Source organism: Triturus cristatus, chromosome 12 (genome assembly GCF_964204655.1).
Source record: "Triturus cristatus chromosome 12, aTriCri1.1, whole genome shotgun sequence".
Classification (NCBI taxonomy): domain Eukaryota; kingdom Metazoa; phylum Chordata; class Amphibia; order Caudata; family Salamandridae; genus Triturus; species Triturus cristatus.
This window is the reverse complement of record NC_140595.1, coordinates 156,908,082-157,029,977: the sequence shown is the minus strand read 5'-3', so window position 1 is coordinate 157,029,977 and position 121,896 is coordinate 156,908,082. Positions and strand designations below refer to the sequence as shown.

At 43.6% G+C, this 121,896-nt stretch overlaps 1 protein-coding gene across 2 annotated transcripts; it reads right to left on the bottom strand.

Moving 5' to 3' along the window:
- Positions 1–22,691: 22,691 nt before the first annotated feature.
- On the bottom strand, positions 22,692–76,742 carry LOC146772963 (toll-like receptor 2). Of its 2 annotated transcripts, none has more exons than XM_085638180.1 (3): positions 76,434–76,742; positions 32,071–32,131; positions 22,692–25,499 (listed from the first exon to the last, which is right to left on the bottom strand). In XM_085638180.1, exon 3 carries the CDS (start codon positions 25,465–25,467, stop codon positions 23,008–23,010), a length of 2,460 nt encoding a protein of 819 aa, XP_085494306.1. In that variant the 5' UTR covers positions 25,468–25,499; positions 32,071–32,131; positions 76,434–76,742; the 3' UTR covers positions 22,692–23,007. The 2 variants fall into 2 exon arrangements, with proteins under 2 accessions (XP_085494306.1, XP_085494307.1); XM_085638181.1 differs by lacking the exon at positions 76,434–76,742 and adding an exon at positions 68,783–68,834.
- Positions 76,743–121,896: the final 45,154 nt, after the last annotated feature.

The window sequence follows — 121,896 nt, the reverse complement described above, 5'->3', positions numbered from 1 at the left end:
TGGGCGGAGTCATGACGGAACCGTTCCGTCATGAGCACAGCTCAACCGTGGCTCATGACGGAGCGGCTCCGTCATGAGCACAGCGCCACCGCGCTGCCCCCCCGCACCCCCCAGCGCCGCGGCGGAATTCCCGCCGCGGCGAAGGGGTTAAAGTTAGAGCTATTGGCATTGCTCATGACATTATTTTTGTTTATGTTTTTGTTTTTAAAACATTTAAAGAAACGGCATTGTTCTTTACAATGTCAATAGCTTAATCACTCTCAAATTAGTATGGACACTCCCTTGAACTAAAAATGTGCAGAAAGAGCCCATTTTGGAACTGCCCAAGACCCGAATGTGTATTTGTCCGAAGACATATGGTTTGGATTTGGTAGCAAACATCTGATGCCAATATGCCGTCAGTTCAAAATGTACAACTGGCAGGCAGTGGCGGGCATTTGTGAAATCACTCGGCTTTTATGCGTCAGATTGAGCAGCCATGAATCCGATGACTACATCCGAATGCTTGATAATATGCCCCCTCTTTTTTTGGTAAAACGCGCGATAATTCTCTCTTTGCAGATTTTTCGTGTATACACAAACCTGCATATGCACAGACACGCACCCCAACGGAACGCACACGTCACATGTCAAAACCCGGGAGTGCTCCCAAACTGCTAACTGCAGGATTTGTGTACCTGCTCTCTGGGCATTTTGCGGTTTCTTTGCCCTCCACGGAAGACCCTAAATGATGGCTGGTAGATTGTTCGACTTCCAAATTGATTTGAGACCTAAGGCGGTCTGACAGCCTTCACCAACTCACACACAACTCACACACAACTCACGTAACCAAGTACTACAGCTATTGACGGACCATTGAAAAATTAAGTTATTGAGAAATCTAGCAGAACTCAGTAGGAAATGTCAGATTATGCAGTATAACCTGCAGTTCTAAGGACACTGAATAAGTAAATGCGAGAGGGAAGGAATATAAGAGAAAACACCCAATTTACTGGGAATTCTTGGGTGCGTAAATTTCATGTGCATTCGTGTGGGGATAACGGGACAGAAGGGCTTACTTAACATGTCAGCAGGGCCACTGAAGTACACAACATAGATGATCAAATTATGCTACAGGTTTGACTGACATGAAGCAAGAGAATGCACATTATGCTAAATTTCCTGTGACTGTATTTGGCAACTTTTTTTCCATTTTAACACAGAACACGGCTGTCTAACCAAATGCTTGACCCCCTTAGTAGCAGCTTAACACCCGAACACAACAATCCGCAATAGAAAGGTGAACACTTAACCTTCGCAAACACACCCACTCCTCCACTGCATATAAATATATTTTTAGTAACTTTCCATCTATGTGATGCAGAAACAAATTTTTGATATAGAAACATTTTTGTTAAAATCTGAAAGTTATGCTGCAGATGTGGCTAGTGCGATAAATCCTTAATCATGTGGAAAGCACTGCAGAATCACAACTTCTCCTGCATTACCCAATACACACTTTCGAATGAGACATTAACCGGAATCCTACCCAAGCATGGAATCGGCCCCACCATCGCCACAGCTCTCGTTTTCGAGTCTCCTGCGTGAGGTGCTCTTCCACAGGCCAGGTATTTCCTGTAAATCATGGCCATGAATTTATAATGGAAGAAAAAAGGACAAGCATAAAGAAGCACATCTAAAAACCTGAATGGAGACAGCAGGAGGTAGTCACACAAACCTAAGAAATGCAAGTCTTCTGAATTGTACTTTAGCAAACAAGACTTCAGGGTGTGAGTTGTATCGCTCTCAGCCTTCATCTGGAACCTTTAGAAATGTCTCTAGGAGAGGGCAAGGGGTACATTTACCCCATTTCACCCATCCAGTGAGTGGAGCTTTGGAAAGGCTTAAAAAGTGAAGGGGGGTTCTAGAAGGGGCATCACCTAACAAATATATCTTAGGAATGCTTTCAAAGAGGAAAGCATATGTAATAAAGAGTGTGGCCTTAAAGGAATACAATTCATCCTATCAGCATTTTGGTGCCGCTCAGAGGGCCCTGACTCTGAGCCTCAGCAGCCCTTGCAGGATACCCGCACTGGTGATTCTCATGATGGAGATCCCGCCACTAGGTCGGAGATCCTGCTATGACTGCGGAAGCTTTGTGAATTGGACTCCCGAGTTTTCCGATACTCTAACAAAATAGATATCACAATAATACACGCATCTAAAATAAGTCAGACCTATTGGTTTTGCCAATGCTTGTTCACAGAATCAGTCAAATGAACAATTTACTTTGTTGTAAATAATTCGAGTTGAAAAGGTTTCAATTCTAAAAGTATGAATTAAAGATGACTAAGGTCTGTTGACAGGGCAGAGGCCGGCGGAATATTGAAATCTCTCCTGTTCTTGCCTCTGTAGCGTCCCCCAGATGCATTCCTTTTCTCCCCATATCTTTCTGAAATCCTCCATCTGCACATTTCACACCTCCTCTTTCCTCTTCATCATTTTCGTTCATTCCTGCATGCACTTCCTTGCATCGCCTCTTCACCCTCCCAATACACACACTAAGCACCCATTTGGCTGTAAGCAGTACGTTTCCATTTACTTATCCACTGTAAATGGATGGACAGCTGGGTACCTCCTTTACCCACTTCGGCTTAGAATCTCATTTGCAATTGGCACTTGATGACCATTGCACTGTGCGAGCTGCAGAGTGGCCTAGGACCAAGAGCTTGTATTCTGAACACCGTTAGGCCCCACTGACTGGCATTGAGAGAAAATCGAACTTCGCTTTGCTTCAGAGATCTCAAACGCAGCATTACACACCCATCAACAACCTGGGTCACAGTAGTATACAGCCTATACGACTGACACCTAAAGCCCACCCAGTTAGCATTATATAGCACTGTAAAGCACTCTGACACCTTCGGGTAATGTTTGTGCTATATAAAATCGCATTAAATAAAATAAAAAGTATACTAAATACTATTAGAGTGTAATTCCTGCGTGAAAAGAAAAATACAAAAAAAACGCGAAAAAGCAACACTTGGGAAAATAAATTAAGTTAAACAAAATATAAACATGAGCTCTCACTGACATGGGTTGTCTTAGTGGACTGTACAGCAATTTTTCAGAAACTGATACAGGTTTTCTCTGTAAAGCTAAAGGCAGAACATAGGCCACGTTTCGCGCCAGCTTTTAACTACTGCCGGTCCAGGGCACGAAGGGACCCGCCCCTCTTGAAGACTTGGGGCTGAAAACTATGTGTGGCTTGCAAAGTCGCGTTTTACTCCTGGACAGAGCTATAGGAAGGCAATTCATGTGACGGAGCAGTGGGCCTCACTGGAAAGGTGTCCGACAAGCGACAACAACCTGTGACATGTACTACAACATCATTAGTCCAACCTTTCCCGCGCTCTAACCCATAAACCGTCTGGGGTTCTCGTTTACAGCATCCCCTGGACAGCAAATATTGTAATGCCAGTACCCTGCACCCTATCACACGGGACTGGCTTTAGGTCGTAAAACTGACCCCCCAACTCCACGGCCCCTGAATTCATTCACCTATGTTACCCCCTCAACACCTGTTAGCCCCGCCCACAATGGTTACCCGCTCTCTTACAGCGTTAAGGTCCTCCGCGTTTATTGGTCGGTCAGACAGACAGAATATGCCACCCGTGCGGATATTCGCGCAGTTCTTTTTGTAGCCTTCGGTACGTCTGCATCGGCCAATCGCGGCGCTGAGTATTAGCGCTGATTCCCATTGGATGTCTGACCGGAGCAGTAAGCGTCTCTGGAAAATATTGTTTTCCGAACATTTTCTTCTAGGAAGAGAGATGTGCCAGAGGTCCAGCAAAACTAATGACTGACAGAGCCACTCGGGCGCCTCTTGGGGTGAAAAAGTTGTTGCCGTGTTTCACGAATGGACAGCGGTAGTTTAAGCATCCACAGCACTGCTACCAGACAGTTGAAGGAGTGACAGTTCAAGGTTAGTTCCCCAAAATGAATAGGTGCAGAAAATGTCACGGGGTTCACTCCAGCAATCCAGTTAGTGGTGTAGCAAGAACATACGGAGACACCACCCACCGCCTTTCTCCGAGGTCAAGCAGAAATGCCTCGGAGAAACGCAACGGTGTTTTCGGATTCAGGGCGTGTTTTTCTTTCTCTCCTCTTGCCATTGGCTGGAATGTTTACATTCCAGAGGAGAGAAAGAAAGTAAAAAACACGCCCCCGAATCCGAAAAAGACGGGGCTTCTTTGGAGAGACAAAGCTCTTCTCCAATGGCTGACCAGCATTTAAGAGGCCAGCCAATGGATAAGAGGGAAGAAGAGGGGTGGATTCAAGCCCCTCTTCTGAAAACATTAAATCTCGGAGCGAGACTGCGCAAGCGCAGCCTTCGCAGCCGAGACCTAAAAAATACCTCCGATAAGAGGCGAGAAATCGGAACGGACCCCACAATGAAGCTCGAGAACATAGAGAGAAAGAAGGGGTGCAAGGAGAGGGGACATCGGGGGTTCAATAGCTGATCCACGGCGCTGACATCTAAGAGCAGTTCAATACGGTCTTTGAGGTCTTCGCTTTGGATGTCACTCCGCAGGGGAAACTGGCCGCCGAAAGGCTTCCAGGCGCTATTTAGATCCTCTGGTAATGGGCGGGCATCAAATTATGGCGTTGGTGGCACCTGGGCTGACATCTCGACGGACCACGAATTGTGCATTGGGTTCAAACGTTAAATGCTGCTACGGGAAGACTTGTAACCAGAGGGGCGCCATAAAGAGACTGTTAGTAATGCTAGCCATTTAGAAAGCGCCAACGCAAACTGGGCTGCGTCTAGGAGCGAGTTAATGCTGGGTCTTGAGGCTCAGTGGACTAATGTGTCTCCTGTAGGGACCTATGTTTCACCTCATGATCACAGGTTCATATCCGGGGGTCCACTCAGCCTTTCATCTTTCTGAGGTCGATATAATTAGTACCATTGAGTTTGGTAACGATAAACATCTGCTATTTAGCACCAAGATACCCGTGTCTTACAAATGCACGTTATGTTAATAATAATTGCCCCCTTGATGACAGCCGGTGGTGCAGGTCAGACTGGAGCTGACTGTTTTTGAGTCCAGGCATTGTAGACTTGGGGTCCCTGCTGCATGTTCAACACAGGCTGAAGCACCTGGGCTTGGACGTGAGAGGCCTGGAAACCGCACCGGTTGGCAGCTCAGCTTGTTGAGCCTTTAAGAACCCAAAGTCGAAGGAGTGCCCGCTGATATGGTCTGAATTGAGTTAATGTACTATTTTAGAATAAGACCTACCCAGCAAAACGCTGTAGCCGTCGGAGGGAGGTGCGTCACACAGGTGCTTGCAGAGTGCAGGGAGGAATGGTTTGTTAAACCCCTCTGACACGGCAGCTGACTGCTTTGTGCACCCTTTCCTCGAAAACCCATGGCCCATTCTCCAAAGGTCAGGAATGGACTACCAGTGCAAACATCAAGCAGTCATTCTCTGGACTATGGGCTACCAAGGCCCCTTGTGGACTCGAGTGGGAGGTCCCAGAGTAGGCAGTGGCTTGTAGGCAGCGCTCCTGTTTGTAGTGAGACTTCACCGAGGCTGGGCCTGGCTGAATACCAATTGTAAATCGAGGTTATGTGTAATTTCACCGGGATTACGTCATTCCTGTAAATTATGTTCCATAATACCTGCATATGACAGTCTACGTGAATTACTGATTTCTTCAAATAGAATGCTTTGTCTCAGCCTGATTTCCGTTCCTTCAGCTAAGCAGCCTCTAAGCATGACGGTACATTTAAATAACATCAACCCCAAATGACTACAGGGCTCGACTGCCCTTTGTTTGATATTCACAAGCATCACTTTCATTAAGGGAAGTTAAACCTGAACATTCCAACTGAATCCACGGAACACTGTTGACCAAACCTGCTTACAGCAATCTCTTATTTCTACAGACATGAAATAACATTTATCACAGCATAAAACTATCGCACTGCAAACTCACCTAAACATAATTAAACATGTTCCTTTCTTTTTACACCAGCAAGCTAAACAGTATAGTCCAGTGTTTACTTATGTATTTTAACAACACTTTGTCCTGTTTGAAAACCACACAGAGAGAGATAGGGAAATGCCTGTTTATTTTGTACTGGGTTCTTTTTTATTGTTCTTCTATACTGACATTAAGAGGTTCTTGGGGCATTATAAACCAAACCACACGCCTGAATGCTGAGAGGTTTGTAAATACCACCAGATCCTGGAGATGACAATCTAGGGGCACCTTACACAGTTTGCCTAAAATGTATCTTTTTATGTTGCATGTTTGGGTTGGTGAAATTAGCCTGGCAGCGTTGCTTAATTTTCAAACAGGGAAATGTTTATTGAATGCAGCCCTGAAATACTGGACTGGACTGTTTATGGCCAAGGGGAAGATAAATGTATTTAAATATGTAGTCCAAAATACACTGTTTCAAATAAGATGTGCTTTGCTTTTGTAAAAAAAACCAAAAAAAAACATTTTAGTTATTGAAATTAGAGCTTGTCCGTTATTAGAAATGCAGCTTTCATGAAGGATTAAATAAAACACGGTGGCTATGCTCGCACCTTTTCCATTTAGAATGTTTAGGTCCTGGTTTGCTTTTCACAGCTAGAGTGTCATTTAAACAAGGAGCAATGGCTGAACTCAGAAATGTTTAACGTTTCCCTTGTAATGTTCAGCAAAGCAACACGTGGTTCCGTTGAAATCCGAAAGGCCTGTGTTGGTTTACTTTTCATGAAGAAGTCACTAATAGAAACAACGGGCTGGAATGAGGCTCTGCAGAGGTTGTCTGTTAAGAACGGTGTTATTTCTACAAAGTGTGGTATATATTTTACGAAACCAGCGAAATAAGGGCATAAATCCAACATGTTACTAAGAGTGAAAGTTTGAATAGCAGCAGCAACCACGCGAATCTGTGATTTATAGGCAGGGCAATTGAAATGAAATGATTCTAGGCAGTTGCCTTTTCCACATAATTCATGATCGGAGCACTTGTGCATTTGCCAGATAAACCACCACCTTTCACCAAAAACACCTTCTCTACAGATGCCGCATATTTCAGGCCTAAGAGGTGACACAAGGCTGCCGTAAACCGACTAGGATGTCGCGACCTCCGCTGCCAGTGGCCACACCAGGCCCGGCAGGGGGTCGATGGTAGTGATAGTGAAATGTGTGTGACGTGTGATTTAATTTCTCGTGCAACAGGGCTGTTGACAAACACCCGTCTCCTTTTTATGTGAACTACCAAGCCCTGATTTTGGTAAACGCAGGGGCCCAGAGACATCTTTTACATTAAAAAAAAAGCAAAAAACAATCAATCATTCACTTACGAAAACTCAAAAATGTTCCGCCTCTCAAAATAAAGCTATTTTCGGTGGGGTTACGATGACATACTGATTTCACGTTACTCACATACGCGTAGGAGCAGCGATTGTGCTAAAGCCATTATTTCAGAGCCTAACCATTTTCGACTAGTTTAAGGTGTATTTAATAGAAATAGAAATTAAAACGTGAACACCCAACTCTTTGGGCGATATATGTACAGGCTTAACAGGAGACCCCAAAGTCACATATATGCGCAAAGACCTCACTAGGCTTGGTTATTGTGTTACTAACGCGGCGAGATCAGACAGGCTCATTTAAAAATGGAGTCAAACTTTTAGTCTCTTTTTCGCCATAACCCGATCGACGTTTTCGTGCTATGGATCTGCAATTAAAACGTAGAAAAATATTTATATACTTATACCTTTGCGCTAAAAAAAAGTGCGCGGTAAGAATCGTACCCAAATAAAGCCCCCAGGAGCCCCGAATGAAAGTATTTCGCCGTCTATGTATTTTTAATTAATTGCGCCGTGCTCTGAGCCATCGGTGACACACGGGCCCGGTATCTCTGTTCTAATTATAGCTCGCCGGCTTGTGTTTGCTTCCACATGGGCCTGGGCACATTTTTCGTGTCCAACAGAACAAGCACACCGCCGCCTTTCTCCGAGGCGAAGCAGAAATGCCTCGGAGAAAGGCAGCGGCGCTTTTGGATTCGGGGGCGTGTTCTCCTCTTGCCATTGGCTGGAGGAGAAAATGAGAAAAGTTGAAAAAAACACGCCCCCGAATCCGAAAAGGACGGGGCCTGTTCGGAGTGATGAAGCTCTTCTCCAATGGCTGGCCAGCATTCAAGAGGCCAGCCAATGGAGAAGAGGGGAGAAGAGGGGCGGGTGCAAGCCCCTCTTCTCCAAAACATAAAATCTCCGACTTCCGGTTCTGCCTTCGGCAGACCGGACGGTCCTCGACCTAAAAAGGAGTGTAACGGGACAGTCATGGTCTTGTTACACGCGCCCATCACGCCACAGTCTAGTTGTTTACTTGCTAGCGTTGGGGCCTCGTTTCACGAGGGGCGGGTATGTTCAGCCATGACAAATGCGCCTCTCTCCGTGAGTGTTGTTAATCATATTGGCGCATATTGGTATCATGTTTTTTTGTTATTTTTGGTGATAATTAATTCATCAATCCTCTTTTGCCAGTATATATTTGTGATGATTCTCGTATAGAAAAGGAGTGCGGCTGATTGTCCCTAATTCATTTAGACACACCCAATGAGCCATGTTCTTGTTCCTAGTTGGTTAACATTGGGGGCTCATATAAAACAGGCTGAGGAATGTTTACATTAGAGAACGGGCCCCTTCTCATGAGATTTGTATAATGCTTCCACGCATGTTATAGGTATCCCTTATTATGGTATGTTTTAAGGTGATGTTATATCGCTCTCTAATAAAAGCGTTACACGTTATGGGCGCTTATTAAAGGTTGGGTTTCGCGTTTTGACCTTTCCATTATAGTTGGTGTATTTTGAAAAAAAGCCTGGATGTAACGCTCATTTATATTATTATATATGCATTTAGTGGGAAGGGAGAGAAAGAAAAAAAGGAGAGAGAGGGGCCCATGGTGATTTTGTGGATAACTCATGTTTCATCATTTATTCAGAGCATTGAGTTGGTTCCACAGTATCTCATTGTCGAGACCAAGTAGATGAGTCTTAAGGCGGTGTACCCACTGTTGTTCTTTCAGTAATAAAGTTTTTTGAGGGAACTCATTGGTTTGACTTTCTCAATGATGTTCCATTGTAAATCAGTGTCTGTGTGATTTTTTTCAAGGAAGTGCGATGTCACTCTTGTTGTTACACGTCTGCATCTTATGGTACTTCTATGCTCATTTATGCGGATTTTGATCTTGTGGGTCATCATCACGATATATTTGAGGCCGCAGGGACATGTAATAACATAAACCACGTTCGAACTGTTACAATTTGTATGGGATCTCTGCTCCCAAGGGGCTCGCATTCCAAGATCCAAGGTACTTCTATGGGATGTGAACCGGCATATAGAGCAGTTCCCACATGGGAAGTGTGCCTGGACAGGGGGTAGGTCCCACAGTGTGTTTTGTTCTGTGGTTGTTATTTTACTCGTATCACTGTGAACCACTCTGTCTCTGATGCTCTGCTTTCTTCGGAAGGAGAACATAGATTTCTCAAAATCCAGTTTGTTTGATGTAAGGATGCGCCAGTGTTTGTTGATTGCCTGTTTCACAAAGTTGGAACCGGTGTTGTAGGTTATGAAACATATGAGATTCGACTTCGCTGGGCAGTCTGTTTTTTCTAGGAGAGACCCGTGGGATATTCCGCACTCTTTTTTTCGCTTTTTTAACAATGCAGGCCGGGTATCGTCTGCGTTGTAGTTTATCTGCCAGTCTGTCTACTTCTCTTTTGTAGTCGCTTAGTCTTGAACAGTTGCGACATATGCGCATAAACTGCTCCACTGGGAGGTTATCCTGGTGTGCCCTTGGATGCGCACTCTCAAAATGCAGCAACCTATTCCGATTCGTAGGTTTCGTGAATAGGGATGTGTAGCGTTTGCCTTCTTCTGCCACGATGTTCACGTCTAGGAATGAGACCCTACTCTTGTTGTAAGTCATGGTAACTTTCAAGTAGGGATTTCTCTCATTTAGCCATTCATTAAAGGACTCTGGGGACACTTTAGGGTCACTCCATATGACCAGGATGTCGTCTATATACCTGATCCACATTTGTATCTTGTCTGAAAAGGGGTTATTATTCCATATATTGTGGTCTTCGAACCAATCCATATACAGGCATGGCACACTCGGGGCAAACGTGATAAAACAGGTTGAGGAATGTTTACATTACAGAATGGGCCCCTTCTCATGAGATTTGTATAATGCTTCCACGCACGTTATAGGTATCCCTTATTATGGTATGTTTTAAGGTGATGTTATATCGCTCTCTCATAAAATAGCGTTACACGTTATGGGCGCTTATAAAGGTTGGGTTTCAGGTTTTGACCTTTCCATAATAGTGTATTTTGAAAACACACCTGGGTGTAACGCTCATTTATATTGTTATATATGCGTTTAGTGGGAAGGGAGAGAGACAGAAAAAAGGGAGAGAGGGGCCCATGGTGATTTTGTGGATAACTCATGTTTCATCATTTATTCAGAGCATAGAGTTGGTTCCACAGTATCTCATCGTTGAGACCAAGTAGACCAAGTAGATGAGTCTTGAGGCGACATATGCGCATAAACTGCTCCACTGGGAGGTTCGCCCGGTGTGCCCTTGGATGCGCACTCTCAAAATGCAGCAAACTATTCCGATCCGTAGGTTTCGTGAATAGGGATGTGTAGCGTTTGCATTTGTATCTTATCTGAAAAGGGGTTATTATTCCATATATTGTGGTCATTGAACCAATCCATATACAGGCATAGCACACTCGGGGAAAATGTGCTGCCCATGGAAGTCCCATGGAGTTGGAGATAGAGCACATCTTCAAAGCAGAAAAAGTTTTCTTTCAGGGCTATTTTGGCTAGTTGCATGATCCACTCTAATGGTGCATTCCATTTCCAATCTTCGGTAAGTAGGAGGTCCTGGATGGCACTAAGGCTTTCTTCTTGAGGGATACTCGTATAGAGTGATTCCACGTTAATTCACATCAGTGTTTCACAAGCAGGGTCGAAATACATGTCTTTAAGTAGGGTTAAGAGGTGGGTGATGTCTTTAACATAGGATTTCGCTTTTACGACCAGCGGTCGCAGGTACCAGTCTACAAACTGGGACAGGGGTTCCAAAACGGATACGATGCTGGAAACTATCGGTCTTCCAGGGGGTGGTGTATGTCCCTTGTGTATTTTGGGTATGGTATAAAATGGTGGGACTCTGGGTTCTTTGGCTGTTCGGAATTCCTTTTCTTTCCAATTGATCCACCCTCTCTCATATGCAGTATCCAATAGTTGGCCAATTTTTTGTTGTATCTTCCTTGTTTGATCACTGTGGAGTGTAGTGTAGTTCCTTTCCTCTTGTAACAGCGTCATACATGCTGCTCTGTAGTTATCTTTGTCCTGGATTACTATAGCGCCCCCCTTGTCGGCAGGTTTCACCACTATATTCTCTTTCCTGCCAAGTGACTTCAATGCAGATGATTCCTGTTTTGATAGGTTATTAAATCCATTTGGTTTAGATTGAAAGTTCTTGATGTCTTTTATGACTGCTTCCTCAAACGCCACAACCTCTGGGGGTATTGAGGACAGGGGTGGGCTAAACGTATACTTCTTCTTCAGGTTGGTGTACCCTTCTTTTACTGGTTGTTCTGGTTGAATGTCTTTATACGGATTTTCCTAAAAAACTCCGCTAGTTCACATCTGGTGGTGAATTTGTCCATGGATGTGGTGGGGACAAACCCTAATCCCTTGTTGAGGATGTCAAGTTCGCTCTTTGTGAGTTGCTCTTTTGATAGGTTGACCACCAGGTCTATTAGTTGCTCGGGCCTGCCTGTGCCTGGTCTCTTGTCCTGCTCCTCGTGTTGGTTCCGTCCAGCGTGTACTCTTGCCACTGTACTCTTTGTGCCCTTCGACTTCTTCTCCCACGTCGGGTACCAAAGCCTAAAAAATGCTGATTTGGTTGATAGTATGGCATGTTCGGCGGTATCTTCTGTGGCATTGGTGGTCCTTGATATAGTGGTGGGATGTACCCCCCTGGCCAGTACATCATCTGGTGATTCTGAAATGGGAGATTTGAGAAATTACCCCTTTGGAATCTTTTACGGCCTCTTCTGTTCTTACTGGAGGCTGAAATATCACTGGACCATTCATCCGTATTGGAGTATGTTGATCCATTGTCACTTTTTTCTGAACTATCAGTATTGGACTCGTCTTTCTTATTATATCTGTCCTTAGTGTACGGGTATACACGTTTGTGTGGCATAAACAGAGCCTATTCTCTAGATTCTTTGATATTATGATCTCTCGAAAGACAGTACATACAAACCAGGTGCACATTAATATGGGTATGTGAAATTAGCAAATTTGTTTTTGCCTAATTTACGTGAAATTTCAGAAAAATTGTGTGAAATGCAAATCCATCAATTCATGCTATACTTTAGTGTGAAATGCATCCTTGCATCAATTTTTGGAGCAAGTGAACAACTCTGACTCGAGTTCTGTTGTTCCTGTACATTAGCAGAATGTTTTTCAACTGTTTATTTTGTGGTTTGCAGTAATTTCTAGGTCTCGCCTCGTCAGCGAATGCGCTGTCTCTTCAAGACATACTGTATCTAAAATATGAGCTTCAAGCACCGCCCATCTTTTTCTTTGGTTCATATTACTCCCCTTCATAAATGCCAACTTTTGTTTGCTGAATATGCTTAATAGTCCCTCCTTTTGGACTTTTGTAACTTCCCATGAGGACTAACTCCGTTACATGTGCTCTTACTCTTTCTGTTATTTATGCTGCACTGTGAGCACTCTTTTTAGGTTGCACCTTGAGTCAGCACGCATGCGCAGTTCTGCGAGGCATGCTGTATTTTGTCTGTGGATTTTGGCCACACCCACCACTTTCAATTGGTTCCCTCCTGTGCCTTTTCAACTGCCTTTCTTTTGTGTAGTGAATTGGTGCCATTTGTCCATTCTTTTCGTGCGTTTGTCACGCCCATGGCTACTGGCCCTGCTAAATGGGTCATTTAGTTCTGGCCGTTTCATACTTGCGGCACACTCTTCTAAAAAAATAGTTTTTGGACAGAACACTAGCGCTTGTGTTTTGAGTTGCTGTGCGCTTGTTTGGTTAGCGGTTGTGTAGAGCTCTAGAACAGATTGTGATTTTTGTCTCACTCACGACATACCTTGGGTTTCACTTATACACTATCCTTCCCTGATGGCTTAATACGTGGGTACTCTGTTTTGATCTGTAAAATTGCGATTTTCCACGTCGTTCCACTCTGAAAGTCTGTGCGCCATGGCTGTGATGGAGTAGAGATCCTGCAGGAAAGCACCTAACAGCAAGATTGTGGGCAGCCAAATACGAGCTCTTTAGTGGTTCAGGTCATTGGAAACATGTATGTATGGGTGAATTTGTTTTGCAGTATACTGATTGTTGTTGACCTGGTAATAACATATAATGCATCCTTTGGTTTTTGAACACTGTAAATAACCGACCATGTGAAAGCTCAGGCTCCCCTTGCATGTCTCCTCCCCTCTCCCTGGGCTCACCGTCCATTGATTTTAGCCCGTACATTCCTGCTCCGAGGCCTCTACACCACCCTCCACCCTTTTATCTCTCCTCCCACAGCGTGCTGTGTGTTTATTCAGCAGCAGGAATGCAGTGCTTGCTTAGCATTGGGGGCCCAAAGGGGCTGCACTTGTAAAGCCACATTCCCAAACTGTAACAGGTTTGGCGTGGCATGGTGAAAGTATGCAAAAACTTGTTATGGGTTCCCCAGGTTTAAGGTCGGCAGTTCAAGATGGTATCTGACATCGTTTACCAAAAGCAATCAGAAGAATTACATTTGGAACGGGGATACATTAAATACTTTAAAATTCCGAGCAATTGAACGATTCAATATCAGGCCTACTGGCTCTGTACAACGTAAAAGTTATTAAAATTTCTAATTTTGGCATGGCTTCTTTTTTTAAAATGGTTTGGCACGCGGGCAGCATGTTACAAATTTAACACAGTTCCACAGTTCTCAAGGTGTCAGCTATGTCTAAGAAGTACACGAAAAAAAATCCCACCGTTACCCGCCCTGTAAAAATGAATCAGACTTTGTTTAATTATTTGCAGGTGTTTGCCATTTACTTTTGGCTTTGGTTTGCACGGAGCTTGCCCACTGAACATTAACCACTGCTCCCCTGCTTAACGATAGGCCGCTTTGGATGTTATGTTACATCCTTTAGCAACACATAAAAATCCTTGGGTCTAGATTTACAAAACTAGGTGCGTAGAGTGACAGACTAGTGTCTCACACAGTTCCCTTGTGGAAGAACTCCCTTTCAGGACGAATACCCTCACCCACCAGAGGTGGCATGCTTCATCATCTGGGTATCTCCTCTCAGTGGGAAAACCTAGTCCCACTAAGGGTTACAACCTCTTCTCTGAGGAGGCGGAGCTAAGGAATGTTTTAAATGAGCCTACTCTATGGAGAATACACTAAATCACACAGATGGGAGATGCTATAGGATAAATGGTGAGGATGCAGCACAAAATAAATAGAACTGGTGAGGTGGTGAAGTTAAAACTGCCTAGTAAGGAACAAAAAAAGAAATTAATTTCTTGTTCCTACTGACAGGATTAAAAATACAGTGCAATAAGCAGTATGGATTTAAACTGCTCTGTGTATGACAAAAGAGTCTACATGTCTCAACCCTAGTGAATCCAGAAGGTATCAGGGCTTTTGTCAGGACCTAAAGAAGATTGCTGCTGTCAGTGACACAAAAAGTGTGTATAAAGTGTAATGATACCAAACCAGTTATCCTTTCAATTTCAATTTTCGGATTTTACTGGTTGTACCTGTATAAGTGAGACAAAAAATAGAAAAAGACAAACAGAAACCTTTATCAATCAGTCACTCATATTGTGCTTTTTAGTTTAGTTAGGAAAGAGGAATGAAACATTTTCTTCCAATGTAATCACGCAATTTTGCATTTTCCCAATAAACATTGGTTTCACTTACCCAAAATTCTTGGATAAGCGGCCACACCTCAACCTGGGGACAGCTCAGAGACGGAGCCCCCGCTCTGTAAAAAAGGATGACGTTGTGTCAAACATACCTATCATTATGTTGACATGGCTCCTATCTACAATTATGTGTGTGGGTCAGGCATATAGATTTAAGAACCAAGTCGAGTGCTAGCTTCCACTCAAAACTAAAAAAGTATTTACAAGTAGTGTTGATGGTATCCCAAAACTAATCTGATGTAATCAACAAAATAGTAGAGGTAGTTAGTTCAGTAATGCCACTCCTATTGCATCAATCCAAAATGAGTATAGTTATGTTATGTTACTGGGTATTTGTTGAGCGCGCGGCTACTCCCAAGAGTGTCCCGGCGCTGTAAGCAGCTGGGGAACCCATCCTGGCTTTCCCTGTGAGATGGTCCCTACTGGGCATCTCCAAGGTGAAGACAAGCATCCCCGGCGCTGATGGGGCCGTAAGTGGAGATTAAGCAAGCTATTGCCCAGAGTTGCTGAGTGCGAATCATAGTTAGAGTAGGCACTGAGGCGAGAATTATCGAGTCCGCTGACCTTGGCCCAAGACCCTGCCGCGTCGGGAATCGAACCCTGGTCCCGGGCCGACCTCTGCTTCTGGGTCTGCCGCCTCTAACCAGTGAGCCACACCACAAAATGTTTTGTTTATAGATTGTTTTTATGGAAAAACAATTATATGTTAGATTGCCTCAAAAAAATCATCAGGCAACTGCATCGTAATGGCAGTAGAATCTGACCACTGCACTCCTGCGTCACATTTGTACTTGGTGACTGTCATGGCAAGTGTAATGCGTCATCTCTGAGGAAACCACACTAAGATGTCGGGGAAGGTCATGTGTACTGCTGATCTAGTACACGGCTCTCTTACTGCGACTAGTAAAACTCTGGGTGATCTAGCAGAAGGGAAAGAAAATATAATGATGACTGTTGTGTACTTACAGAGATGACGCATTACACTTGCCATGACAGATAAAAGTTTACTGCTTTTTGAATTCACTTTGCCTTCTGCCTACATTGGTTTCATTATATGCAGATTTTCTTCAAGGGTAATCATTGTTTTTAGCTTCATTCACAGAACAGCTTATTACACACATTGTTGAAAGTCTCATGTCAAACACGGAGCGCCATATTCAAAGCTGGATTTTGTTTGCATGACCAATTTACATATGAACAGCAGATGCCATTAACTGTGTCTTGGCCCATGATAAGCTGACAATATAATAACTCTTCTGTGTGCGTTGTGTTGGAACTTGGGTAGCACTTTTACTGCCTTTCTGTTGCTTCGACGATACAAAGCGACGCAGAAGAGGGGAAGGTACACGATCTTATAATATTGTTACTTCACAGTACTTTGCAGTTGCACACAGAATGTTATAGTGCTGTTCAAGTGCATCGAGGCACTTGTCTTTCTGTCTGTGCATTAAAATGCCTTGGAATGTGTCTATAAATGTTTCCTAAGGTAACATGTATTCCTGAATCACACTGCATGACCCAGTGTATAGTAGTTTCATAGCTCGTCCATCCCTGGTGGCACAGCACTCAGGATAATGTGCTGCAGGGCTAAACACATATAAGGCCCCAAAGGCGAGACCTATTGGCTATGCCAATGCTTGTTTTTGTTTGCCTCCCTCTGCTCGTGTTTTTTTGGATTGTAGTGAGCAGTGTCCGTGTTTTAAGCACCGGCTTAATTTTCCGTGCTTGATCTTTCCTCACGGCCATCATCGCGCTCTCTTGTTTACTTTAGGCGCTGTGTTATTATTTTGATTCCCTCTTTCCCCACTTGTTTTAATTTTGTACAAGCACTTCCCACAAGTGTAGCATATTGTTTCTTTTGCTCAGCATGGTGCCAGCTTCACGGCTGCCGTGCTTCCTCTGCCCTCCCTCTGTGCATAAGTGAGCCTCCCTTTGTTTCTTACGTTGTCAAGCGCACCCCGAGTGCACTTGCCAGTCCCCCCCACCGGGGCCCGAAGCAGGAGAAGACTCGCTTTCCGCAGTGTAGTTCTCAGTGCGTGAGGTCCGCTGACCTCAGGAGCTTCTGTTTACCTACTTGGATCGGACCAAAGTGGTACCAGCGTTTCTGCACTGCGCGCTCCTCGCACCTTAGTTACATTAATAGAAGTGCCCCGGCTTGACGCTATGAAACATAATGAATACAAAGTCATTAAAGTCCCCAAACATAATAAATTACAATAACAACTGATGATACCTTTAATTTCAGTACAAGTAGTACAGCATCATCGATTTACTTTTTTTTAAAGAAATATCTGCGCTCTTTCTCGGCGCAGCCTTGGCCGCTTTCATGGATCCAGATCCTTATCTTGCTCACTTTTCCATGGACAGTTTCAGGTTACACAGGCCAGAGTGTCGGATTTGGAAGACTCTGGTCTTTTTGGGGAGGGGATCTCCCACAGCTTCGGATTTTCTCCGTCTCGTCAATACACCATGGCCAACATGACGGACATTAAAACTCCACTGTACGCGCTTTCAGCCAACTACGGCACCATACAGCCATTCCTACACTGTGTCGCACGTGCGCGGGCACAAAAGCAGTACACTACAGCTGTGGCATGCGCTCCCGAGAGCACATGCCACAGACTTCCAGGGTCATGTGCAGCTACTGTTTCTGAAGCCACACTGCTGTTGCATTACCAACTACTAAAAATGCAACTGCTTCAACATGTTTCCTTAAGTAGTTATCACACCCTTGCCAGCTGCTCTTCTACAAAGACCACATCTGCAGTTAGACTTTCACAACCTTTAGCCTGCAAGCATTAGTCCAAACATGAATGATAGTGAGATAATAAAGTATGAATTTGTCTGCATTTTGCAACTCCCCCTCTCCAAAAAAGAGAATTCAACTGGGCCCACTCAAGATTTCACTAATTACCAACAAAAACCCATATGAAAAGAAATGACGTTCTTGTCTAATATGTAACAAGAAACACACCGAGAGTATTATTGTCTGATTTCCACAATTAGTATATTATTCTTTTTTTTCTTCTTTTTTTATATATGTATATATAAGGCTGTCACAAACATTGTTATCAATGATAAGCAAGTGTGTGACTTTTTGGTGAATAAGTGAAAGTAAGTGACAAGGTTCTAATGTGCGTACAATATATACAGTGCGGAGATTGAAAAAAATATAAAATGTATAAATCATTTAACATCCGTCCCTATACAACTTTGGGGTGAGGAGACTGTAGGACATGGATTGTTGTGAGGCTTCGACGTCTTGACCCAGAAACGTGGTTACTAAGTCAACGTCACAGCGGGTCTTCTTCAGGACAGTGAGGTGGACAAGTACAGCCAATTGTGGTGGTATTGATTTCCACGTGATCAGCTTGAAAATAAAAGGAAAATCCATCGTCAGGTTGGATTCTTTGTTGGGGCAGCGCTGGGGTCAATGAGGAGTCTTTGCAATATGCAAGCACCAGCATTAATGTGATTAGAAGCTGGATTCCATCAACCAGAATGTGATCTTCTTGTTGAGGTAGTCAGGAGTGTGTTACCACCGAATATCTTCAGTTTATATGAAGGGGATTTTATGACTAAATCCCGGCTGACTCATTCAGCTCGAGGATGAGGTAGGCAGATACGGTTTATTTGGAATCTTTATTTGGAATGACAGTTGACTCATTCCGCCAGGGGAGCATGTGGCACTTTGCTGGATGATCAAATGTGAGAGACAGACGCTCAGGCTTAGGGTTTTTAATATACTGGTAGCTTTGAATAGCTCTGCATGCCCCATTATGGTATTTCATATGATATAAATTGCTTAGCTGGTTACTGCACACGGTTGCCCACTATGAACATTTGTGTATAACTGTGGCCCTGAGCTGGCATGGCTGGATGAAAAGAGAAGTGGAGCGATTTGTTGGAAGGGGCATTTGTATTATCATCCCATATCTGAGTGTCTTTGTAAGATGTAAAGAAGCCGGTCAGATTGTATAAATATTTGGGGCCTGCAGTGGTGCACTATATTAAAGTTCTCTGAATATTCCAGCAATGTGTGACAGATCTCTTGCGTTACTCCACTGATGTTCGTTTGGTGATGTTTGGTGGTCTGGCTTTACAGTGTTGGTGATGGATACCCCTCATAGCAGATTTGTCACATGTGAATTTAAGAGGTCTAGGTTACAATTTACTGTTGGCTGCTACCTATTATTTTCTTAGTGTTCATGAGTGCCATAATGGTTATATATGCAAGTGCATAACTATATGCCACAGTGAACCATAGGTCAGCCATTCTAGTCCCACCATTGTATACTTCTCCCTCTCTACCTGCAACTGCCTTCACCTTGCTCTGAGCATTGCTCCCCACCCATCCCAAAATATCTGTAAAATCACAGCAATGGATATATTTTGCTGGGTTATGACTAAAGAGCAGACTTTAATGGTTGGTTTTGTTGTATGCCCTACATTCTATGTACTACATGAATGCACAGGCCTTAGCATATACATGCTTTTATGGTGCTGTGGGAGGGACTGGCAGCTGCACTCATTCAGTTGGTGTTTGAGGTAGAGTGTCACTTAGAGTGACTGAAATGGGGCTGTCTCTTCTCCTGGAGGCTCATAAATCTCCTTCCAGGGATACTGCAAAGAACCAAATGGCTGGCGCATGTTTCAGTTCAGAGTCCTGAGGAAGGTAAATTAGGCCTTGACATGCATTTTCCATTAAATTCTGTCACTTCTTTTTAAATTATGTACAGAGTTTCCTGAGTGAAAAGTATGGGAAAAATAATGCAGGTCATTTATATAGAATATTGAATTCAATGTACAACTTTGAAATACCTTAAGATATACATTTACTTTTCCTCCAATATTTTTAAATGGTTTACTTTTTTTCCAAACAATGCTTCACAAACAAACAGGCAAAGCCAACAGCTCGGCACTTGCATTATAAAGGCACGCCATATTGGAGTTGCTAATGTTTGTTGCAAAAAAGGGTCAAATGAGTTATTTTACATAACAATTGTAAGTCTGGGTGGTGAACTACGCTCCGCTTGCGGAGATTGCAGAGTTTTCTGCACTACGCGTTACGCTGAGTTTTTTCCCTCGCTCGTGTTTGGCACTGTCAAGTTGGCAAGCGACAAAAATCCACCTCCCCGTGAGATTTTTCCTCATTCACGAACGTCAACATCAAGTTGGTGCATGTGAGCGAGGAATATCAACCTCCCGGCGTGATTTCTCAATACGGACGGTCAGATTTCTCATTGCGAGTGGTAGCATATGCACGCGTTGAGAAACCGTCCGCTCGAGTTAAGAAAGCTGCCGATCTGGTAAAAATCTACTCGAGCAGCAGAAAGTTAGCAGCGCCCGCTGGTGCTGTGCATGGTGCCGTCCTTGATGATTGCACAATGCGGACAAGCACCTGGCACTGAAAATCACCGCGAACAGCATTTATCTTTTGCACTCTGCCACTTACGGAGCTCCGGGTAGCGCAGCAGAGCTTTTTTTTTGCACTTCGCAGAGGAACTCCGCCCAGGCTTAAACAATTGTCAAAACAACTGGTTAAATAAATCAAACATTTTACAAGAATCTCTGAAGAGAAATGTATTAAAATGTTTCATTATTTGAATATCTGACAGAGAACCCAGGATCGTTATTTTACTGCAGAAATAAATCATGCAAGTTCTATAAGAATATGCTGTGATTTTATCCCTGAGTCTAAAGACTGAGGATATCTTATTCCATCCAGCCATTAAAGCAGCTTACTGACCACCAGCCTAATGGCGGTTTCCCAATGTGTCATGTATATGCCTCATCAAATGTGTTATTAGGGGTAAGCAAATAGCTCTGAAAATACATTAAAAAGACCATTAGAGGATCCAAGTGCAACACAAAAGTGTGGCTCAATGAGTGGAGAAGTGTGGTTCATTGGTTAGAGCGGCAGACCCTGATGCAGAGGTCTGGCCCGGACCAGGGTTCAATTCCCGCCTCGGGGGGTCTTGTGCTCAATTTCCCCGGACCCGATAATTCTCGCCTCGGTGCCTATTCTAATCATGGGTCCCACTCTGCAACTCGGGGCAATAGCTTGCTTAATCTCCACAACAGCCCCAAAAGTGCTAGGATGCCTGGCTTTCACCTTGGGGGTGCCCAGGATTGGGCACTTCACAGGGAAAGGCCAGGAAGGGTTCCACAGCGGTATGTGCACAGCGCCTGAGAGACCCTTTTGGGGGTGTGCGGAGCGCTATATAAATGCACTACATTTACATTTACAGCATTTTGTGGCAAGGAAGGAACAAGGGAAAGATCAGATACAACTGTACTGTTTACCTCTGGGTAGACTTAAGGCAAAGTGAAATGTGAGAAACTGATTAAACCTTTTTTCAATATAACCCATGGTATATCTCTAATAGGGTGTACAGATCAATTTACCTAAATGTCAATTTTCAATATTGATCCAATTCTCTGGGTAAGCATGCATTCCAGAATTCTCTCTTCTAATAACAGTAAACGGGATACTAATAGCCTCGTCCTGGGTCCTACAGAGACATCAGGGGATAAAAATATACTGGGAAAAAAACACTATTGCACACTGTGTTTCTTCTTGGGGTGAATTTACTGCTTCATTCAGAATTCTGTTGGTCAAAATGAAAGACTGCATGCTGTTTTGGATTCACAGAGTAGTGAAACTGCATGATTTCTTCCTTTTTTGACCTGCAAAACCAGGAATAAAGACCTATGTCCCCACAAACCTTGCAGGTGGATGTGTGGGGAAAACTCAAGAATTGAAGCAAAATTACTACCTCATTCGAAATGTCAGACTCAGATTTGACGCTGATAAAGATGAACGTTATTTGCCACAAATCCATGTATTATCGTGGCAAGGCAATGGATTCGACCTCCGTACTTCTTGTTACAACACTGATGATTTAACTAACAGACTACCGCTTCCATCGCCGCACGCTACACCTGTGGTTTTCATACTGTGTGGCACGCAAGGGGATGTGAAGGAAAGGAGGAGTACTTAGTCTGATCTCCGTGAATGCCGACACACGCCATGCTAAGGTGCTGTATTTAGTGAAAGAACACAGAGTTGTGATGAGCTAGCCTGTAATTGGTGATCAGTAACCTCTTTTGTCAGTCATAGCCTGATTGGTAGTACGAGTCAAAGAGGCCCTACAAATAAACCTGTCTCAATCTCTTAATTCCAATGAAGGATTATTTTTAGGATGACAGATCGGCAAACAACATGTTAGTAATCAATTGCCCAATCGACAAAACGTTTGCTGTGAGCTTCTCAGTGGTATTTCTGACTTACTTCTGGAATTCGGAGTAAGCCATAAGGATTAGAAGAGTTGATAATACCTATTGACAGTAAGTTCTTTGTGATTCTGGCACCATGTATTTGGTTATGCTTTTAAAAGGAATAACTGAACATAACTAAAATGGTTGACATGTTAAATATGTCCATTTCCATCAAGTGGTTCCATGTCTTGTGCAACACATTCGGTAAATTCTAGTAACAAAATGATGTATTTTGGAGTTTTCAGTTTTGCTTTTAACACTGTAGGTAGGGGCACAAAAAACACAGGAGGCAAGGTACTTTTGGCTTAAAAGCTGCAATATATGATTCTGTCACACATGACATGGGCTATTTTCAGCTAGGCATCTACCTTGTGATGTCACTTGAAATTTGGCTAGCATGTTTTATGCTGCATAAATTTAATGATGTAAAATGAAAAGTACTACAGTGTCTTAGTTTTGTCTGTATATATATTAGAGGATGGGCTCTCGCAACCTAAAGAACAGTCTTTAGCCTACTTGCAGTATTTAACAATTCATATACACATTGTGAGAAAATATGCTCGTCAATTTTGGGCGGGTGGCTAACAAATTATTTTGTATAAAGGGAGCACAACATTAAACACTTTCAAGACCATTCTCTTTAGAGACTCATAAATAATTATGGACAACTTTAATGTAAATTTACATAGTAAACTTGTGAAGCTCATGATGCAACAGGCAACTCAGACATAGCAATGTCGTTGGTCCAAGATATTCTTTGTAGATCAGCGCTCTCCAGGGTACATTTCCCCAACACGTTCTTCAGCTGAACCCAGAAAAAGGCCTGTTTGTTTGGTTCAGAAGGCCATTCCAAGTAAGTCTTTGTGCTCAGCATTTTTCGCAGTTTGCAGAACTTATTTGGAAGGGAATCTAGGCTCACATTTTCTTTGACAACCAAGATGACGTCATCAAAAGCATGGCCAATGCAACGCTGGTGGGCAAAGTACAGCTCATAATTGCACCACTCGCTGTCAACAAAGCTACGGGACAACACAAAGATGACTTTGCGGCTCTTTTCAATGTTTTCAATGATGTTGTCAATGATCCACTTACCCGGAATGAAGTCTCTCTCATGAATGCAGATACTGAAAGGGGGGTTGCACTGTTCCAGACGGTACAGCAATTCCCTCCTAACCCAATCTGCATCCGAGGAGCAATAGGAGACAAAGGCATGGTAACTGTATGTCTTGCATGGAATGCCTTTACGTGATCTGTGTCTGGACTGAATGATTTGGCATGTTGCTTTTATGTACCATGGAACATCAAACTTCCAGCAGAGTAGCATTGAAATAATGATCACAACTGCAGTTGTTGTGACAGTGATAATCACAACTAGAGTGACAGAACATTCCAGCCACCCTGGATTGTAAGACTCTATCATGTTACGGAGCAGGTATTCTGGATGATAGCATTTATAGCTCTGAGGCCAATCTGTAAACTCAAGGTCACCACATTGCTTGGTCTCCTCAATGAACAAGGCAAGCTCGCAAGTGCAATGATAAGGATTGTTGCCTGCTTTCAACTTTGCAAGTTTTGGCATGTTGTCAAAAGAGCCTGTAGTGATCACTCCAAATGAGTTACCATCAATAGCCAAGAACCGGAGGTTGGGGCTCTCCCATGTGTAGGGGATGAATTTAATTCTGTTGTTACTCAGAATTAGTTCACTCAAATTAGTACTCTTGGTGAAATAGTTTGTGTCTAGCCCATCTAACTCAGAATTTGACAAATCCAAATAGTGCAGACTTGTAGGGAGGCACTGGAATATTATCTTTTTTATGATGTTATGGTGCAGTATTAGTTTTGTAATAGCAGGTCCCCAGCTGCAGGACTCATTGTTTGATCCAATGCCATTGTAACTAAGATCAACAACCCGGAGATTTGGCCATTTAAGGCTGATTAACGAAATAATTTTGAGGCTAGTTATTTTGTTGCTGCTGGCATTAAAAGATTTAATTTTAGGAACTGATGGGTTTTGGCATGTTGGGTTGTATACAAATTCGTTGGTCAGTCGGTTGTTTGATATGTTCAGCACCAAAACATTTTTCATCTCATCCCATGCATCACAGGGAATATATTTAAAGTTGACGTTTATGATGTAAAGATTGCTCACTTTGCTGAACCAAGTGAACGTCCAGTCGAACCTCAGAATTTCTGGATTATTGATGTCCTTCAGTAGAAGCTTATTTAACGTCAAATTGGATATCTTGACATTTGAAGCAGACAAATTTAAAGACCTTGCAAAGTCTATGGCAATCAAGCACAGATTTGTCACATTTGATATTTGCACATTTAGCAATAAGAGGCGTAATAAGTTCTCATTGAACTTACCCCGAAACAAAATAAGTTTGTTCAGACCAGTGTCTGCTAGACCATTGAACAAGTCCATGTCATCTGTGTAGTAAGAGTTTGCAAACAAATTGCGTAGACGAAGGAGCTTTATGGCTTTTCCACGCAAGTCTCCCAGGATCAAGGGGAGTACAAAAGGATTTGTGTCCAATGCAAAGTCGCACCAAAGAGAAAAGGTGTTAAGCACAGCGAACGCACCCTTGTCATAGTGCTTAGGATTGGAAGCTGTCTTCAATGCAAATTTCTGTAAAGAAATATTTTGCAAGGGTAGAAAATCATTTTTCCTAATCCATGTGATCTCACTTCCACCCATGGACAGTACCATTAAGCTTCTAAAGTTGTAAAAAACATCATTAAGGGTTGAATTTAAATACAAATTGTTGCTCATTTCCAGCTCTGTCAGATGCTTCAAAGGACTTATCGCCAGGGAAGGGATTTCCTTCAGAGAGTTGTTGAAGAGGCTGATCTTTCTGAGAAGGAGATTTGAGGCAAAAGAGTTGTGATCGATTCTGAAAATGTTGTTGTAGGCCAAGTTCAAAACTGTCAGGTTTGTATAGGCAGAAAAGTCTTCTCCGCTGATACTCTGAAGCTCATTGTAAGACAAATCTAATTCTGCTATGCTAGTTGATAGATATTTAGGGACCTCACTGAGGCTCAAACCAGAACACAAAGCAACATTGTTCTCATTCACTGTGCAAGGCATCTGGCTCTGTGCGACGTTGGCCACTCCAGTCATCAGAATAAAAAGTGCTAGCCATCTCCCACTGCTTTGGACCATCTTCACATTCTTCACACCGTGGAACGAATAATCTGTTGAGGGAAGAAAAGGTAAAAATGATTAAAAAGTAACTTGATAGATTTGAGCAAATACATTTTTTCATAACTGAAATAAAGAAGATAGCAATTGATCAATTCTTGGTCTGTGAAAAAGTAAACAATTACTAGAAATCTTTACTGGACCATTAGGGCATTCATACATAGGCATAATAAGAAAGTGAAATCACAAATAATTATCCCTTCACACTCCCTGCAGGAACTCCACCTTTCCTGTTTGGTCACTCTGGATTTTATGTCTTTTGCTGGACCCTATATTTTTGCTGGCTTTAGAACTCAGTGCACTTTACCCTTGCTAGCCAGTAGTTCCCGAAGGCTAATTTGCATTGGCTCTCCAGTTAGAGATTAGCCATGAATAGGAGTGGAAAAGGTTCAAAATGCCTCCCAGGAAATAACTATGGCTGCTCTCAATGGGCAGAAATTACTCCTCTAAATTCAGCCGAATATGCAGAGTGGGGGCTATGTACCTCCTTTTAACAGGACAGTGTCAAATCCTTTTTTGGCACACTTAACGAGAGATAAAAGGGTGCAAAGACAATTTTTGAGGATCCCTTATGCGGGTGTGAAGGACACTGATTATGTTCTACCAGACCTCGTCTCTGGGTAACATATAACATTTGGCATGCACTTGAAAGTGAGAGAATAGGATACCAAGATAATTCCTGTGTATTTCCAATCTGACTCTGCTTTTGTTATACCAGGCTAGTGTATCTGGGTTTGATGAGGGCTGCTCCAAACAAAATGTTGGCGGTAGATGTGGGAAGACATTAGGATTACAAAAGTACATACATGTACAAGTACACACACACAGACACACGCGTACAAAGACACACACACACACACACACTCTCTCTCTCTCTCCTGGAAAAAATGTGTAGGGTTGTCCCCCATGAACATTTATCCCATTGTAGTGGGAGGGGTCAGGCATAAACGTGCCACCTCCAGGTACCCACTTCAAAACATTTTTTGGACCTGCAGAAGATCCGAAGAGAACTGGATCCGCTGCCTGTGACCGGAGAGCAGCCCAGAAGGACTGGACCTGTTCTCTCATGTACCCAGGTCAAAGAAGTGGATTTCTCGGGTCCGTTGGCTGACCTCCTCTGGGGCCACAGGAAGAGAACAAGTGCAAGAGGCCTTTTTCTGGAAGTAGCCACCTGACCAGTGGCAAATAGACAGGGACTGTGCGCTGCTTTTGGGCTGTGTCTGACACCCTGTGAGTCTCTAAATACCTTCCCTGAGGTCCTAAGGCTTCAAAGGTGTACTCATGTGGTGGGTTGGGACTTGAAAGACTAAATCAGAAGGTATAATCTCTGACCAGGATGCACCTGGTTGATGTATCTAACCTGAACTCTATCGCAGTCAGCCTCAAATTGCATCTAGGTCAGAATCTACTGTGACCATTGACTATCACTGGCACTTTTCTCTTTATGCTACCATTTGTACTTTAAACGTTGAAAATTCATATCTCGGGTTTCCCTTGTTGGGTTATTTCCTTTTGATGTAATTTTGTTTTTTAAATTGTACTCTATTTCTCTAATTCAGGTTAGGAATTATATTGTTTTGTCTTTTGATTTTGTCACTGCTTTGGAACTGCATAAATACTTTACACTTTACCCCAAGTTAAGTCTGTCTGTTCCGTGCCATAGCTACCAGGGTGCTAAGCTCAGGGGAATCCTTTTTTCTCTGTCATTGTGTAGAGTTGTAATGCAAAGGTACTATACTGAAATTGAATCACAGAGCTGTCATTGTAATAGTTTATTGTTTATATTTCTTAAACTAATTTGAAATGAAAAACTCAGAGGAAAGAAGCAAAAACAATGTAAAAAAAGTATCATATAAGATACCATGCCAATAAAAAGGGATTTTTTAAAATACCATACTATTAAAAATATGAATAAAAAAGGTCCAAGATTGAATATTACTATTAAAGAAAGAACTTTGCAATATTAACAAGCTTTCCTAAAAGATTGTAGGTTTGAAGTGCTCTTTCGTTATGGCTATCAATTCCATCACACAGCTGATTATTTTTCCTGCAAGCACCTTAAAACAAAAAGTGGTGGAATACTTTCCATGCAATCTAAACAATGGCTTATTTTTTTCTGAATATTAACAGTTTGGTACAAATGCCAAGATAATGCTCAAATTACTCCATATAAGTAGAACAAAGACGACATATTGACATATGATTTAGGACTTTGTTCAAAGAACCCTCAAATCGGGCAAGTGGAACACAGAGAAGAAGAAACCGTTAAAGGCATTTTTTCATAGACAGATTTAATGGTCAATCAAGATCATTTTCATGTATATGGCTTTAAAAGACTTGCAACAACTGATTTTCAGTCCCAAGCAAGATTTTCAGTCTCAAGCATTTCTCCTGAGCTCCTTGAAATGGCACTAAAATAATTGCTTGTTTAATTAACTTTCAACAAATCGACCTGTTCTTATTAGCAAGACCGGTTAATAAGGGTAAATTGTAATTTCTCAGCCTATTTTAATCCAGGTGCTTTAAAAAAATTACATTTGTCCTGCTGCTTGTAAGTAGTTCCTTCTTAATCATACCTATTACTGTGTGTTCTTTGGATGCCACACAATCACAGATATATTTTATTAAATTTATATTATTCTGTGAGTTAATTGACAGAATGACCATTTCCAAACGCAGCCTAATATGCGGCTTAGATTGTCTTAATTTAAAAAACTTCCTAATACATTTTTTCAATATGATGGGCCATTTTGCGACTCGCAATGTGCGACTAGCAAAATGGAATGTACAACAGTGTCTTTGCGACTCGCAATGTGCAACTAGCAAAATGGAATGTACAACAGTGTCTCAGACACTGTTCGCGATTCCTAATGGGGTCCCTAAAGGCCCACCTCATTAATATTAATGAGGTAGGTTGCAATTTGTGACCCCTTAGGAATCTCACACATCACAGGGATGGTGGCCTGCTGGGGACAGCTGACCACCATGTCTGTGTTTGCTGTTTCAAAGAAAGCAACTTTTTTATTCCAAATGCAGCCCATTTTCCTTATATGAGTACATGTACACGAAGAGTACTCTCCCTGACGTGCTACTTTGCCGACACACTGTGATACATTGATACAATGGCTTATGATCCCGGCAACACTGAGCTGGTTATCTAGACATAGAAAGCATTTTTTTGTAATTGAGTGGATCTCTATCAATATACCAGCCCTGAAGAAGTCAAAGTATCATAGGTCTATCGACAAAACACTTGTTGGCTGAACCGTGCTATTGGCTGAATCATTGTATGATGGTTTTACAATTCTACTATTGATTGGATTTTTCATTGGCTGTGTGAAACTCAACTAGCCTTGCTTGTGAAGATTTATTGATTACACCTTCTTAAACCCGAACAGATGAATCGGATTAAAGTGGACTTCACATCATTCACTGTTGGAATCAACATTGACTCTTTATCACAACCTGAGTGCTCGGATTAGTTTGTTGATACAGTTTGTCCCTCTTTTCTGAGGGACATTTTATGGTTGTTTTGGTAACCAAAACTTTTTTCCTTTGAGCACCGTTTAAGCTAATTGTATTTTTCTACTTTCCCCAAACACACTGCAGAGTGCCTAATGTTGCTTTTTGACCTGGTTACCAAAGGGTTTGTAAGAAAACAGGATGCATGTTTGCGACTGGCTCACCACCTACTTGAAGTAGGTGGTAACTGCGACTGCATTTGGTGTCACAAAACAATCGTACATACCAGTGCGACTCGCTATTAGGAAGGGACGCTCTTTGCACACCCCTTCCTAATAGCGACTCGCAAACCCTATTTTGTGAGTCGATAACAGGTTACAGACTCACCAAATAGGGTTTGTACATACACACAGTCATTTTTGGCAGTCGCAAACAGGCCGATTTCACGTTTGCGACCACTAAAATGGGTTGTACACCTGGCCCAATATAATTTCCTTAAGAATACAGAGTTTATTATAATTGAACCATATGTTAATGAAGAACTATTTTAGACTTAATAGCAATAATGGTTAGAACAATGGCACCTCCTCCATACTTTGTGGCAACATTTTAAATCACAGTTGCAGATTTACTACATTATTCAGTTTATCAATATGCTGTGACCAGTGCAGAGAGTCCTGTAGTTCTACGGTGGTTAGGTGTACTTCTTCACAAGCTCAATATTTTGTTGATCAATCACCCACTTGAAGGACAACTTTGTTTTTCCAAAACACATGACTTTTGTTTTATCTTAGTTACATTTTAGTTTGTTTGATTATCACCCGGGAGGTGAAATAACTGCAGTTGAAGGCCTAATTGATCTTAGAAGGAAAAACCAGGTCATCAGCATAGGCAAGAAACAGAACTGTGGAGTGGCCAGGTTTCAGACAATGTCTCCTTATTGTCTACAATAATAGCAAATAAATCAACAATATATAATGTAAATAATAAAGGGGCCAAAATACATCTTGTTTTAAACGATTTCATTGTTTTATTGCCGGGAGTCAAACCCCTACCATTGCTTAATTTAACCTGAACCCAGGTTTCTGAATATAACTCTATTATTAATTTCAGCAGTATTCCCTCAAGCTCCCAGAGCTCCAATTTGACTAAAGTTTGTTATGATTCACTCTGCTAAAGGCATTAGAATAGTTAATAAACAGACATATAGTTTTCTGCCTTAAAAATAAAAAGTATTTTTGACAATAAAATTGATGGCCACAGTATTATTAATTGTTGAACAATGTGATCTGAAACCAGTCTGATAAGAGGAAATCAGCAAAGAATTTTCCTTCCGTGTTGATAGGTACATTAATGATAATTTGCTGAAGATTGTACCATGCACATTGAGTAAAGCTATCATAAGGTGGCTGCTTAGTTCTGATTTAGGACCTCATTTGTATAACGATTGCAAAATGGATCCTTTCCAAGACTAAGGAATATTACTGATAGGCAGACTGACATTGAACGGGGAAGTTAAAACCAATTGCTTGCACTTTTCTTTATTATGATGTTCGAGATCCCATTGGGATCAGGGGCACAAGAGGTTTTGATCTCTGTAATACAAATACTTATCTCCAAAAAGGTGGACCTTTGAGAGACTGCAACTTGTGTAATTGGAGGTTGATCAGCGGAGCCATACCAATCTGCAAGATATGATTCCCACTTATTGTAATTTATATAGTACTACCCTGACTTGTTTTTCCTGTCCTGGACAACTCCTATTAATGAACAAAATGTCTTTGAGTTTTTGTTTATAATAGATTCATGAAGTTTGGTGCATTGTTGCTGAAGTTTTATTTCTCTCAATTGTGTGATAGTTCTTTTTTCAGTTGTCATATTTCCCGATCCTTTAAGACATTGTTGTTAACTTTCAACGCCCTTCTGATTTTCTGCCTGTAGAAATGCTTTCAATTGTGAGAAAACTGTACAGCACATCTATGCGATCCCACACATCCCCTCCTAAGAATTTTAACCAGTAGTTTTTGACTACTTAATTGATGCTTGTGATTAGATACCATTATGTTGGTGGAGTCATATGGAGGTGTTCCATTCTTCCAATCAATTAGGGGATCTCTCCTGAATTTCCAGTATAATAATGTCTATTTGCTTCCAAGAAGCCAGTTCAAATATAGCGTGGGAGCTTTGTCTGACCTACAGGCAGATGGCTCCCAAATTTGATGCTTAAAATGTTTGCGATGGCTAGCAGAACTGGAAAGTCTTGCCTTTCATTACATCATACGATCTCTCTCCATTGGACTTACCTGTGTTGTTATATATCCAAGAATCAATAAGCACTGACAATGGCATTAATTTTGGCTTGTAAAGTGAAAAACATTTCTCAAGCTTTATTAAAACACAGAGAACAGGTGCCACATGGGCAGTAGCAGTGCAAACTTCCTACATGGACCCAAAATGTCAGCAAAGGCAGCTGCAGTACAATGGCGGGTAGACACTATTGGCAGGTGAGAGGCACTTCCACTCACAGTAATGACTGCAGCCCCGGGTGGCAGTGTGGACTCGAGTTGCTGGTGGTAGGCGAAGAAAAGGGGCCCTCCGTGCAGGAGCGCTAGATTTCAGCTTGAGATCTTAGTTGGTGATAGCACTGTGTGGGGTTAGAGTTCCAGGTGGAGAACCCTGAACTAGAGAGAAACAGAAAGAGAGATAGAAAGAGACATAGAAGATGCTACACTTACAAGCCACAATGTTTTCACTAACTACGTGTGCCACTGGAGCTGCACAGAGATCGAGTAAGATGAGAGAGATAGAGTTCAGTAAGACTGAGCCCATCGTGAGGAAAAGTCCACTTGGGTTATCTGGGTGTACAGGATGCTAATTTGGGTTCCAGCTCAGGGTGAAGAAAGGTACAGACATTCACCCCCTCTGAGTTAATATGTCAGTGCTCATGTCAATAGATTCCACCCACTGATAGAAGACACGATTGTGTAAAAGCGAATAAATCACAGGCACAAGGCTTCTGAGCCAAACCCATGTCAATAGTTCCTCAAACCCATTCTTGACCACCATACTTACACACTACTACTAAACTATGATTTCACTTACCTGATTGGTTGTAGACACCAAGCTGCCACTACCCCATCCATAGTTATGGGTCAAAGGACTTCTGTTAAAAGAGAAACAACAGCATGTGTTTCAGTATTGAAGAATGTGTTGAGTGAGAAAATTGTGGACACCTGTGACCTTAATACCATCTTACTCCTGTACCTTTGACTTCTTTCTCAACATTCCCTCTATGCTACTTCTAGGGAAGGCTGAATTTGCATGTTAGATCACCTTGCTTACAGTAATGAGCAGTGTGGATCACTTGTTCGACAAAGTAAGGCTATGCAAAGCATCCGGTGCTCTCTACCTTGTACACTTTTTCTTGAAATAAAGCATTCCAATACAACAAAATATAAACATGTAGTGACCAATTTTCGTCTATTAGAATACAAGAAATGTTACAGCAATCATTAAATGTCTGTACATTTTTGTGTATCAGCAGACAGATCAAATGTTTACTGAGACCCTTTCAATGAACTGATCAAAAACACTCACTTGAGAATTACAACAAAGCGGTGAAATGAAGAAGTGTATTTCTCTCTGATGGCAAATAATACATCAATGTACAATACAGTTGACTACTGACTACTTAGGATCTGGTTTGCCTCCTCATTTGACACTCCATAAGATGTATGTAAGCCTTGGCACAAGCAGACAAATTGCTACTCACTTCCAAGTAGATAACTGTGCTTCTGTCGGCTGCATCCTCTTAAGGGATTTAGGAAGGCCAAGTGAGCCCTTGCTGACATTCAATACTGAATAGGTGAAATTAATCTCTGAGTATGACAGCCTGCATTAGATGACTGACAATCCAAGTGAGTCAACTGGTGTGAAAGCTGAATAAACCCATCATGAATTAGTTGCAATGAATAATCAATCATCCTGAGATCGATACCGATGAACGACCTTGCATCAGAGGCAAAATATAAATATGACTAGAAGCTTGGTGAGCAGCAACCATTGTGCCTGTGTGTATGTAGGCCAAATAAGAATGTGTTGCACTGAGTTTGTTACCCAAGGCCATGGATTTGATGAACGTCCAATGTTCTTTCCTCTAGGTCCATTTAGCATAGCAAAAGACCTAAAGATATAGCATGTTACAGGTAAAACAGGCAACCCAACATAGATTGTGCTAAATAAATAATAAATATGGGAAGTACTTAAAACAAAGCTATTCATGCATTTTACGCCTACTAAGCCACAAGAAAATGCTGATTTCACCATGAAAGTCCAGAATTTCTCACACTGCGGGCTGATGCTCCTCTTAAAGTCAAATACACATGGATGAGCTAAGGCACAGTTGTTAAATAGGTGGTAGTGACTGAAATACTTGACTAAGATTTGAAATATATGAACTAGCATCTGATTTAACACACTGTAAAACTACAAAACATCTCAAAAGATTGGTCAATTTACACTGGCTTGTGTTCCTATTACTTGGAACTCTGAGCTATTTTTGGGGAGTAGGCGGACAGAGGTAGCAAGCAAATGTGTATACCCCGTATTCTTGGTACCAAAGATGGGCTCCTAAATGACTAACATCTATATAATCAATGCCATCAGTCCCAGTGAGTACTAAGGGCTCCTTATTATGTCGGTTGGAAAGCATTCCGATCAACTCCTTGTCGGAATCGCTTCCGACCAACTCGGATTCGGGGAGTCCAACCGACTGATTACGATGTTTCCAAATACAGGCTCTCATTGATGAAAAAGATGTTTGCAGAAAACCTTGCACCCTGTGACAGGCACCCCATGGTGCCTGCCACACCATGCATGGTTGGAAAGAGGGGACCCATGGGTACCCCCACGGGCCCCAACTGGAGGACTCTGAGTGATGAGGGGCCCACCATGGGCCCCCAAAGTAGGTTTCCGACAGCTGATCTGTGTTGGTCAAATGGAGTCGGAATGGCTGTCTGAATCCGACATCGAAATACATTGGTCTGAAACATGGTCCATAGGCCTGTACAATTCGGCTTTGACCAAATCGGTTTCTCCAAATGCGATCGGAACTGCGTCGGAAAGACCGAACGGTTAAATTGCATCGTAACGGAAATGTTTTGGAGTCAGTCGGAAACATGGGTTCCGACATGGATTCGGACAAACAGAATGCTGTTCGGAGTCTTTCCGACCGACATCATAATGGGGCCCCAAATTGCATGTCATATATCACATTGCAATAACATCATTATCCATTACATCCACCTACCACTGTATTGCAAGGTAAGTATATAATTGGGATTCTTAATTCACTTATGCTTACCTTGCACAGTAGAGGTGGAGTTACAAACAGTAGTTTTAAACGTGTCTTATGATGTAGTGGTAGGTCGATATAGTGAATACAATATTATTTTATTTCGATATTGTTGACCTCGATAGAGTGATGAGCAACTCCAAAGACAGATGAATCTAAGAGCCTTATCTAGAGTATTGCAGATGGGTAGACCGTCCCAAACATGCTGGATATCCCATCAACCTTATTGCAAGTGAGTTCTATACTAATTCACTTGTAATAGGGCGACAGGAGATCCAGCACTTTTTTGATGGAATTCACATGACTAAACTCTAAATCAGGTCTGAAGTTTTCAATGAGTGACAAGTCCATGTTGCCTGTAGAAAATCACCAAGCGCTTGAAAAGACCTGAGAGCGTGGTTCAATATCACAATGTCTCTAACAGAATTTATCTGTGAAGTTTTCTATAAATGTTTTTTTTTCAAAATGAATTCCCTTCTCTTAAAAGAATAGCCTCTTCATAAAAAAAGGCAATTAGTAGATATATGCCGAAGAGGAATGTCTCTGGAATTTACTCGTGAAATATATAATTTTAATGGTTTCATTTAGCTGTGCTCCTAGTATGACTGTTTTGTCAACTGCTACATAGGGCTGAGCAAAGGTACACTGATGCTTGGTATAGTGATGTGTGGTAGAAAGAATTCAGTGATGGGGTATGAAGGGTTTATGATATGAATCACCTGGCACAGGAGCAGAGACTCCTAGGTTGTCAAAGAAACAAAAGTTGGTAGAAATGAGGTAAAGACTTTGGTCTGATATTTGAATTTATCGTATACTGGCTGGATAGGGGAAAACAGATGCAGACCCCATGGGACATAGTCATTGACTGAACAGTAGACGAACAATCGTTAACAGAGTACTGGCTACTGATGTAAGGTTTACAATATGTTGGGCAAGAAAACTAGATTACAACTTTTAAAAAAGGAATACGTGTGAGGAATTCTGAACAATACAAGCATTACCAAGCCAAAAGGGCTTGCCTTGGCAATCGTGCAATTTCTAGATTTGCCGGCAAAAGACCTTTTGTGGGCTAATCAAATACTTACAGTGGGCTTATAGCCTAGCCATTACTTAACACCAGTTGGTGATATTGTCACTCATTTGCTTGCATCTCATTCAACGATTCCTCTTCCTCCTCTTGTGTTTCTCCCTTCCCAAGAGAATAGCGTATTTACTATCCTTTTGACTGGCTGCCCTGTAACCTTCCACTGCTCACGTTTATACAACTACTTTTTTCCTGTTGTTTAAACACACCATGAGAGTTCATGTGTTTTTATCTACCTCCCTTGTGTGCTTCTCCCTGAACAAATATCTGCAACCCCTGTGCTCCTGTTGCTCTCGCTTGTGTGTAAGTCCCGTTTTTCCTTTCCACTATCGCATCTCCCTCTGGATTATACAGAGATGAGTACTGCAACGCAACACCCAAACTTCCCATGGCTTCCTTGTGAGCCGGAGATCTAAATGCGGGGCCACGGTCAGAATGTAATGTGCCAATTGCGTATGTCCCTATGAGGACTTGCAAATCCTTTATTACAGTACGGGTGTCGGTATCCCACTGGTTCCGCTCCTCAGGATGACCCTGAAGCTTAAAGGGGTCCACCTCCCATCTGCCCCTAGTCCGGCGGATGTGTAATACACTCGGACGAAAGGGGTAGGTGAGCGAGGGAAGGACGGGTAGGGACGGCTGGGCGGGAGATCTGTGAAATAGACAAACACACAATGAGTGATGGCTCCCTTTACCCCTTCCCCTGGCTTCCCCTTGTGAGTAGCTCTCTTACCGGTCGTCTCTTTCCGTCTAACTGTGGAGGGATCGAGAAGGGTCCGCTTCTCGAGAGTCCCCTTACGGGAACTAGTGTCGCAGGGTGACTGGTCTCGGCGATACCAACGTATCTTCTCCTCCTTTCCGAGCGCACGAAGGTCTCCAGCACCGTTACGTCACGGAACTGTAAGAACCTCGCTGTGGCGATCAGAATCGCGGAGGAGGTGGAGGTTGGTCTTGTCGGGTGTCTGCGCTGCTACTCTAGGCTCCGCAAGGTCTCGAGCCGAGGAGCGCGATTTTATGGGAAAGCTGTGGCCCGGAAATCCGTGGGCGCTGCCTGCGGCGTTTCGCTGCTACTCAATGCGCCAGGAGGAGCCGGGAGCAGAGGAGCGAAACCCCAGGTGGAGATGCCCAGAAATCCGTGGGCGCTGCCTGTGGCGTTGCGCTGCTACTCAATGCTCCAGGAGGAGCCGGGAGCAGAGGAGCGAAAACCCCAGGTGGAGATGCCCGGAAATCCGTGGGCATTGTCTGTCTCTTAGCGCTCTCCCTCGATGGTCCGAGGTCGCGTCTAAGTCGAAAGGGCTAAAGTCGGGCAGTTCCTGTCTCAAATACTCACAGGCTGCCGAGCGAGGAACAAGAAGCAGTAGAGGCGTGGTCGGAGTCTCTCAAGGTCCGGAGTTCAAGCCGCTGAGGAGAACCATCCGCTCGGGTCTTCAGGAACCGAAGGCTTCAGAGAATCATCGGCACTGCTTCCCCGGGATTGGCCGCTTTTCAGCGTTTCCGGCAGCGTGAACTGTCACGTGGGACGGGAACTACCGGGAGTTCTGGGGGATGTAGTTCTTGCTATCGCCGAGTTGCTCGGCCGTAGTCCAGGGGTAGAGGAGATGCGTCACTCAGCGCCACCCGAGCGCGGATCGTGACAGCACATCCCCCCTCACCCCTCACGAGGCGCTGAGAACCGGTCCCAGTTTACCAGGACACCGGCGATGGAAAGCCGCCACCAGGCGAGCAGCATGGATGGAGGAAGCGGGCTCCCAGGAGTTCTCCTCCGGGCCATACCCCTTCCAAGCCAGAAGATACCAGAGTCCACCCCGAACAGTCTTGGAGTCCAGCACGCGTTGCACCACGTACTCGCGTTCATGGTGAACCCATACGGGAGCGGGAATCTTACGCACGGGACTGAACGAGGGCTTAAGCAAGGAGACATGGAAGACTGGGTGAATGCGTAAATGGGTCGGGAGCTTCAGTTGCACCGATACCGGGTTGACGTGTTTCACCACGGGATAAGGACCTATGAATTTCGGATTAAAGACGCTGGGACGTTTGAATTTGATGTTTTTTGTGGACAGCCATACCCTATCCCCTTTATGGTACACAGGATCGCGTCTGCGACGTTTGTCCGCATGAAGTTTGTATCGGGCTTTGGCCAGTCGCAGGGTCTCACGGGCCTTGGTGAGGGTTAAGCGAATCGCCGAAAGCCTGTCCTGTACCTCTGGAATGCTGAGATTCGTGTGAGGGAGTTGAAATGGGGTGAATCGAGGATGGTACCCTGAGGAAAGAAAGAAAGGGGTATGTTGTGTGGATGTATGGACGGAGTCGTTGTAGGCGACCTCGGCAACCCACAACCAGTCCACCCAGGCGTTTGATGCCTTGTCCACATAACACCGGAGGAATTGTTTCAGGGTTTGGTTAAGTCTCTCGGTCTGCCCGTCGGTCTGGGGATGGAAACTGGTGGACAAGGATGACTGAATGCCCAGTTCGGCACACCAGACCTTCCAAAACCGCGCCGTAAACTGGGACCCTCTGTCTGAAACAATGCCGCTAGGAAGGCCGTGGAGTCGCACCACGTTCACCAACAGGAGCCTTGCCAGTGCCCCTGCCGTGGGTACCTGCTTACACGGTAGAAAGTGTCCCATTTTGGTAAGGTAGTCGATCACCACCACGATAGCGGTACAGTTCTGGTCTTTGGGCAATCCAACGATGAAATCCACCGAGATTCTTTCCCATGGTGTCTGGGGTGTAGGAAGTGGACGTAGGAGGCCTTGTGGTTTACGATGGTCTGATTTCATTTGGGAACAGACGTCACAGCGTTTTACCCATAGCAAAACATCTGGTCTCACTGACGGCCACCAGAACTGTCTCAATACCTTCTCCAGGGTTTTCGTACCTCCCGTATGCCCTGCACAGGGTAGTTCATGGCACCAATGGAAAACGAGCTTCTGTAGAGGAAGCGTGGGGATTAGCATTCTGGAGCCACACATGGGGACGCCATGTCGTAGGCTCCATTCCTTGTGTCCTTTTAACCAAGCTTTCCAAGAGAAGGTGGCGAGTCCGCACTTCACTGCCCTCAGAAAGGTGTCTGTTGTCATCCCTCCTACCACTTGACTAGGGGACAGGATAGCCCTTTTTGGTTCCACTGCCGGCATGTGGGTCGTACCTTGCCGGGAGAGGGCATCGGCTTTTTGGTTTTGTGAGCCAGGCTGGTAGGTGACTATAAAGTGGTATTCTGCGAAGAACAACATCCATCTGCGTTGCCGAGGAGAGAGATGTCGAGCTGATCGCAGGAACTGGAGGTTCCTGTGGTCTGTGAAAACAGTGATTTGGTGCTGACCTCCCATGAGCCAGTGTCGCCATTCCACAAACGCCTCCCGGATCGCAAGAAGTTCTTTTTCGGACACAGAGTAATTGTGTTCGGCGGGGTTCAATTTCCGGGACATGTAGGCCACTGGGTGGAGGTGGCCGGTGTCTGGATGGCGTTGGGATAGGACAGCTCCCACGGCGACGTCGGACGCATCTGCCTCCACTATGAAGGGGAGCTCGGGCCGGGCGTGCCTCAGGATGGGCGCAGATGTAAAGGCCGTCTTGAGCTGTTCGAACGAGCGTTGGGCGTCGGGAGACCAGTGGAACGACACGTTCTTTCGCGTTAGTCTGGTGAGAGGTGATACCAGGTGAGAAAAGTGGTGAATGAACCGGCGGTAAAAATTCGCAAAGCCAAGGAAGCTTTGGACTTCCTTGACTGACTGGGGCTGGGGCCATTGTTCCACCGCCTGCACCTTTCGGACGGACATGACCTGTCCTGTGGGGGTTAGGTGAACTCCGAGGAACTCCACTGTCGTAACATGGAACTCACATTTGGTGAGTTTACAAAAGAGGCGGTTGGTTTTCAATGCTTGGAGCACGAGCCTGACATGAACGATGTGCTCCTCCGGGGTGGTGGAAAATATCAGGATGTCGTCAATGTACACCACGACGAACCTATCCAGAAATTCTCGTAGTACCTCATTGAGGAAAAACTGGAAGGCTGCCGGGGCGTTACACAGTCCAAAGGGCATCACTAAGTACTCGAAGAGTCCAAACCGTGTTTTGAAGGCGGTTTTCCACTCATCGCCTTCTCTCATTCTCACCAGATGATACGCCCCTCGGAGGTCCAGCTTGGTGTAGATGTGCGCTTCGCGGACTTGCTCCAATAGAACCGGAATCAGTGGTAAGGGGTATCTGTTCTTAATCGTCAGCGCATTGAGGGCGCGGTAGTCAATGCAACATCTCAGCTCACCACTGGTCTTCGGGATGAAGAAGAGCGGGGACGCTGCGGGCGACCGGGAGGGACGGATGAACCCCAACCAGAGGTAGGTGTCTAGATACTCCTTCAAATGGAGTGTTTCTGGCCCGGTGAGAGCGTATATCCTACCACACGGAACAACCGCGCCTGGCACTAGATCGATGCGGCAGTCGTACTCTCGGTGCGGGGGTAGCTCTTCCGCCATCTGCACGTTGAACACCTCTTTATAGGGTAGATACCAGGTAGGGAGCGCCACGTCCTTTTCTGCGGCAGTTGCCACATGTTGAGCAGAGGTTCGGACCGTGTCTGGGTGTGAGTTAGGGCTGATGCACCGTCGTTGGCATGAGGCGGAAAGGAACGAGATGGTGTTGGTGGACCATTCGATAGTAGGTTCATGTTTTCGTAACCACGGCAAACCTAGGATTAGGTTGCATCGGGGAGCTTGTATGATGTTCAACTGCAGCCACTCGCCATGGTCCCCTCCTATGGTTACCCAGAGAAACGGGGTGACGTATCGGATGGGTCCCGACTCCAGTTCCTTCCCGTCGACCGCAAAAACGAGTTCGGGCTGTTCCTTGGGCGTTAAGTGAATCCCTAGCCTTTCTGCTTCCTGCTTGTCCAGGAAACATCCGGTAGCCCCGGAGTCTATCATGGCTCTTATGGTTTGTGTTTGCTGGTTTATCACTGCTTCCAGGGAGATGAAGAAGTGATCTGGTTCTCGAGAGGTGTCGGATTCCATGGAAGGGATGGAGTGGTGGCTTGGAGGCTTCCCTTCCGGTACCTTCAAGCTCTGTAGTTTCCCGCGGTTCCTTCTTCTGTGGCCATAGCAGATTGTCCGGGGCGTGGTCTGCTCGTCTTGGGTCTCACCGGACATTCTCGAAGGAAGTGCCCCTTCTTCCCGCAGTACAAACACAGGCCTTGTTTACGGCGGTGATCACGTTCGCTCAGGGTTAGCGAGGCTCTCACTGTTCCGATGTCCATGGGCTCAGACTTGGAGGCCGCCTGTTCCGAAGCTCGGGCATGGTCATAGGAGTACGGTGTTTTATCTTTCCGTTTCTGGTCCCCTTTTCGTTCTCTGAGCCGATGCTCCAAACGGGCGGCCAATTCCACCATCGCCGAACAGGTTTGGGGTTGGGGGTCAATTTGGGCGATGACGTCCTTTAATTCGTCCGTTAGTCCTCCGTAGAAAATGGCAGACTGTTTGGTTTCTGGCCAGTCGGTTTCTGCCACCAACCGACGAAAGTTGTTGAGGTAGCCTAGGAAGTCATTGGGGTGTTGCCGTAGTTTCAGCAGGTCTCGGCCAGCCGAGAAGGTATCAGCTCTGCGGTCAAAGGTTCTTTCAAAGGCGATGCGGAAGGCATCCCAATCGTACAACAGGGCTTCGTCTCGACGGACTATGGGAACCGCCCATTGAGCCGCATCCCCTGCCAAGTAGGAAATCAGAAAGGCTACCCGGGCTTGGTTGGTAAGGAAGAGTTTTGGCTTACAATGGAAATGCAACAGTACTTGGGTCATGAAGACTTGCACCTTCTGTATGTCTCCATGAAAGCGTTCAGGAGGGGCCAACGGGACGTGTGTGGGCATTTCTACCACTACAGGTTGGGTTGTTGACGGGAACGGGGTCCCTGCATCGAAGGGGTTCCTTTGGAGCCGATCTATCCGTGCATGTAGAGCGGCTGTGTCTGAACGAGAAGCAGCTAATTCTGCTTGCACTAGGGCAAGAGCGGCTACCACATCCTCTAAGGTGGTCATGGTCTACGACAGCGTGATCGGGAGGAGATAATTCGTAGGCCGATGATTCTGTCGGTATCCCACTGGTTCCGCTCCTCAGGATGACGCTGAAGCTTAAAGGGGTCCACCTCCCATCTGCCCCTAGTCCGGCGGATGTGTAATACACTCGGACGAAAGGGGTAGGTGAGCGAGGGAAGGACGGGTAGGGACGGCTGGGCGGGAGATCTGTGAAATAGACAAACACACAATGAGTGATGGCTCCCTTTACCCCTTCCCCTGGCTTCCCCTTGTGAGTAGCTCTCTTACCGGTCGTCTCTTTCCGTCTAACTGTGGAGGGATCGAGAAGGGTCCGCTTCTCGAGAGTCCCCTTACGGGAACTAGTGTCGCAGGGTGACTGGTCTCGGCGATACCAACGTATCTTCTCCTCCTTTCCGAGCGCACGAAGGTCTCCAGCACCGTTACGTCACGGAACTGTAAGAACCTCGCTGTGGCGATCAGAATCGCGGAGGAGGTGGAGGTTGGTCTTGTCGGGTGTCTGCGCTGCTACTCTAGGCTCCGCAAGGTCTCGAGCCGAGGAGCGCGATTTTATGGGAAAGCTGTGGCCCGGAAATCCGTGGGCGCTGCCTGCGGCGTTTTGCTGCTACTCAATGCGCCAGGAGGAGCCGGGAGCAGAGGAGCGAAACCCCAGGTGGAGATGCCCGGAAATCCGTGGGCGCTGCCTGTGGCGTTGCGCTGCTACTCAATGCTCCAGGAGGAGCCGGGAGCAGAGGAGCGAAAACCCCAGGTGGAGATGCCCGGAAATCCGTGGGCGTTGTCTGTCTCTTAGCGCTCTCCCTCGATGGTCCGAGGTCGCGTCTAAGTCGAAAGGGCTAAAGTCGGGCAGTTCCTGTCTCAAATACTCACAGGCTGCCGAGCGAGGAACAAGAAGCAGTAGAGGCGTGGTTGGAGTCTCTCGAGGTCCGGAGTTCAAGCCGCTGAGGAGAACCATCCGCTCGGGTCTTCAGGAACCGAAGGCTTCAGAGAATCATCGGCACTGCTTCCCCGGGATTGGCCGCTTTTCAGCGTTTCCGGCAGCGTGAACTGTCACGTGGGACGGGAACTACCGGGAGTTCTGGGGGATGTAGTTCTTGCTATCGCCGAGTTGCTCGGCCGTAGTCCAGGGGTAGAGGAGATGCGTCACTCAGCGCCACCCGAGCGCGGATCGTGACAACGGGTGCCAGCCGAGCGCAGGGGCCAAACCCACAGGAATCTAGAGCATGAATCCACTGCCACCAAGATATACTTGTAAGCCCCATCACATTGTGAGGAGCAGCAGTGGTCCAAATAGATACAAGCGAGAGGTCTGTCTGATATTAGTAGTGGTGTTTGTGGTGGACGTGCTCTAGTGGATCCCTTCATCTGCTGACAGATGTCGCACTTAAGGACAAATGCTTTTGTCTGTTTCATTAAACCTGGCCTCCAATAGTGTTGTTTCAATAGTGAAACTGTTGCAGTAATCCCTGCGTGTGCTGAACCCAGAACCTCGTGTGCAGCTAGAGCATACTGAATATTTTGCGCATCTAACTTGTAGGGGTACTTGAGTGGAAAGCTTTTTGGCACTGCTGAGCTGTTTTTGCGTGAAGCAATGACAGTTACCATTATGTCTTCGTCTATTTTCGTGCGAGAACGAGTGATTGCAGCTATGGCAGCAGTTTCCACTGTTGCCTTGGTAGCCTCATCAGCCAATGAATTCCCTTCAACGTGCACGCCAACACGTTAATGAACGTATGAATCACATGAACCTGCGGCAAGCCTTTTTTTAAGGTCTACCACTTGTTACCAAAGCAACTTATGCTCAATTGCACAACCTTTTGAGTCTTTAAAACCATTTTGATTCCAGTAATGAAGATATTCATGGTATGGGTGGACAAAATAAAATGAATCTGTATTTTTTAGTGCTAGTATCAGGGCTTTTAGTTCTACCAGCTAAGCAGTGCAATCTCCTAGAGACTGCTTCTGCATATTGCTAGGACGGAATTTGCCGTCCCACATACATCCCTTTACAATCGCACAAGCTGAACTGTATTGTTGTTTACTTCCTACGACAGGGATCACCAAATTCGTGGTGTTTACACATGTGTGTAAGTACTTGGAAGCGATCATGTCAGCTTGTAAGAAACGTAGTATTTTTGTGCTCCTGCGTCCAATGGTGAACTGAAAAAACAGGTCTAATTAAATCATAGAAAGTTTTACTTTTTCTGCATAATCTAAAATGTATGTTCTGCCAAAATTTAGGAATCCTAAAACGGACAGTACATTATTCAGAGTTTTGGAGGTTGGAGCAGTGCACACTTTTCTAAAAAGTTAGCTGCTAGGCTTTTCCCTTCACTTGATAACTCATATCCTAAAAATAGGACATGGAGGTGGGCTATTTCAGATTTTTTAAAGTTGAATTTGTAGCCCTCAGAGGTGAACCCCAAAATTCAGGTGATCCAATAATGCATTGTCCATCAGATTAATATCATCTACATAGGACAATGCCTCCCCATATAAATTTTAAAGCAACTCTATTACTCTTGCTGAGAACAACCCGAGGCTATTCTTATACCCTTGGGGCAGTCGAGAGAATTAACTGTGACAGCCTAGGGTTGAGAATGCTGTCAAATATCTGCTCTTGGTTTCTATATTTTGGCAGAAGAATCCATTTGAGATATCTAGTGTTGTTTTGTATTTTTTTTGCACAATTTTATTCATCAATGCCACACTGTGTGCATTGTGTACTGCAAATATCTTTGTGCAAGTGTTCACATGCCTGTAGTCTAAAACTAGACAATATGACTTATCGGGTTTAATTACGGGAAACAAAGGATTGTTCGTTGAAGAGGTGCAATTCTCTATTACACCCTGGTATTCAAGATGATCCAAGATCTCCCTGACTTGTTTTTTTGCATTTTGCTTCACTGGGTATTGTCTTTGAGTAGTTGGAGTTGTTTTTACTGGGATTTCATGATGAGGTGACTCAGCATCCTACTCTACATGGTTGCGATATAATGCAGGTGCAAGTGCACGGCCCACTCCTGCGTGTATGAATATTGTAGTGATTTTGGAACGAGGTCAGAGAAAGCTGGTAAAATTACCGTTTCCCCTTTTGGGCAATCCATAACGAACTTAGGTGGCCAATCTTTTTCAGCCAAAAGGATGTTGCATCCAAAAGTCATGTTCTCCCAAAAGAGACCTTTAATTTTCCTGGGTTTGTCCCCCTCAATTTGGAGTGTTATTTCATATAACGAGTGTGGGACACTTACCCTGGTATCAACCGTGATAGATTCTTTCAACGCTGCTGTCACCAGAAATTCCATCAGGTTCTGGTTAGCTAGTGCTACTTTTGCTGCGCTGTCTAGCATCGTCAGAGTCCATTCCCCGTTCAGAAGTTGAGTCTTCAGCAGCCTAGGCATTTCTAACTTCAAGGCCTGCTACTTTCTTTTTTTTTTTAAATTGATGTTTTGATTTGTATCTTCTTATTTGATATTATAGTCCGAAGTACGATGTGTGTCTCTCAACTTTGTTCGTTCTTCCGATCTGTGTTCTGACCGTTCTTCCCTCTCAGAGTTTCTTGATGAACCCTGAAGGAACTAGAGGAACACGTATCAGTATCCTGATACCTGTTAGGTTTTTTTAATGTTATAACGATTTCTAATGTTATACCTCCTTTCGGAGGGCTCCTGTTGAGGAGACCCACCTCTAAACTGTGATCTATTTTTTCTATTTTTTTGTTTCGTATTCTCCCATTTCTTCTTAGAAGAATCAAGTGTTTGCTTGCTGGTATCCTTTTCAGGACTACCCATTACTTGCGGTTATGTAGCTCTAGCTCCCAAATTATCTGTACCTAATTCAGCGTATGTATCTTTGATAATTTTAGGGAGTTCTTGCTCCTGTTGTGCAGGAGTGCATTCCATCAGGCATTAGCGTATAGCCACCACTGCTGCCTCGCCTTTTATAAATGCTAACATAATTGTTGATACCTGGGAAAAACTGCCTAATAATTTCCTCCCCAAGTTTAAAGCAGGTTCTGCTCCATACTCATTCTGTATTGGTCTTAATACTTCTGGTATCACTGCAATTGAAGGAATGCCATGAGTTCTGGTGTAGATGGCAGCGAAAACTGTACCCCAAGAGGTACAATCATCTATCAGAGGAGCGATCCCCATCGGAAACAGTATTCTGTGTTTTTCTTGTGCGCCTGTGTGAGGAAACACTGCCTCTAACTGTGCTATTTTCTGTACCATTCAGAATGGCATTTGCTCACGTTTAGTGGGCATTCTTCCCATAACTGTGTTGAGCGTTTGTGGGGTAATTTTAGTTGCAGTCCCTTGTAGTTGGAAGTAGTGTGAGTGTTCTGATAACGAACTTTGTCAGATTTCTGTAAAGTTATATTACTTCTTTGTGAAATGGAGGTAAGTCTGCTATTGGCAATGTGCCGATGTCTGGATGCGGCATGTAAGGTGCTAGGACCGGCCATGTCCACTTTTTCTGTGGTGTGTGGGAGGGCGCTTTTAAACCAGGTTATATGCTCCTGGTAACTGAGCGGAACTTCAATGTCCTCGTATGGACAATATTCTTCTGGTGTTTCATCCGGAGTGTAAGTATGAAATGTATTTGTGCATGCATCTGCGGGTGGGAATTTGACCCATGAATAGAATATTTCTGTCCTGAATGACTCGTGTGCCTCAATCACAAATGTTACAGTCCGACCTAATGCTGAGACTCCAAACTCTGCTAGTTTTAAAGTAAGTGAGTTCCTAACATTTTCTGAAATGTTTATCTCACCTTCCTACTCTCCGTCCACCTCTGAATTTGCATGTAATGCATCATTCTCTTCAACAGACATTGTTGAAAGAGTTTCAAGGAAAATGAGATAAGATTTTATGAACAATAGGGAATTATAATCCTTCATGCTTGAATAAACCTACTCAGCTGTGGCAGATTTTTCCATTCCCACTTCAGACGTCTCTGGGTAGATGTGAGTAGGGGTCTCTGAGAAAGCATGTCTGAACTACTCAGATTTGACCGTTAAATAAGAACCAAACCAACGTTGGCGGTGCCATGTCATGTAGTTCCTATAAATCTATGTAGGATCTGGGCGTTTAGACAACATAAACTGTGGGATCGGTGTCTAGCATGAATCCAGACATCCCCACCGGATAAATTCGCCTGCATACCAGCTAGCTCACAGTGCCACTATGTACTCCTCTTACCAAGGAGTGAATAGTTTCTGGCAACTATCGAACATCACAACCCTGACTCCTCAGGGATCGTGGAAACAGTATGGTACTTTTCGCTCAGTCACTCATGCTCATTTTGTCTCAGAGAGATACACAGATTAAACAATGGGGACGTTTTCAATAAGCATTTATTGCACCAGCGTAATTCCAGTGCAAAATACGTGTGCTGCAACAACCATAAGACAGAAACAGATGTATACGGTTATAAGCACCAACAGAGTAAATAGATGGTAGAATTCTACCATAGTGCTAAAACAATGGATATATGCAGGTATAGATAGACATGACATTAATAATGTGTACTCCTACGATGCTAACCCTAACTAGATGTACCTAGGTGTACCTAGCATGTATGTAGGTGTATAGCCAAGAATCCCCCTGGGGTAAAGCCAACCCCATTACCTGAAGTGAGAGAATGAAGGATGTTGTCTTGGTCTCGAGATGGACACCCCGCGAAGGATGTCAGACCACTGCGTGCTGGAGTGTCTGCGTGCAGGAACTGCAGCGTCTCGTGTCAGCATGGAAGATTTTCTCCTCTGTCTGCCCCAGCAAAGATATGGTTCTTATAAACCCAAAATGTACCCTCAGGGGTTCTACCTTGCTGTGTCATGCCAGCCGAGGATGACAATAGGGATGAACCTTATACATAGTTATTATGCAGGAGATGCAGAAGATGGTAGCCCTGCTGTGATTCTGAGAAACCTCATGCATAATAAACTAGGCTAGTTTTCAGAGAAAACCACAGGATATTTATGCAGCACCTAACTAGGTAAAAGGTCTGCACATACCCGTTATGTAGTGCAATGGTACAGTAAATGTAGGTGAAAGGTTTGGTGACTACCCAGGCCTATATTGGGGTACATTACAAATCGTAACACTCCCTTCCGTCCCAGTGCTTTTGTTTTTACTTTATTACTTGAGTATTGCCTTTTTGTTTAGAGCTGAATGTGATAGGAGAACGCTTTGTGCAGGGTCTTCATATTGCACAGGGTACATTCCTGCTTTATCTGCCCCTCTCTCCTGTTAATGCTGTTGTAAAATCCTTTTGGTGCGGACTGTTTTGAGTGCTGCACTTTCACAGCATGCCAGATTGTGTTAATTTAAACCTGTTTTGTACAGTTAGAGCCTCTTTTTAGTATGCAAGCAATGAAGTGCATTTAGAATGGAGGACCACAGTTATACTTGCAAACCCATTTAGTCTGTATGTCCTGCTGCATGGCATTGTAGTTTGCTTTCATTGGTCTTGTATGAAATACTGAGAGAGACATTTATTACTAATTCAAGCTGTAGTGTTTATTCCAATTATCTATCTATCTATCTATCTCCCCTTTCTGCCTGTCTACTTACATGCTTGCATATTAAGCTACCTGTCTACCTGCTCATCTACTGACCTCTCTGTATACCTATCTAATCTATTAGTTGCCTGTCTATCTGTCTGATCGGTCTGTCTGATCGGTCTGTCTGATCGGTCTGTCTGTCTGTCTGTCTGATCGGTCTGTCTGTCTGTCTGTCTGTCTGTCTGTCTGTCTATCTGTCTGTCTGTCTGTCTGTCTGTCTGTCTGTCTGTCTATCTATCTATCTATCTATCTATCTATCTATCTATCTATCTATCTATCTATCTGTCAGTCAGTCAGTCAGATCGGTGTGTCTATATTTCCATCAAACTATGCAACATCTATCTTTTAATACAACTCTATCCATATTTGCAAACCTCTCTAATTATCTGATTTTCAATCCGCTCTATTTATCTATCTTTTCCACCCTCTCTATTTATAATAAAAATTTTACGAAAACATTACGAGGAAAGTACTAACAATAGCAGGAGGCTGGCGGCCAGTGTAAGACTGATTAGCAATTTGTTCTAGTCTGGTGTTAACCAATACCTTTTAATTATCTTAAATTGTGTTTATAGCAAAGTTAGGCATAGGCGTCTTTAGCCAGGCTTCATCCGTGAGTCTGTTATTGTGCCATTCACATTTTTCTTTCACCCACCGCAGCATGCATCATGGGGGTAGCGAGTCAGCCACATCAGCCATTATCTGATTTCACTGAGTTATGGCATAGTGCACTTTTAAGAGGAGCACATCATCACACAACATAGTCCCTTACCTTCAATGCAAAGTGCTACTATGGAAATGTGTGCCCTTTTGAGAACAAACCAAAGAAAATTAACTTTTGCCTCTTTTTTTTTTTAAACTCATCAATGGCTTGGCAGCATCCTCAATAGTAAAGTTTTACAGAAACCACGACAGAACAAAATAAGACTTGCCACAGGCAAATCTCTGGCGGACAATGCAATGCTATTGGCTTGGCCAGTGCTTGTTTATCTATTTTTTTATTTTGGCCAATGCTGACCAGCAATGGCAAATAAACACTAGAAAATTGAAGAGGTTAAAATGGGGAGACCTAATGCCTTTGCCAGGGTTAGTTTTGACAGCAAAATAAATAATAGAAGTACAAAGGTAAGCAAATAGCAAAGAAAAACTAAAGAAAATGAAAGATTACCCCACAAGCCCTAGACTCGAACTGCACTATTTTGTAAAATAAAGTGGTAATTTAGATTTTTTTGCAGTTTATTACTTTGGGCCGGATAACCTTTTTGGCGTATGGCGTAGTCACCATTGGCCTGGCGGAGGACTTTATGTCTGACAGGTCAAGACTACTTCGCCCGCCAAATGTATCAATAACTGCCTATCAGGCAGTCATTTATAACGGCATTGCCTGGAATCTCAGACACAGCGGTTCTTGTCAATTCCTTTTACTGTTTGTTACAGTGTTGCATCGGAAGGACACGGCCTGTAACAAAAAAAATCTTTTTTCTTTTCAAAATGATAACAGTATTTTGTGATTTTATTTTTTGTAAAGAAAAAAAGTAATGCTCCCCTTGTCACGTCAGGCTTCTCCTATTGCGGTGGGAGCATTAAGCTGCTTTACTGTTCCTTACCGCCAGCTTTTACCTGGTGTTAAGAAACAGTAAAAAATGACTACATGAACTTCCACCCAAATTGGGTGGGTGGACATGTATTTATTTCTCAGACAGCCCTTGCTCCCAGGGACATAGGAGACAGTGCTTAATTTGTGAGGACGCGCAGCCAGCCGTGCAACAACAACGGAAGCAACAGGGCACCGCTGCCATCCGAGCCCCTCTGCTCTCATATCCCTACCCACCTACAGAGCTCGCCCGCTAGGAACTGGAGTATGAAAGGTCGCCACATTGCAATTCAATCTATCGAGGACCGTTTCCCTGCTGTTGGACACCGGGGCTTGCTATCTACAACTGACGCCGCAACCTGGAGCCATAACTCTGTCTGAATTCACCAGCTGCAGGGGAGAGGCTGCTACTGGAGAGCTGCGCGTTCGGGACTGCGAGGACCAGGGAGCTGTGCGTGCTCCACACCGGCTGCACCTGGCCCTCTTCCCGACTCCTCCCCCGCAAAGTACTTAACAACTCGCGGCCCCCGCTTCGCGGGTGCCGCTCGAGGACCGTTTCCCTGCTGTTGGACACCGGGGCTTGCTATCTACAACTGACGCCGCAACCTGGAGCCATAACTCTGTCTGAATTCACCAGCTGCAGGGGAGAGGCTGCTACTGGAGAGCTGCGCGTTCGGGACTGCGAGGACCAGGGAGCTGTGCGTGCTCCACACCGGCTGCACCTGGCCCTCTTCCCGACTCCTCCCCTATCTCCGCCCCCCTCTTCTATAATTTTATAACACAGTCTCGCGCGCTAGCGGGACGCGCGCGGGCCGAGTGCCGGGGCGAAGACCGGGCTAAGAGCGGGCCCTCTGAGGCCCTCAGAGTCACGAGGAGACCGGACTGGGGTAACTCCCTATTTGCTACATCTACTAACCGTGAGTCTACAGCTTGCCACTGTTAGTATTTAAATGGCTGATATTCTAGCTATTAACTCTCCTGCTAAACATGGCGTTCCAACAAAAGGTACATTGGTAGATTATTTTAAAAAGATGGCAGTACCCACGGACAAGGAGACTACCCTCGCTGAACGAAGGGCCGAGCGACGTCGCTCCATAGAGTGCATGAAAAATAGGACATTACTGGACAGTACATCTCCTCTACCTCTGTCCTCTATTGTGCTAAGCCCTTCCACCTTGACGCAGGAGGCGCTAGCTATGGATAACGTCCCAGAGCTGTTAAGATCAATTGATCCTACACCCAGTAATGTTAATTTGTCACCAGTTTTAATTAATGTGTCTTCCACTAATACTTCTACTGTTTTTGGAAAGGAAATGGATATTGTTATTACTCCAATTGAACCGAGGGCTAAGACCACTATCAAAAAGGCAGGGAGGATACAGGTGTCCAAAGTTATAAGACCCCCCCCGCCCAAGAGAAGAAAGAGGTTAGGCAATTTGCCAATTCGTAATATTAATCACACTGATTTTGGCAAGGGCCCCACACAAACTGAGAGCACTGTATCACTGACAAAGGCTCCATTACCACTCCTAATTACATGCGATTTGGCTGCAACACCCCCCTCTTCCCTGGTTCTTCCCCCTCCTGACTTGTCTCGCTCTCCATTGCTCCTTCCTGAACCATGCATAGTGACATCATACCTCGAGAGCATCGAGAAGCTGATTAGATCGTTCACTCTACCTATCATAGAAAGACTAAAAAATATAGAGTCACGACTGGGGAATTTAGAATCTTTATTTACAAAATATCCAGGGGCATCGAAAGATTCCACTTACTACCCGTCTCCTCCTACGGATTTAGATCCACCTCTTACGCACACTAGGATTAACGAGATGGGTAGCTCCAATCCTCAGCGCAGGGATAAGCCCACCCCTACCGCAATTAAACTAACTCATGGCCAACACGTAGATGGTGAACTAAGGAAGGAAAAAGTAAAACCTAACAGAGTAACATCCCCAAACGAGAAGGGGGAGAATCATCTCTCAGCTAGAGTAAGTGATTCACGTAGCCATCAAGTTAATTTGCCCCCAGAGGCGGTACCATATGCGGTGGTGTTAACTGAAGTTCCACCTCTGGATAAGGGCAGAAATGAGGGTTATTATAACCTAAAAAATAAAATCGTGCATTGGCTTAGGACAAACAGACCCCTTCCCCCTAACATCAATGGGGAGATACTGCATGTTCGGAGACTTCCTTGGTTGGGCCGTAGAATCAAAGATCTAGAAGGGGATGTAATCATTATTAATTTTAGAGACCCCAATGCAGTCAAATACATCTTAGACTACCCCTTGGGCTCCACACGGGGAACTATAAATCCCCGTGTACTATCTTATTTCTATCCAAGATTAATAGTCTCTAATAATGTACATCCCAGGGTTCCAAGAAAAATAGTGGCCCCTTTTCAACCATTCATAGCACCATCTGCTTCCCTTGTTCCACATTGTAACATGCATGTACCTAGTTATGCGGCATATGAAAATGCAGCAGAATGGACCATGGTCCCATCTAGGAATCACAGAATGGGACCTCGGAGGGTGAATTACACGCTACCATTTACTCCCCTCGAAGTTGTCAATAGATTTGGGGCCTTATCAGGAGTTGACGACTGTGATTGACTCAGTGTTTCTTTTGGCTGTGGACATAGCACACAGGGGGACCGGGATGAGGGTGTGGATTTGATTCCCAAACGGCCGACTTGCTGTCTACGCCATTCTATTTCTGACAGGCAACCTATGTCCTCACTGGCGGGTCACTCAGGGCCCCTGGAACACGCTCTGGTGGCCATAGATGAAATAGCTACCGAATCTTATCGTTCCGCAAATATGGAGATCGGGGTGGAGGCGGTGGGTGGCTGCTTCCCACGAAAGCCCAATGTTCTACAGGGGTCCTCATGCAACGTACAAAGTGTACGGGAGGTCTGTGCTCTCCTAAGGACAGAAGAAATCACCCTGCATGAGGCTTCTATGCCTATAACTAGAACTATGAGGGCTCTAGAGATTATGTCATGGAACGTGGCTGGGCTTCCCAACAAGTTAGGTAATACTGATTGGGAAACCTTTATTAAAGAACATGATATATGCATGTTCCAAGAGACGTGGTCTAGAGAAAATCTTAGCCACCCCGGTTTTGCTATTTTTGATATTCCAGCTAGATGGGGCGGGAAGGGACGCCCGTCTGGTGGCCTATCAACATGGATCGCTTGTCATTTAGGTTGTACTGCCGAGGTGGTAGAAACTAACTCTCTGGATATCCTATGTGTCGTCTTGCGCTGGCCGAATGGGGCGGGTCTGAGATTGGTAAACATATACTCTAGACCGGTTGGAGTTGCAGCCACCTCAAGGACACTGGAGGATCTAGGGCTTTTTCTTGATTCCCTCACTGGCCTAGACATACTTTTGGTCGGAGGGGATTTCAATATTCAGTTCGAACCACTCCCGACGTATTTAGATGGGATCAGCAGTGAGGAGGATGATCTCTGGGGAATTGAAAGAATTACAGGTCCGCCAGTCAGGGTAGCCTCACCTCTTTTATTGCAAGTTCTAACATTAATGTTGGCAAATTCACTCAGAGCATGCAATGGTAGGTTTAAGGGGGATATCCCGCCCCAGCCAACTTTTAACAGACCAAGGCAGGAGTCCCGGATCGATTACATACTGATCAGACTCGAAGATTGGAAACTGGCATTAGACTTTAAAATTGCCCAAAGGGCTGATAGTGATCATAATCCCCTAATCCTTTCATTAGCTGCAGATGGTCTCCTTAGGCCAGAAGCTCGGGGAAATGGTTTACCTGCCCTTAGCCTTACTCTGTCTAGCAACAGACGAAGAATAAGGTGGGATAGACTATTAGAGAAACCGAACCGTATAAGGGCTATATACGAGCAAGTGGCTGCCACTTTGGAAAGAATGGAGAGCCTTCTCCCTCAACTGCCCTCGTCGGATGGCTGTTCTTCCTTTGAGGATATCCATCAGACTCTTTGTGCCAATCTAGCTGAGGTATTGAATCCTGTGGTCCGGGGCAGGAAACCGAGGAGCGAAAGAGCCTCTTGGTTCAATGCCAGCTGCAGGGTAGCAAAGAAAGATCTCCTCCAAGCACTTAAAAACAAGGAAACATCTTTTGTGATCAGGGAAAAGAGGGTGGCCTATAAGTCCAGTCTGGAAGCCGCGAAAATAGACTGGGACTGGGAGAACTGGTCAGAAATAACATCTGCTCTCAAAGTTAGAGATTCCAAAAAATTTTGGCATATAGTCAGACACGGTTCTGCTGAGCCTGTAAAGGCAATAGAGGGTAATGTCACAGCTGAAGTCTGGGAAAAACACTTCTCGTCCCTCTATAGCAGTGTTGGGCTAGACCAAATGGGAACTCCGTCTGAGAGTTTAGTGAACCCCACTGATAGTCGCGCGGTGTTGGAAGACTTTAAGCTGGAGGAAGTGGAAAGGGCAATCACTTGCCTTTCTTCAGGAAAAGCGCCAGGCTTAGATAAGATTCCAGGCGACCTCCTAAGGCACGAAGTCAGAATTTGGGCACTGTACTTTCTGATACTGTTTAACGCAATTATTCATGGGATGGCACTTCCCCCAACTTGGCTGGGGGCGGAGATTGTGCCCATTTTTAAAAGGGGCTCACCTCTGCTCCCCGCCAACTATAGACCGATCAGTCTGATAGACGTTCCACAGAAACTCTTTGCGAGGCTTCTGTTGGATCGACTTTTGGACTGGATCGAGGAGAGGGATGTCCTGAGCCCTCTTCAGGCTGGGTTCCGCCGGAAGATCTCCACCGTGGACCAGGTCTTTAGGCTGTCCCTTATACATTGGAAATCAATACAGCTGGAGGGTGGCAGCCTCTATACTGTATTTGTTGATCTAAGGGCTGCGTTCGACCTTGTCCCGCGTGGTAAGCTGTGGGAAGTCCTGGCGAAAGTTGGGATGCCAGCTGATCTTCTGAATATGATCATCCGCCTCCATACAAACACCTATGCCCGTGTGAGGTGCGGTGCGCAGGGCGTACTCTCAAATAGGTTCCCAGTTGAGAGAGGGGTAAGACAGGGGTGCGTACTTGCACCGACCCTGTTCTGCCTCTTTGTTAACGGGGTCATTGACCACCTCAATGGGGTCCCCAATTCGGATGTCCCGAAGTTGGCGGGAAGGAGGGTCCCAGCAATTATGTTTGCTGACGATACCCTCCTTCTCTCCAAGTCACCCATGGGAATCCAGCGTGTTCTGGATGGTTTTGGGGACTTCTGTAGAGAGCATGGATTGGAAATTAACACCACAAAGACCAAATTTATGGCCTTCAATCCGCCACCCAGGTTTCACCGTATTCCTCGCATTGGGGAAAATGTATTAGACCGAGTGAGCACGTTTGAATACCTTGGTGTCACACTCAACGAGGAATTGGGGTGGGGTCAACATCAGGAGAAAACAAGGCTGAAGCTGGCGCAACATATTGGTGGAATACTAGCAATGGTTGGGAAGAATAGGTCAACCCTTAAACCCATAGGCCCTCCTCTTCATATTTATAGAGTCCAAGCAAGAGGAGCAGTTACCTATGGGAGTGAACTATGGGGCTATAAAATCCTGGACAGCCTGACAAAGGAGGAGAACAGATTCCTTAGGTGTTTAGCAGCTCTTCCTCCGAGTACACCGCTAGTGCCCCTACGACTTGACTTAGGCATTAGACCACTGGAGGAAGAGTTGGCACTTCGTCCTGTGATCTACTGGCGCAGATTATGGACAGTGCCTGAATTGATCCACTATAGACAGGGTCTCCAGGAAGTTCTTAGCTTCCCAAATTCGGGGAAGATTCCTTGGCTTAAATTCATAAGGAATAGTTTGATGAGCCTAGGACTAGATGCACTATGGAATGATCCTGGTAATGTGTGTCCCAAATTTTCTAAAAAGGCTCTAACCAAGGTGTATCATGATTCTAAGGCTCCTTTACTCCGACCCTCCAAGTCCCTAGGGTCCCTAACAAACCAATTCCTTCTTATGAAGAGCACATACATCTTCGAATCGGCCTTGGATAATGTTTACCCCGTAATAATTAGGAAGCTCTACCTGCAATGGAGGCACGGGTCCTTGCCAATCCGTGCTTTCACTAGCTCCTGGTCCCTGTCGACATCCAGTATTTGCCCGGCATGCAGCACAAGTGAGGAAACTGAGCTGCATTTTATATTTTTTTGTACAGGCTATACTGAGTTCCGCAGAAGTTCCGCAGAAAGTGGATCATTCCGATCTGTAGGAACATGGGCTTCGTAAGGTGTCATCAAGCCTTTAGAATTCTTAAGAGCGAAACGGCCGCGCACATTGTGTTCGCAGTGGCAAAATTCTTGGGGGCTTTCTGGCACAAACGGAAAAAATACCTAAAAATGTCGATCTGATTTATGTATGTAATTAGTATGTATTAGCTGTTTGGATGCATTATTTTTAAAGATTTTATCTATTGCTGTCAATGTTTTACACTGTTTTATGTGCTTTTATGGATTTATTCCGAAATAAAGCTTTCTTGAATGAATGCTTAATTTGTAAATTAAAAAGTGCCGGTGCCCAAAACTGTCCTCTGAAACACGAGCCTGCTGCAATTCAATGCACAAGCACAGAATTCTGAGGCAGTGTAATCCTAAAGCCATCTCGGGCCTCTTTTATCCAGTTACAGCCACTCCCTGTCCCTTCAGCTCATTCTTGCAGCTTTCTGCTTTCTCCCTTTGTGAAATGAAATGAAAACAGGTTTTGTAAAGCGCTCGAATGCCCAAGGGTGCCTTGGCGCTAGTCTATCACAGAAATGTTGATATATTGTGCAACATTTACAAACTAAGTATAAAAAAGCCAGGTCTTAAGATTCTTTCCAAAAGCGAGTAGAGATGGACACGTTTTTAAGAGAGTTGTGACGCTTATCCGTCTTTCTCTGCCTTTCTGAGATGTGTCTTCTGCTGGCAGTAGACGCCTGATGCAGAAAAAAGTGCTGACCCCCAAAAATAGGTGCTAGTGACTCCCACCAACAACCAGAAGCTCAAATTAAGCACTGGTCAGAGTGGGTAATCACGGCAGAGACAGAGTAGTCTCCGCAGTGATTGACCCGAAGTCCTCCCGCACCTAAATGCAGCGGCGGACCGCGCTCTTGGCAGTGAGGAGAGACTGTCGCTGTTGCACTGCAGTATCCTTACCATTGAGAACTAAGCTGAGCACTTTGTTTTAACAGGGAAGTGAACCTTCTTTCCCTTCTTTTTGCTTTTCCCCCCGCCTCATTCTTTTTAATAAAATGTGTTCTGCGGTTAATTCACCTCTTTCCTATGTTTTTGCACATCTAGCATCCTCACACTTGCCACCCTCCTACGTCAGCCCAGATTGGCTTCTTAGAGATTATAGAACCAAAATCGAATTTTCCAACATACTGTATATGTAATTGAGTTCTGAATTTCATAGCAGTCGCAGGGGCAATACCCATGGCCCTCTCTCACGGGAAGCGCTCATTGAATACAGTGTGCAATCACATATTCATAACATCAGTCTGTGATCAGTGGTGGTCACATGCTTCCCAAAATATTTTCACAGAGGACTTAGGAAAAAAGAAGTCAAGTCGTGTCTTAGGTAGGGTTACAGGTTTTCGCTTTCCGAAGGGAAGGCAACCCGTCAGGAGTACGCCTGGAAATCCGCAACGGTCGCTCATTGCATTACTCACACATGTGCACAACACGCACATGCCAAAATCAAGTCGCTGGGATATTCTGCATGAGTAAATGGGAGAGGTGCATTTGTCTTTCTTTCTATTCGTTTTACTTTACATCCTCAACTACTATGAGGGGGCAGTAAATCGGAGAATGCATTTTTCCTGTTTTTTTTTTAGGTTTTCTCTGCTTCCCCAAATAATATGGAAAATGCATAAATTGGAGTAAATCTGAGAAGTGCATTTCTCCTTGTTCACATTAGTTTTGCTTTACATACACACTTGCAATGGGGGAGGAGTAAATAAGAGTAAATTGTCCTTGTTTCTATTAGCTTCGCTCTACATCCCCATTTAATGTGGGAGATGAGGAAATAGGAGTAAAAAGGAGAAGTACACTGGTCCTTGTTTATATTAGTTTGACTTTACATCTCCAATTAGCATTGTGATCGGGAAACATCGTTTACATCGCATTCACTACAACGCGATGTAACCTGTTACATCGCGGTCGTTACAACGAACGCTATGTAACCACGCAATGCCATTACAACGCAAGTCTTTACATCGACTTGCGCTAGATGGTGTGCTAACATTACAAATAGTGTAGTTTACTATCCCAACACCTTCCCTACTGTTAAGTGGACTGGAGTTGGAATAGTAAATTACGGTTTTCTAATGTTAGCACGCCATCTAGCGCAAGTCGATGTAAAGACTTGCGTTGTAATGGCATCGCGTAGTAACATCGCAGTCGTTGTAACGAATGCGATGTAACTGCACGCGTTGTAATGACTCGCTTTGTTACGTCATCCATCCATTGTGATCAGTCCATCGGAGAAGTGCATTTGTCTTTGTTTATATTAATTATACATCACTATTTAATATGTGGGCGCTGACTTCCTATGCTTATCCTGAGAAAGCACTCAGACTTGTCTATGACAGAAGCAAATGGGCATGTATTTCTATTTGTGACGCATTGCATTGCTTTTAAGTGAAAGATGTAATTGCAGAAAAGGAAACAATGGGGCAATATCAAAACATAGGGGTTTCGTTCCCTAGTCCCTAGTCTCCCCCCGACGCCCTTCCCCAGCACACGCCGGCTCACATTCACTCCCATTCTCCTGCAATTATGAATGTGGAATATCGCTATTCTGTAAAATATATTGGTTTGTCTTGCATTAGATTGTAATTGTATTTACAAACGAACTTTGTGCAGGAAAATGTCAAGTGCCATGACTCTGGGAATTAGGATGGCTTCTGGGGTCAGATGTACGAAGCCATTTAGCAGTCACAAAGCCTGTGATATGCTAAATCATTGGGTTTGTGGCCAAGTGGCTTTTTTAAATCCACTAAACCCATTTTGCAATTACTGGTTTAGAAATGCTTTCTCAATCACAATTTGGAAGGGGCGTGTTTAGGTGCCCGTTCCAAACTGCGATTCAGAACGCTAAGCATCAATGGTCTATAACAGCAGTTTCGATCGCAAACCATTGATAGGTTACCAACTCCTCAAACAATATGGTAACCTTTACTGGCAGCGGAAAGGGCTGGCGTTGGACCCCTGCCCCTTCCCCTTTGTGAATGAAAAAAAAAGTTTCTTTTGGAGTCAGCAGTAACCAAGGGGATCACTGTCAATTCTAAAACCTTTCTATTTTTTTTAAAGTGTGTTATTTCACTTAAAGGCAGACCAGTTTTCTTTAAGAGAAACGTGACGCATATAAAAAAAAGTTCTATATATGCTGGGCAGACCGTTTTGGTAATATTTACTGACATTCGTTGGAGTAACTCTTTAGTCAATGATACATTTATAATGTAGTAGGTTGAAATGTGTTTAGCATGATTTATGATTTCTTAAAGGTTGATGAATCAACCAACACATGTTTTGTCCCTTAAATGGAACGCAGGCCTGGGGCTTTTTCAAGGCAAATATATATGGCAGTCGAAGGTAAATGTCATAAAATGTAGCGTCCATAAAAGACTCCAAAACTAATAGCTGTCAGTCCAGGTTCCTGTATAGTCTGACGTAAGCACATCCTATTATTAGTTTCAAAGAAGGGAAGGTAGCGAGTGTCTGTGGTCCGAGCGGGCGAGACAGTGTATCATTACAGGGCTGTCCAAGCTGCGGGATAGAGGGGCCCTTTAAAAAAAATGCTTTATTAAAATGCAAAAGGAACAAATGATGGAAGGAATACTGAACAATGCAAATATTCACCCCCAGTCACACAGATCTGGGTTTAATCCATGTTTTATTTGCTCACCACGCCACCACAGTTTGGACTCAGCCATAAACAAATCAGTCTTGACCCTGTGTCTCATGGGAACAGTCCAGCCCGGATTGCCAAGCCAGGTCCTCCCTGGACCAGAAACAAGCATCCTGGGACCGGTTTCCGGGAATCACCTCTCATCAGCCAGGCTAGCATGAATCCAGTGAGCACGGTACCCACGTCTAGGCATACCCGTCCCACTCAGGCCGACAAAAGCAAAAGGAACAAATGATGGACGGAATGCTGAACAATGCAAACATTCACCCCCAGTCACACATATCTGGGTTTAATCCATCATTCTTTTGCTCAGCACACCACTCCAGTTTGGAAGCAGCAATAAGCAAATCAGTCTTGAGTGAATGTTTGACATTGTTCAACATTCTGTCCATCAATTGTTCTTTTTGCATTTACTAAAATGCAATCACAGAAAGGTGGTCTGCTGACCCCAGCAGTCCACCATTTGTGTGACAGCATCCAACTGTAATGAGTTGCAATTTGCGACCTGTCTCATGAATATTGATGAGGTAGGTCGAATTGAGGCCCATTTCGATTAGTGTAATTGCCAACTGACCTATTAGTACACAGGTCACTTCACAAAATAAGAACTGATTCACAAAAAGTCAATATACAACTTGTGACCACCTTTTGCGAATCAATTCTTAGTTAACCTGCCCATAGTATCATGCAAGCGCCGTACAAAATTATAAATTAATTAAAAATAAATTAATTTAATTTGGGTGAGCAAAAAGGTGTATGAATGGAGCCGTACCCTCTCCAATAGAATGGCTCTCAATTGGCAGATAAACCAATAAAAACGAGTATTAGACATATTAGCTTGTCCATAAACAACCATAAGGTGTCTTCGTCGGCAGGTTTTTTGCTCAGTACCACAATTATCTAGACTAGTAGTTTTAAGGCAATCCACAAAAGCTTTGAAAATTCAGTGAACAATTAAACTTGCATTGCAAGCAGGCTCCTAGAATTTTGCGGCAATGGAGGACTAATTTATGAGGCAGGTTTGACTAAATTAAGCCGAAACAGAAGGTACATTTTCACATAAACTTGCTCAAAAGCCAGAGGGCAATTATCAAACATTCAATTCCGTCCATGGTGTGCAGGGCTGGACTGGGAACCAAAACCGGCCCTGGCAAAGTGCTCGGCCGCCCCCTCCCCTCCTCACGGGGGGTTGGGGGTGCCGCCGACCTCTTTGCCAGGGCCGGTTTTCAGCCGATTTTGTTACAGGGCCATTTTTGCAGCTGTGCTGCAAAAACGGCCCTGTAACAAAAGCGGCCCCCAGGGGCCCAAAACCGGCCCCCACCCGTGTGGCACACCGGGGGATTGCCCAGTGCCCGCTATGGCCAGTCCGGCCCTGATGGTGTGCCAGAGAAGCCCAAAGCTTACCACGAGTTGACCCCAGTTTTTTCCCCCCAAATTTGCCATGGTCCCCCACTTCTATATGTTAAGAATTACCAGGAGTGTGCCATTGCCAGTATTTTGTCACAGAACCATCTATTGCTATGGGTGCAACTTATGCCAAGAACTATGTACAATATGCCACTACATAAATTTTACATTGACAGATGCCTTTTGCCATAGTTCCCCATATGTGTAAAATGACTTCCAGCTTGCCATGGCCAGCATTTTCTTGTGGTTTGCGCCTAACTCACGGTCACTCTTTTGCGCTCCTACTCACTCCAACTATCCCTTACTTGTTCTTACTGAGTCCCTCATTTACACTTCCTTTCTCACTCTCACTCACAAATTTTCACTTTAACATAAACACTTGCACTGACTGTTTCACTCTCACTGACTCACTCACTCCATCTGACTCACAAACAGCCACACTCATACTCCCTCACTCTCTCATCTTCACTCATACTCACACTCACTCTCACAGTCTTAGACACAGACTTACAAAACATTCAAACTCAATCACTCGGACGCCCTCCTGATTCACACTTCGGTCTCAATTTAGATCTCAGCGGACAGGGTACTCCGTCACAATGGTGACGGATAATCCGTCCGCTGAACTATAAATCCCATTATGTTCTATGGGATTTGTAATTTGGCGTACAGGATTTCTGTCACTGTTGTGATAGAGTACCCTGTCTGCTGAGATCTAAATCAGTCCCGTAATGTCATTCACTCACAAACACGCTTACTTGCACTCTCACTCAAACATAAACACAGCAGTAACACCTTTTTTGTTCACTCACCTTGCTTCCTCTTCTGGAAACCCCACCATGGCAGCAATAGGACAGGGATACAAAGTTGGACATGATTCCTGTGAAATTCGGCCGTTATAGTTAGTTGAGCTAACTATAACTCATTCCTCCGCAATGCACTGCTAACTACGTCACATATTACATCATTCATGACATGGTCAGTGACATCACTGATGACATCACTGATGACATCTCAAATGACATCACTGATGACATCATCCAGTAACTGATTTTTTTTAAAGCTTAATCTATATATATGCCAAGGTGTATTGAAGAATGAGTGGGTGTATGAGTGTCTGAATGGATGATTTAGTAGGTGCGTAACTGACTGTATAAGTGAGTGATTAAATGTGTCTTAGTGAATGCATTGGTTAGTGACTAATCTGTGTGAATGTCTGTATCATGAAGATCTAATATAATGAATAGTCATATCATGCATGTCCTAAATCAAACCCAGTAGTATCATTCATTTATCACAAGCTAAGGAGGATTGTATTGCGTGCCAACCGGAATACATAAAACACAGTTATAAACTGATAAAAATCTGGTTTCACTGGTACATTTATTAATTCTACAAAATACATTAGAAGCACAGAGTTTGTTTAGTACAGACAGTAAATATACACGAATCAATAATAAATCACAATAAAAATGAGCAACTTAAGTTCATCACAATCATTTAAAACAAACAACTTTAAAAAACCTAAACAAATGAGAGTCACTAACAAAGACAAAAACAATATGTCATCAAAGATATAACACATCTGTCATAACACTATGTGGGACGTGGAACCTGGTACTTTTGTGCTTAGTACTCGTTGACTGTCGTCCCGGTGAACAGATTTTTTTGTTAGTGACTCTCATTTGTTTAGGTTTTTTAAAGTTGTTTGTTTTAAATGATTGTGATGAACTTAAGTTGCTCATTTTTATTGGGATTTATTATTGATTCGTGTATATTTACTGTCTGTACTAAACAAACTCTGTGCTTCTAATGTATTTTGTAGAATTAATAAATGTACCAGTGAAACCAGATTTTTATCAGTTTATAACTGTGTTTTATGTATTCCTGTTGGCACGCAATACAATCCTCCTTAGCTTGTGATAAATGAATGATACTACTGGGTTTGATTTAGGACATGCATGATATGACTATTCAATATATTAGATCTTCTTGAAAGCCTATTACTTGGTCCAAAGGATACCCTTTTTGATTCACTTTACAGTGCCCTACTCCTTTGGTCTGGAAGGGGCCCCTCTTTTCTTAGATAAAAATAATGTCTGTATCAGTCTTTCAGTTGGTATGTAAGTGGCTGCATGGGTTGGTGAGTACCTACATGACTATCTATATGGGTTAATGATTGGTTGTCTGAGTACCTGTATGGGTGTCTGAGTCTCTGTGTGGGTGAATGTGGGGTGTGTGACTCCCTGTATGTATGTGTGAGTGGGTAATTCACTGGGTGTATGAGTCCATGAGTGCATCTGTGAGGGGTTGTATGGGTTGGTGAGTGCATGTATGGCTGTGTTGGTGAGTGAATGTATGTCTCAGTGTGACATGTGTGAGTAACAACATATGTGAAAGGGAGTATATATGAGTGTTGGAGTATATAAGTGACTATATCTGAGAGTGAGTGATTGTGAGAGTGCCTGTATGGATGAGTGTGTGCTTGTGTCAGTGATTGTAGAAGAGAGTAAGTATGTGTTAGTATCTGTATGAATAAGTGAGGTGGTGTGTGTATAACTGTATAATGAGTACATTGCAGTGTGGTTGATTCTTTGGGTGACTGATTAGGTGTTTGAGTAACTCTATGGGCAAGTGGTGGTGTGTGAGTATTTGTATAGGTGTATGAGTGCATATATCAGTGGCTGTATTGATGAGTGACTGCATGTATGAGTAACTATATGGGTGAGTGGACGTGTGTGTAGACCTATGACTCAGTAAGTGGGTATCTACTAACTGGTATTGGTATGTCTATGGTTTCGAGAATGGTAGTCTGTATTTTAGAGTAGGTGTGTGAAAGGTTATATTAGGGTGTGATGAGGTGCATCAGATATTAAGTGGATGATGTCATCAGTGATGTCATTTGAGATGTTATCAGTGATGTCATCAGTGATGTCAGTGACCATGTCATGAGTGATATAGTATGTGACATCATCAGCAGTGCATTGCGGGGGCGCGAGTTATATTTAGCTCAAACGCTAATATAACGGCCGAATTTCTCTGGTGTTGTACGACTGAAATGTCCAACTAACTATAACGTCCCTGAAACCTGTGGTTTTTTTCAGTGAATTTCTATGTTTTTTTAAATGCTAATTTCTAACTATAACGTCCCTGAAACCTATAGTTTTTTCAGTGAATTTCAAAGGTTTTTTAAATGCTAATTTCTAACTATAACCTCCCTGAAACCTATGGTTTTTCCAGTGAATTTCAAAGGTTTTTTTAAAATGCTAATTTCTAACTGTGCCTACAGAGGTAGGATATGTGCAGAAAGAGGAAGAAAGGCGTAGAAAGAAGCAAGAGAAAAGAAGAAAGCAGCAACAGAAGTCCAGAAAGACGAAGAAAAGTGCAGAAAGAAGCAAGAGATATGTAGAAAGAACCAACAGAGGTGCAGAAAGAGGCCTTGTTGCAAAGTCATCGAAATGCCCACAACATTTTGCTGACTGGCACTGGTGGTAACTGACTCTGAGTAACCAGGCCCGGAGCCAGTGCTATGCTGAAAGACACTCAGAATACAGTAAAAACACCTACACAATCTAGGGTACACTATGGGTTGGTGTACCCCTGTGATTGGCCTGACCTCCCCTGTAAGGCCCTAGTACATAATAGGGCAGTGGGATTAAAACGACCTCTAACTCAGAGGTGCAGAAAGAGGCAAGAGAAGTGCAGAAAGAAGCAACAGAGGTGCCGAAAGAGGCAACAAAGGTGCAGAAAGAAGAAAGTGAAGTGAAGAAAGAGGCAAGAGAGGTGCAGAAAGAGGCAAGAGAGGTACAGAAAGAGGCAACAGAGGTGCATATAGACACAAGAGAAGAACAGAAACGAGCAAGAGAAGTGCAGAAAGAGGCAATGAGAATTGCTGAAAGAAGCAACAGAGGTGTAGAAAGAAGCAAGAGAAGTATAGAAAGAGGCAAGAGAGGTGCAGAAGGAAGCAAGAGCAGTGAGGAAAGAACCAGCAGAGGTGCAAAAAGAGGCAAGAGGGGTGCAGAAAGAGGTAGGAGAGGTGCACAAAGAGCCAAGAGTGGTACAGGAAGAGGCAGGAGGGGTGCAGAAAGAAGGAAGAGAAGTACAGAAAGAGGCAAGAGAATTGCTGATAGAAGCAACAGGGGTGTAGAAAGAAGCAAAAGACATGCAGAAAGAGGCAAGTAAGGTGCAGAAAGAAGCAAGAGCAGTGCAGAAAGAACCGATAGAGGTGCACAAAGAAGCAAGAGGGGTGCAGAAAAAGGTAGAAGAGGTGCACAAAGAGGCAATAGAGGTACGGAAAGAGGCAGGAGGGGTGCAGAAATAAGGAAGAGAAGTGTGGAAAGAAGTAAAAGAGGTACCGAAAGAGGTGCAAAGGATGCAGAAAGAGCAACAGAGGTGCAGAAAGAGGCAAGAAAAGTGCAGAAACAGGCAACAGAGGTACAGAAAGAGGCAAGAGGGGTGCAGAAACAGGCAGGAAAGGTGCAAAAAGAGGGAACAGGGGTGCAGAAAGAGAAAAGAGGGGTGCAGAAAGAGGCAAGAGAGGTGCAGAAAGAGAAAAGAAGGGTGCAGAAAGAGGCAAGAGATCTGCAGAAAAAAGCAACAGGGGTGCTAAAAGAGGCAAGTGAGGAGCAGAATGAAGCAAGTGAGGTGCAGAAAGAAGGAAGAGAAGTTCAGAAAGAAGTAACAGAGATGCTGAAAGATGCAAGTCAAACACGCCACAGAGCTAGCTGAAACCATCCTGACCCATGACATAGACATCACGTTCATCACCGGAACTTGGCTTAACGAGTTCTCCCCCCCCCCAATCATGGACATGCTTGTGCCCCCAGGCTTTGCAATCATAAACAAAGTCAGAAAAATCCAACGTGGAGGCGGAATAGCAATCATACATAAGAATACCATCTCTGTGACGGAAACCGAATCCCTCAAGTACAACACTTTTGAAAGTCTTACCGCCAACATCAAGACGAGGGAAAACAAAACACTATCTTGCCACCTCCTCTACCATCCGCCAGGCAATAACACCCAATTTGGTGAACACCTATCAGATCTGATATCTAACTGTGCACTCCGGGATGCCAGCAACCTAATTCTAGGAGACCTCAACCTCCACTGGAACGAGGAAAACAACGTACTGATTCAAATCCTGAACGAACTCCTACACAACAACAACCTCACCCAACCCTGCTTAGAGGAAACCCACAACAAAGGATCAACTCTGGATGTCATCATTGCCCAACCTGACGCAGTCACAATCGACCGCATCATGCCCTTTGACTGGTCTGACCATCATATCATCCTATTTCACATCAACCAATCGATCCTATGTAATCCACCCAATCAGGTCCACCCCCACTGGGTAAGAAATCTAAAGCAGGTCCCCATGGAAGCCCTGGAAGAAAGGATAAGCTCTCTCCTCCCCACCTCCTCTGACGACCTATCCACTACAGAACTCACCTTTCACTATAACTCCACTATGATCAACATTCTGGACCAAATAGCACCCTTAAAACAAAAAAGAGCTAGAGCCACTCCTTCCAGATCCTGGTTTAACACAGACATAAACGCAGAAAGAAGACAACTCAGAGCAACAGAAAGACTCAGGCAAAACAATCCATCCCCAATCCTCCTGGACTCAAAGCATCACGCAAGAAGTACAAAAGCCACATCAAGCTCGAAAAAACTTCCTTCTTTCGCAATGCCCTTGAAAACGCTAAAAACAGACCAAATGAGCTCTTCGCCCTCATCAGGCAACAAACTTCCAAGCCCCCCCGTATCCACAACACAGGCCTCCAATTCCCTGTGTGAGAACTTTTCCAACTTCTTTAACGACAAAATCTCCAAGATTGAGCTCTCCCTGGACGTCAACAGTATCATCGTCCATAGGAGCCGGCCCCAGGAGCAGTTGGTAACAAACCCAATCACCCTCCTAACCAATGAAAATCATTCAACCCCGTCTCGGAAGTAGAGATAATAAAACTGATCTTCACCTCTAAACCCTCCTCACACGCCTTGGACCCTATTCCTGCCCAACTGGCCAAAAATCTAAAACTCTCCCTAGCACCACTCTGGACCAAGATCATAAACAGCTCCCTGAGCTCCGGAGTCATTCCAGACTGCCTCAAAGTTGGCCAAGTCACGCCTCTACTGAAAAAACCAGGCTTGGACACCAAGGATTTGAACAACTACAGACTCATCTCCAATCTTCCTCTCCTGGTCAAAACTTTGGAAAAATGCGTTCTCCTCCAACTGACACAACACATGGACAGCATCAACTTCCTGGACCCCCACCAATCGGGCTTCAGAAAAGGGTGCAGCACAGAGACAGCGATTCTTAATATCATGGATGATCTACACAAGTCCCTCGATTCAGATCAATGATCCCTACTCATCCTCCTGGACCTATCGGCAGCCTTCGATACGGTTGACCACCAACTACTCATTAAGGTACTCCAAGAAAGGCTAGGGGCTGAAGAGGTAGTCTTACACTGGTACGGCTCTTTTCTCCAAAATCGCACTCAAAGAGTCAAAATCAACAACTTCACGTCGGACCTTCACCCTGTCAGCAGAGACGTACCTCAAGGATCAGTACTCTCCCTGCAACTATTCAACATATACATGGAAGCCCTCACCACCATTCTCAAAAGATCCAACATTCCCTTCCACCTCTATGCGGACGACACCCAGATCTATCTCGAAACCTCCTCCAGTGAAAACATCCAGAGATTCAACGACACTCTTAGAGAAGTCCAACACTGGCTCTCATTAAACCATTTGAAATTGAATCAAGACAAAATGGAAATCCTCCTCATTTCCAATAAAATGGAAAACCCCCAAGTCACAGAATGGCTAAAAGCAATTGATGCTCTCAACGACAATCTCTCCCTAGCCGACTCCGTCAAATCGCTGAGAATCACCTTGGACCCTAAACTAAGCATGGTCAAACACATCAAGAACACAGCAAAGAGTGCCTTCCTCAACCTGAAACTACTTAGCAAGATAAAACCCTTCATCCCGACCAACGACCTCAAACAAGCGACACAATCCTTGGTACTTTCCAGATTGGATTACGGAAAAGCAACCCTCACAGGCAAAGCAAAATCACACCTAGCTCCCCTCCGATCAACCCTTAATGCAGCTGCAAGAATGGTCACCGGAGTAAAAAAAATATGACCACACCTCGCCCACACTCAGAGAGTTGAAATGGCTCCCAGTTGAAATGCGTGCCAATTTCAGAACTGCCTGCCTATAAAACTCTGAAATAAATAAATAAATAAATACTTAATTATAATAAATTACTTCCCACCCTATTCCCTTATAAACCCACAACCCACTAAACATAAAAAATAACACATTTAATGTAATTATCAATTAATCAATTAATAAATATTAATGACCAATTAATAATTAATTAACAATATATTAAGTAACAATACCAATAAATAAAAAATAATAATAAATTAATTGTAATTAATATAATTATAAATTAACCCATTAATAAAAATGAATTACCAATTAATAATTACCAATACATTAATAATCATAACAAATTAATAATAATTAATCAATTATAATTAAATTACTTCCCACCATATTCCCCTATAAACCCACAACCCACTCTGATACTAAAACGCAAAATTTACTTTCATTTTTTTTTACTAATTACTAAACATTTATTACATATATTTAAAAATTATTAAACAACATTACAAAAAATGTTAAACACATACATATAAAATACATACTGAAATACATAACACTAATCTAAATATCGATATTATAAACAACGATATTTTTGCTAACGATATTACTTACTTCGATATTACTTACTTCGATATTTTAAAAAACGATATTACTTACCTTAAGGTCGATATTCTGCTCACCGATATTCTTGACTTCGATATTCTATCCCTACGATATTCAAAACTCGATATTAGTGGAGGTCGATAATAAAAAAAAAATCGATATTATGACTGCATACCCCTGTATTTATAGTTATAGCAAAATGGTAGAACTCTACCATCCTTTTACTTTACTAGTGCTTCTAATCATCTATATCTGTTACTGTCTAATGATTGTTTCAGCACACCTAATTTACACTAGAATAACAACTGTTCAATAAATACTTATTGAAAATGTCCCTACTGTTTATTCTGTGTATCTCTCTGAGACTAAGTGAACACGAGTGACTGAACGAAAAGTAGTACACTGTTTCCACGGTCCTGAGGGATCAGGGTTGTCATGTTCGATAGTTGCCAAGATCTATTCTCTCCTTGGTAAGAGGTACTTCTAGTGGCACTGTGAGCTAGCTGGTACACAGGCTAACATACCCGGTGGGGGTGCACAGAATACGTCTGGCACCAATCCTACAGTGCATATTGTCTAAACGGGCAGATCCTGTATAGGTTTTATAGGCAATACGCAACAGTTTACTGCCAGTTTGCACTGTAGGACGTTTCGTGTTGACTCTCAAAGCGCAACCTTGAGAGTAGGAAAGATAGATTGAAGGTTATCCACTGCGCATACCCTGCTTCCCCACGTGTGCCACGACTTACCCCTTGAGTCCTAATCCCACTTTGTGGCTGCTTAGACCATGCACAGTCCGAGTCTGTTATCAGATTTGTGTACCATAAACCTTTAAGAAAAAGGGGGGGGTGGTTAGAACATAAAATCTGTAATTCCCAACAGAATTCAAATTCTGTTGACAGAGGGTAGCAGCAGGAAAGGCCTGTGCCAATAAATTGACCTGAACATGCCGGTTTACCGCTCCCTTTCAAACGGGAAGTTCAGGAAGTAGAATGTTCTTCCCCCTGTGTCATAATACTTAATGGCTCCGAGGGTAAATGCACTTCGTATACCTGCTTGGAGCTACAGTAATTACCTATTGCCACCTTGTACTGTTGGTCACATGTTCTGTCTATCCCGGAGCTTCATTTACTCCTGCTGTTTGATTGTTGCCTAGAGCGTAAATTCACATGATTAATAACGGTGCCTGTGAGCATTCTCAATTCATGCCATCTCTCTGGCGCCCCAGGTTCCCTGCTCGCTGGCGTTGCCCTGCTCAGCGCGGGCCCTCTGAGCTTCAGCCCTGTGTAGCCCTTGCCATGAATCGGGCAGACAATAACTGCTCAATGACTCACGTCCTGCGCAGTGAAGTGATTCCCCAACTATCGGCTCGTTCTTTCCCTCCAGATGGGGTTAGGCAAGGCTGCAGTACACAATGGGGAAAAGTCATTAAGTTAAGTCTCTCAGGCTTTCTGCAGCATGTAGGGATAGGGTTGGGCCTGCTGCTGCAGCGTCAATCTACGTGGACACTATAGATTTGATTGGTAGCTTGTTTTTAGATCCTAACAAAAAACGTTTGACAAGTGCTAAGCCATCACAAAAGTGGTTCAATAGAAATTGCAGACTGAAAAAGGCCAGTTTGGTGTTTGCTATTAAATCTAACATCCTGGGTGATGTCCGGCTGGCAAGACTACAATATAGGCAGGCCATTGCAGATGCTAAGAGAGAATGGGAAGAACTCCACTGGGATAGCCTAAAAACTGCGAGCCAGTCTAAGAATGGCGAGCTTTTTTGGACTTTAATGAGAAGATCTAATGGCCGTGACTTGGACCAAATTCCTAACCATATAATGGATAGGGAATGGTTTGAGCACTTTAGGAAACTGTATGTAGGGGATGAACAATCACCTGCCCAATGGTCTCCTAGTGGCACTACAGCCAAGGACCTTGATCTGGCTTCATTTAACAGGATAGTGAAGAAAGAGGTGGAGGCCGCTATAAACAAGATTGTACCCGCTAAGGCTCCGGGACAAGATGGCATTCCGGGTTACCTGTTCAAAGCAAATATAGAGGGATGGGCCTCTTACTTTGTGATCTTTATTAATGCTCTGCTGGAAGGCTCACCGGTCCCGCATTCTTGGAAAGGGGCCGAAGTAATTCCTATCTATAAGAGGGGCCCTAGGGGGGACCCTGCCAATTATCGTCCAATTAGTCTTATAGACGTTGGACAGAAGTTGGTTGGTAGGGTTCTCCTGGAGAGGGTCCTCTCATGGGCAGATGAAAATAACATCATTTCACAGTTCCAGGCGGGCTTCAGGGCCTGTACAAGCACAATTGACCAGGCATTTAGGCTGGCGCTTTTATATGGGAAGGTGGTTACCATTGGCAAGGGCGGTCTTTTTTTGGCATTTATTGACCTGAAGACCGCCTTTGACTTGGTCCCCCGTGACCGCCTATGGCAGGTCTTGCAGGAGATGGGGATTCCCCCGCCCATTTTGAACCTCCTGGCCCGAATGCATGATGGTAATTATGCTCGCATTAGATGGGGGTCGCAGGAGCAAAAAACTGCTAAAACACCTGTGAACAGAGGGGTCCGCCAAGGATGTGTATTGGCTCCTACACTCTTCACGTTATTTGTGAACGGTGTAGTCTCTTTCTTGCTTGAAGTTAATGCGGACGTCCCGACCTTGGCGGGTGATAAAGTTCCCGCACTACTCTTTGCGGATGATACGTTGTTACTATTGAAAACACCGACAGGATTACAGAAGCTGTTGGATCGTTTTTCTTTGTTTTGTAAGCTGAGGGGCCTTGCCATTAACACTTCTAAAACCAAGCTTCTTTATTTCAAACCGAGTAAATCTTCTAGATCTATTTTGACTCTCAAAGGGATGCCATTAGAGCGTGTTAAAGAGTTTGACTACTTGGGGATTAGATTCTCTGACAAATTTAAATGGCAGCCTCATATAGATAAAATGGCGTTAAACCATAAGCGAGTAGTAGGAGTACTTGGGAGGGAACTTCGTGCCTCCACCACTAAGCCCATTGCTCCTGCTCTGGATATCTACGCTGCAAAAGCTGTAGGTAGTGCCCTTTATGGTGCAGAGCTCTGGGGCTTTGGTTGTGTAGACGTGCTAGTTACCTCAGAAAAAAAGTTTTTTAGAGAGCTTGTATCGCTCCCGAGGGGCACTCCAACCAAGCCACTCTTGAGTGATTTGGGTCGGTGTTCTATCAAAGACCTAGCCATTCTGCGTCCTCTTCTATATTGGGCGCGGCTATGGCGCACTCCTGAGCTCTCTAGATACGCTGATGGCTTAAGGGAGGTCATGAATCTCCAAGGAGCTCACAAAATTGGATGGTTAGCCAATATAAAGAAGTTTCTTTTGGCATTAGGCCTTTCAACTGTTTGGGAGACTGGGGCCCCACTATCTAAGGTAGAAATTAAGAGAGCTTTCTGGGCATGGGTTGATATCCGAGAGCAGAGGGACCTAAATCAAGGCAGGCTGACTGAGGCATTTCTGCAACATAAGACTACGCCCCGACTGGAGCCCTATCTAGATTTTATTACGAAGCCTAGGGATAGATCCCTTTTTATCCAGTTGAGGATGGGCACCCTCCCTCTTCGTGATCGCACTAGTAAGTGGAAGCCCCCGCACCAAACCCCAGTGGACTGTCCAAACTGTCTTGGTATTGCTGAAAATATTCCCCATTTCTTTTTTGCCTGCCCAGCCTATTCGAAACCTAGATTGAAATGGTTAAAACCTGTGTGTCTGCAGCTTGGAATTAGGGACCACTCTGTTGCACTTAGAATACTCAAGGCTGACGTTAGTACAACCTCAGTGTGCGGGGTGGCTAAATTCTTAAGCTGGGCGTGGTTGATTAGGCGGAAGGCTATGTGATGAATTTCTATTAAATTTTTTTATCATTTACAAAGCTGTTAAAGTTTAATACTGTTTTAAATTATTTATTGTAACAGAAAGGTTTTTTAAATGATTTTTCTTTTTAATGTCTTCTTTTTTGTATGAACTGTGTTTTAATCTGTAAATCTGCTTTTATGATATCTCATATCGAAATAAAGCTTTGTACTACATTAAGTTAAACATTCCCTTCCAAGTATGCCCTGAGTGCTTGCCCTCCCCCCCGCCCTTCCGGCTGAAGTTGCATGTGAAAAAAGGGGGAGGGGTGTGGGAGGGATGGCGGGGGAGGGGGCTGTTCACTTCCTCTGGAACATCAGTCTGCGTTGTGACCTCGGAGCACACGCGCCTCTGGGTCAAACCATGTTAGCCAACCCCATCCTAAGCGGCGGCAGGGGATGACCGTTACCTGGACTGAGTCTTATGTTGCCTCAGCCCCCCTCAACATCCTTGATGTCCCCAGCCCTCCCCAACACTATTCTGGCCTCAGATTATAAGGTTCCCTTAACTGCGCACCTCCGAGCCTGGGCTATGCTGTCCCCTCGGGTGTTTCCGCACCCTGACTAAGAAAACCTATAAATAGAGCTTTCTTGGGAATGGCCCTGAGAATTTGGAACTCCCTGCCCCCGGAACTCAGACTGAACCCTTCAACTACATCATTCAAAAAAGAAGTTAAAATGCTTCTGATGAACAAATTTCTTCCCTAGGACCCATTGTCTTTTATAGCAGGGCACTGAGATGACACAATGTCTACATAGATCGTTATTACTCTCCTACTGTGTTCTTGCTTTTTATTCTACTGGTCCTCTATTGATTTATACCTTGCACTGTAAGCATATATGTTTGTTGGTTGTTCTACCTGTTTCCTCTTTGCCCAAACATATGTAAAGCGATCTGACACCCTCTAGAGTCAAATCTGCGCTATATAAAGTTTTAAAAATAAATAAATAAGGTGCAACTCTTAAATTAACAAAAATAACTCTTAAACTTTAATTTATAAAACTTTCGGCCATATGTATCACTATTGGATATAGCAATTAGGAAATCACTATTCTTAATGTATTAAACGCCATGAGTTTTATTTAGAGATTCCTAGTGGGTCGCAAATCGACCTACCTCATAAATATTAATGAGGTAGGTCACAATTTGCAGCCCATTAGGAATCGCTAAAATCACTGGGATGGTGGCTTGCTGGGGTTCGCGGACTACCATGTCGGTGATTGTTTTTAAACAAAGCAATCATTTGTATTTTTTAAATGCAGTCCATTTTCCTTAAAGGAAAACAGGTTGCATTTAAAAATGAAAAGTTTTCTTTTAATTTTTTTGTCAAAAGAGTGTTTATTAGCTATTCGTCACATCATGCATCAGAGCTGTACAAGAATAACATCAGGATAAATGTAAAAGCGCGGCAGTCATAAACAAAGAGTGATGAACGTTGTTAGCTATAAACCCCCAGCCGATACTTCGAAGAGATCTACGAGAGTAGGTACAGTTTCCTTTAATGCAGGGGCCGGAGATAGTATTGTGCAGACGCACCCATGTCATTCACTCGTTCTTTTAATTTTTTAACAGTGGCAGTGGCCCGGGGGACCACTGCCTGCTCTGAAAAAGCGTTTTCGCTACCATTCCCAAAGGGGAAGGAGTCCCTTGGGAGCCCCTTCCCATATGCAAATGGGTTACCACCTACTTGAAATATGAATGTTTTGCGACCGTATTTCGGTTGCAAAACATTCTTATATACTGCTGAGATTCGGTATTAGGAAGGGACGCCCTAAACACATCCCTTCCTAATACCGAATTAATATGTATTCGAAATTTCAAATTGCAAACCAGTAACGTTCCTGAATCGAAAATGTGAATTTGCACATACCTAAATGCATTTTACAGGTCGTAAACAGCCAGATTCGACAGGTAAAATGCATGATACATATAGTCCTTTGAGCCTTCACAACGATACACCTGCTGTGACCACATTGGTTATGAGCACAGCGGTATTACCATCTACCCTTTTCAGTTGGTTATACTTAATGCCACTGGATTTATGTAATCTCCAGCGTTTTCCTCATAATTACAGGTTAGCCACATTTGCAATATAAACCACAGATTTTAACAAATAAAATGTGTTTCTAGTTCAAATGGATCAAAAATTACTGAAAAGGCAGCAACGCATGTTGCCGAGCAACGGAAAGGCCATTGAAAATGTGGACTGGTCACTTTTAAATTGCTAATTGACATGTCTGGGTGTTAATCTCAAACTAATGAGGTGAAACCTTTTCCCAGACAGTGTTAACATGTGTAAAGATGACAAAATAATGAATAGTTCAAAAAGAAATGTGCCGAATTAATGCAGCATAACTTGCGTTTTTGTTACTTCATATTTTAGTCAACCTGGCCTCATAATTTGGTCCTCTCCTGCCGCGTAATTCCTGTGGATTCGGTTATACCTCTCTCTAGGTACTGATTGTTAACAGAGCTCGTCAAATTGGTGCCAATTTCATTATAGAACAAGCATTTGCAGTGCAATAGGTCTCGCATTTATGCACGTTTAAGCTATTGGCATTGTAAATGACAAAATGCCTTTTATTTATGTTTTAAAAACAAAAATAAAAGGCATTGTTATTTGCAATGTCAATAGCTGAAACTCGTGTAAATGTGAGACCTATTGCATTGCAAATGCTTGTTAGATTAGTGAGTAGAAACGCTCCCGTTCGGCACGCACAGCAAATTAATCAAATAAACAAGCGCAGCCTCTAAAGTGAAAGCGGACCGCGCTGCAAATTAAAAAAAAAAAATAGTGCCTAGCGACTTATGAAGGAGACCGTGTAACACCACAAGTAAAAGATCCAGTCCTCATTGAAGGTAACAAATGGCGACAGGGCGGTAAAAAGGAGAGACTAACAAGCCTCATTATCAATCGGAAGCCAGCATTTACCAAGGAAAATGACACCAGCCAATCAAAAATATGGGGGGAGAGAAGGCGTGGCTTCCATAGCATACTCGACTACTGCATGCCTTGCAGAGTTAGCAGCACAAGTGCGCTGCCGCTAGGCTCGACCTAAAAAAACACTATAGTAAAAGACAAATATCGAAAAGAAAACTCATATTTTGTCAAAATTTTAAAAAACATACATAACAGCAAAAAACAAAGGAAAATTTAAAAATGTGTATTTTCGTATTGAAATGTATAAGCAGGTATAAGAGGTGAGGGCGGTAAAAAGTTGCATGGTGGTGTTAGGGCAAAGCCAAATCAGTAAAGAGGTAAGGATTGAACGGAAAGTTACTGTTAGTTTGAAAGCCTAAAGGTGGGGGCTGGAAAGGAATAAATCCATCTATAAAACAATATTAAAAAGGCAGGAAGGTTTAAAGACAACACCCTTTCTAGACCCGCCCACAAAGCAAATTAACATTATGATTTACTTAGATTTTTGGGGGACTTTGGGTATTTTGTGAAATTATTTAGATCCTTCAAAATTGCCCTTTTCCTACCCCAAAGTACTATGGCGCTTAATGCAACATAACTTAACATATACAATAAAATAACAAAATACAAACTAACAGATCAGCACGCACTGACCCTGGAACCATGGTAGCAGCTATGGTGGATTACCTAACTATGTACAATTGTTTTGTAGTTTTATATAGCGCTAAATTGACACACAGGGTTCGGAGCGCTTTACCTGAGCACCAGTTACATTACACAAGGACACATTCAGAATATCATCACGTTCGCTTCGAAATGTTAAATATTATTTCACCCCCAATCTTTTCCAAGCACAAGCAGTCATACATTTGTGTGACTGAACGGAAGTTACTTACCGGACCCAGGGCATGGCTGTCACTCCGTAAGTCTCGGAGGCCGCAGCTGCGGTTTTTGCGCATTCACCTGCTGTAAACCGCAACTGGTATTTCCCTCTCCCGTTTCCACGGTTCGCGCAGCATCTGAAAGCCAGAAGCGAGCGGCGGCGCCGCGAACACCGACTGGGATAGCGCCTTCCTTCCTGGGGCCTGCCGAGGGGTCTATTTATTTACTGGGGCAGCGCTCTCCCTCCCACGGGTGCTGTTCAGTCGTCCACGCCGCACGGGCGAGCCTGCCCGTCTTGCTGCACCGGTCTGCAATGTCTTTGAAGTTCAGATGGTCTCTGCCTGGCTGCGAACATCGCGGACTCGCACGCTATCTGAGATCTCTGGGGAGGGTGTGGCCTACAGCAGGCGCTCCGCTGTGCGCGCAAACATTTTCTGAAAGGTTTCATTTATTTATTTATTCAATTGCATTTTTATATAGCGCGGAATTTACCCAAAGGCGTCAGAGCGCTTCACAATAGAACCAAGTACGTTACATGAGGAGAATATTACATGTTTACACGTCACAGATACAAACGAGAAACAAGAAAAGGTAAAATAAAACAATAGATGGCAGATAGTTTTAAAGAAAGGCGTGTCTTTTGAGAAAAAAATGTGTCGTCTGTACTAGATCGGGGTACAGGAACATCCTTCTGTGCTGGGAGCCTTGGAGAAACCAGCTCCGAAACACTGACTCTAAAACAAGTCAATTGCTACGAGGGAAAGCGCCCTCCCATTAAAAAGCCTAAATATTTGATAAAAGTGTAGTCCTGATTTTATTAAAGACGACCTATATCTAGAAAAAACATTTAAAAGATGAGAATGACTTTTTGTTTTGGCTTCGTGTTTTAATATTTATGAATTGATTTTGTTATTGAGTGCAAACTGCTTAAGCAAGCCACTCAGAGCTGTGCTGGAAAATTAGTAGGAACAGATCTTCCTTGATGGATAGAGTCAATGGGCTGTGGGCACAGGCACTTATTTACCGTGGATCAGCTGTTTTGAGGTTAGATGGTATGCATCATTAATTGTTACAGTCTATTTGCGGATATTTCATTGTGGGACAAACACTAATGCACTCTAGGCGTGGATGACTGACCCCCTTATTTTTTAGCTTGTTTGCTAATGGCATCTTGGGGACATTCGGAAAGCTTTCCTGGGAATGCATTCTGCCTATCGCTTACCATTGGCTTTGTGGTTTGTAACTCCCATTTGCTTGCTTTCGATTTGCTGGCTCTATATGTTGTACGCTGACCAGCTTGAGTTCGTCCCTTCTTTTGCCTAAACCCTATTTACTGTATTCTTCCCCCAGTACTGGATTTCTGTAAACAGGCCTTTAAATCTTATTCTTTTCTGGGCACATTTCCTCTGCATTCAGACAGAGGCCAAATGTCAGAGTGCCTTCCAGGCACCTTGATATTTACTTTTCTCTCCTTGACTCTAAAGTGAGAGGATTTATGTGACGATCGTGCTGGCTTCTCCGAGTGTGCTGTACAATGTTGTGGGTTTTTTTCTAGCACAAAACTAAATTTAAATGCCTGTAAATGAACTGTGCAGATACTTCACAGTATGGAAAGCAGAAATGAAGCACATTTTTGGGTAATTCTGAAGGGCGTTGGAAACAAAACTGTTAATATGAGCTAACAAATGAATACACTAGGTGATGACATTTCCTCACATTATCGTCTGTGCGCTGTATACTTTTATCTGTATGTCTCGACAAATGTAATGGTCATTGGTTAAATGGAGTGGAGTCTGGTGGCTTAGTGGACTACTGCGTCCACTGTAGGGTCCTGTGTTCGACCTCATGGTCACAGTTTCAAATCCTTGTGGGCCCACTCAGCCTTTCATCCCTTTGAGGTTGATGAAATGAGTACCATTGAGTTGGGTAACAAAAAACATCTGTTTTTCAGCGCCATGATACCCTTGGGTGAACATGCACTAATAAACATGTTATCTTATGTTATTTCAATTCAAGATGTGTTGTCTGTCATGGCAGTGCACTCCCAAACCAGTGCACTCTACTCTGCATCACTCCACTCTATGCCACTTCACTCCACGCCTCTACCTGCACCACTCCACTCTATGCCACTTCACTCCACGCCTCTACCTGCACCACTGCACTCTATGCCACTTCACTCCACGCCTCTACCTGCACCACTCCACTCTATGCCACTTCACTCCACGCCTCCACCTGCACCACTGAACTCTATGCCACTTCACTCCACGCCTCTACCTGCACCACTGCACTCTACGATGCTCTACTCTATGCCACTGAACTCTACACTGCACCACTCCACTCTATGCCACTGCATTCCACGCCTCCACCTGCACCACTGGACTCTATGCCACTTCACTCCACGCCTCTACCTGCACCACTGCACTCTACGATGCTCTACTCTATGCCACTGAACTCTACACTGCACCACTCCACTCTATGCCACTTCACTCCACGCCTCCACCTGCACCACTGGACTCTATGCCACTTCACTCCACGCCTCTACCTGCACCACTGCACTCTACGATGCTCTACTCTATGCCACTGAACTCTACACTGCACCACTCCACTCTATGCCACTTCACTCCACGCCTCCACCTGCACCACTGGACTCTATGCCACTTCATTCCACGCCTCTACCTGCACCACTGCACTCTACAATGCTCTACTCTATGCCACTGAACTCTACACTGCACCACTCCACTCTATGCCACTGCACTCCACGCCTCCACCTGCACCACTGGACTCTATGCCACTTCACTCCACGCCTCTACCTGCACCACTGCACTCTACGATGCTCTACTCTATTCCACTCAACTCTACACTGCACCACTCCACTCTATGCCACTGCACTCCACGCCTCTACCTGCACCACTGCACTCTACAATGCTCTACTCTATGCCACTGAACTCTACACTGCACCACTCCACTCTATGCCACTTCACTCCACACCTCTACCTGCACCACTGCACTCTACAATGCTCTATGCAACGGCACTATACCGTACTTCACTCTACTATGAAACAGTTTACTCTATGCCACTGCATTCTTCGCCACTCTATTCCACTCTGCTCCATTCCACTCTACGGCACTCAACTTGACGCCACCTCAATCTACTCCACTCCACTCTGCGCCACTGGACTCTATGCCACTGCACTCAAAACCAATACATAATACGCCTTTGCACTCTGTGCCAATCTACTCTGCACCACTGCACTCTAAGTCACGATACTCTCCCCTGGAACACTCCACTGTATACCACTTTACTCTACACCATTGCACTCTGCCACTTTACTCTGTACCACTCTACGCCACTGCACTCTACACTAATACACTCTAGACCACTCTACTCCACTGCAACACTGCACTCTATGCTGCTGAACTCAATGTCACTCTACTCTGTGTCACTACCCTCTATGCCATTGCACTCTCCTCTGTGACGCTCTACTGCACTCTCTGCCACTACACTCTGTGCCACTACACTCTAAGCCACTGCATTCCACGCCTCCACCTGCACCACTGGACTCTATGCCACTTCACGCCTCTACCTGCACCACTGCACTCTACGATGCTCTACTCTATGCCACTGAACTCTACACTGCACCACTCCACTCTATGCCACTTCACTCCACGCCTCCACCTGCACCACTGGACTCTATGCCACTTCACTCCACGCCTCTACCTGCACCACTGCACTCTACCATGCTCTACTCTATGCCACTGAACTCTACACTGCACCACTCCACTCTATACCACTTCACTCCACGCCTCCACCACTGGACTCTATGCCACTTCACTCCACGCCTCTACCTGCACCACTGCACTCTACGATGCTCTACTCTATGCCACTGAACTCTACACTGCACCACTCCATTCTATGCCACTGCACTCCACGCCTCCACCTGCACCACTGGACTCTATGCCACTTCACTCCACGCCTCTACCTGCACCACTGCACTCTACGATGCTCTACTCTATGCCACTCAACTCTACACTGCACCACTCCACTCTATGCCACTGCACTCCACGCCTCTACCTGCACCACTGCACTCTACAATGCTCTACTCTATGCCACTGAACTCTACACTGCACCACTCCACTCTATGCCTCTTCACTCCACACCTCTACCTGCACCACTGCACTCTACAATGCTCTATGCCACGGCACTCTAACGTACTTCACTCTACTATGAAACAGTTTACTCTATGCCACTGGATTCTTTGCCACTCTATTCCACTCTGCTCCATTCCACTCTATGGCACTCAACTTGACGCCACCTCAATCTACTGCACTCCACTCTGCGCCGCTGGACTCTATGCCACTGCACTCAAAACCAATACATAATACGCCTCTGCACTCTGTGCCAATCTACTCTGCACCACTGCACTCTAAGTCACGATACTCTCCCCTGGAACACTCCACTGTATACCACTTTACTCTACACCATTGCACTCTGCCACTTTACTCTGTACCACTCTATGCCACTGCACTCTACACTAATACACTCTAGACCACTCTACTCCACTGCAACACTGCACTCTATGCTGCTGAACTCAATGTCACTCTACTCTGTGTCACTACCCTCTATGCCATTGCACTCTCCTCTGTGACGCTCTACTGCACTCTCTGCCACTACACTCTGTGCCACTACACTCTAAGCCAATCTAATGTACTGTGCACCACTGCACTCTATGACACTGCACAATGCGCCACATCAGTCTACGCCGTACCGACTCCACTCAGCACCCCTTGACTCTATGACACTGCACTCTACCCCAGTCTACTGTGCACCACGGCAGTTTTCGCCACTCCATCGCTGTACTCTGCACCACTTTACTCTGCACCACTCTATGCCAATGCACTCTATGATAATGCTCTCTATGCCACTGCACTCTATGACTCTCTACTCGGCAAGACTGCACTCTTTGCCACTGAACAAAACACGGCTCTACTCTGTACCCCGGGACTCCATGCCACTGCACTATACTCTGTGCACCATTCAGCTCTATGCCACTCTACTGCACTCTACGCCAATGCACCCTATGCGACTCCACTCTGCATCACTCCACACCACTTTAGCCTTTTCTGCACTCCAAGCCACTGCACTCTACACAACTGCACTTTATGCCATTCTGCTCTGCACATCTGCACTCTACCCTGCACCCATCCACTCTAAGGCACTTCACTCTACTCAAACAATCGACTCTATGCCACTGCACCCTTAGCCACTCTACTCCACTCTGCGCCACTCCACTCTACGCCATTGCACTCTACGCCATTCCAGTCTACTCTTCATCACTCTACTCTGCGTCACTGCCCTCTGTACTAATGGATTCTACACCACTTTACTCAAAACCAAAGTACTCTATGCCAGTCTACTCTGCATCACTTTACTTTATGCCACTTCACTCTATTCCACTCTACTCCACTCTATGCCACTTTATGCCACTACCCCACTCTACAAAGCTCTACACAAATCCCTCTATGACACTCCATGCCACTTTGCTCCACTCTAATGACACATTGCTCCACTCTACACAACTTCACTGCTCCACTCTATACAACTCTACTCTGACACTCTTTGCCACTCCATGACACTCATCTCTACAACACACTATTCCATTCCACTCTCCTACACTACTCCCCTCAATGCCACTCCACTCTATGACAATCTACTCCACACTACGTTACTCTACTCTACATCACTTTACTCCATTCTATGCAACATTCTCTCTGCCACTCCACTCTACAACACTACTCCACACCACTCACCTGTACTCCACACCCTTCCACTCTTTGATACTCTACTCCCTCCATGACACTCCACAGCACTCTACATCTCTCCACTCCATGACACTCCACTTCACTCCATTCCACTCCACTCAACTCTGCTTCACTCCACGCCACTCTACGCCACTTCACGACTGTCTACACCACTGCGTAGCACTTCACTCTACTCCACTTTACAACACTCCACTCCATTCTCCTTTACCCCACTAACTTTTATCCATGCTGAACAGTAGCCACACTGGTGTACAACATGTCTAAAACATTTTGGCAAAGCCAATACTTCTTGCATAAGAGAGACCTATTGGCTTTACAAATGTTTCATTACGGGGCTGCCACCCCATGCCCACTCTCCCTCTTCCCACCCTGCCAGTGGGCATTTTGCCACCTGCATCTACAGCAATGTTTATTTACATGGTGCAGTACAGGCGGTGAAATGCCTGTCAACAGGAATGATGCGGCACAAAGGTGGAATACTCGTACAGTCTGGGTCGTCCCAATATGTTGTGGGGATGCAGGTGAGCTGCATATTTTTTATTTACAACAAACCCACTCCATCACATTTTGTTTAATCACACAAAGCTCTCTGTCTCCCCCACTCCTTGCAATCTCCCTCTCTGTCGCTCCCTCTCCCACTTTTCATTCTCTCTCTCCGAGCCTCACACTACACTGCTAGAAGATGAAACTCACGTGATGCTAGCTACTGAGTAAGCATAAAACATCAGTAATATGAAGACTCTGTACATTATTCAACTAAAAAATATATATTTTGGACAGGCAGGAGCAGCTTCTTTTGCCCAGTTAGTGCTTTGAGACAACCTCAAGGTGGTGTAATAATAAAAAGATCTTGTTTTTTTATATATAACTCTCCATAACACACGTCTGCCCATCCTAAGCACTTTAAATAACAGATATTTCTACTAACCACACATGGCGCTTAATTTACTGACCTTCTGGAGGATGGAAGGTTAGTAAACCTGATCAGTATTCCAGCTGCTCTATTCCAATGCCACACGTTCAGCTCGCTGAGCTAACCATAAAGCACAATACAAATCACCATTCTCCACCACCTTATCACAGACCCATAACTACAGCAGCACATACTTAGAAAGTTGTTTTTAGTACTGGAATATAGTTAATCAAAATAATTGATCCTATTCCCTGAATGACAACTTTCTCATCCCCTTCAAGCATCATAGCCAATCAAAACTTATTAGCTGTGCTTCCCCATTCTCCACACTGTACAGGAAGTGGAAAAAACTCACCATAAATGATCTCAAAGCACCCCTAAGATCTCAAATCAAGAACAAACTAGCATAGGGTGGATTAAACTACAGCGTTTGCCAAAATAACCCCACTCAGATTTTCCATAAACCCAAAATGAATATGCCAGGTGCCACGGGTCAATGGTGAAATAAAAGAGATAAAGGCACAAAATGCCCACCCTTCACTTCCAACAGTACAAGTCAAGTAGTCCACAAGAAGCAGCTCTAAAGAATCAACAATATGTATAGCGCACCATCAAAAAAACAAAGAGAACCCATTATCCAAACCAGATCTCCAATGCCAGGTACCCCACTACGGAACTCCATAAAATACTATCAGAGTTCCAAAATCCTGAATGCACATCTATGTCGACCACTCAGATTTCTGTAAATAAATAGCAGATCACTTTGTTACCAAAGTTCAAACACCATGCTTACTTCCTTCAAGCAACTATCTTTTTCATAAGTCTATAACTTGTTGAGCTCTGGTGGTCTAACTGTCTCACCATTGGACCCATGCCATCAGAAACCTTCAGCAACATCCTACTATCAACACCTATCCACAATACCTGTAACAAACATAAGCATCAATTTATTAACCCCAGACATGTTTCCTGCTGAATTCAAAGTATTCTACATTTAACTAGTAATGCGAAAACAGAGCACAGCACCACAAGAAGTAATAACTGACCATAAATAGTCAGTGATGTATTTAATCACAAGATAACATAGTGAGTAAGGACAATTCATATGGCAAGATCCTGATAACATGTAGATTAATTTCCAATAATGTTGACACGTAGTTGTAGAACATAAACAGCCGACACGTGTTTCGTCGATGAACAACTTCCGCAAGGCTTCAATAATAATTATGTGTGTCGAACAGTCCACAAAAACAACTTTTTCCTGATCAAAGTATCCCAGGAATGCATGAATAACTATATTGGTTTGTATGCGCATTAACTTAGCTAGGTCAGTTAACCTTCGTAGATCCCTGTTGTGGTAAACGGTTAGAAGCCAAGGTCAAAAGCTTCTAGGAGGATTATCGGTCTTGCACCGACATCCGAAGAGCGTAGATATCCGTCTCCTTACCGATATAGTTATTCAAGCATTCCTGGGATACTTTGATCGGGAAAAAGTTGTTTTTGTGGACCTTTCGACAAACAGAATTATTATTGAAGCTTTGAGGAAGTTGTTTATTGACGAAACACGTGTTGGCTGTTTATGTTTTACAACTACTTGGAAATTAATCTACATGTTATCAGGATCTTGCCATATGAATTGTCCTTACTCACTATGTTATTTTGTAATTAAATACATCAATGACTATTGATGGTCAGTTATTACTTCTTGTGGTGCTGTGCTCTGTTTTTGCATTACTAGTTTTGATGTGTATGGAGGCAGCCTTCTTTCTGCACTGGGTGACACTGAGGATGGCACAGTGTTGACATTGAGCAGCAAGATTACTTATTGAGACACACTTACGCAAACTATAACAGAGGTGCTGACTCTTCTTTTTGTAACCACTGCCATCATTCCTGTATATTACATTCTACATTTAACCACTAGTTACAAAAAAAAACCTTAACACAGTAGAACCAACCAACTAAAGGCCAATGTCAACTGGACTGTTCCTTGGAAAACTGATAGAAGCAGCAGCCTTCACCCAGATAGCAAACTTCTGGAAGACACAATTATCCGAAAACAAAAAGGCCTCTGCCCAGGGAGAGGTAATGAATCTACCCTGATTGTCATTGGGGATAACCTAAAAAGCACTGGAGGCATAAGCTGGAGAGCCGTAGCACTGCTCGTGGAACTATCTGCATCTGTCAACACCATGCAGCATGATTCCCCAAACAGTGTGAAAGAAAGAGGCATTGAAGGAGAAATTCTTGGGAGAATCTCCTCATGCTTTAAAGAAACAGCAAGTGTTATCTCAGTACCTCCATTGACTTTCCCACCAAACAACTTCAAAGCAGGAGCATTTCAAGGCTCAACCCTTTCTCCACTCCTATCGCAATGTGTACCTTAGCACACTTTCGGCACTTGTTAAATATTTCAACCTCACATGCTATATTTGAGCTGATAACCCATGGATCTTCCTAAAATTAGAAAATCAGAAACATCTGGAAAGTTCATGATTAGCTGAATGCCTCTGAGCCATGGAAACACTGAATGATTACATATCTTCTTGAACAGACTGCATTCAAAAGATAAATTCTCACATGCAGATACTTGAACGCATGGCCCAATGAACCAACAACATCAGCACAAGTAAGAAACATTGGAACAATAATAGACTCTGCTCTCTCCGTGAACCCTCAGGTTAACTAAGTGGCTAAAATTGTATTTCATACTACGTGTCAGGACTGTCCAGGACTATGTCTGGAACACAATCAGGGACTTGGGCAAGGACTGGTGGCTGGGTAGAAAAAGTAAGCAGAAAGAGGAGTACAGCAGTGCCTAGGATCACACAGAGAGTCAGAGGAAACAAGGGATTCAAAGGGGAAGCCTGCGCAAGGGAACAAGATGGTTAAGACTCAGGAAGGACAGGCACTCATGAGGTGATTTAGCATTCAGACTAACTACGCCAAGGACGGAAGTGCAAGACATATATGTATATATAACAACATTACCAATGAAGGGAATGTGGGCTAAATCACTCAGGAGGTCCACACGGTAAGACTGAAGCTCAGCAAATTCCTCCCCCACAATTGCTGTTACAGATACTGACTGCGAATACCCATATATTGGCTATAAATGCAAAGGCAGGGTCTGTGGAGCTGATACCTATGGTGATGTTATAAAAGTAACTCATAGACAATACTCACGGTAGACAAGAAACACCACCTTGGTTGTCAGCTGAGCCCACGGACCCTTGCGATAAAACAGGAACACGCAAGGCGGTAACCACAAGGGTATATAACTAAATGCACAGCCACAATAGACAGACAAGGAGACAGCAAGGGATGGGTGCTTAACAGGAAAGAAAGGACAACAAAGGACACACTCAGCACAAAGCAAGTAACAAACATACAAGGAAACTAGAAGCAAAACAGCAGGAATAGGAAGACAGCAAACTAGGAACTGGAATAAATGTAATGAGAAGACAAGCAGGGCCTGGGGAAGGTAAATACAGAAAGAGAGAGACTAGAAGGGTGCTCTAAAATAGTACTGGTTCAGGAAACAAGGAATAGCTAAGGCTTAGGAGTCATAGTCGCTCTGACCGTGCTAGTTCAGGAACAAGGATAACAATAGTTCCGGAATAAAGGAATCTAGGAAGCACTGCAAGCAGTGCTAATTCAGGAACAAGGAATAGTTATACCTCTGGAATCTAGGTAGCACTAGCAGGCAGTGCTATTTCTGGAACAGGAACTAGCTACAGCTCAACAAACAAGGAGTGAAGAGAGCACTACAAATCAGGAACCAGGAATAGCTGCAGCTCAGGAACAAGGAATAACTATAGCTCAGGAACTCAGGAAACAAGGTAACACGGCAGGCAGTGCTAATTCAGGCACAAAGAATAGCTATAGCTCAGGAATAAAGCAACAAGTATTACCAGAGCTCAGGAATCAAGGAATATCAAAAGCTCAGGAAACAAGGATCGGTCTTACCAGAACACAGCTACAATGACCATTAAAGAGCTCACAGTAATCACATGCATCAGGTGTGAGCAGGCAAGCAGCAGCCAGCCACAAGCTGAATTCCTCTGTGGTCTGCCGGAGTGGAGACAAAGCAGTGAGCAGGGAATTCTAGGTAATAGAATTTCAGGCATAAGCAGGCTGACTTCCGCAAAACCCAGCACGGATTGGGAATGGATGGCAATTTCCAAGTAGCATCCAAATGGCTGAAACTCAATATATGCATGAAGGGGAGGGTCCGGAAGCGTATTAGAACACAGGATACTACCACAATTCAGCCCCCGGTTGGTGGTGGACACGAGAATGCAGGGAGTGAGTCGTGACACTATGTGAGTACTTAAGAAGCATCTTACCATATCTGGGGTTCCCTCAAACGATCTTGGCAACCACATTCTTCATTATACCACAACTGGCCTAGGCGAATAGACTGTAGTTCTGGGTTTGACTTTCAGCTAGAAGATGCGTACAAATAATCAAGAACACAGCGACAAGCTAACTCCTATATGCAAACCTAAGAGCCCACATTTCCCTCGCTTTGAAAGGTCTTCACCAACTCCCTGACGCTAGGATAGCCTCTTTCCAGATACTCTGCTTTAGGCAATGAACAGTTTTCTACACGTAAAACCCAAAAATCTGATCCAGATTGACACTACAGCTAATCATACCACCTTACAAAAAAACATACGGTGGTACCTAAATTTCAGTGCAAGCCTCACACTAAGTAACCCACTTCGGCAAGGATAAGAGCCATTTAGCAACCACATGGAATTCAGGAGGATGCTAAAAAATTGCCCTTTTCCCTCTGACTGAATGAATAAACCACAGCTACTCAGTAATACTCATTAACAATCAACCCACAGCATGAAAATTCTTCAAAGAACTGTAACAATCGTTCTCCATACGGAGCCTTTTCAAGCAACTCAGAAGTGGCTGAAGTAATCGCATTGGTCTGACTATAAAGTAATATTAAGATGAGGACCGCTATACATTTTTAAACATTTTAAAACTTTTTTTGTGATTTTATTTCATGTTTTATGATAATGCCATTTATCTATTTTATGTATTGTACGATAATGTATTGGGGACTGGTGATTCGATTTTTTGGAGATCGTTATGAATCATTGAATTATGATGTACTTTTTGTGGTTTTATGTTAATCCGAAACAAAGACATTTTGATGATGACTGCAAATAGTACTACAGATTCACACAAATAAACTTATAATTCTGAATTGCAATTGTATATGATTATGACACACAACATACCCATACGTGACCCACGCATGACCCAATCCCATGGTGATCCAGTTGATAGAATTGCGTGATTCTAAAGAAGGCCACACTAAGCATGAACTACCATTTGAATAACTATGTGAATGACACCTATGCAGGCAATGCAGAATGAAAATATGCACTGAAACATACATTTTACTAATGCATAACTAAGAGCCTGATAATGAGTTTGGCGGTGCAGGAGTGGACTGTCACACCGGCGGCCTGCTCCCACACCACCAAACTCGTGTGTGCACCGCCCTTCAGATCACAAGTTTTCTCGTGTTTAGTGGGCTTATTTTGGCAGTCCCACGGCCGTGCGTCTGAAAATGGGCACTGCAGTGGAAACGCCAAAAACAGACTGTAAAGGCCATGCTGTGCAGGACCTGGAGTGCATGCACACAGGGTGGGCACATGTGCCCCCCTGCATGCATCCCCATACACATGGGCAACAGGGGTCCCGGGAGGGCCCCCTTTGTTTCAGGGCAGTCAGCCTTTTTATGGAGTAAAGACCTCCATGACACATAGCAGGCCGTCCTGAAACTCATAATATGTATGGCAGTGCTGCAGGGCCACCACCAGCATATTGGGTAGCACTTGACCGATGCGCCACTGCCAGGAAATGGCACTTCCCTGGCGGTACAATGGCGGTCTGACTGCCAAAGTTGTAATTGGGCGGTTAGACTGCCGGTGCGGTGGTGGCTGGACCGCCACCACCCCACGAGTAATCAGGCCCTAAGTAACTAACGTCATAAACATCCAATAGCATATATTTAACAAACTGAAAGGAAAACTGCATAATAGTCACAAACTGTAAGACAGCACTTGATAAGCAGCATGAGAATTGCAATCTCTTGTATATGATGGTCTCTAATGTTTGACACCAAGGGAGTAGCATGCTATTATTCCACAAAGCACATTCACCAGGGTAGTGAGCGCTAGATAAGGATCATATAAAATACACTAATATAACATATTATAACAACAAATAAAATTATATTTTATTCAAGGGAATATTTACACGTCAGTTCTGTCACGTTTAGAATAAATATCATGTCTCTTACACCGTTGAAACCAGCAAGCTCAGCTTAATTCTAAGCCCTCACATTTTTGGCACATATGGGATAACACATGATATGCCAGTGCTGAAGATCACACAATTTGGTATTAAAAGGGGGAAGTGATGATTTGAACTCTTGTCTTCTGGTTCCAGAGATGGCAGAATGATCATAAGGGCACACCTTCGTACTATAGTTTACTCCATATTTTGTTCACGTCCTTTTAAAAAACAGAATGTACAGCCATATGTGTAAAATACTTAGTTGCACCTTCCAGATACCTTCCTATAATCCAGCGCCATGGCTATCAACAGTGAACCAGGGGCAGTGGCACAGGCACCCATAGGGCTGTGATGGGACTTTGGCGCCCAATAGTGGGCGTTTTTTACGAACTAACTAGACACAGGGGCACATGCCTCTTGCTTTCGTTAACCAAAGCATGCTGACTCCTGCACCCTCTCCTGTTAAAATGATGCATCATTAATTGAAAGTGGGAAATGCCAAGATGCACCAAGTGCTTGGAGAAGTGCGGCTAAATGGGAAGTTTCTGAGGTCAAGCAGCATAGAACTATGGGTAATGAGCTCCATTTGTATGAAGATTGCATGCCACAATATCTAGAACATAAATATCAACCTGCACAAATATTGAACTCTTAATATCGATTACCTATATATTGTAATGATGAGTACAGATGTATTATCCTAACTCTCCTAACTCCAGCTATACTTACTTTATTGAGATTGGGCAAGCAGATATTCGTGGAACCGATATTAAAAAGTCGATATTGTAGATACTCCCGCTTTTTTAAAAAGCACTCAAAATACAGGTATTCACAACATTGAATTCAGTGGACGGAGGAGTCCTCACAAAGTATTGAATGTGCACATTTTAGGTCAAAGCGTACCAGACAGTTTGCTAAAGACATCTTGGGAACATTCGGAAAGCTTCCCTGGTAATACATTCCATCCATTGCTTACCATTGGCTTTGTGGTTTGTAACTCACATTTGCTTGCAATCTATTTGTTGGCTTTATTTGTATTGAGCTGCCCAGTTCGAGTTTGTCCCTCCTGAAGAGTATACCCTATTTACTGTATTCTTCCACCAATTGATCCCTTTCTGTAAACAGATTTTTAAATCTTGTTCTTATCTTGTCATATTCGTTGTGCATTCAAAGACAGAGATCAAATGGCAGACTCTTCCCTTAGAGGGGACTTCATGTTTACATCTCTTTCTCTGCCTTCAAAGTGAGAGACTTTATGAAATCACACAACAAAATGTAGATCTCTGTAAATGAACGGTGCAGATATTTCAGAATGTATCAGAATTAGAAAAGCACAAATGAAGCACTTTTTTTGTAATTCAGAAGTGTGGTGGAAGCAAATATTTTAATATGATCAAAACAAATCAATACATTAGATGATAGTTCCCCACATTATCGTTTGTACGCTGTATACTTTTATCATTAAGACTGTATGTGCACAAGTAATGGTCATTTTAATTGGAAATGTGTGATCTGTAATTGCAGTGCATTACCACACCATGCAGACTCAACTTTACGCCACTCCACAGTGCACCATGCCACTCCACTCTCCTCTACTCCTTTCCACTCTATGCCACTGCACTCTATGCCACTGCACTCCACTCCACTTCCGGCTACAGCTCTGTAATCTACTGTGCACCCTTCTACTTTATGCCAGTACACACTATTCTGCACCACTGCACTTTCCACCATTCCACTGTACACCACTCCACTCCAGTCCACCCACTGTACTCTGCACCACTCCACTCTATGCCACTGCACTCTACACCAATCCACCCTATGCCACTCTAATCTACTCTGCGCCATTGCACTCTACCTCACTGCGCTCTTTGCCACTCTACTCTATGCCATGCACTCTACAACCACTCTACTCTACGCCACTGCACTCTACCCTGCACCGCTCTACTCTACGCCTCTTCACTCTCTTCTGAAACAATCTACTCTACGCTGCAGCACTCTACGCCGCTGCACTCTACACCACACCACACCACTCTACTCCACTCTATGCCACCGCACTCTATGCTTGCCACTCCACTCTACTCTACACCACTCTACTCTGCAACAATGCACTCTATGCCACTAGACTGGGACAAAAAATAAGCCTGGGAATGGAAATAAACGTGCCACCCCCCCCTTAGCGAACCAGATACATAAAAAAAAAGAAAATGACCCACATTTACAAATCAGGCCAGTTTTGAGCTTGTAAAGGCACACTGTATGGGTAATTTGCAAGGTATGGTAGATTGCATTCTTTTGTGTTTGTTACAGGCAATACTTATGGTAGTAACAGGTACCATCAAGGAAATCAACAGTAAAACCAGCCTACCTGATCACAAAACAGGCCTCCAAGCAGCTAAAAACAAAACAAAACATAACAGCCCACACATTGATCCGTCAGACCAGCCCATCAGGCACAGCCTGACTGCCCTATTGGACAGTCCGACCCTGTAGAAAGACCAGCACTGAGAAAAGATGTCACCATTGGGACAGTAACAAGTTTTCCACATTCCTCTACGGAAGCAGCAAGGAACAGTGTTGGCTGTGCTGCACGGTTGAGTCTCCAGGCAAACCAGAAGTCAACAAAGAGGGGGAAGGGAAGCATGTAGCTTGGTCAGACCAAAAATGCAGCAGAGCAGCATTTTAGAGCACGTTTCGTTTTACACATTAATACATGACCGTGACACACAGACTTAATGAAGTCCATATGACGGAAAAAACACACAGTCCTGCATCTTTGAACCAGACACCTGCCTGTCTGCCTGCAGTGGTGCCGTAATCTACGTCCTGTGGCATAACGCAGAATGCGCGGGACCCCTGTAGAACTTGATGAGGTGGGCACGAGTCTCCCATATCTCAATATTAATTGGCATTGGGCTTAAAGGGGATCTCTGAAGGGTTGGTGCCCCTGTGCGGCAGGGGCCCCTGTTATGCCCCTAGCTACATCCTCTATATGTTGATACGGGCCTAGGGTGTATAAAATAAGAATATTGCTTACATTTCCTAGAGGTCACATGACTTGTAGAGTAAGCGCCGTTCTCAATGGTTACTATATGTGAAGTGATTACAGTTGGCATTTCCTGGCATGCTAAGCACAGAGAGTTAAAATATTGATTTTTGCATTTTTGCAGGGGGCACACAGTGAATAAACACATTCACAACTATTGTGGCATGAGTGGTTTTCAGGTATAATCAGGGATGTAGTTTATTCTACTTGGTAGGTGGATGTAAGAAATTGGGTTACTGGTTAACTGGGGTGTGAGCCCTAGTCAGCCAGCTACAGTGACCCAGTACAGCTCGCTGAATATAGACCTTAAATCCGGCTTTTCGGAGCGTTGCAGGGGTCCGCGTCGAAGATGCGTTGTGCAGCCAAAGTGGTGCGTCTGGTCTGGAATGGGGCAAGACTGCAGTGCAAGGGCCTGCACCATTGTCCAGGATCCCGTTGACAGGGCTTGCAATGTGAAGTCCAGTATCGAGAATGCGGTATGCAGTCGGCGCGTTGCGTCGGTTTTGAAGGGCTGTGATGTGGAGTCCGGCATTGTCGTCGAGGCTGCCGTCAACAACAGATCCGAGGGCCTGCGCCAAGGATGCTTCGCGCAGGTGTGGTTCCAAAGGTGATGTGGGCTGCGGTGGCAATGCAATTCTTTGCAATGGGTCCAATCCACACATCCATCAGAAGAGATGGGTCGGTTCTTCTCGGGGTTGAGTAGCAGAGGAGATGCGCAGGTTCCACTGGTACTTCGGGGTGGCTAAGCTTCTTAACCCCACTTCCAAGGGTCTAGGACTGGGGTGGCACCACTTGGCAGGGTAGACTCACAGATGGCAAAGTTCAGGTGCAGATGTAAGGTTCTTGGAAGCCTGTTACGTCCCTGAGGCTTCAGATCAGAGGCCAGCCAAATAGCCCTTGTAGTCACTCTGGTTCAGGGTTGGGGAGCTGCAGGTCCAGTTCTTCTCACCCAGGCAGCAAGAGGGCAGCAGGCAGCAGGTCAGCACAGCAGGGTAGCAGTTCCTTGAGATTAGCAGTCCAGCAGGGTGGCAGCTTTTGTAGTAGTACAGCAGTCCTTCTTCCTAGCAGAGTATCCTCAGGTCCAGAAGTGTACCGAAAAATTGATGTCTGAGGTCCAGTATTTATACCCATTTGTGCCTTTGAAGGTAGGGGGGGCTTCTAGAGGTTTGTCCTTTGAAGACCCCCGGCATCCTGTCTTCCCTGTCCTGGCTCCAGACTAACAACAGGGGGTATGCCGTCCTTGGTGTGAAGGCACGACACAGCCTATTCAGGTGAAAGTAGGGCTGTGCCCAGCCCCTCCCCACCATACTGCCAGCAATGGCCCATCCAGGAACACCAAAGCTCCCTATGGTATGTGGCTGTCTTCCAGGAATACACAATTCCCAACTGTCAGATACACCCAGTCATGTGACCAGAGACAGGTTACAGGCACTTGATGGATAAGGCAAAAAAACGTCAACTTTCTAAAAGGGATATTTTCAGAATTGCATTTTAAAATCCGAATTCACCATACATTAGGATTTTAAATTGTGATTCCAGAAACACCAAAAACGGATGGGTTATCTCGTCCCATTTGGAAATTACACATATAAAATGTAATAAAGCAATTCCAAGATAATTCTATGAGAGGGATAGGTCTGCCAGTAGTGAATAACTAATGTAAGAGTTTTTAACTACCAGAGCATGTAAAACCTAAAAATATATGTACTGCTTGTTAAATACATTACACTCTGCCCTCTAGGCTGTCCCGTGCCTACCCTAGATGTGATTTAAATGTATTAAAAACAAAGGTTTAGGCCTCTCAAAAGGCTTATTTGGCCAGGTTGAACTGGCACTTTACAACTGCACACATAGTCTTTGCAATGGCAGGCCTAAGACATGTTGACATGTTTAAAGGGCTACTTAAGTGGGTGGCCCAATCAGTGCTGCCGGCCCACTAGTAGCATATAATTTACAGGCCCTGGGTATATGTAGTACCACATTACTAGTGACTTATAAGTAAATGAATTATACCAATTGGGTGCAAGCCGATTCTACCATGTTTTAAGAAGAGAGCACAGGCAATTTAGCAATGGTTAACAGTGGTAAATCGCACAGAGTCCTAAGGCCAGCAAATATAAATTCAGCAAAAAGTGGAGGGTAAACACATTAAGACTGGGGATGGCCCTGCAGAAAGGACCAAGTTTAGCACAACCCCCCTCTAGCCTATAGCCAGGGGAGACTAATCAATACCTTGATAGACCTCCCTGCTCAGGCGATAGAATGTGGACAATGGCCCTCTAACGCAGGGGCACTTGGCAGCTCTACGCCTCTCTGAACTCAGTTGGATCCTCTGTCTATACACCTGAGACACTGAACTGACCCATAGGGAACCCTTTTCTTTGTCTGTGGACCCCATCTGTATAGCACCTAACCTTAACTTGCACACAGATGCATCCCAGTAGGCGGACAGTACCACCATGGCCAACAAAGTGATGTGGCCCATTCTGGGTCAAATATCTGTCCCCAACCCAAGGAAAACTCTGCTTATAAAGACAATAATCAACAGAGGACACTGGTAGCTGGCAGGAATCAGCACAAAGAGGAGGGCTAAGGAAAAAGGTCTGGAGATGACCCTGCAGCAAGGGCCAAGTCCAACAGGTTAGCAACAGTCACTCAGTCAAGTATGGTTGTATCCTTTTTGTATTTATACAGGGATTAGAAGTACTGGAGATAAAGAAGCATGTAACAATGCTGCTATTAACCTGTACACACCTATACTCTTCCATACAATAAGTAAAAGATAATTCTCATGTTACAATAATCAAATGACCGTAATAGTTGTAATTAGCACAATATCTTTAATTTACATATTGAAACAATATGTATTGAACAAAGTTCTTTTCTTTAACTAACCCAACTCTTACTCAAGACTAAATATGACACTATAAGCTACATTTGGAAAATACGAAAAACAAATGTTTTTGTCCGAGAGCGTAATCCCAAATGCAAAAGGGATAATATAAAAATGCTTCTTGCTACATTCTGTTAACCAGATAGTGGACATCATAGTTGCCAAGAAATGCAATTGAAACATGTTTTAATGGCATATTTGTAGTTCAAAAACTTCCTTCTTCAGGACAAAGACAAATCTTCCCAGTTCTCTCCTTGGTGTAACTTGCATGGGAATATTTTTCTGGTTCAACATGGATGGTGACAGCAATCATTTTAATCATAAGTAGGGCTCCTGGTTTGCTTGTATTTTTTAAAACATTTCTCTCTGTAGTTATCCATATTTATGTTTTCGTCATCCTATTGGTATTTATCCATATTTATTTTTTGTGTGTTGGAAATAAATGGAGCCGTAAAATGGTATATTTCCAAGTGTATGTAATTGATAAACATACTTTAATGCCTATCGCATCTAAGTAAATTAGCAGCCACATATAACATAAATACCACACAGAGAGGTAAATATTAACATTATATACAAATATATATTAACATAAGCCTATATTTAAAGAAATATCATGTTTTTAACTCCCCATGCTGCCTGTCTGCTCAGCTGTTGCCTGGAATTCATGAAGTGCTGCGGCAACAAATGATGGACGGAATGCTGAATGAATCAAACATTCACGCCTGTCAAGAGATCTGGGTTAAATCCATCATTCTTTTGCTCACTAGGCCACCCCAGTTTGGACCCAGCCATATGCAGTCTTGACCCTGCGCCTCATGGGAACAGTCACCCCGAACTGCCAAGCCGGATCCTCCCTGGACCAAAAACAAGCAACCTGGGACTGGTTTCTGGGTAACACCCTTAATCAGCCAGGCTAACTTGATTCCAGTGTCACAGCAAGCAAGGGACCCACATCTGGGCATACCCTTCCCACTTATGCCAAAAAGTGCTGCGGCAACAATTGATGGGCGGAATGCTGAATAAAACAAACATTCACCCCCCAGTCAAGAGATCTGGGTTAAATTCATCATTCTTTTGCACACTACGCCACCCCAGTTTGGACCCAGCCATATGCAAATCAGTCTTGACTCTGCTCCTCATCCGAGCATTCCAGCCTGAACTGCCAAGCCGGGTCCTCCCTGGACAGTAAACAAGCATCCTGGGACCGGTTTTGGGGTAACACTTCTCATCATCCAGGCTAGCTTGACTCCACTGGCACAGCAAGTAAGGGACTCATGTCTGGGTATACGCATCCCACTTAGGGCAAAAAGTGCTGCAGCAACAAATATTTAACATTGTTCAACATTCTGTCCATCAACTGTTCTTTTTGCATCTGTCAACTCGAGTGGGACGTTTACGCCCAGACGTGGGTCCTGTGCTCTCCATGACATTGGAGTCCAGCTAGCCTGGCTGATGATGGGTGAAACCCAGAATCCAGTCCCAGGATGCTTGTTTTCCAGTTCAGGGAGAACCTAACCTGGCAGTTCGGGCTGGACTGTTCCCATGGAGAGCAGGGTCAAGGTTGATTTGCATATATCTGGGTTTAAACTGGAATGGCATGGGGAGCAAAAAAATGATGGATTTAGGCCCAGATCTCTGTACTGGGGTGAATGTTTGACATTGTTCAACATTCTGCCCATCAACTGTTCTTTTTGCATTTGAATTCATGAAGGGCAGTAGGGAGAGTCACTCACAAGAAGCACAATTTTCTGTATTTTTCTGCTTTAAAAAAAGAAAATACAGACAGGAAACACACTGTACAAATCAAAAAATGAAAAATTGTAGCCTTAATCATAATTTAAAACACTAAAACGCCTCATCATATTACATTTTTTAGTTGGGCCCACCAGTTTGAGTGTCAGGAAATATAAATTTCCAACCACTAAATCTTACTGAGCATGATAAGTCCATGGGCACAATATCTGTGTCATGGATTACACTACACACTTACATCAGCACACTTTGTTTACTAGGCTTGGCCATTCATTAGACAACCCTTTTTAGGTCTCACCTGGACAGCTCATGCGCTGTCTTTGTGACTCTGTTGTCGTTAAAAAATAATACTTAAAAAGGGCTTAGAGCCCACCAGTTACTTACCATTGGTTGGTTTGAGACCACTCTCACTTTTCTTGCATCTCAATGTTCTGCTCCTCTGGCTTCATTTTCTCTTCCTTCGTCGGTACTATCGTGGAGCATGGACTAAGTACAGCTTCCTGCCCATGGCCAATGTCCTCCCACATTCTGAAGGCTTCCAGGGGTACTTTTCTTTTATTTGAGTTGTTGCAGTTCACAGGGGTGACATGCTTGTGGTCTGCTTTCATGGTGTTTCTTGCTCCATTCCACCCTCCTTCCTGCTGCTTTTCCTGTACCCCTCCCACCCTCCTCTCACCGTCCAAGGTGTTGTTTGCCCCCATGCCAGGTCTCTCGTGTTGCATGCCAGTCCCACCCTCTGTCATTTTTATTTCATCCTATGATAGCACCCCAGCTCCTATGTGAACCCCACACCTCCCAGTCTCTGGCAGTGCATCGTCTAGCTGACGCTAGGGAAGTGGGCGCTGCTCGTACAGACCCCACGGGGACCACTACATTAGCCCACCAGCGGGTCGGACTGCTGTTCTACCAGGAAATGCTCCCACTGGACATGGGCTGCATGGAGATTGTCCTCCAAGTCAGTGAGTGTACATTCTGTACCACCAAGTCTAACTGGCCTTCTTTCTTAGGCGATCTTCTATATTGAGCAACTTTAAATTCCCTACATGACATACAACGTGAAGCAAGTTTATTATCTGATTTCTGCTTTAGACCTAAATCACGAATGTTACACCAAATGCAGACACCTCATTTAGCCTAAATCCGACCCCTATACTACTGTGAGCCAGTGACTGCAGAGGTGCACCTGTATAGCCACTTCCCTGTCTTTATAATGTAAACAATGCACAGCCAATCCCTTAACCTAAACAATCCCGTCTAAAGCTACTACTCAAGATTCCCACAATCAGCACTTTTGTTTTTCCCAACCCCCTTCCACTACTCCACACAGTCCAGTTCTTATCAAAGTCCTTCTTCAAAACATTTCAGCAATGTATTCTCACGAACCCAAGCAGTCTTTTTCAGCTGCTCACCCCTTCTCAAAAAGTCAACCTACACACTAATATCCCTTCATTCACCATTTTAAAGCAAAACGATTCTTTAAACCCACAAAGTTAGTCCTAAATTTGAAATAGCCTTTCCTATAGGATCAACTGTTAACGAATCTCGCCAATCATGAAATCACAGTTTCTCATCTAATCCACAGACCCAAACAGACCCTACTGTCAAATCAAAGGATGGCTGGGGCTTGGAAGTCCCTCTTCTCCTCTGTAGAATTGAGGGACACGCACATCTCATGACCGTCCATTAAACATTGACAAGCAGTACCATAGCATACCATAACATACAAGGCCCACAGAGCACTCAATGCCACTTTCCTTTACTCTTCACCACTTTATACCACTCTACGTCTCTCCACTCAACAACACTCTACTCCACTCTATGCTACTTCCTTCCAGAACACTCTACTCCACTCTGTCACTCCACTATACAACACTCTACTCCATGCCACTCCACACCACTCCACAAGGCTTTACTCCGCTCTAGGCCCCTTTACTCCACTTTATGCCACTTTACTCCACTCTACGCCACTCCACTCGATGCCGCTCCACTAAACTCCACTCCATTCTATGACACTGTATTCCACTGTATGCCACTCTACTCTACAACACTCTAGTCCACTCTATGGCACTGCCCTCTTTGCTACTCAACGCCACTTTTCTCCACTCTACGACAGTCTAGTCCAGTATATTCTATGACACTCACCTCTATGGCACTCCACTCTACAATAGTCCAATGCACTGTACTTCACGCTACTCCACTCCACTCTGACACTTTACTCTATGCTACTCCACTCTACGCCACTCTACTCTAATCAATGTCACTCCACTTTACACCACTCCGCTCTACACTACTCCATACTACTCCATGCCACTCCACTCAATAACACTCTACGCCGCTCTGTGCCACTCCACTCTACCCCCTGTCTACTCCACTCCACTACTACACACCACTCCACTATAGTCGTGTCTGTTGTACTCTACGCCACTCCACTTTACACCACTCCACTCTACTCCATGCTAGTACACTCTACTCCACTCCACTCTATGCCACCCTATTCCAATCTACGCCACTCCACCCACTCTATTCAACTCTACGCCACTCCATGACACCTTACTTCACTCTACGTAACTTTACTCCACTCCATGACACTCTATACCACTCTGTGCCACTCCACTCTATGCCCTCCATGACACTCTATGTCACTTTTCTCTACTCTATGACCCACCATAACACTCTACTTTACTCTATACCACTCCACTCTATGCTACTCCAAGACACTCTACTCCACACTACGCCACCCTATGCCACTCTACTCTGCGACACTCTTCGCTACTCTACTTCACTCTACGCCACTCTCCACTATGCCACTAACCTTTAGCCATGCTGCACAGCAGCTACACTGGTGCTCAACATGACGAAAACACATTGTCAAAGTCAGTAGCTCTCGCGTAGGTGTGACCTATTGGCTTTGCTAATGCTTGTTTCTGAGAGTTACAGTTCTCCTTACTTCCGTTGACTCAAGTATAATGATTTGTAGCAAAAAAAGCCGATCACTGGAAACAGAGAGTTTGCGAATTTGCTTAGTAGTTGTTTCGCACACGCCCCTCGATTCCCATGAATGCTATGATTGCTACCTGTCTATGTTTGGAGGGGACATGTGTAACACCTTGCTTTACACGTACAGTACATATTTTCACCATATTATCATTCTGCAAACTCCCACTTCTATTCCAGTGAATGTGACCAAAGAATGTGTTTACCATTGAACAGCATCTCAATGTTCAGGTTGGTCCAGTTTGTTTTCCAGTGCATTATTGTATTGCATTGTATTGTGATTCCATTGTGACTACTGACGAAGTTTTGTGGTCAAAGAGCGTGCAGAGTTGTTAAGCTTTTTGTCTCTCTATCTTTTAAAACCTTTGTATAGTTTTTGAGCTTCAGAGAGATTGTATGGTTGCAAAAATAAAAGAGAGAAATTGTACTATCAAAATAAATTTGTTTGTTTAAAAAAAATACCTTTTTAGCAAGAATGTTCCTGCAAAGTGACAATGGGCGAAGTCTGGAAACTCAGCTAACTTCACAATGTTTGAAAGTGAAAAGTTTGCCAACTTTTCCAAACATTGTTCAGCCTACCAAACATATTATAGCTTTCAATGTAATGCTCTACTTGTTATTACAGCATGTTTTACACAGCAAATGCACACTTGTTGAGTGAACATAATATTAATCCCAGACCAAGTTCATCACTCCATTATGCAAAGGTACATTGTCCTAAATAGGTGTGATAGGCATTAGTGGTTCTGCACAGTCATTAAATGAACATATAGGACATCAAAGAATGATGATTATGCAAGTTCGAATTCCTCAGCATAGGTTCCGTACTAGACGGGCGGAACGTGAGTTAATATTATTATTAATAATGAGTTCTTATAGAGCGCATGGCTCTCCTCAAACGGGCTTCCCAGCGCTGGCAGGACAAGTTAGAACATCTACTGTGTTAAATGAAGAGGTGAGTTTTTAGTTGCTTCCTAAAACTTCACAGGTTTGCATTTGATCTAAGATGAATGAATGAGTTCCAGAGCTTGGACACCAAATATGCAAATGAGCGACCCCGCCTCTTGCTCTTTTGATTCTAGGAACGTCAAGAAGGGAGAGGTTGTTTGATCTCAACTCTGTGGGAGTGCTGTACGGTAATATGATGCAGAAGGATATGTGGGTCCGGCGAATGTCTTATCCTGTAGGCGATGCCTAAAGTCTTAATTCTATCCTTTTGTTTATAGGTAGCCTATGGACTTTGGCGAGGGCTGAGCGTGCTTATTGCATTTTAGGTAAACCCAACAGTACTCGAGTCGCGGCATTTTGGGTGACCTGCAGTTTATTGATGACATATGAGGGGCTGCCTTGATAGAGAGAGTTGCCGTAATCAAGACAGGAGAGTACAAGGTCTTGAACCACTGACCTCCGACATTCCATAGGGAGCCATTTGAGCGTCTTGCTAAGAGTTCTTAAGAGGTCGAAGCAGGCACCTGCAACTTTCTTTGCCAGAGAGACCATGGTTAGATCTTTATCCAATATGACTCAGACTCTTTACTTCTGGTTTGTGGGGGCATTCCCCCAGGCACAGAGGTCAGAGGAATTGATCCCAAAGCAAGAGGTTGTTTCCAATCACCTTTATCTCTGTTTTCCCCATTCAGCTTGAGACAGCGTGTCACCATCCAACTGGTCACCTGTTCCAGACAGGTAGTAAGTCAAACGCTGAGTCAGAGTTCGGTGACAGGGAGACAACAATCTGAGTTTTATCGGTGTATGACACCCTGGTAAAACCTAAAGCACACATTATGCCTGATAGAGGGCGAGCGTACACATTAAAGAGCGTAGGGCTCGGAGAAGAGCCCTGCAGCACTCCACATTCAAGCTGGCGTGTCTCCGAAAAGAAAGACCCCTCACTGACTTGAAAGCTCTTATTAGCTAGAAATAAGGTTAGCCATTTTTGCGCCATTCCTGTGATTCCAACTTCTTCTAGTCTGTAGTGTAGGATTAAATAGGAGACTGTTGAAAGCTGAGCTTAAATCAAGAAGAATGAGCGCTGCTGGCCCACCATGGTCCAGTGTCTTTTTAAGGTCCTCCTCTGTGGCCAGTAAGAGAACTGACTCTGTGCTGTAACAAGATCGAAAACCAGTTTGCGTCTGGTTCAGTAAGTTGTTAATAATCAGTAAGAAAACCATTTATTAGTTTTTCCAAAATTTTACAGACCCTCAGAAATAGCGGAATGGGTCTATAGTTCTCCGAGAGGTCAGAGTCCAAAGAAGTTTTCTTCAACAATGGGTGAATAGTCGTGTGTTTCCATGTATCAGGAACACATCCTCTCGCCAAGGATAAATTGTAGATGACCATTAGAGCAGATATAATGGCCTCTCCCCCTATCAACAGGATGTCTATAGGTGGTGGGTCCAAGGGGGTGAGCCGGACTTCACTATATTCTCTACCATCAGAATATCATTCTTACTCAATTTTGGAAATATTGAGAGATCCGCCTCTGGCTTTTCGACTGTAGCACTGTCTTTGGCTTTGATGTGGGGGTCTGATGCTCCTGACAAAGAACCGTAAATACGTCTGACCTTTCCCAGAAAGTAACTGGCCAGCTGCTCATACCGTTCCTTGGAAGGGGGGGTTGGAAGGGGGGGGGCGCACCTGCAATATTGGGTTTTCAAAAGCAATTGAAATAGCATGTATTTCTTTGGAAGGCTGTGACGACTGACTGATCCTGTTGGTAAAACCTTTTAACGCTTTTGTATAAATTTCCTCATGGCAAATCCATTTTTTCCATATCTTTTGCATTCTTTCTTCAGCTCCCTTATCTCTGGTGAGAAGCATTTGGCACTAGTTCTAGCTTGGGGGGGTTTACGAGCTTTCCTAGAGATTAGCGTCTCTAGCGTCAAGTTGATCCATGCCTTGTAGGTTGAATAGGAGGTGAAGGCGTCACCATCTAACCTAGGGGCGAAATTAATTATCCAGGGCTGCTTCCCAACTCGTGATATTCAATGTGGACCATTGTCTGGTGGATTTCTCTTGAGCTCTGTTAGGTTTGGGCACTTCTGTTCTGGGGATAGAAGACTGAACCGGCAAATGATCTGGCCCAGGAGCATTCACCCTCATAGCCGCGATATATGTGAAAATAGGATCCAAAATATGGCCCCAGGGAGCGTCACCAATTGAGCGAGCTCTATTTCTAACAAGTCTTGCCTAAGATTTATGGCCTGTGTACATGTGTTGGCATCCACTACAATGTTATGAATATTTGTAGATAAATTATACTACAAAGTGATATGAGAAGAAGAATAAAGAAAATGTCTTTTCTTCAAGTGGTTTCACTAATGATGTCTCCAGAATACAAATATAGGCTTACCATAATTTACAAACAGGTATTATATTTAGCAGCCACACACTCCCTCACCTTGGGGCCGATTCACAGGAATAATCTGAGATAAAATCCTAAACTTACTACTTTTGGTATTCACAGAAGGCATTTAGTAGTAGTAAAGTTAGGAGTCCTAACTTTACTACTACTAAATGCCTTCTGTGAATACCAAAAGTAGTAAGTTTAGGATTTTATCCCAGTTTAGTAGTAGTAGAGTTAGGAGTCCTAACTTTACTACTACTAAATGCCTTCCGTGAATACCAAAAGTAGTAAGTTTAGGATTTTATCCCAGTTTAGTAGTAATAGAGTTAGGAGTCCTAACTTTACTACTACTAAATGCCTTCTGTGAATACCAACAGTAGTAAGTTTAGGATTTTATCTCAGATTAGTTCTGTGAATCGGTCCTCTTGTATATATTTTATATGCAAGGGGAAAAAAGGACTGAAGCAGATGCTTCTATTCTCGCCAAGCCTCTTTTTCAGTCCTCACAAAGGCAACATCACAGTCAATAGTTAGGAGTCCTAACTTTACTACTACTAAATGCCTTCTGTGAATACCAAAAGTAGTAAGTTTAGGATTTTATCCCAGTTTAGTAGTAGTAGAGTTAGGAGTCCTAACTTTACTACTACTAAATGCCTTCCGTGAATACCAAAAGTAGTAAGTTTAGGATTTTATCCCAGTTTAGTAGTAATAGAGTTAGGAGTCCTAACTTTACTACTACTAAATGCCTTCTGTGAATACCAACAGTAGTAAGTTTAGGATTTTATCTCAGATTAGTTCTGTGAATCGGTCCTCTTGTATATATTTTATATGCAAGGGGAAAAAAGGACTGAAGCAGATGCTTCTATTCTCGCCAAGCCTCTTTTTCAGTCCTCACAAAGGCAACATCACAGTCAATAGTGTCTTTGAAAAAAAAAAATTGAGATCCTAGTCATACTTAGAATACTGCATGTATAAAGTGAAATCCTTCTCATCTGACTTAGAATACAAACGATTTTGGCAATACTAACATCTTTATATGTCTGACTAAGAGATAGCTTTCTTGCCTCGTTATCCTCATGTTTTCCCACAAAATCATAAAAAAAAATCAAATGCAAACATAAATATGTGAGCGACATTTCGTCCAGCCCTTTTCTGCGATTGGTCTTTGAGATATCACATATTGCTTCTGCCCACCACAGCATGCAGCATGTGCAGTGGGTCAGCCCACTCTCTCCATTGGCTGTCGTGTGCTGTGAGTGACAACCGTTTTGCCCAATCACATATACACAGCTGCCTTAAAAGATCGCACTTCAGCGCCAGGTCTTGCGTGCCTATGATCTAGGGACACTCCTTCATTTTATTATATTTTTGCCTTTTTTTGAATATTGCATTTGTTTGCAAAATAATACATTATTTAAATGACATGCTTTAGAACACTATAAACTGGTGGGTTTCCCTGTGCTTGTTTCTTTTGTGGCGCTACTGATCCGAAAGACTGTCATGCCAAGTATTGTTCTGAAGGAAAAGCTAATATTATTAGTTAACATAAGTGGGAGAGAGGCATTCCTATTGAAAAAAAGTATTTTACGTGTTAAGTGTAACATTGATCAAAGCAACAGTTCTGTGGTGCAAGCTTGGCATCTTGAATGGCTGTCACCTAAGGCATTTAAGTGTAAAGGCTGACTAGGTGTTGACCTTAAATTAAGGGTAGATGGCATCAAATATCAAATTGACATCCCGAAGGCACTCATTTAGAAAAGGTCAGTAAATGCTGAGTAAGCAGATTTCTCTGCTTTTCCCACGAGTTTGTAATTTAGAGTCTCATGGTATTACTGCATTAAAGATGTGGCAATCCCACATTATTTCACTATTGCAAGGACAAAGTCACACCTAGTGACAGAAGCAAAGTCTGGTGCTCCTTTATTTATCTCCTGTATTTATAATTTATTTACTGTATTTATAAAGCGCAGCACTCACCCCCTAAGGGATATCACGGATCCACACCAAAGACTGCATTGCATCCAGCCACAAAAGCAATTATAAAGGGGATAGCCAGTTATTTCAATAAAACTTAGGTTCTCATAACACAGAGCAGTGCAGCATGGATCGTTTCTTTAATGCCAGAAAACAAGCAGAAGCACCCCTATGATGCAATTCTCTCCCCACAAATGCTGTCATTTCAAGTGTGCCACATTGGTCACAAACTGAGTTCCCCTCCAAACCACAGAGCTCGGCTCGGGGTCTCAGAACCATGATGAGGAGCCTAGACCTGAGTGTGCATGCATGAGTGCTGAGCCGAACCAGACCAGGGTACTAAATACCCTGTAACTGGGATCGCTGGGGGTAAGGGTGCCAGATTAAAATATTATTTAGTGGACATTCCAGTCTAAGAACACCTATATACCCATGATGGTACAGCTATTTAAGACTTCTACGATGAAGTTACATGCATTGCCTCTTAAAGGAAGCCTCTTCATGCTTAACTATTCCTTTTTGGGTTCCAGCTGTAGACATCTTGGGGACAATCAGAAAGTTGACCTAGGAATGCATTACACCCGTTGCTTACTGGCTTTGTGGTTTGCAACGCACATTTTCTGGCTTTCTATTTGCTGCCTTTACTTGCCAGCTCAAGTTTGTTCCTTCCGTTTCCCAAACCTTGTTTACTGTATTCTTAAACTAACTTGCTTTCTGTAAACAGGCCTTTAAATCTTATTCTTATCTTTTCACATTTTCTGTGCATTCAAAGTGAGAGGATTTATGTTACAATCATGCTACCTACTGGGGGTCTGCTTGAGGAAGGCTGTACAATGTTATTTCTTTTTCTAGTACACAACAAAATGTAAATGTCTATAAATGAACTGTGCTGATGATCAAATCAGTACATTGGGTGATGACATTTCCACACATCGTTTGTGCGCCGTGTAAAACTGTTTGTGAGTGCAAATGTAATGGTCATTTCAATTGAAGATGTGTTGCCTGTAATGGCAGTCCACTACCACCCCATGCATATTCCACGTTACCTGACTCCACTCTACTCTGTACCACTCCACACTGTGTAACTGCACTCTTCTCTGCACCACTCTGCTCTACGCATTACTACTCTACACTACTCCACTCTACTCAACGCCAGTGTACTCCACCCCACACTACTTTATTGTGCACCACTGCACTCTTCGTTGTTGCACTCTACTCCAGTCTATGCCACTCCACACTACCCTACTCTGCAACACTGCACTCTATGCTACTGCACTGTACGCTAATACACTCTACTCTGTACCACTCCAGTGTATGCCAGTGCATGCTATGCCAAACCCCTCTACACTACTCTATTCTACTCTGCACCACTGCGTTCTAATCTGGAGCAAACTTCTCTATGGCACTGCACTCTGCACCACTGCACTGTATACCATTGTACTCTGTCACTGCACTCTATGCCACTCTATTCTACTCTGCGTCACTGCACTTTACGCCACTCTATTCTACTCTGCACCACTGTACTCTATGCCACTGTACTCTGCACCACTGCCTTCTATGCCACTCTACTCTGTGCTGCTGCACTCTATGCCAATGCACTCCACGGCACTCTACTGTACACCACTGCACTCTATGACAGTATACTCTGCAACACTACACTCTCTGCCAATCTACATTATGCCACTCTACGCCACATAACTCTACTTTATACTACTCTATGCCACTGAACTCTGCATCGCTCCACTCTATGCCATTGCACTCTACGCAATCCACTTTAAGCTATTCTGATCTACTCTGCACCAGTGAAGTAAAATTATTTATTGCGTGATTAGTAAAAATCATTGCAATCCAAAGAACTTCACAATCACATAATATATAAAAACAGCGAAACTCTATACATCAAATATTATTAATAATTGGACCAATGCATTCATAAATATCCCATAAAACAAAACATGAACCAGATCATATAATAAGAACTGTTTCCAAAGAGAAACACAATAATTTTTAAAAATGTAAATGATTATTATAACAAGATATTGCACATTTTACATATTAAAGTGCCAAAATGCATAAATGGTTAATCCATAGCTCAATAACAATGATAAAGTGCATCAATTATTTCTGACCCAGGGTTATTTTTAAAAGAAAGATTCAACAAATACTATAACAAGATATAGCACCTATTTGGTGTTAAAGTGCCAACGTGTCATTAGTTATAATAGATTCAGTTTGTACTACAGATGTCTGGTTGAATTTAATACATCTCAAACTGGCGATACCAAACACTTTTCAGCTGCATTAAAAAATGTAATTAGCTGACATAGCAACAGAATAGACTCACCAGATAAGGACCTAACAAGTGCCTGACGTTCTGATCTAAACCCACACTTCAAAAACAGGTGTTTTAAAAAAAAACGCAGAATTGTAATCAATTTAGGACACACACATACTATATGGACTAATGATTCTCGTGTACAATATATGGTTATAACCTGCACACCTAGTAACACCAGTCTGTGGAATATCAACCAGTGTGTTGGTGGTGCTACCTTGTATTCCTGACCGGTGAGTAAAACAATAAAGAATATGAACAGAGACTGTCGCAAATGAACAGGGTGCACTTTTCACAAGCTCAAATGGCATTATATTTAAATCATACTTCACATAATATAAACATTAAGCATGTGGTGAACCAGTCCCATACATTTCCATTGTTTTAAACATAAAACATTGCATCAATCATGACATTCAAACTAAGTAAAATAAACATAAACAATCATGACGTTTTCAATAATTGAACAGGATCATAATTATTTCATATGTTGTGCTTTATCCAGTGTCTCAGTTCCCGCGTAGTGTCACAAGACCCAATGCATTTCGGGAAACCCTCCCTCAGGGGAACACTGTAAATATTATAACAATTTCTCATTCTAGATCAGAAAAGAATACATATACATAACAGCATCTATCTCATCTTATTTTTAAGAGGGGGTTTTCAAGCTTAAACCCGTGTCCCGCATACCATTGAGACTCAAAGTTCCGAATCATTTAAATTGGTTTAATAAAATGAAAAGGATTTGGAAATTCGAAGAGGCATATGCCAAAAGAGTAGGGGGCATAAGGAAATATAAGAAAAACTGGAAAAAAATTGAAGAATTACTCCTATTCAAGGATAGGTCTTAGAGATGGCGCAGATTCTCTAATTGTTAAAGAGCAATGCAGTTTTAATTACTAAATTATCATTGATCCCCAAATGGATTGGGGCAACGATTTTCTACTTGTATAAGTTTTACACTGGGGTCAATGATGTTAATGTTGCTCTCCTTTTTATGTGATTTTAGCAGCTTTTAAGGGGTTGCCATCTGTATTTTGCACTTTACCCCGTTGCCTGATATTTTGTATTTTACGACTAAGCTTTGCTGCTCGTACAATTGCACTTTAAACAGTAATAATGTTAATAATACTGTATTCTAACAAGGCAGATTTTGGTTGCTTATGCATTGACACTTTAATTTAGAACCTAATTAGGTCCTTAGAGCTCTAAGATGAGTTGAGTTATATGCGACTCTGTAGTTTTATCTTGCATTTGCACTTTATTCGTCTATATTTTTACTCGATGCTAAGAGTACTGTATTTGTCAAGGTTAACTCTGACTGCTATTGCATTGGGCACTTTAATCTGGATTTCAATTTTTGTCTTGAGTGATTTAAGATGAATCTTATGTCTCAGCTGAGTTATAAGTTAACTCGTAGTTATATTTTGCATTTGCACTTTCTTTGCCAACTTGTCAATAGACAATGGAATGATATGTGACTGCCTACAAAATATGAAAATGCATAGCACTCTGTACTTTGCTTAGTAAGTAGTCTATCAACAACCAACATCAATGGTGGGTCTAATTCTGGTGTTTCAAATGTTGCATTTGCACTTTATTTGTGATGCTAAGAGTACTGTATTTGCCAAGGTTAACTTCGGCTGCTATCGCACTGGGCACTTTAATCGGGATTTTAATTTTTGTCTTGAGTGAATCTTGTGTCTGTCTTGTGTCTTAGCTGAGTTATAAGTTAACTTGTGGCTACATTTTGTATTTGCACTTTATTTTTTAACTTGTCAACAGACAATGAAATTATATGTGACTGCCTATAAAATATGAAAATGCATTGTATTCCGCACTTTGCTTAGTAAGTAGCCAATCAACAAATCAACATCAATGGTTGGTCTAATTGTGGTGTTTCAAATGTTGCTCTCGAAAAAATATGTATGTACCTTTTTGCTCTGCTCAATAAAAAAAAAAAATGAAAAAAAAAAAGAGACTCAAAGTTAAGGAAAACAGAGGAAAGAAATAAAAAGGAAAGAAACATCGCTCATTCTCGCCAGGCTAGTTGAAAGTGAGATAGTGCACAAACCGTGCGTGCTTGGGTACATTATGTCAAGCTTCCAAAGTGAAAGTCTCAAGCTTCAAGCTTCCCAAGTGAAAGTCTCCTTATATCCAGCCGTTCATACCTGAGAAAACAACTGACTACTGCCTCCTGGTGTACATTCACCATCACATGATAGTCACACGTGACCCAATACCAAAAAGACAAGTCGAAAAATCAGTTTGAGAGATGTGGTGTGAGAACTATAGATCGATATCCATAGTGATGCTCACCTGCCCGAGAAAAATGCTGAGTGAGAAAGGTCAATAGATTCTGAAACGGTGTAAAAACAATCATTATTAACCGGCACGATACACATGACATATTCCCTACAAGTCAGACAGAACCTTAACTTACACGTCAACGTACGTGACGCCAGGCACCTTATTCATAGACTCCTCGCTATCTTTTCAAGTTCCCATGCATAAACAACATACTATGTTGCCCATAGCCGAGTGAACTCGACAAACTCTTGTATCATCTCTCATAGCACTAATCGTTTACTTACTCGACTGCCAGCCACCATACGACAACATGTATTTCCTGCCTTCAACTTGATCTTTCCGCCTCTACAGCTACGAATGTATTCAATGGCCTGCACGTAAAAACAAACCGCGTTACCAATGCCCGCTTGCTAGAGTATCCCCTACTCACAACTCTCCTGACACCAGTGCACTTACCTACTGTATTTTCAGCCCCTTGCTGACAACGTGTGCTTCCTGCTTCCACTTCTCAACTCCCGCCTATGCATATGCATGTATATTTATGAAGACGCACTCAGAAACGTGTGTGCTACGTACCGCTAGCAAAAATCAAAGAAAGACTGCTGATAGCTACCAGACTCTACCATCCCCCCGAAAGTGTTAAGTCATAGAATTCAATAAAGATAGCAGAATGAAAAAAGGAATAAACAGAAAGAATGAACAAAGAGAGCGGAACATTGTTCCATAAAAAGTACGGAATAGTGCAAAGTGTAAACCACACCGCAGTGTTCTTCACCATTTTTTATGTAAAAATGAAATGCAAAAGTGTGTAAATGTAAATCCTAACTGAAAAGCATCTGAGATTCCAGGCACCATCCGGCTCCTGTGCAAACGGCTAGATCCGCAAAAAAAAAAATCCTAATAACTTCCCCACGAGTGTCCATATCTCCCAAGTCAAAAGCCTGAATGAGCGGAAGCGTTACAAAAGAAATTACCTATTCTATTGTACATGTACAGGTCAATAAATATAAATAACAACATGTTGGTACTAAACAAACTTAATTGAGAACATGAGATCACTTTACAAAAAACATGCCATTTCCACCTTATCATTCAGTCCAAAAGGTATGAGTGTATTAAGATAGCATATCCAATAAGTCTCTCTCTGTGCCAGATGTTGATTGACATTGGTGTTTGTTGCCACCATTATTCTCTCTAGAATAGTGAACCGCAATTGTGGGATGGTGTGTTTCTTCTCTCCCCAGTGTGCAGTTAAACATAATTTAGTACTGGACGTTCTAATTGTGGTTTTATGCTCCGTAAGCCTAATTTTGATTTTGCGCATAGTCCACCCAATATATACTAGCCCACACGGGCACCTGATGGCATACACCACCATTTCCAATTTGCAATCCGAGGTATGTCTAAGTTTAATTGCCTGACCAGTGTGTGGGTGCGCAAATGTGTTCCCTGTGATCACGTTCCCACAATGACCACAGTTGTAGCACTTACGCATCCACAGGTTGCGTGTATCCAACTGTTGGTTTGCGTCGTTTCTTTAAAAGTTCTTTAAGATTCTTTGATCTAGAATATGCAAACATGGGTTTGGAGGTGAAGACCTGTTTAAAATCATTTTCTTGCTCAATAATCTCCCATCTTTTTAATATACTGCGTTCAATGACTGGTGCAGCAGTGGAAAGCTTTATGATACATACTTCCCTTTGTGTCTTAGGTTTAGTTTCCTTCATGGGCAATTAGCTCGCTGTAAATGCTGTGTTTTTTGTTTAGCCGTTGCCAACACTGTAGACGGGTACCCCCTTTGTTGATATTGTTGAAATAACTCATCAATGTCCTTCTCACTCGCAGCAGCATCTGCATTGATCCGTTTTGCTCAAATGAACTGTGAAAATGGAAGATGATGTTTTAATGCCGGGGGGGGGGGGGGGGAGGGGGGGTAAAAACTTTTGAAGTGAAGGGCATTATTGCGGTCTGTAGGTTTTTTATACATCTTTGTTACTAGCCTCCCTTGTTGTATTTCAATCAAAACGTCCAGTTAATTAATGGATGTCTTGCTGATTGAGTGGGAAAATTTGATATGGGGGTGGTGTGTATTCAATGCTGCTATGCAATCTTCCAATTCTGTATGTGGGTGCCCCCGTAAAGTCCATCGAAGTGCCTGTATGTTGCATAAAAAACTTTTCTTTCCAGGAGAAATAGCTGTGATATAAGCTGAATTGCAAAAGCTCCAATAGGAAGATATTCCGAGATTCCTCATAATCACTTTTCAGCAACATCCACTCAACTGCCTCCACTCCCTCAGAATGCGGAATAGATGTATGTAAGGCTACAACATCAATTGTGCATAACCAAGTGTTGTCATCAATGGTGCCCTGTATCCGGTTCAGCTTGTTCAGGCAGTCAGTGGTATCCTGAACATAAGATACCCAACCTTGCACCAATGGCTGCAGGAAGTGATCTAAGTATTTCCCAATAGGTTCATGTATTGATCCACAACCTGCCACTATGGGACGAAATGGCGGGTCCTGTTGATTCTTGTGCATTTTTGGCAACATATAGATGTGTGGCTGTGTGGGGTAATCCGAAGTCAAATATTTCTTAGTGTTGTCGTCAATCCATGCCAACTCCAAGGCTCTAGAAAGTAAGGCAGCCAGCGTAGTTTGAAAAGCAGTTTTGGGATCAGAATCCAGAACACTGTAAGTATACTCATCCATCACGTGTTCCTGCACTTTGAATTCCTAGTAAGTTGTATTCATCACTACTAAGGCGCCACCCTTATCAGCCGGCTGGAATGTCAGGTTTGTGTTTTCTGCAAGTTTGCGTAAAGTCTGCCATTCTTTCTTTGAAAGGATGTGTCTCCATGTGAATTGCCTCCAAATCTTTCTTAACCAGTAGCTCGAATAAGTCTAAAGATTTGTGTGAAACGGGTGGAATGAAAGTACTTTTAGGTTTAAAGCTCTTTTCTGTAGTTTGCGAAGGTGTATTGACATCTTGACCTACGTGGTGAAAAAACCAACGCAGCCTCAGTTTGCGCATGAACATAAACAGTGCAACCTCAGTCTCCAAAACGTTAGTCGAGTAAGTTGGGACAAAAGACATCCCTTTATTCAATAACGAAAGTTCAAGTGGTGTTAAGTTGATGTCTGAGATATTCATCACTAGGTCCTCTTTGGATTCCGACGTAGATTGTCTTGTTTTTTTCCTTTGTCCCCTCCTTGTTTGCTTGTTTTCCCTTTCCTTGTTCTTTCGGCGGGTGATTGGACGTGTGGCCTGATTCCAAATAATACTTCTTTGATGACCCACTCATATTCCGTGCCTCCTCAGCAGTTTCTGCGATTCTTATTACCTGGCGGACGTGTTGGTATAGAATCCTGCTCAGTGGCCATGCTTTCCTCCGAAGTTGACGCCTCATGTTTCTTAAAAGTGCGGCGCTGGGCATATGCGTCTGCCCACGTATAGACTCATCAAGCTTATAGTCTATCGTATCTCACTTAAATTTGCGGAGTTTCAATCATGCACCTCTTTAGCATGTTCTTCAATTTTTTCGTTCATGTCATTGAGAGTTTTAGTCAATACATCTGCGTTCATCCATTGTTCCAAATCCGTCTTGAGATCCTGAATCTCAGTAGTCAACTCTTTAAGGATACTTGATAGTTCTTCAATGACCAAAAGGATGAGATCAAGTGAACACTTATTAGGTATTGCAAACCATCTAGTCATAAATGGTTTGTTGAACTTAAAAAGCATAGGACGTAACGAAATTCTCAACCCTCTGGGGATGCGTTTTGCTTTATGGTTCTGAATGAGTGTTGTGGCGAGGAGTCTTTGATTAACCTCCTTCCTCAGTGTGTACTCTAGTTGTTTTACAATTTGATTAACGGAACACAGTTAAACCTGAAAGGCCCTCGTTTCCTGAATAAGCGAGTATATGGATTCAGCTTCTTCTGCTGTATACACCTTCATGTCTGCTTGATTCGTGGTCAAGTGTGCTATGTCCTCAAAGGACATGATGAAGTGGGTGCTGGTTATTACTAATGATTCTTGTGGCCATCCGCATAATCTGCAGTTAGTATCCGTCCATTACTCAGTCCAGGGCTGCATGCACTCTTTGGTTGGATTTTTTCCCATTCGTAAATTAAAAAACCTATATTTTATATTAGCAGAGAAATATGCCGTCAAATAGGGCTGAATTCGTAACAACTGATATGAATTAATCACATACCAAGCATTCATTTTCCCTCCTGATGCAGTTTTATCCAACCTAGGAAATTCAATTTTAATTTGTTTTTTTTATAAGTAACTTATAATTGGACGGTATCAATTCCTTAAGTGCAGTATGGATAGACTTATTTATATAAATCCAGCAGTAATTCCCCAGGGAGGAGGGGGCAGCAGAAAACATAGAGTACATACATTTCAAAAAAACTCCAGCTGATACCAAGCTCTGCCATTGGAGACCAAACTCTAGTCTTATTCCTGCTTGTCCTACTGATCTGGGGATCCCAAAAGTTGATTTAAAAGCCGTGACCAGCAATAAGTCTAAAAGTATTACATCTTTCCCCCTGGTAATGGGAGAACCAATAAAAGAGTTGGTTCAAGCTTAGCTTTCATGGCTTTAAGAATATAATCATAAAATTGACAATTCAACAATTTTTTTAAACTTTTAAAAGCATGAATTAAAACCACCATTTTTGCCCATAGATCTTTAAAATATAATTTAAAAGAAACTCTGTTGTCAAACACCACCCCTAATATCTGTATGTTTTAACAACATCAATTGGTCCTGCTTTGGCTCTCAATGTATTAAACTTTTGTCTGATAAGTCCAATTTTCATGATTTTAGTCTTTTTAACATTCAATTCAAGGCCATTCGAGTCTATATAGTCATAGAAAGCATTTATAAGTCGTTGGAGACCAATAGGTGTGTGGCTCAGAAGCATAGTATCATCTGCATATTGAAGGTAGCTAATTTGCACTTCCCCCAACCTCGGCACGTGGGCATTTACAGAGTTTAAATGCTGAGCAAGATCTGATAAAAATAAGTTAAAAAGGCAAGGAGCAAGGACACACCCACACCCCTGCTTTAGGCCATTATATGTACTAATGTTCCTTGTTAATGAACTAACATCACCCAACTTGACTTGAACCCAGGTATCCGTATCCAGAAGAATAATGGCCTTCAACAGTTTGCCTGGGATTCCCCATCCTAGTAACTTTTACTCTGCACCAGTGCACTCTGCAACACTCTACTCTATACCTCTGCATTCAATGCCACTTCACTCTAATCTGAAAAAATCTGCTCGATGCCACTGCATTCTACTTCACTCTATTCCACTCTGTGCCACTCCACTCTACGTCACTCCACACCTCAACACTGCACTCTATGCCAATGCACTCTGCGTCACTTTACTCAAAACCAATACACTGTACGCCACTGCACTCTATGCCAATCTCCTCTGCACCATAGCACTGTACGCACCTATACTCTAGTCTAAGCCACTGGACTCTATGCCACTCTAAATTACTTTACTCTGTAACACTGTATGCTACTGCATTCTACACCAATGAACTCTTCGCCACTCTAGTCTACACCACTGCAATCTAAGACACTATACTCTGCAGCACTGCATTCTCTGCCCTGAACTCTATGCCATTCTACTCCATGCCACTCTACTCCACACCACTCTACTCTGCACCACGCTACTCTGCACCAAGCTACGCTACTCTACTGCAGTCTATGCCACTCTAATCTACTGTGCACCACTACACTGTGACGCTGGCACTCTACACTAATTCACTTTACACCTCTCTTGTCTTATGGACCACTCTACTCTATGCCGGTGCACTCTAGCCCACTCTACTATGCACCACTGCACTCTTCACCAGTGCACTCTACAACACTCCAATCTAGGCCACTCCAATCTGCACCACTCCACGCCACTCCATTCTGCAACTCTGCACTCTACGCCAGTGCAATCTATGCCACTACTCTATACCACTGCACTGTACCCTGTACCTCTCCACTCTACGCCAGTCACTCTAATCTGAAACAATCTACTCTACGCCACTGCACTCTATGCCACTCCACTTTACATCACTCTACTCCATTCTAGGCTGCTGCAATCAATGCTACGCAACTCTACTCTACGCTCCTCTACTCTTCCCTGCACCACACCACTCCACTTTAATCTACTCTAAAACAATCTACTCTGAAACAATCTTCTCTGTGCCACTGCACTTTATGCCACTCCACCCACACCACTTCACTGCACACCAATACAGTGTATGCTACATCACTCTACTCTATACCTTTGCACTCTACGCCAATTCGTTCTACACCACTTTACTCAAAACCATTGCACCCTATACCAATGTACCTACACCAACTACTTTGCACCACTGCACTCTACACCACTATACTCTACGACATTCGAATCTATGCCTCTGCACTCTATGACACTGCATGCAATGTCGCCCTACAACATTACTCTCTATGTCACTGTATTCTATGTCACTCTACTGCAGTCTATGCCACTGCACTCCATGCCAATGCACTCTATGCCACTCTGCTCTGCAGCACTGCTTTCTCTGCCACTGAACTTCCGGCACTCTACTCTGCATCATTACACGCTTCTGTACTCTACGCCAATCCACTCTAAGCCTCTCTAGTCTACTCTGCATCACTACACTCTATGACACTCTACTTTATACCACTGCTCTCTACACCACTTCACTCTGCTCTGAAACAAGCTACTCCTCGCCACTGCAGTCTTTGCCACTCTATTCCACTCTGCGCTACTCCACACTTCACCACTCTATTATACACTGCTGCACTCTATGCCACTGCACTCTACACCAATACTTTCTATACCACTTTACTCAAAATCAATACACTTTACGTCACTGCACTCTATGCCAATCTACTCTGCACCACTGCAATGTATGCCATTATACTCTACATCACTGCACACTACGCCACTCTACACCATGCACTCTGTCACTTTACTCTGCACCACTCTACACCAATGCACTCTACACCACTCTACTCTGTGCCACTCTACTCTGCACCACTGCACTCTACTCTGCACCACTCAACGCAACTCTAATGTACTCTACGCCGATGTACTCTATTCCACTCTAATCTACTTTGCACCACTGCACTCTATGACACTGCACTTTACGCTACTTCACTCTGTGCCTCTCTGCTCTACTCTGCACTCTACTCCACTCTACAATGCATTACTGCGCTCATTGCCACTGCACTTTACACCACACCAGTCTGGGCCACTCCACTCTGCACCACTCCACTCTGCAACACTGCATTGTACACCAATGCACTCTACGGCACTACTCTCTACCACTCTGCTCTAGCCTGCATTAATCCACTCTACTCTACACCACTCCAATCTACTCTGAAACAATCTACTCTACGCCTGTGCACTCTATGCAACTCTACTCCACTCTGTGCCAGTCTACCCCACTCCATGTCACTGCACTCTATGCTGCGCCTCTCTATGCCTCTGCAGTCTATGCTACGCCACTGTACTCTAAACCACTGCACTCTATGCCAATGGACTCTACATCACTTTACTCAAAATCAATACACTCTACTCCAATGTATGCCAATGTACTCTACACCACTTTGCTCAGAATCAATACACTCTAAGCCACTGCATGCTATGCCAATATACTCTGCATCACTGTAATTTATGCCACTTCACTGTAGGCCACTCTACTCCACCTACTAAACTCAACTCTACAACACTCTACTCCAATCCCCGTTACTAGAATCTATGATACTCTATTCCATTAATCTGCTCCAATGACACTCTACTCCACTCTATGCCACTCCACTTTACAGCACTCTACTCCACTCTATGCCATTCTATGACAATACTCCACTCTACAATGCTCTACGCAACTCCCTCTATGCAACTGCATGTCACTTTACTCCACTCTATTTTATGACACGCTACTCCACTGTACTCTGTGCCACTCTACTTTTTAACAATCTACTCCACTCTATGCAACTTACTCTACAACACTCTGCTTCATTTTATGAAACACCCTCTATGCCACTCCACTCTGCTCTACACCACTCCACTCTTCGATACTCTGCTCAACTCTGACACTGTACTCCAATGTATGCCATTCACATCTTTAAAAAAAAAAAATATTTTTATTAGAATTTTGTATTTCTTTTGCAAGACGTACAGGATTTCTACAGAATTGAAAGTACAATAAGTACAAAGGAAGAAAATTAACAAAAAAGAATAAAGAAATAGCCGTAGAGCAATACAAGAAATACAATTACAGTTATAATATTCAGGCCAGCTCCCCCTGAATCCATTGCCGAACAGGGTCCCAAATTTTTCTACCAAAACACCTTTTCCTTCTGCCTTTTGTTCTGTAAATAGCTTCCTCTATATTATAAGAGGCTAAGAGACGCGCTCTCCACGCTTCAAATGAAGGAGGAGATGGACTAATCCATTCTTGAGTTGTACATGCCCTGATTAAATCCATAGATATAAATAGGAAGGCTTGTTTTCCTTCTGCCAACGTATCTGAATTCACACCAATTAAAACAAGTTCCCCCGTTAGAATAGGTGAGGACCCAAGCACTGTGTTCAAAAAAGTCTGTATTGCCTCTAAAAAGGGCGCTAACCGCGGACAGGCAAAAAACATATGTATCGAATCTGCAGCCTGACAACCACACCTATTGCATGCTGTTCCCGCCGTCCCACCCCATTTTCAAATTTTTAAGGGCGTATAATATAGGTCATATACAGCCATATAATGCTGAGTACGTGATCTACCAGTAACCAGAATCATATTAGCCAAAGTGATTGATTCTTCTAGGCAAATAGCCTTGGTACCTAACCTCTCAGCCCATCTTGCTGCATGAACAGCTAAATCATCTAGACAGGTATCCAAAAAAGTCTGTAATAATAACCAATTCGTTTTTTAACAAAGAGATTATCAATAAGTGGAATCCTTACAATGCCGGATACTTCCAGTGTTGACAAAGAACAAAAACAACTATGAATCTGTAAATATTTAAAATAATCCTGCATTGAAAGTTTATATCTTTCCGTTAACTCCAAGAAGGTAAGTAACCGGCTATCCTGCCATATATCATTCACACAGTAAATTCCTTTGTTTCGCCATCTAGACATGACTGCATCCTGAAAAACAGGTGGAAATATTTTAGAGGCAGAAAGAGGTGTATAGATCAACAGTTTCATAATTCCAAATTGATGCCTAACTATCTTCCATACCCCGAAGCTGCTTTCAACGTCTTAAATTTAATTTTTTTATAGTAACTTGGTTCTGTATTTTTAAGAAAACAGCCGCGGCATTCCTTTCCCATTATAAGTTCATATATAGAGGGTGAGTGACTCTGAGGAATCCTTACTTTTTCCCCAATAATCAAAGGAGAAATAAACTGTAATACAGAGGCAACATAGTAAAACAAAAAATGTGGAGTTCCCCATCCCCCCCCTAGATTTTGGTAAGATCATCTTTTTATATGCCCTACGATGTTTTTTATAACCCCAGATAAACCTGGACACCAGTCTTTCCAATTGTTTAAAGAAAGTCAAGGGAAACTCAAGTGGAATAGATCGAAACATGTAAAGAAATTTTGGGAGTATAATCATTTTTAACACATTGTTCCGACCAACTAAGGATAAATGAAGATGATCAATCCGTTCAAGTGTAGAGTTTGCGTTTTGAAGAACCGGGTTAAAATTTATAGCTGGGATATCTGATACAGGGGATGTGATTTGAATACCCAAATAAGTTGCTACAGATACTAAAGGAATTGATGAGGGGGGGGGGGTCTGACCTATAAATACATTTTGAGTTTTTGCTATGTTCAATTTATACCCATAAAAGGCCCCAAACTGAGTAGCCAGGTCCTCAACCACTGGAAGTGCTTTCGAGATATTAGTTGTAAGTACTATAATATCATCAGCATAGGCAAGCGCTCTATAATTAGTATTAGTATTAGCAACGAAGACTGGAGGTATTTCATATGCTGAGTTCAGTTTGTTTAAAAATATATCTATATAAATGGCAAACAAAAGTGGGGAAGAAGGACAGCCCTGACAGGTACCTCTAGAAATAGAAAAAGGAGGAGATTTTTTAGAGCCCAATTTTATACAGGATGTGGGGGATACATAGAGAGATTTTACGGCAAGGATAATGCGTGGACCAAACCCTTTCATTGCTAGCATCTCCCACAAATATGACCATGCTACCCTGTCGAATGCCTTTTCGGCATCCAACAGGGTAATGCCTAAATCACACCGCATCGCTTCGGCCCGATCCATTAAAGCAATTACTCGCCTAACATGGTCCGAAGTATCCCGATGAGGAATAAAGCCATGCTGTAAAGGCGATACTACTGTAGAAATTACCCTGGATATACGAGTTGCTAAGATCTTTGAAAAAACCTTACTATCAGCATTAATAAGCGATATTGGTCTAAAAGATGAAGGAAGAAGATGGGGTTTGCCTTTCTTGAGAAACGCCATGATTGTCGATTGACTCCAAGAGGGGGGTGCAACCGTGTTTTGAGCCTCTACGCAGGTCTGGAGAAAATCTTGTTTCTATAAAACTCTAATGGTATACCATCTGGCCCCATGGCTGTCCCAGAAGCCAGCGAGAGAATGGCCGCCTCTACTTCATCCCATGAAATTTCTACATCTAATGCTACAGATTGAGCATCAGTTAACTTGGAAATATTGTCGGTTCCACAAAAATTTTACAGGGATTCTGATGAATACGATACATTTTCCTCAGTATAGAGTTTGCTATAGAATGAGCGAAAAACCTCCAAAATTTCTTCAGGTAGACTATATATTTGACCCGAGTCGCCCTGAATCTCACTCACAGTATTGAACACTTCCTGCTGCCTAAGCCTCTTAGCCAAAATCCGCCCTGTCATTTCCCCCACTTCATAAACTTGGGAGCGAAACACTGTGACCTGCTCTGCCAGTTTCGAAGCAAAGACCTCATAGAGCCTAGACTTGTGTATGGCAAGTGTTGATTTAATAGGTTCAATATCTTGAGCTGCAGTAATAGCGGAAACTAGTTTAGCCTCCAACTCTAATACCGCCTTCTGATAGGTAACAAGTTGGGCCCGGGAGGACCTTTGTTTATTAATAGAGTATGACAGAGTTTCTCACCGGACCGCGGCCTTGAACGAATCCCAGACCATTTGAGTGGAGGCGGACCCACGATTAATATCGAAGAATTGCTTAATCCATTTAGACATGTGTTCAATATACAATGGGTCGGCCAGAAGTTTACGTTCAAATGTCCAAGAATTTATCTTCGGAGATGAACCCAATCCTTGCTTAATCTCAATTAATATAGGGTTGTGATCTGAGATTATTCTAGGTAAAACCTCATAGGTAATATTATTTAGAAGTACCAAAGACACAAAAAAATAATCTAGGCGAACCACTTTCTGATGTGGGCCTGAGTAAAATGTAAATCCCGGGGCAAGATGGCGGATGCGTACGCATCCGAGTGAGCAGCAGTGTAGCTGTCCTGGGCGCTCGCTCTCCCTTTTTTTCATCTGGACGGAGTTGCGGGGAAGATTCCATGTGGATTCCTGATTAATGGTGTGATTTACGAGTATGCGGCAGGCTTCCCTATTCAAATATCGCCGGTTTCTCCAAGCTGCTTGGCGTGTGGCAACCGTTACTACTGGGCAGCTATTGAGGCGGAATCATCTGGCTGCTGAACCACGACTGTGCTG

Bases quoted from the DNA above. Each gene is read 5' to 3' on its own strand.
- LOC146772963 (XM_085638180.1), bottom strand. From the start codon at position 25,467: ATGGTCCAAAGCAGTGGGAGATGGCTAGCACTTTTTATTCTGATGACT.